This window comes from Pipistrellus kuhlii, unplaced genomic scaffold (genome assembly GCF_014108245.1).
Source record: "Pipistrellus kuhlii isolate mPipKuh1 unplaced genomic scaffold, mPipKuh1.p scaffold_m20_p_13, whole genome shotgun sequence".
NCBI lineage: Eukaryota > Metazoa > Chordata > Mammalia > Chiroptera > Vespertilionidae > Pipistrellus > Pipistrellus kuhlii.
In genome coordinates this window covers 30,284,938-30,394,926 of record NW_023425438.1, presented here as the reverse complement: position 1 = coordinate 30,394,926, position 109,989 = coordinate 30,284,938, and the positions used below count along the sequence as shown (strand labels likewise).

The 109,989-nt window shown below is 48.9% G+C and overlaps 1 protein-coding gene and 1 long non-coding RNA gene across 2 annotated transcripts; one reads left to right on the top strand and one right to left on the bottom strand.

The window, feature by feature from the left end:
• Window positions 1-41,618: 41,618 nt before the first annotated feature.
• Window positions 41,619-58,376, top strand: LOC123652223. Its single transcript, XR_006741429.1, has 4 exons — window positions 41,619-43,731; window positions 44,217-44,220; window positions 56,464-56,468; window positions 58,364-58,376. It is a non-coding gene; the product is annotated as an uncharacterized LOC123652223 (long non-coding RNA).
• Window positions 58,377-69,445: 11,069 nt separating this feature from the next.
• On the bottom strand, window positions 69,446-88,073 carry LOC123652246. The gene is made up of 7 exons (XM_045581010.1): window positions 88,022-88,073; window positions 82,850-83,053; window positions 74,161-74,248; window positions 72,953-73,069; window positions 72,066-72,190; window positions 70,289-70,891; window positions 69,446-70,083 (listed from the first exon to the last, which is right to left on the bottom strand). Exons 1-6 carry the CDS (start codon window positions 88,071-88,073, stop codon window positions 70,716-70,718), a joined length of 762 nt encoding a protein of 253 aa, XP_045436966.1. The 3' UTR covers window positions 69,446-70,083; window positions 70,289-70,715.
• Window positions 88,074-109,989: the final 21,916 nt, after the last annotated feature.

Genomic DNA, 109,989 nt, shown 5'->3' with positions numbered 1-109,989 from the left:
TTTCCAGCAAGGCATGGGAGGTTTAATGGCACCTGGCTTTTTTTTTTTTTTGAGGTGGAGGGGTGGTCGTCTAGGGAGATACTAGTATGAGACTCAGGCAGTAGGACAGGGAAGCCCTTAACACGTTAAGCGCCTAGCCAGTCACTGGTGACTGACACTACACTTTTCGTCCAGAAGACCCAACAGGCTGGGCGCGTACCATGTTAAGGAAGCGTCGATGCAGTGTGAGTGCAGGGAGCTGCCATAGCGAGAGTGCCTGGGTTGCCCTGGCAGAGTGTAGGGCTGTAGGTCAGAGGGCCCTGCAGGTCAGAGATGACACATAAAGGAATGTAGAAAGGCCCTGAGCTTCCCTCTGCCTCCGTTTAAGGACAAATGCCTTCCTCCACAGGTTCTTTCCACCTTTGTGGCTTCGTGGTTTCCTGGATCAAGTCAGGGGCCTGGCCCACATTCTCTAGATTAGGGGTGTCGAACTCAATCAGAGAAGGGGCCAAAATCTAAAATCCAGCCTAAATCGCGGGCCGAATGGTTTACTGAACAGTCATAAACTGTCATTGTGATGGAAACGCAGCGGAGTGCAGTGATGACAGCACGGTGCGGGCCACATTGCAAGGCCTGGCGGGACGGATTTGGCCCGCGGGCCTTGTGTTTGACACATGTGCTCTAGATGATAAATCAGACGCCTCTGGCTTCCTGCCTCTCTTCCACGATCTCCTCTGTGGTTCTCACTGCAGCGGGCGCCGGCCTCACCCTGAGGGCCTCTTACCTCCAGAGCAGGCTCGCATCTTTCGCTTCCCCTCTCGGTGGTGCTGTGGACACTAGTGGGAGCCCATGGAGCATCCACACAGGCACAGCCCTCACCGGCGGGAGGGACTCCCCCAGGGGAGGCCTCACACAGAGGGCTGTCAGGCGAATGCCTCTGCTGGCTCATCACCAGGTGATGACTCTGAGACGTTTTTTCCACATTCCTTCGAAGGTCCTGGGCGGGATTAAGCTCCTCTACAGAGCGCTGGCCTTGATAGAATACCTCTGTGGGCTTCTGTCCTTCTTTCCCTTTCCTCCCTTTTGCTCCATCAGATCACCTCCCGGTTAACTACCTGCGCACAATCCCTTATTTCAGGCTCAGCTTTCCAGAGGGAACCTGGGGTAGGAAAAAATAACATTTTGGGATAATTTAAATAAATACCAGGGCCTCCTGAGACTTAGCCTTAGCAGGAAAATTCAATGCATAGTCCAGCAAACAATATGGCATCATGAAAAAGAATACCCCTCTTCAGTATTTATAAAGATACATCACAGAGGATCCAACGCTTTCTAAATTCTCCTTGCCGGGCCCCAGGTCATCTCACAGATACCCCAGGCCTCCTTGAATGCCAGTCTTGCTTGTTTTCATCTCTTTTTCTGTATGAATGAATGTATTTGGCTTCTCTGGCTTCACACAAACTCACTCACACACACACACACACCTCTGTGCAGAAGCTGTTCTCCCGATCCAGCATCCCTGAAGAGCCAGCAACAATCTGTTTGCTGGTGGGGATGGAATGGGGACTCCTATTCCTTCCTGATGCCCTTCCCCTTTGGTTCTTGGATAAAATTAGACTGCAAGCTTCCAGGGCATAAGCACAGAGCCTGGCTTGCTTGGTGCCTAGATGGGAGCCTCAGACACGGGCGTTTTTGTATCCCATTCAAGTAAATGGATGCAACTGCCGTCCCCAAGACCAAGGGGCTCCCTGACTTGCTTGGTACAACAACCTCCATTTGCAACACAACCATGCGTCAGAGCCCCCAGCTGGGAAGGCTGAGGGATGTGCAGGGCATGACCAGGACCCTCCACACTGTGGTGGGTCCTGAGAACACGTGCAGAGTGCACTCGCGCGCTCTCTCTCTCTCTCTCTCTCTCTCTCTCTCTCTCTCTCTCTTCGTTCTCGCTCTCGGCTTCTAATGAACACAAGCATTTGCTTGACATTTTCCTGCACATTCTTGCGTTTTCCAACCGCCTCCCTGCCCCTATCCACACATTCCACAGCACGGCCATTAATTGTCCTCTGCTGCTCAGCGGCATTGGTGTGCACAGCCACGGCTGCAGTCCTGCTTTGTTCCCAGTCTAATCGGCGGCTGTCCCTGGCTGTCCCTCCACAAACAGACAAAACCAGCCAGCTGTAGACCCAGCTGTCAGCGAGCCCCAACCCTGGCGTTCAAGTGGCCGCCGGAGAACCCACCCGGTGCCCGGAGCGAGCACATTCTTCTCCTTTCTCCTCCTAACAATCGCCAGGCTCTGAGCAAGGAAGCCGGGAGCTCTGGGCTTGGCAGCGGGCAGGAGGCTCTTGTTAACAGCTTGCCTTCCTGTTTATATAGGGTCTGGCAAAACTGTTAATTTCTCTCACGGAGGTGGCAAATGGGAAAACCAGAAACGCCAAGGAGCAGCAGCCTGGGAAACAGCCTCGAAGGGAAGGCTGGAAGAGGGGGACGGACCATCTTGGGTTCCCGGGCCCAATGAAGAGGATATTCTCACGTCGCTGTCTCTCCAGAAAGACACTGAGCCCCATGCTGTGGGCATGCCTCTCCCAGTGTCCTATCTGCTCCCCTTCCTCAGTGAGCATCTGTGATAGGACCTGCGGTGTTTCCCCATTGTCGATGGCAACCCTCAGCTAGCCCTGAGCTGCAGTCACTCCAGGAAATACTTCAGGATGCTGTGACCCTTTTCCTGCTGCTTCCCCAGGAATCCTGAGCCCTAGGCAGAGATCATCCACCCTGGCTGCACACTGACAGCACCTGGGGGAGGGTCTGATGTCGTTCATTGTTCTGGGGAGGGACCTGGGTGCTGACGTGATTCTAATGAGCTGGCCAAGGCTGGGAATGTCCGGGAGGAAAACCTTCCCCTCCACCCTCTCAGGTTCCGTGACGGAAGGATGGCAGATGTAGCTGTCAGAAGACGAACAGGAAAAAAGGAATAAAACCCATCAATGTTTTATGTACACAGGAGCACACATAAAAGAAGAAAAATGCAAGGAAGCACTTAGACTCAGGAACTTAGATGCTCTTCTTAACAAAAGGAAGAAGGTCTGGGCTTCAGGGGACAATAAATTATGGGGAAGTGACGAGGAAGCACAGGAGGAAGACTGATGGGGGATGAGGGTTATTTTAGTAAGCTTTGCTCATGCAGACTCTTCTGGGCGCCCACCCTGACGAGGAGTTGCTCTCCGCTTCCTGGCATGGAAGAGCAGTGCCTCTTCCAATGGAAATTGTAAGCCACTTCACAAAGAGACATTGGGCCCTGCTTTTTTTCTTTAATTCTCACCCCAGGATATTTTTCCATTGGTTTTTAGGGAGAGTGGAAGGGGGAGAGACAGATAGAGAGAGACACCTTGACTTGAGAGAGACACATCGATTCGTTGCCTCCCAAACAAGCCTGGACTGGAGCTGGGGATCAAGCCTTCCAAGTAGGTATGCGTCCTTGTGTGGGAATTGAACTCTTGACCCTTTGTTGTTGTTTTTTGTTTTGTTTTTGTTTGTTTTTAATATATTTTATTGATTTTTTTACAGAGAGGAAGGGAGAGAGATAGAAAGCCAGAAACGTTGATGAGAGAGAAACATCAACCAGCTGCCTCCTGCACACCCCTCACTGGGGATGTGCCCGCAGCCAATGTACATGCCCCTGACCGGAATCGAACCTGGGACCTTTCAGTCCGCAGACCGACGCTCTACCACTGAGCCAGACCGGTTTCGGCGAACTCTTGACCCTTTGATCCTCAGGCCAACTCTAACCACCGAGAAAAACTGACCAGAGCTAGGCCCTGCTTTTAGGTGGGTAAGGAAAGGACAGAGAACTCTTCCTGCATCGAATGCTTCTCAAATGCCTTCAGCTCAAAATTATCCTTTTTCTTTCCAAAATGGCATATTTTTGGGTGGCATATCCTGTTCTCCTTCAAGAACTACTGTAAAGGATGGATTATTGTTATTGTTTTCACTATCAAATATTATTCATTTATCCTTACCCAGTTGGTTGCCTTCTGTATTTTTCCCAACTGGGGATCAAACCCACAACCCAAATATACACTCTGACTGGGAATCCAACTGGCAACGTTTTAGCACACAGGACAATGCTCAACCAACTGAGTCACTTGGCCTCAATTATTATTTTAAGTTAAATGCTAGCTTGTTTGCAAAGGTGGGGATGGAGGCAAGGAAGGAGACGAGGAGGTAGTGGATTCCAACAGTCACAGCCCTCAGAGACAAATAAATAGTCCTGATTTGACTGAGACTTAGAGCGTGGGTTTGGGGAAGCCTGTCTACCATGTTTCTCCGAAAATAAGACCTAGCGCATGGAAAGATAAGACATCCCCCGAAAATAAGACCTAGCGCAACTTTGGGAGAAAAAATTAATATAAGACACTGTCTTATTTTCGGGGAAACAAGGTAGGTTGTGAGGCGGGTGCTACACCTGGGAAAGTCGCTGGCCCACTAGACTCCAGGACACCTGAGGCGGCCTTTTCTCATGGCTTCCCTGGGCTCCTAAACCTCTTGAAGAAAGGGGAGGGGTTATTCCCCAGTATCTGCCATACAGAGGTGCTCATTATCCGGTTCCTGGATTTGCTGCCTCCTATTTAATTCAACAAAGGCCCCTCGCTGCTAATATTTTATGTGGGAATGGCACCGTGCTTTCAGGGCCTGGAGAAAGACAGCGCTGTTTGTTCCAGAGAGAGAAGCAGCTTCCGAGTGGGCGGCAGAGCAGGCTGTAGGCTGAGCTTTGGGGGAGCATTTGCAAACCTGCGGACACAGAACGCTGTGGCTGCCAACCCTGCCGAGAAATGGAGCTATTCTCCCCGCAGGCACGGAGCTCATTCAAATACCCCTGGGAACGCAATTCCTGTCACAGGGGCTGGATGGCAAAAATTAGCTATTTTGGAAATTTTGTCTCTTATAGAAGAAAAAAATCAAGATTCCCTCCTACGCCGTCTTTGCTTCAGTTTTACACGGTGGGAGTGAAATGAGGATTTGAGGATTAGTGGAGAGCCCTGCCGCTGAGGATTCGCAAAGCCTGACAGGCAGGCCCTCCCTATCCCACCACACTGGTCCCCTCCCATCTTCAGCGTAGCCGCCCAGAGGGCCTGCACAGCCTGGAGGACCTGCCGGGGTCCTGCCCAATTCCTGTCTGGGAGGCTCCTACCGAGCCCTTTTACTTCTACTCCTTCCTCCTGCAATGGTCAGCTCAAGCCTAAGGGTCCTCCCTGTCTCTTTTCTGGGACTTCTCGGAGCAAGCCGAGGTCTACATCACACGGCCAGCAACCCTCTGTGATCCATTCTGGAAGCAACCAGGTCATTAGTTCTGCCAAAATCTCCTCTGTCCACCCCCCTCAGTCCTGGTGTCCCTGAGACTACGTGGGAACCTGGGTGGCTGTGGTCTGCCCACCTCCTCAGTATGATGTATAACCAGTAAGAAATAGCATTGGTCAGACACTAAGTCAGCAAAAAGCCCACGATGCTGTGATCCTCCGCTGTTTCCCTTACTCCCAGCCGCCGGAGTTGGGAGGGTGGGGGTGGGAGGAACATTGTGTCAGCTCTGGTGCCGTGGGTTCTCTGACGTGCCGCCTACCCTGGTTCTGTGTTGTGGGCATCCCTCCAAAACTCCCAGGGCCACAGACTGTCTACCATCTCTGCCGCAGTCCCACTAGGTTCTTGGCTCCCAAATCCTAGCCAGATCCTCAGCTCAGCCCCGGGGGGAGCAGCTGAGCACATGCTACCTGGCTTCTAGCTATGCAGCTAGATCCTCCTGGCACCTTATTTTTCTCATCCAGTAAAATGGTACCTACTTCACTGGGTTACTGGGAGGACTGAGGGACCTACTCTTACCAAAGCAATTCGAATATATAATAGATGCTGGCTATTATGTAACATTTTTTTTAAAAAAATATGTGTTTATTAATTTTTAGAGAGAGAGAAGAAGGGATGGGGATAGAGAGATAGAAACATTGATGAGAGAGAAACATTATCAATTGGCTGCCCCTGCATGCATCCTACTGGGGATCAAGCTACACCTTGGGTGTATGCCTTGACTAGGAATCAAATCATGGCCTCTTGATTCCTGGGTCAAGGCTCAACCACTGAGCAACACCTGCCAGGCTATTTAATTTTTTTTTATTTTTTTTTAATGAAAGAGAGAGAGGCCACCTGATATTTGTGTGAGTTCTCAGAAGTTTTCCCATCTCTTATTTTTAGAAGAAGTTGCAGCCTCCCTAGAAGCTTCTAACCCCAGCCAATCCTGGGTTTCCTTCTGTGCTGTCCTGTGCTTCCCACAGAGGCCAGCCAGGGCCACATTCTAAAAAGGTTGTCCTTAGTTGCCACCCCAATATAGTCTATTTCTAATTGTTTTGAATGGTTTCGTCTTGATCCTTCAAACCTCTGTGTGCTTCCAGAGGAAAGAAATTCTGTCTTGTGTGATTTCTTTATCTCCCATCTATGCCCGACATAATTCTAGGCATGGCTGAGTGACACATGAGGACCTGGGAGAACCCCAAAGTGATTGTCCGTCCCCATTGCCCAACATCCTTGAGATGAAAAGTAGCACCAAAAGAATGTCCTTGAATGTGGACATCGGGTCTAGAACAGGCAGACTGGCAAATACACCTGCCCTGGATTTTTGCTAAGTTGACATTGTGGAGTGACAAACCAGCAGAACTTCCAGCCCTCGCCTCTGTCCATTCCTTGAGGTCTGGAAAAAGCCCAATAGCTTGATTTGGGAGGCAGACAGGGGAGACACCAGCCAGAGCCAATAAACAGACATCCTTCTCTCCCATGGTTCAATTCCTCAGTGGAGTACCAAAACGAGGCTGAGCCTAGAGTCGTAGTAATAAAACAGGCATAGGCCAGGAGGGGCTATAATTCCAGGCCGCAGGGAAAGCCCCAAAGCTCTGCTGTGATTCTCCATGACCACCCTCCTTTTACTGGCAGGGAGCTGTTTATAGCATCTCTGAGGTCCCTCTGACATTTTAAGAGCTTTTGCTGGAAAATGCTCTTCGATTAGCGTTACGTCTGAGTTACCAGTATCCTAGAAAAGTCTGGGTGAGTCATAAGGAAGTTAACCTCCTCTGTTTTCCACAGAGAACTCTAAATTCCCTCCACTCCTCTGAGCAACCTGTCTGTTTCCCCACCCACCCTCTCGGCTACCTGCTGCAGAGGCTGGAACCCTGCTGCTCCTGGAGCTGCGGGCTGGCCCCCTCTTCGAGGCAGGGCCCTGCACTCTGTGTCTGGGCTCTCGCTCTGCTCTGACATGGACAAAGGCACATTAATGGGGCCAAGAGGGCTGAAACACTGAAGATTCACTGCGGTTAGCAACCTTCGGAGAAAAGTCCAGGTATTAAATTCTTTAATGTGCAGAAATTGTCAACAAATAGCAAGACGGACCAGCCCCCACCCACCATGCATGCGATATTCCTGCTTGGGTACCCAGGCTCAGCTGGTCCCTTGACTGAAAGGCCCTCCCTTCTCCTAGGCTCCTGACAGTCCTACTACCTTTCAACGTTGGCCCTAGCTCCTCCTTCCCTCCTGTCCGTTCATTCAGAATGCATTAACTGATGCCCTGGCTGAGTAGTTTAGTTGATTAGAGAGCTGTCTCATTATGCCAAAATTGCCGCTTCGATCTCTGGTTACAACACATACAAAAAGTAACAATGAATGCATCAGTAAGTAGAACAAAACAAAAAAATTGCACGCGTTCTCTCTCTCTCTCTCTCTCTCTCTCTCTCTCTCTCTCTCTCTCTCTCTCTCTCTCTCTCTCTCTGTGTGTGTGTGTGTGTCTATCCCCCCACCCCCCAAATCAATAGATGAGTGGATAAAAAAACTGTGGTACATTTACACCATGAAATACCATGCAGCAGTAAAAAAAAAGAAGTATCTCTTACCCTTCAAGACAACATGGAGGGACCTAGCGCATATTACGCTAAGTGAAATAGGTCAGTCAGAGAAAGACAATGATGTCACTCACATGTGGAATCTAACGAACAAAATAAACTGATGAAAAAAAAGAGAGACATAGAAGCATAGAACAGACTGCAGAATCGCAGAGGGAAGGCAGGGGAGGGTGGGTGGGTGGGAGGAGATCAATCAAAGAACATATGCATAACTCATGGACCCAAACAATAGGGTGGTGAAGGCCTAGCGTGGGTTAGGGACAGGCTAGAAGGAGTCAAGGGGGGAAGAAGGAGGATATATGTAACACTTTCAACAATAAAGATTAATTAAAAATAAGCAAATAATGCCGAGACCGGTTTGGCTCAATGGATAGAGCGTCGGCTTGAGGACTGAAGGGTCCCGGGTTCGATTCTGGTCAAGGGCATGTACCTTGGTTGTGGGCATATCCCCAGTAGGGGGTGTGCAGGAGGCAGCTGATCGATGACTCTCTCTCATCGATGTTTCTAACTCTCTCTCTCCCTTCCTCTCTGTACAAAATATAAAATATATATTTAAAAAAAAAAAAACAAGAAAAGTGGTCAAGTGCTTTTCGTTTAAAATAAAATAAAATAAAAATAAACAAATAAGGGCTGAGGTGGGCTAGAAGGGGTCAGTGGGTAAAAGGGGACATAGGTAATACTTTTAACAATAAATAAGTATATAAGTAAATAAAATGTTAAAGACTATCAATGTGCATTAATTGAGCACCTGCTGAATTTCAGGGAGTGGGCTAGAAAAGAGATACAAAGATGAAGCTCACAGGCCCTCGCTACAAGGAACTCCCCACCACTCCAGCCCACCAGCACTGGCCATATTCTGAACTCTCTTTGAGTTGGCCCAGCCTTGACTTCCATAAATATTATCCCCAACATACAGATGAAGGAACAGTCCCTGGGAAGTTAAGAGCATTGTCCAAGGTCCCTGTGCCTTACATGCTCCAGCTACTCTCTCTGTCAGTCTTATTTCTCCAACTGGCCTCTAAGTTTCCCAGGAGGTTGATAGACAGATTTTCGCTTGTCTACCATAGCCTTCCGGTCAACCACGTGGCACACCTTAAGCACCCAAAAAAGGCTGACAGCTTGCTGATTGCTCTTGAACTGGCCCAAGGTGAGAACCTGCTCTGTTTGGGACCCCATGGTGCAGACCATGCATCTTGAGAGGCTGAGTTTCTTCATTGCGCCATCCTCTCACTCATGTCAGTCTCCGGAGGGAAACATGCATCTTGCTGTTCGCAAACAGCCTTCACTTGCATCAGGACAGGCCCCGGTGAGAAGCCAATAGGATGGGCAAGGTTTGCTCAGATAGAGGTCTTGGCTGCAGCTTTCTCCCTTAGAGAAAATCAAAGAACCCTGATCTGTTTTCTTTGAGACATTTGTGGGGAACAGGAGGCAATAAAGAAAGCTTGGTTTTCCTCCTGAGGAAACTTGTCAGGCTTCTCCTTGTGAGGGGCTGTGGTCTTGCCCGGAGAAAGCAGTGTGAGGGAAGGGTCAGTGGGACTGTGCAGGGAGCTCAAGATGGGCCCCGCCCGCCCAAAAGCGGGCTGGCCACGGTGATGTCACCGGGGACCCTGTGTACCTGGGCTTCTGGCCAAGGAGTTAGGCCTGGCTGTCATCCAGCCAAAGGCTGCTGTGCCCATGAGCACGCGCTTCTGTGGACACAGCCTCCGGTGAAACGCCACAGGCCACGGGCCAAAGTCTGCCTGTGGGTGCTTGTTTTCCTCCCACAGCCGGCCCATGGGCGGCTCTACTAGGCAGGCGAGTTTCGGAAGCCGGAGTGAGAAGTCTGTATGAGGAACATTTAGGTTTCAATATTCCGGTGAGAATCTTATAGAAAGATGTGTTGTCTTCGTGGCAATTTTAGTGTCCGTTTAACTCTCTGTCCAGAGCTGGCCCCAGAATCTGGCCAATTGGAAGAGTGGCCTTAAGGTCTTGGAATTAAATCCTGGGGGTGGAGGCTCGGAGAGGGAAGTGCTCAGGATAGGGAGAAAAGGTACCCCACCTCACCCCGCTTCACACACACAGAAGTGGTTGGTGTGGGGAGGAAAGCTGACTAATTGAGACTTATTTCTGCCAAAGGGAATCAAACCACCTGGTAGGGTGTCTTCTAGAGCGAGGAGACCTGGAGGAAGAACCAGCTGGCTGGCCTCAGAGGCGGCCTAGCTCCAGAGGCCAGGGAAATGAGCGGACACACTCCGGAAGAGCATTTTCAAGGCCAGAAGAACATGAGGATACGAAGGTGAAGGTCATAGAGAAGGGCTGGGGACGGTTCCTCACGGGCGGGGGAAGGGAAAGAGCCTTACCAACTGGAGACAAACTCACAGCCAATCAGCAGGGCCCAGGCTGGCCAGGCAGCTGACAGACAGGACACGGCCTGCTTCTAGGGCACCAGACACTGCCTCTTCCCAAAAACCACAAAGCTCCGGCCAACAGGAACGCCGCCTGGGGCTCCTGGGGCCCGGCCCTCGTCTTAGGAGCCAGGAATGTGCCACCGTCTTCTGTCTCCCTGGCCTCACCAACTGCACTCAGCAGAACCACTGGATTTTCTCCAAATGATATTTGCCTCCCAGCACCTGGCAGCGGGCAGCAGGCGGCTGAGTAACCATCACCTTTACTTTTTGTTTTTCTTGAAATAAAATTCCTTAGAAAGAGCTCTGAAAGTGGGGAAAACAAATCCTAACTTGGCAACACTGCCTAATGATTCAATTTTTCAGGGCAATTCAATCTCTGGATTTTTAATTTAAAATTGAAGAAAGAAAGAAAGAAAGAAAGAAAGAAAGAAAGAAAGAAAGAAAGAATGAAAGAAAGAAAGAAAAGAATTAGCCAGCTGAAACCAGTTTGGCTCAGTGGATAGAGCGTCGGCCTACAGACTGAAGGGTCCCACGTTTGATTTCAGTCGGGGGCACGTACCTTGGTTGCAGGCACATCCCCAATGTGGGGTGTGCAGGAGGCAGCTGATCAATGTTTCTAACTCTCTATCCCTCTCCCTTCCTCTCTGTAAAAAAATCAATAAAAATATATTAGATTTTAAAAAAGAATTAACTGAAAATGACCTTAACAAGAAGCTAAATGAGCCCAGGCAGTTTGAAAACAAAGATAAAAGTCTTAGAAAAGTTCAGTCTTCCCTATTTCACATGTGTGACTGGCCAGGGGACCTTCCAGACTTGCTCAGCACATGCCCTTGCCCTGGACCCATTTTGAGGGGAGACCTTAGCAATCTCTACAAGCCCAACCACTTCTACTGAACCTAACCTGAGGCTGAAATACGCCACTCGCCAACTTAGGGACATGCTTTCTTGTATACTGAGTTGTCTGTGCAGCACATAGTAAATTTATGCAAGATAAAAATTGAGTGTCTGAAATACCATAAAATGCATTTATTTGCACATTTTGTGGAAAAATGAAGATGTTGTTTGGCGTGGCTCTCAGAGGATGCTCCCAGAGGGTAAACGAGGCGGCTGCCTGCCATGGCTGGACCTTCCATAACACAGAGCTGAGCCAACCCCATATCCCCATTCAGAGATGGGGTGTGGGGTGCCAGGGTTACCTTCCCCTCCTGTTCCAAGGCCAGCACTCAGCTCTGTCAGACTCTCCTCACTGTCTCTCGCGGCCCCTCCCACCTCTGCTGGCTCATTTACTCAGTTTTCCACCCGACACAGTCGGTGAACAGCAGTCCTTTAGGTCAGACTTGCTGACACACGAAGGATAAGCATCTTTGGGTATCTCCCATGTGTACGCGCCTGTTCTGCCTTGTCAGCTGCACCCTGAGGTCCTTGCAGAGAGGAATCTTACTCTCCACTTCTCCCATGTTTAGAGGTGTGTCTGTGGTGAATGCTCAGCCTCCACTCTGACCTCCCTCTTCCCCAGCACTCACAGGCACCCATGTACCCACTGGTCTATCCAACAGCCTACAGGTTAAACATGGAGGGATAAACACAGGCACAACCTAAGCCAGGGCCCTAGTTGTGGTTGTACTGGAAGCAACTGATTTATCAAATATATTTTATTGATTTTTTTACAGAGAGAAAGGGAGAGAGAGAGTTAGAAACATCGATGAGAAACATCAATCAACTGCCTCCTGCACACCCCCTATTGGGGATGTGCCCACAACCAATGTATATGCCCTTGACAGGAATCAAACCTGGGACCTTTCAGTCTGCAGGCCGAAGCTCTATCCACTAAGCCAAACCGGTTTTGGGGCAACTGATTTTTTTAAGGTGACAAATATGACTGCCCCTTGGACTTCAGGTCAAATGTCAAATGAAGATGTGGAGTCCCTGATCCTGCCCTCAGGGGATCTTTTTTCCCCTCCTTGAAAGCCTGACAGGGTATGGATCAGGGATAGCTGGCATACCCCTCCCCTCCCTACCCCATGCATGGCCCTGGCTCTGAGGACAGCCTCTTTAAGAGCAGGGAGGGGGGTGCTGGCTGTCTCCACAGCACCCTGTGGGAGCGCCCAGGGCTAGGCTCACGGGGCAGAGATGAAATGGAAGGGAACTTTCAAAAAGGCAGGAAAGGGAACCACACCGGACCCTGCACAGTGACCTAAGCCAACCCAGCCCTGGTCTCCCAGGTCTGGGGCTGCTGTTACCACCAGCGACCCTCAGCCTTCTGAGCGAGACCCAGTGGGCCACCAGGTCCTGGGGATTCACTTTGAAAGAGGTCCTGAGTCAACAAACAAGCAGGTTTCACCATGAGCATCTGCTCTCGGATTAGAAAAGACTTTAGACCGAGGTGGCAGACACACCTGCCATTGTGTGCAGGCAGGCGCCTGTGAGGAAGCTTCCCCCCTCCCACCAGGTCCTGCCACCTGGTCCTCTGTGAACACGCGGCCTCCTGTGCCTCTGGAGCGTGCAGGAGCCCCGGGCCAGCAACTCCAGGCCCTGCCAGCTCTGAGTCACCCCAGCCCCACCCAGTCCTTCAGGCGGAAAACAGAACCACCGAGTGTCAACCCAAGGGCCAGAGAGCTTGAGAGGATTCAAACAGGCCTCAGTGAGCTGAAGAAAGCAGGACGGAGGTCTGCCAGGAGCCAGAAGAAACAAAACCTTCGGCTGGCATCTGGGGAGGAGGCCCATCCACTCCACCTCTGGAAGGTGTTGGCTTCTCACCAGGGTGAGGCTTCCCAGAAGGGATACTACAAAAGTCTCTACGGTGCTGGAACTGGTTTGGCTCAGTGGATAGAGCGTCGGCCTGTGGACTGAAAGGTCCCAGGTTCGATTCCGGTCAAGGGCATGTGCCTTGGTTGCAGGCACATCCCCAATAGGGGGTGTGCAGGAGGCAGCTAATCGATGTTTCTAACTCTCTATTCTTCTCTCTTCCTGTGAGAAATCAATAAAAGATTGTGTGTGTTTTTAAACATTTTTTTAAAAAAAGTCTCTATGGTGCTTCCACATTCACATGTTTACGGAATGTTGAAGAGGAAGAGGCCGTGTGAGGAGCTTTTACAACCCCTTTCTCCTCCCTGGGCCACAGCCTGCGTATCTGCGCGAGGAAGGGCTTGCTCTGGATTCGCAGGTCTCAGCCTGTTCCGCACGTGGGAGCCACCTGGGGGTGTCGTAATCGTGGGCTCTGACGTCTGAGGTTGCTTCAAAGTAACCCAGGGGCCAGGGCCAGGGGTGGGCAGGGGAGGCAGTGCTGTCACAAGACTGACAGAATTGAAAATTGCTTGAGTGAGCCCTCGCAGGTTTGGCTCAGTGGATAAAGCATCAGCCTGCAGACTGGAGAGTCCCAGGTTCAATTCTGGCCAAGGGCACATGCCCAGGTTGCAGGCTCGATCCCCAGTAGGGGGCATGCAGTAGGCAGCCAATCAATGATTCGTTTCTGTCTCTCTAACCCTCTCCTTTCCTCTCTGAAATAAATATATATATATATATATATATATATATATATATATATATATATATATATATATTTTTTTTTTTTTTTTTTTTTTTTTTTAATTGAGCGAGATAATGGACAAATGGAGGGGGACATTATTACGTCCATTCAGCTGTGTGTGTGTGTGTTAGTGTGTTTGTGTTCAGAATAAAGAGTTAACAAAAGGATTGATGCCCTAAAACTACCTATTTCTGGTTTTTACCTGGACCCATTAAATCAGATTATAAGGGCTGGGGCCCTGGCATTGGGTTTTTTTTTTTAATGAGTCCCAGGTGGTCCTGATGCACAGCCAGGACGGAGAACGCTGGACTAGACCCTCTCCCCGGCTCCCACGTGCAGCTGAGCCCGCGCACAGCAAGTCACATGCAGCCCTACCTTTGCTTTAAGGTCCCTCTGCTGCAGCCCCTCCTCTCAGAGGGGGTGATGGGAGGTGCCGGGAGGGGCTGAGGCCACGCCCACAGTCTCACTTAGCACTTAGCGCTGGGAGCCCTTGCTGGGCCTCAAAACCCAAGGTCTCCCGTTAGCACTCTGCCCTGAAAGGTAAACCCTCAAATCTGCTGCTTCTGAGACCTCCAGGGCCCGCTGTGCCAGCTCAGGAAGGGTCCGGACGGGACCAACCTCTCTCACCCATACAGCGAGCTTGAATCTGAGCCTCCTTTCTAGTTTCCTCATGTGACCAAGCGGCCGGGCCTCCCACCTCTCCGAACACAGCGAGTCACATTGCTGTTGCATTTGGTTTGACTTCCTAGCAGATGCTCAATGTTCCTGGACCGCTTCCCGGCATCCTTTCTATCCCTGTTTGCATTTAGGCATCTGGGGCAGGAAGCAGCAAACGGGCTCGGTTTGGATTTCCACTCAGGATGCTAGGCCTCCTGAGGCCCCCATGTTCCACCTGCTCTTACTGAGCCCCACCCTCCTCCAAGATTGTAAGCTGCCGCCGGCTGGTGCAGACCCTCACATTCCAGACCCCTAGCAAACGTCTTAGAGGTTCTCCCGCTCCCTCCTTCCCTTGGCCTTTCTGAAATGTGGGAACGTGTAGGTTTTGTTGCCAGTTTTTCATGCAGGTGCTTCCCACTGCCTTTCTCTATCTGAAATTGGCTTCCTATTTGAGGCCTTTCCTATTACATCCCTATGTTTGAAATCTTTTTTTAGTCTTCTGTCTTGGTCTCCTGGTCTGCTTTTGTTTAACCTGCTTGGAAGAACGGATTGAACTCCCCTCCACCTGCCATCCTTTGAATGTATCAAACCAAATAGAAGTTAACATTTCCTGAACGCTTACCGTGCAGCAGTGCTAAGCACCTTACAAACCCCGTCTCATTTATTCCTTACAAATTCCGAGTCACTTTTAAAATTAATAACTTTAGTCGTGGAGAAAAATAGTAGAGAGCTCCATACACCCCTCACTCAGCTTCCCCTGTTAACCTCTTACACAACCCATAGCGCATTGTGGGTGTGTTTTTTCTCCCCAATGTTCTTGTTTCCATCAAGGATCCCACATTTCATTTGGTTGTAAAGTCTCCTTATGCTGCTCCAACCTGTGAGTCACTCCTTAAGTCTCTCAGTGTCTTTAAAACTTTGACTCACTTCATCGGGCTGATTAGTTATGTGTGGAAAGCCTCTCATTCCGGGCTTGGCTGATGTTTTTCTCGTGACTAGATGAAGTTATGCATTTTGGCAGGAGCCATAGAAGTGACGTGTGCCCTTCTCAGTGCAGCCACCAGGGGATGTAACATCAGTTTGTCTTATTAAAGCCTGTCATGTTAACCTTGATCACTTGGTTAACGGGGTGTCTGCCAGGTTTCTCCAGAATTTCTCTCTTCATAATTGCTACGTCGTCCCTTGCGGGAGATACTCTGAGATGACGCAAGCATCCTGTTTCTCCCCAGCTTCTGCCCACTGCGTTTATGTCCATCTGTGGATCTTGCCTGCAGCAGGAACTCCCGTGAGGTGGGCCTAAAAAGGATTTTGTATTTCACAAGGGCCCCTATTTCCACCACTTTATAGGTGAGGACACTGTGCTCGGGTCTGTAATGGAACTTGCCCAAGGTCCTACTGTTACTAAGTGCAGAGTCAGAACGCAGGGACCGAAGTGCTGTTTCCGACACTGTGCTCTTTATTCTCTTCGCGGGGGAGTGAACCGCAGGCTGACCCGTGGGCACCTCGTGTCCCTCACTGCTCTTGCGTGTGCAGTCTCCTCCCCAGACACAGGTCAGGAACTGTGTCTCCAATCTCATTCCCCAAACTGCTCAGGGCAGGGCATTGTGCTCAGTAAGTGCTTGTGGGCTGACTAGTCCTGGTGAACCCAAGGGTCCTTATTACTTTTATTAAAACTTAGCATTAAACCCTAGTTCTAGAAATCATCTCTATCCTGTCTAATAAAAGAGTAATATGCAAATTAACCATCACTCCGCTACACCTACAAGCCATGCCCACCAGCCAATCAAGAGCAAGTATGCAAATTAACCCCAACAAAGATGGTTGTGGCCACTGAGCGAGCTTTCCTGGTAGGATCGGGCCTAAATGGGCAGTTGGACATCCCTCAAGGGGTCCCAGATTGGAAAGTTTGCAGTCTGGGCTAAGGGACACCCCTTGCCACCCCCCCCCCCCCCGCCCCATGAATGAATTTTATGCACTGGGCCTCTAGTGTGTGTGTGTTTGTGTGTGTGTATATATATATATATATATTCTTCAGAGACCTAGCCTTTCCCTTATTAACCAATAACACCTGAGGCAGCAGAAGACCAGTAGCTTGGACCTGGACCTTTAGCTAAAGATAACATCTTGGCCCAAGTTATATTTCAGCTCCTGAGCCTTAAAGTAGAACCATTCCCAGGCTATTTTCGCATGAAACCAGACAGCAGGACAGTGGGACAGACCTGAGAGCTGTCCTCAAGACCTAAAGAAATAATTTGTTACCCTCACATCACCTCTGACCGATCAGCTCCCAGCAGGATGCCCAACGCTAACCCACAGTGTCTAGTGATTTGGTCCCATATACGCTGAAAGCTACATGCCATCGGGAGTTCGGGCTCTTGAGCATTAGCTTCCTGTTCTCAGGTGGCGCCATTCATCAGAAAAAGCCAACATTTCTCCACTGCAGTTGTTGGTGTCTGGAGTTCGGCTCTGCTAGCACCGGGTGGATGGCCTCTCTCTGTTCGATCACTCTGGGAGAACTGAAGAGGTCCTGCATGTCCAGAGGAGGAGGTGGAACCAAGAGACCATGCAGCCTACTTCCTTCTTCCAGTCCAAACAGTATTATGGCCACAGACACCTGTCAAGAAGGGGACTACTGTGGGCAGGGCTTCCCCAGATGAGTGGGAGTTCAGGAGAGCAGATACCACCGGGGGAGTGTAAGCCAGAAGATAACTGGTGGGAGAAAGTTAGAGAGAAAAAGCAGGAGGAAGAAGGAACAATCTTGTCAGGACCATGATTGTACAAATTAAATGGCCAAGGCCAGTGCTAGGGCTTTAAAGATTATAGTCAGACCCTGGAGTGCCAAGTGAAGCATGCTGGAAGGATGGGGGATGGGGGGGGGAGTGTGCTGGTTTACCAGTTCATTAGCAGAAAGTGCAGCCTGAAGAGGCCTTTTCAGCTCCAGCGTTTCCCCCAATTACTAGCGTCTCTGTGGCTCTCGATTCACATTTATCTATAAGGCAACAGATATGAGCACCTTCCTTGTGGCCCCACTGCGCTAGCTACCGGGAATAAACTGTGAGTGAAGCCCGGGTCCCTTGGCTCACGGGGGAGGGCGTGGCACCGTCTGATTTGTCTTCTCCAGACCATGGAGGGTTAGCCTACGCTGAAGGAGGAGCCGAAGGAACTAGCACACTGCGTCCTGCAGAGGCCAGAGTCACACAAAGTAGCACTTCGGGGCTTGTAATGCTGATTTCAGGGTTCCTCCTGCTAACACTTCTCAATCATATTAGCTCACCTTTAAATGTATACCGTGTTTCCCCGAAAATAAGACATCCTCCGAAAATAAGACCTAGCGTAACTTTGGGAGAAAAAATTAATATAAGACACTGTCTTATTTTGGGGGAAACAGGGTATATATATTAGAGAGTATTTGGTATTTTGTTGTTGTTTTTTTTTGTTTTTTTGGGTTTTTTTTTTTTATCAGCATCGCTCTGCTTACTTAAGAAAAACCATTTCGCTAGGACCTGAGGAAAATCCAGTACTCACAAATGTTAATAGCAAGATGATGTTTTGCCGAAGCCGGTTTGGCTCAGTGGTAGAGCGTCGGTCTGCGGACTGAAAGGTCCCAGATTCGATTCCAGTCAAGGGCATGTACCTTGGCTGCGGGCACGTCCCCAGTAGGGGGTGTACAGGAGGCAGCTGGTCGATGTTTCTCTCCCATTGACGTTTCTGGCTCTCTATCTCTCTCCCTTCCTCTCTGTAAAAAAATCAATAAAATATATATATATTTTTAAAAGATGATGTTTTTATAATGTTCTAACGACATTAGGGCTGACTATGAACGTCCTCTTTTCCCCTCTAGGTAGGAGCTTATGAAACCACATGAAAATTCAATGGAGCAGCACAGTGTGTTCTGGGGGGGGAAGTCAGTGCGTAAGGCAGTGTTGGCGTTCTCTGTGGAAAAGCGTTAGCAGAGCCCTCACAGAGGAAGGCTCTTGTCGGGGCGGGCTGGACAATGAACCGAGGATGGCGGATGCTCCAGGCAGTGACTCGGCCAAGAAAACTAGTCCGGAAGCAGAAATACGGGTGCTGTCTGACCCAGGACCAGCCAGTGGTGGGTGCTCTTTCATTCTGAGTGAGTTTGCCTTGAACCATTGTAGATAATAAAGAATTCCAGTGGAACTGCCCCTGAAGCCCACACTGACGCAGATTTCAGAGACAAGCAATGAGGGGTCGGTGAGGGGTCGTGCCAAGGCACTGCAGCAAACGCCCTGGAGGGCCGGTGGTGCGCGCCCCCACGCGTGGATGGGGAAGGCAAACACTTCACACCGAGACGTGCTGCCTGTTATTCACAAAGACAGCCCACTGGTTCTCAGGAATACCTGCGGGACTCCCCTCCCGCCACATCTGATTGAACGCTCTCCCAGGAGGGAAGCAATTCTCCAACCATCTCACAGTTTTCCATCAGAAAAGCCGCACGCAGGGAAACCACACGCCCCCAAAATTACCCTTGTAGATATTCATCCGAGAGAAGGGAAGTGGCACAAGTTGTATACGAAAGCTCCCGCCGGCTTCATTCAGAATAGATTGTGCATCTTCTTTACAGGCTGCGGCTAAGTTTCGCTTCAAAACTGGGATTTAGTTGCTGCTCGATGTGTCGGCAGGATTTCATATGGGCGGTGTCTGAAGACGCCTCTTGAGAGGGACTCTGAGCCGGCTGTCATGTTCAAACATATCCAAGGACCCGAAAGCCCTGTGCGGGCCCAGGATGTGCTGCAGACACAGATGTATCATCCAGTAGTTGCAGGATCCTCTCTACAAGGCCCAACTTGCCTTGGGTTTTCTAGTCTAAGCCTCTTCTGTCCTTCGTAGCAAAACCCAAGTGTCCATCATCTGGATCACCAGGGCCGGTTGCCAAGGGCCATGTGCCTGGCTCAGCAGCATCCCACACATTACGTCTTTTTAAAATGTATATATATATAATATTTATATTAATTTTCCACAGAGAGGAAAGGAGAGGGATAGAGAGCTAGAAACGTCGATGAGAGAGAAACATCGACCATCTGCCTCCTGCACACCCCCTACTGGGGATGTGCCCGCAACCAAGGTGCATGCCCTTGACCGCAATCGAACCTGGGACTTTCAGTCCCCAGACTGACACTCTATCCACTGAGCCAAACCGGTTTCGGCCACACATTACATCTTGATCCTCAGCATGTATGGAAGCAGTAGGTGGTGCTATACTAAGGTGACCAGATTTTAACACTGGTAAAGTGGGACACCATTGATGAGGGGGGTGGGGGAGGTTCTTGATTAAAAATTTGGTCTATATGGAGCAACAAATATTTTCATAGAACGCAAAAATAGTATTGTACTATATTTTTTAAATTTTAACATAAGTACAATTTACAAATATAATAAATAAATAAAAATTATGTATAGTAGTGTCACTTTCAAGGCCAGCGCTAGACTTTTGCCACCCCTATAAATATAAATAATACGAGTACTGTCTGCTAAATTCAAGAAAATTTATGTATTTATGAAATAGATAAATTACTTACCTAAATTATCTGAATAGCTGATTTGTAATGACATCACTTGTTTAACTAGCTTACTAGCACGCAGTATGATGTGTACTGTCTGCGAGACAGTTACCAAATGTTTTCGTCGTTGCCAATCCCCAAAAATGCCATTGTTCATTAAGTCCAAACCATGGTGGTCAAATTCTAACAACTGATCAACAATGCCAACTTTGATAAGCAGTTCTCGATAATCAGTTCTCAACAATTATTTGTTATTGTTAAAGTTTAACATTATAAAATTAACAAAAATAATATAAAACTCATATCCTGGCTAAATAGCCACATGGCCGCCGAAAACCGTCTATTCCCTTCCCGTTCTCCTGTTCCCTAGCTTGTCGTGCATTTTTTTCCAAAAATCGGGACTTTTTTAAAACGCCAAGGGACACAGGACAAATTGTTAAAAATCGGGACTGTCCCGCCCAAAGCGGGACGTCTGGTCACCTTATGCTATACCCATTTCACAGCTGAGGAAACCAGTCCCCGCAGAGGTGAAGTAACTTGCCCTCGGCCACACAGAACCCACAGGAGCTGGCTCCTGTGGTGACTGAGGTTGTCACGTCACAGGTGGAATGATCTCGGAGCAGCACCAAAGAGGAGCGGGAGGGTCTCCTCCCAGGAGGGCATACGCTGCTGCTTGCTGCTCTGTCAGTCTGACCCGGCTGCATTTCCTGTCCTGCAAGTGTGCTCCCCCAGACCTCCACACACAGGAGCGGCCTCACCCATCAGCGGGCCTTGCTGCCCTCCTGAGATGCCCAGACCAGGACGTAGGGCTGAAGGCCTTGAGTTCTAACCTTAGCATTCTACAGGTACCAACTGAGTGATTCCTCCCAACACATCAGTGGTGTTCGCATTCCTTTCACAAGTAGTAAGTACGCGGCAAAGTCAGACCCCACAGCCAGGTCTTTTTCTGACACCAGATCTGTTCTCTGATCTCTGGCTTCTCTGAGGTTACAGAAAAAAGCCATTGGGGAAATGCGAGTGCAAGAAATGAAGGTCTTGAATGGCCAGCATCCAGGACACTCACATCCGACATGGGTGAGGACATAGGGGCTGGTGGGAATGCAAAATGGTGCAGCCATGTTGGAAGTAAAAAAGAAAGAAAGAAATGAAGGTCTTAGCTCCTTTGCAGTAGAATAGCCATTTCTGGGTTCGGGGGCAAAGCAGTGGTCAGGCCAGAAGCTGCTGGGGGAGCAACCTCTCAGGTCAGGCCACAAACAAGTGGAGAGCAGCTAACTTCGATTAAGACCTTAATCACAGGCGTGGCTCAGCGCCTGGGAGCAAAAGCTTTCTGCAGCTCCCTGCGGTGCCCTTGGCTAAGAATTCCCCACCCGCCTAGCTTGGCCTCTGCATCCAGGCAGCCAGTCCGGACCCCCACCCTCTGGACTTGGAAACAGGGGGGCTTGTGAACCAAAATTTGGCCATGTTTGGTGCATTGGGTGAGAAACTCATTCCAAACCTAATAGTTCCCTGCTACTCAGAAATCCTTTTCTGAGCCACCAGGACACAAACGGGTTCCCCCAGCCTTTCTGCTCTTTATTTCTCGCCTGGCACCCCCACGCCCAGACACACACACTCCTTCCTCTTGCCTTGTCTGAGGAGGCCGCTTTTCCTCCGGGCCCAGGTGAGGGAGAGGCCCTTCCCGCCCAGGCCTCCTTCAGTCCGCTGGCTGGCTCTCTGCCTTCTCCTGGGCCAGCAGCGCAGCGGGCCAGGCAGAGGCATGCTAAGCGTAAACAAGATGCAAATGGCTTTAAAGCCATTTGGGACAAAGAATGTGGCTAAGCTGGTGACCCAGCAACACAAATGAAGCTAAAGGCTGGAAGAAGCGCGGGGAGCCACGGAGTCCTGCTTTTCGGGGACCCTTTATGGGAGGAAATGCTAACCCCTGCTGGCCACGCGCGAGGACACAGCTGCCCGCTGGACCAGGACAGTAACCTGGGACCAGAGGAGGCAGTGGGGCTGCTGGGGAGGCGGGAAAGGCAGGGAGCGGGCATCAAGCCCGCCCCCCCCCCACCACCACCACCACCATCCTGCAACATGGCTGGTTTCCTTAGCCCCTCCCATCTCTCCAATGCTGTCAGCTTCTCACACGTTCCAGAGTAAGAAGAAAAGGTGTAAAGAAGAACAGCTATGGTGCACATGGCTCTGGCATCCTTCATTTCCTACCTGTGCTTCCTCCAGGATCCCCGTCAGGATCAGCCAACTCTGAGCCAGGAGCCAGAGAGCCAGAGTGACGCAGGGTTCATCTCACGGATGGTTCCTAGGACGGGTCCTAATTCCGGAAACCTGTGAGCGATGCCTTATATGGCAAAAGGGCCTTCACAGGTGCCGCTAGTTAAGGCTGTTGCAATGGGGCAAGTATCCTGCCTGATGCAATCACCGGCTCCTTTTATTGCGCTTCGCTTTAGCGTACTTCGCAGGCGTTGTGTGTTTTTTTATAAATCGAAGTCAAGAACCTCCACCAGCAAAAAGATTTTGTCTCACTTTATTGCCATACTCACTTTAATGCGGGAGTCTGGAACCAAAGCCACAGTATCCCCGAGGTCTGCTTAAGGCCTAAGGCCAAGGCGGAGGGAGACCCTATTCTACACAAGAGAAAGAAAGCCATATCCCAAAGAAAGCAGAGAGAGAGATGATGGCGGCTCTGCTGCTCACGTGGAGATGGGTCAGGGGCCATGGGACAAAGAATGCAAACATAATGCAGCTCTGAAAACTGGAAAAGATAAGGAAATGGATTCTTCCCTGGAGGCTCTGCTGATCCCTTGAGTTTGTTTAGCCCATGGAAACGGAAGAGACAATAACAAGTGTTGGCAAGGATGTGGAAAAGGGCATCCTCGTACAGTGCCGGTAGGATTGTAAAATGGCACAGCCACTTTGGAAAACAGTTTGTCAGTTTCTTAAAGAGTTAAACAAAAAGTACCATATGACCCGAAGTACCATGGATTTATTCAGGAACCCATCCAAGATAAATGAACATTAATATCCAAAGACATGTATATGAAAGTTCATAGCTGCATTACTCGTTGTCACCAGAACCTCGAAATAACTCAAATGGTCAAGAGTAAATGAAAATGTGGGGTATATACAATGAAATATTATTCAGCAATAAAAGGCACAGGTTACTGACGTGCTGCAGCATGGATGAGCCTCAAAAACGTTACACTAAGTGAAAAAAGCCAGACACAAAAGGCCACATATTGTGTGATTCCATTTATAGGAAATGTCAAGAAGCAAACCCATAAATACCGAAAGTGGTTACCTGGGCCTGGGGATGAGAGTGGGGAATGGCTACACCTACACAGAAGAGGTGTCTTTTGGGGTGCTGACAGTGTCCTAAAGTTGGATAAGGTGATGGTTGCACAACTCAGTTCAAACAGGCACATTTTAGGATATATAAATTATACCTCAATAAGACTGTTATTGAGCCGAAACCGGTTTGGCTCAGTGGTAGAGCGTCGGTCTGCGGACTGAAAGGTCACAGGTTCGATTCCGGTCAAGGGCATGTACCTTGGTTGCGGGCACATCCCCGGTGGGGGTTGTGCAAGAGGCGGCTGGTCAATGTTTCTCTCTCATCGATGTTTCTAGCTCTCTATCTCTCTCCCTTCCTCTCTGTAAAAAATCAATAAAATATATTTTTTTTAAAAAGAGACTGTTACTGAAAAATAAGATACAGCCCAAGTATAGGTTGATGAGGCCCCGACCCTTCTAGGAGTATTTGCATTCTAAGAGGGTCTCTTTAAAAAGATTTCAAAAAATTAGAGTATTATGGAAGGCCAGGTGACAGACCGGGCTTGGGGACCACAGCTCGACACTTCTTCGGGCCATCGTGGCAGGCAGTGTCTGCGCTACCACGAGGTACCCCGGCCATGCCATTGCCTTTCTTTAGACTCTGGGGAGCAATGGGCACAGAGCTGCCCCTTGGCCAGGCCCCACAGAGAAGCCAGCACTTGCCTCGTGCAGCCACATTCACGCAACAGCACCCTGGTCTGATGCGCCAACTTTCCATCAGGCAGGCAAGGGATCACTCCGCTCCAACCCCACAGATGGCTCAGTCCCGCTGGAGCTGTTGACACCCCCTTGCGACCCCCTCCCTTCTCTCAGAAGGGCCCTGCACCCCATCCTCCCACCGCAATGAATAGTGCAGCTATGAACATTCAGCTTCTCCAGCTCCATTCGGCCTGCAAGGCTGCTCTTAGGAGAAGTTAGGATGTGGGAGCTGGGGCGGGAAGCTGCTGATCTTGGTCAGGGCTTCTATTAGCCCTGGATCCCCCAAGAGCCCGAGGCCAGCTTGGATATATCCCTTATCAGGCAGCTTTTCTTCGTGCAGAGGCTTTCCTTCTGCAGACCAGGCCCAGACCTGGCACTGTGTGGATGGAGTGCTCCTGCTTCTAGAAACTCAGGGCCCAGCCTGCCTGCCTCCAAGTTTTTCTTCATCCCACATACAAATTTCTCCCACTATTGTCTTCATAGGACACAAGCACCTGTCCCCTAATTGAGTCTTCATTCCCCCATCCACTTAGCTCAATGTAATTAAAGCAAGCACTGCAGGATCACCTGCCTGCCCTTAGAGTCCAATGGAAAATGATTGAGGTAAATGGCATCTTTACTGGAATTTCAAAAGAGCTGGACAAGACCTTAGACATCTAGTTAAACCCTTCGTTTCATGGGGATATTGAGACCCAAAGACCAAGCTCACACAGCAAGTTAGCAAGATGGAAATAGAAACAGAGTCTACTAACCTGCCTGTGGCAGCACCAGGCACTTTACATGATTTCCTGGATAACCCTACAGAATGAATCACGTCGCCAGCAGTAATTCCTCAGAAAGGTAAAGGCCAGGAGAAGGCCATTGGTCTCCCTGGACCTGTTCAGAAGGAACTCACTCACAAGTCCCTGCCCAATGCTGTCTTTGGTTAAAAATAATAATAATAATAATAATAATAATAATAATAATAATAAATTAAATTTTAAATTAAAAAAAAAAACCTTCTAAAAGCAAGGACACAGAGGATGGAGCCTTGGGGAAACAACCGTATGTTCAAGTTCATTGTTATGCACATCTGCTTTGATCAGAATCTGGAATAGCATCCTTACGGAAGTTCTCCAAAGCTACAGTTTGCAAAAGAAAAATCAGTCAAGATCCTCACTATTTTACATGTGTTCCAAGTCAGAGAACAGTTCCTGAACTCTGTATCCTTCAGAGGTGTTTTCTTTGTGTGTGGCCAGAGGCATCAGAAGGAGAGCTCAGCCCTGACTGAGGGCATGCAGGTCCCCCCGGAGATCCCAGCAGCTCATTAGCCTACCACGCAGGAGGGCATTCAGCCACGTGGGCAGCCATCACCTGTGAGAGAAGCACTCACACACTGTAAGCCAGCTACATAGGGATGACTCGGTCTTCATAGTCCTTTTGGCAGCGACGTGACTAAGAGCCATGTCTGCTGACACATTCCGCTATGTCACTAAAGAGCTCCAGGCCACGGCACGTTTGTGCACATCTAGAAACAGAAGAAACAGACTCTTCCGGTTAGTTTCACTACCTGGTCCCTTCTGCCAGACTATCTTTCAGGTTCTTCCAAAGGCTGCCTTCAGTCCCAGAACACAAGGGAGCATTGCCAAAAAAAAGGGCCCAATGCATACGGCAGTAGGTAGATAGCTCTGGGTGTCTCTTACAGGAGTATCTTTTTCTTTCTTTCTTTGTAATATATATATATATATATATATATATATATATATATTATATATATATATATTTTTTTTTTTTTTTTTTTATTTTTACAGAGAGGAAGGGAGAGGGATAGAGAGCTAGAAACATCGATGAGAGAGAAACATTGACCAGCTGCCTCCTTCACACCCCCCCACCAGGGATGTGCCCGCAACCAATGTGCATGCCCTTGACTGGAATTGTACCTGGGACCCCCCTCAGTCTGCAGACCGACGTTCTATCCACTGAGCCAAACCAGTTTCTGCAGGAGTACCTTTTTCTGAATAAACTTTCTTCAAGGACAGAAGTTAAAGGCAACCCATTCCAACACAGAACTGCTAAGAGGCGCTGGTCAATCATTAAAGTCAAGTCTTCCTGGAAAAAAAGTAAAGGAAGTTATTGTCTTCTGTTCCCACTTCTGCTTCTATTTGACTCTCTTAAGCATCTGCTGATCTCCTCCTTCTTGTTATGAAAAAGAAAAAAAGGAAAACCCACGATGCCACAGCCCACACACTCCATCACTGTGGTTATGACTATTCTATGCACACAGGTTTGTAGATGTTTAAAGGTTTGCATTGCTATTGTCTTTTAGTGGCTGTGAAGGAGTCAGTCAAGCAGAGGGTGCCATAATTTATTTTCGTTCAGCACTCATATTTCTAACTTATTATAATCATCTTAGGGTAAATTGGTATTGAGTTTTCCAAGTTATATATCTCTGGGATTTCTAGAAGTGGGTCTAAAAGGCATTTGTTTGGGGCTTTTGATATGTCTGTCACCCTGTTTTCCAGAAGGGGCCTGACAACGTATAGCCCTTTAAACAATGTCATAACCAAACACTATATTGCTTGTATTACATGCCATGCACTCTTCTAAGCTCTTCATATTTACTCAATCTTTACAACAATCCTATGAGGTAATTACTGTTATTGTTTTTATTTTATAGAAGAGAAAACGGAGGCACAGGACTTTGTATATGAGGAATACAAAGGAAGAATCGTTTGAGGAAGAATCGTTTTGTCAACTGAAGGTGAATGTTGAGTGGAACCAGAGTTGCCACAATTACTGACGTCTGTTAGAGCAGAAAACTGTCTGTACCTCGATTCTGAGGAGATAGGAGTGTGGGGTGGATGGTCTGCTCCCAAACAGCTCAGCCACCAGGCCAGAGATCTGGCAACAATGCAGCTGGTGTAGTGTCCCAGTCAACTCACATATGGACATTATAGAGCTGAGGAAACCGATTGGAATGGGGGACTCTGCCCAAAACCTTATTAGGAACTAGAACCTCACCTGGGACTAGCACCTAATCACCTACACACACCCCTGTCTGACGGCAACCCCTTGCCCCTCTACTGTGTTCCCTGATTCCAGCCAGCGGTGGACCAGCAAGTCTGGGTGTAGATGAAAGTTTCCCAGCTGGGTAAGAGTCAAGAGCCAGGCAGGAGAGGGTGGGCGGCAGAGAGAGAAAACAAGAGAAGGGGTGAGGGAGAGAAAAAATGAGAATGTAGTAGTGTCCATGGGTACACAGCCTCGTAGTCCTGTCCTCCACTTGCCTCCTGCGTAAGGTCTCTCAGGGCAGATCTTAATACTTTGGAAGAGTATCCACTCGAAGACTCTTTGAAGTGCTCTGACTTAACCATCATTTAAAGATAACTTCAGAGAGAGGGGAGAGGAGAAAAAATCTTATCAATAAAGCATCGCAATATTGTTTCAGTGTCACAAGCCTCTGGGACTTTTATTCCCCAGTTGACTTAAAGTGTGCTCTCATTGTTTGCCTTTCTGTTTGAGTTTACATTAGACTTGGGAATGGATTCTGAAACAATAGCCCGTGGGTGAAGTTAAGCCAAAGGTTAAACCTCAGACATAATACACTAAAGATGTAGTCTGTGTATCTATGAAGTTGGGAAGGCACATAGGTGAAAATCTGGATCAGAACGTTGGTTTCTGATCAATTCCCTGATATAATTCATGAAGACAATACTTTGTGTTCTGAGTACAGTGCCTCTCTTCTGCTATCAGCTTACAAGATGGCTATAGAGGATTCAGTTCTCTCAACATGATTAATGGGTTTGGAATATATCTAATACTCTCCCGTTATGAAATCTTACCTCCTAGATTATACTGAAATGCTAGAACAGAGCCATTTCCAGGGAAGTGAGGAAAATATTGTTACATCTCCACGGGTCACAGGAGAAAGCAAAAGAGAAATAAGTTTTGCTTTCCTACTTAGAGGAATCAAATCCCTCTAGTATTTCAAACTTAGTTCATACATTGACAATGGTTTTAATAATAGATGAAGCATATTTAGCTCACATTCTGTGCCAAGGTCCTGATGTTCAATATGCGCTCTATAATTAAGTTGGTTAGAACCCTATGAGATATTTTCATCTCTATTTTACAGAGTATAAAACAGAGAGGTTAAATGACTTAACCCAGGCCACACAGTTAGAAAGCTGCAGATCCAGGATTCAAACCCAAGCTGTCGGGTTAAAGTTGCTACACTTAAGCCAAAACACCTTGTAAGACTGCATTGTGCTTGAGTTCCTTCATCCTCAGCCTCCGGGACCTCACCTATAAAATGGACATCCTACACCAATTTCAGGGTTAATGAGGGATTAGCAGATTGTGAACATATAGTGGAGTCTCCCTCTGACATTTACTCCCTCTCCATGAAGAAAGAGTTATTTTTATTTCTGAGAAAAAAAAGAGTCAGAGAACCCATCTCTTGCTTAGCTGCACCCATGAACAAAAGATCTTCTTTCCCTTTAGGTAGAAAGGAGACAGGAAGAGAGGGCCTGGAGATCTGAGAAAGCTGAGTGATGTTGGGGTTAGGATATAGCCTGCCCTCCAGGGAGAGTTGGGCCTCAGTGGCTGACTTGTCCCATAAAAAGCATGGTGTTTCAACAGGCAAGACTCTTGTTCGCACAGGTAGTTGCTTGCTCCCTCAAGGAATGCCCTCCACCACCTGAGAAGGGCTGAGAGAAAGTGGCTCCCACTCCCAGGGTGTAGTCCTTTCCCATCATCCCAAATTTGAGTGGTTAACTAATCTCAGTGAGTCAACAGGGCTTGGGTGGCATAAGTGTGAACCCTCTTCTTCCAACAGGCATAGACCATGCTGCTTCTACCACAGAGGGCACCCCCTGAAACACGATCTTGTCAGAGTCTGCCCCTTAGTCATCATTTCCCGGGACCCTAAGCCTGTGGACATAGACAACAACGTGGCCTTGGGGACCAGGCCAAATGGTTCAATTGCACCTGATGCTCTGAGGAAGCTGACTTGGCATCTCTGGGAGGGAGAATTTGTCCACCTTGCCTTTCAGGATGACATGTGGTGTTTCGTGGGAACATGGGTCTCTGTCCAAGAGGGTCAGATTCCTCCAGGAGAAAAAGAACGGGATTAGAGGCATTGGGAAGAAAACCTTTTCACGTGAGAGCTCTGAATAGCAAAGCTCACATTTTTTGCCTTTTGCACACTTTCCCTATACTTGGCCCAGGAAACAAGCAGGTTCAGGTTGCTGAGGAGGTGTGAAGAGAACTGTTTAAAAACATAAGATGGCCGAAGCCGGTTTGGCTCAGTGGATAGAGCATCAGCCTGTGGACTAAAAGGTCCCAGGTTCGATTCCAGTCAAGGGCATGTACCTTGGTTGTGGGTACATCCCTAGTAGGGGGTGTGCAGGAGGCAGCTGATCGATGTTTCTCTCTTGTTGATGTTTCTAACTCTCTATCCCTCTCCCTTCTTCTCTGTAAAAAATCAAATCAATAAAACATTTTTTTTAAAAAGAACATTAGAGGGGGGAAATATCACATCTAACTCACAGGAGATAGTATTCCCTTCAGCTGGCATTTAGGAATGAGTCCATCAAAGGAGAGGAGAGCACGGTGTGGGCAGGGCCTGAGTCACTCGGAGAGAAGTCATCTTCACCGAAGACACGGAAAAGGCAGCCCTGGCGCCTGCTGAGAGGAGCTGCAGGGGGACAGCGGTGCGCAGCAGGAAGGATTGGGAAGCTGTGGATGCTGCACCACGTTCAGCCATCTGTCACCTGTGAGAGCTAATCCGTTTGTAGGCGGCACATTGTTCATGTTATGTGGTGCTGAGTACCTTCATAATGGTGTACAATGATCACCACCATCCATCCACAGAACTCTGTACCCATGAGACAGTAATTCCCATTCCCCCTCTCCCTCACTGCCGGGCAACAGCCCTCCCACCACGTTCTGTCTCTATGAGTTTGGCTACTCCGGGCACCTCACATACTTGGAATCACATACTATTTGTCCTTTTGTGACGGGCTCATTTCACGTAGCATAATGTCCTCTCCAAAGGGCCTGCTCAGGGCCACACTCTGAGCCAAGCACCTTCCCTGCACTGTCGCTCAGAGGCAAAGCAGCATCGAAGCCACCAAACCCATTTCAGGCCTTTGCTCTTGACAATTTCCTTTGCCTGCAGCGCCCTCTCCTGACTTTGAAACTCGGTGTCTCCCCTCCTGTGTAAAGGATTCCTGGACTAAAGTCAAACCCATCTCCCCGCCCCCTCCTTGCCCCACTGTAGCCCACCGATCCAGCAAATACTTCCGTTAGCACACACCTACCATTGTTTCTCACATGGAGCTCCGTGAGAACCCCTGTCTGTGCCTTTGGTTCACCACGAGGCCCAGGACCATGCAGAGCCAGGCTCACTCACCGAACAATGCCCCCCTCTCTACCCCAATTTCATAAAAAACAAGCCTGTCCTGGGCTCTCCCTGTACCACCCATGACCTCTTTTACTGCCCTGGGCTCAGAGACTGTGTGTGTGTGTGTGTGTGTGTGTGTGTGCTGTTTGTTTTTTTAATTTCATTAGGTTGGAAAAGAACAGTTTAGCTGCTTCCCTGAGGATCCCTGACACATGCCCAGGGGCCTAGACAGCTTCTTCCCCCAAGTGTGACTGGTACGTGTGGCTACTGGCCAAGAACTTGTCCCACAGGGAAGCGCAAACAGGTGCCCATGTTCAACAGATTTTGCCAAAGATGCCCAGTTCTCATGGCCTGTCTCCCACCCCCTCCCTCACCCCCGCCCCTACCCCATAAGTTGGAAAGTGTGTAAAAAGCCTGAGTGAGGCCTACAGTGGCACTGTCTGCCACACTGCTGGCTCCAGGGGGACCTGTGGACTAGACTCTGGCCCCTGCAGTCATTGCTACTGCCATCCCGGTCATGACCCAGCCCCTAGGACTGCTGGTGTCAGGCTGGTGGCTGAGCCATCTCCTGCATTGGCAGCAAATACCAGCGTTTCCTTCCCACCTTCTGTGCGAAAATGCAGCCATCTCCACGGAACTCAACACTGGACAGAGAGGGCCAGCTTCAGATCTAGAGCCTGCTGGGCCTTTCTTTCTGAGGGGAGGGCACATCCTTGCCAGGATTTTGAGCCTCAGTGACGATGTATTTCTCCTCAGGCCCAGTGTTGAACACTCCGGGGACAGGCTTTCATGAATGTCTCGCTAAGAGCAATGCTGGAAGGTTGATAGCATTTCTGGTCACGTGTCCAATGTTTGCCAAAAGAGGAGCCAAAAAAAACGTCTGCATCGAAAATGCTGGGAGGAGGGGCACGTTTCTAACATGCAGATTCCTGGGCCGCAGCTGGACCTTCCAGCTTCGAACCCCCGGAGAATGGGCTCCAGAAACCTGCCCAAAAAACCAGCCCCCACGCTCAACCCCAGGCAATCCTCGTGTTCACGAAAGTTTGCAAAGCATCGCCTGCCTCGTCCAGTAGCAATAAAACCACCACGCTTCACTTTCCTCAAGCAGGAAGAGAAAACATTTCCATCCCACGGCCCAGGGTTCAGCAAAGTAAAAATCTCAGTCGTTAGGCCACGTCCATGAGAGGGCCATGGTTTCTCCTTTGTTTCCATAAGCCCTGGGCAGTGGGGGTGCACACGTGTGGGTGTGTGGGGGTGGATGTGGTTTGGAGCATCTTTGACTTCAAGCAGTTACCGTGGAAAATGCAAAGGAGGAGACGAGAGGAGGACAATGAGAAAGAAAGGGGGCGTCCGTGAGACTCCTGCACAGACAACCCCTAAGCCCCGAACCCTTCAGCCTGTAGCATCTCGGGAAAGATGAAGACTGAGGAGGGGCCTGGGTATACCATCCCACAGCACAGCGGGAGTGGGTCTCAAAAACATAATATTGGGTGAAAAGAAAGCGTCACAGAAGAATAACACAGTAGATTTCCATGTATGTGATTTTTTTTTTCTTTTGTTAATCCTCACCCGAGGATGTTTTTCTATTGACTCTCAGAGAGAGTCGGGGAGGGGAAAAATAGAGAGAAACATTGATGTGAGAGAAACACATCAATTGGCTGCCTCCTGCACAAGCCCTGACCAGAGCCTGGGCCAGAGAGCAGCCTGCAACCAAGGTACGTGTCCTTGACCGGAATGAAACCCAGAACCCTTTGGTCCACAGGCCGACGCCAAACCGGGTAGGGCCCATGTACATGCATTTTTAAAACTAGCAAAAGCAAAAAGCATATTGTATAGGATGCATCCTCAAGTAAGACTGCAAAGGAAAGCAAAGGAATGATGCCCTGAGATTCAGGACGGGCCCCTGAGCCGCCTCTGGGAGAGAGGGCAGGAGATGTTTTGGAGAAGACGGACCACAGGGCACCTCAAAGGTACCAAGACGTTTCTATTTCTTACCCAGATGGCGGGTACTCAGGTGTGGTCATGTGTATATAACACACAGCATGTTGCAAGTATAATATGAAATCATGAGCAGCAAGCACAAAATAAACATTGACTTGTTCATCAAATTCTGAAATACTAGGAAAAGGTGGCACCTTCTGGAATTTGTGGCAGGTACGGGTTGAGCAAACAGAAGGAAGTCCCATTTATCAAGGGGATTATGAATGTTCAGTACTTGTTACTGACCGAGTTTATCTGCAGGCCAGGGATGGGCCGTGAGGCTGTGAGGCCTCAGGAACTGACTGGGGAGAAGGGGGGAGTGGCTGGTGCCCAGGCTGCAGGGTATAGGCCGAGAGCCGTGTAAAGTGGCACTGTCCCATGACAGGGCCAGCAAACCCAAAAGGCACAAAATGGGAAGGGGAAACTGAGGCTGGGAGCCCCCAGGCTGGGCGAGCAGAGGCAAGTGGTGTCTGAAGGGGCCAGCCTGCAGGAACTGGAGTTGGGCCCTGTGTGGGACTAAGCAGGGCCTGGTCCGTGACAGTGACCAACAGACGGGCATGAAGTCGATGTCCCCTCCAGGGGTAGCACCAGCAGGCAGAGCCCGAAATGGCCAAGAGCAGCCCCCCACCTCCCCAGCAGGGGGTAGAACCGGAGATGTCCCCATTAGTCACACCCCCTCAGACACAAGGAGCCTGGGAAGGGCCTGACCAGCCTCTGGTTCAGGGTAGAAATCCCTTCTCCACCCCCTCACACAGGTCCCCCCACCCCCACCCCTTTGCGTGAGCGATCCAGTGGCTCGGGACCTTGGGAGGATTAGAAAGACACGGAGACTTGCAGTGTTTGGCTCTGAGCCGTGGCACAGCTCCCTGGCGGCACCACCTCTTGTTCTCAGGAGCTCTGCAAGGCGAGCCAAGTCCCTCCTGGACCCACCAGGTCAGCAGGACTGTGGGTCCAAGCTAGTAACCCGGACAAGGTCCACTCAGGGGACAGTGGGTGGACACAGAGGTTTGCCAACCCCACTGCCCCTGAGGGAAGGATTTACCATCAGCAAACAGACTTTTGCTTCTTGGCAGGGGGAAGGGGAGGGAGGGGCCAGACTGCCTCACCAAGACCATGACACATCCAAACACTGATCACAGGAAGGGGTCAAACCCTGCCCACGGCACCCACCCACCCAGAACCCTGCCTGTGCGGTTGGCTCTGCCGTGCTGCCTTCACCAGGTGGCCACTCCCTCTGTCCAGTCCCGCTTCCCTCCCTGCCCTTCACAGGTGTCCCTCCCTGTCCTGCTCCCCAAACTCCAGCTCAGCCCGCTTCCAGAGGGCCCCGTTGGCCACAGAAGGGGAGTCTTTGCAACAGATTTAACCAAGGAGGAGGTGGTTTCAGACCCACGAGCACAGGGAACGAAAATGCTGGTGGAAACGTTACTCACTGCAGCCTCTGCCAGGGGCCTGGCGTTTCCCTAGAGTTCCTTCCAAACAAACAGGAAGGTTTGAAGAGATTCCTCTGCAAGGCTCCCGCCTGAGCACGTTGGGTCCCTGTGAGCAGCTCAGAGTGGGCGACCCTGCAAACACGCTCAGCTCCCCGCCGTGGGGGCGGCTGGCAGGCTCCCCACGGCCGGGCCCAGCGCCCCTCTTCTCCCTGTGGGAGCTGGAGCGGGACTTGCCGGCACACGCCAGCAGCGGGACCTGGCAGCTTCCGCTCCCCAGGAAAGGCCTTCCTCGCCAGTTTGGTCTCTTTCTTACTCCCAGCGTCCCCAGAAGTAGCAACTCCCTGGGTCTCCGAATTCGGGACCCGCCGTGCTAACTGCCCGGGACCCGTTTTGCACAGCGAAGCGTGCACAGTGTGCACTGGCTGTGGACAATTCTCGGGTTGCAGGCCGGTCGGGTCATTTACTCATCCCTTGCATTATTATTCTCTGTTCATAACGAAACAGCAGCCAGCATTCCTATGAGCTTTTCACGCAGGCTTTTTGTAGGAAGAAGACAGTGCCAGGCCTGCTCCTAGCACCTCCTTGGGTTGCTGCTGGGTTACATTACAAGGAGTGATGTATCCTCTTTTATTATCATTCTTTCTCTCTCTCTCTCTCTCTCTCTCTCTCTCTCTCTCTCTCTCTCTCTCTCAAAAACAAATCCATTGTATTAGCTACCTATTGCTGCTGTAACAAAATACCACAGACTTAGTGGCTTAAAAGGACACACAGTTCTGGAGGTCAGACATCCTACATGGGACTCTTTGGGTTAAAATCAAGGTGTCTGTCGGCATGGCTTCCTTCCTTCTGCGGGGGTTCCAGGGGAGAAGCCACTCCCCCCCTTTTCCAGCTCCTAGGGGTTGCTGGCATTTCTGCATTCGTGGCCCCTCTTCCATCTTCAAAGCCAGCGATGGCCGAGTCTCCCACAGACCCTCCCGCTGCTGCCTCCCTCCTCCACGGGCTGCATTCGCCCACCTGGACTATCAGGATAATCTCCCTCCTGCAGGCCAGCTGATTGGTAACATCAGCTCCATCTGCAAACTTAATTCCCTTTGCCAGGTAACCTACATGGTCATAAACGCTGAGGATTAGGACTTGGAGAAGTCAGTGCTCTGCCTACATTTGTTTACTGTAGAGAATTTAAAAACAGAGAAAAAGCATGAAGGGGAATGTGGACGCCACTTCCAATCCCACTTCCCAGCGAGGACCACCAGCAGTTTCGTGTGTATTCATTCATCCAGTCCTTCGTTCATGGTTTTCTTCTTTGTAAGCTAAGTTTGAATGATAATACTATATACACTGTTTAGTGTTTTTCCTTAACATGTATATATTTCCTACTATTAAATATTTTACTACATTTCCATTTTCATGGCTATCTAGCATTCTACTACGTGAATGCATCATAATCCATTTAACCGATTTTAGTTAATCCTCTATTGCAGGGGTCGGCAAACTCATTAGTCAACAGAGCCAAATATCAACAGTACATCGACTGAAATTTCTTTTGAGAGCCAAATTTTTTAAACTTAAACTTCTTCTAACGCCAGTTCTTCAAAACAGACTCGCCCAGGCCGGGGTATTTTGTGGAAGAGCCACACGCAAGGGGCCAAATAGCCGCATGTGGCTCCTGAGCCTTGGTTTGCCGACCACAGCTCTATTGTGTGACACATAATGACCTCTAACTTTTCTTTATGCCGAGTAGCCCTGAGGTAAACACTCCTAGAGCTACACCTTCGTACACATTTCCTAAAGGTACACCAAAGATTGGATGCCCACATCCGTTATCCTCCAAAGCAGCACATTTTTAAGGATGAAAAAAAAGGGGATAACCTTAAACATTAACGGCAACTAATAACAACCGGTAAGCCAGGGCAGCTCTGGGCGTGACTCATGCTGCCAACTGGCCTTCTGAAATGCTGCCCAATTCACACTCCCCCTACTTCTCCCACCCCCGCAACTCCCAAGTTTCCTTGCCCGGAGCCCTTGCCAACACTGCCAGCCCTCCCCTCCACCCCCCCCCGCCCCGCCCCAGTCCCCGCCCCCCCAAACTGGAGACCACACGAGGCAGATGCCCCTCTCCCTCTCCCTGGAGGGGTGGCACTGTTAGGCCTGTTGCTGGCAGTGGGGAGGGAACAGCTAAGTCATTCTTCGCCCCGGGTGCCAGTGTTGCCCTAGTGAGTCTCCGGGGTTCCGGATGCAGGTTCAGACAGGCTGGAGTGCTGTGAGGCCGCCGTGACTGGCTGCCCTCCCTGTGTACAGGCCCCGGTGCAGGCTCAGCCAGAGGCAGGCCTTTCCCAGAGCCAGGCAGGCGTCCGGGAGCTCTGCAACAACAGCGCTATTACCTGCACACACTTACCCGAGCGAGCGACAGACCCTGACACTGAGAGAGCCAAGGGCAAGAGCGCAGGGCTGCCTCCGCCCTCGCCTACTGGGAATATTACAAGCAGCCGGCTGCACTTCCTCTCGAAGAGAACCCTCTGCAGTCATCCGATGTCAAATGCAGCCGCTGTGGAGATCACAAAAGCTGAAAGACTGCACTCATTGGGGGAGATGCTAACATTCAGATGGAGACTTTGTTCCTTTTGGGTTTGTATGTTGGTGGCGGTCATTTGGCTCTGGCCACCAAGGTGAGGCAATGTCCTCTGGGACCTCCCGCCCCCGTCCCGGCCGCTGCCTCCGGCACGGTGAGTGCAATCCTGGAAAACACGCAGCTCGTCCTCCGACTCCTGGCTGCAGGCCTTGCTGACCTGTTGAGTCAACTGGTCCACCCGGGAAAGAACTGGCTCATGCTTGTTGACTCCGGCTGGAAAAGCAGACCCACCCAGGCCCCCTAGAGCGATCTCGTTTGGAGCAGTCTTACTGACAAACAAGCGGTCCCCTGCCTATAGAGAATAGAAGCTTCCACAAGTGAAGAAAGAGGCTTAGCACCCGTCCCCTGCGCCCAAATAATGTTCCAGGTGACTTTTTTTATAGCCTGGAAAACGGGCAGAAACACCTGGAACTTCCCTGTGTGCGTTAGGTGATCAAAGGAAAGAGCAGGCCAGCCTGGCCCAGAGCGGGCTCGTACCCGGCTCTCCGGCGTGGGCTCGCTCTCCAAAAGTACGGCTCCTTTTCATTTCAGCGGAGATGGCAGGGCACACCTTCAGCTGGAGATCCGGCTGCTGGCTACAAGCACAGGCTCATGGGATCAGCATGGGTCACAGGAGGGAACTGGCAATTTGGGTTAAGAAAACACCGGCCCCTGCCAGGGAAGCACTTTGGATTTCTCACATCCAACGTCTGCTTTTGGCCCAGGCCGGTCTGGCTCAGTGGGCAGAGCGGCGGCCCTGTGCCTGAAGGGTCCCGGGTTTGATTCTGGTCAAAGGTACGTACCTCAGTTACCTCAGTGGTAAGCTCCATCCCCCGCCCCGGTCAGGGTGCTTGCAGGAGGCAACCATTTGGTGTGTCTCTCTCACAGGGACTTTTCTCTCTGCCTCTCCCCCTCCTTTCCACTCTCTCAAGTAAATAAATAATAAGTAAAAGAACTTCAGTCAGCTTTTGCATTCAGAAAGATGGGAGCCAAAAGGTCCTGAGTCTGAACCCAGAGCATGGCCTCCCCCCCATGCTTCGGGGCCCTTGGCAGGAGGGCTCCATAAGGGTATCTTTGGATGTTGAAGACGGAGGGCGCTAGAGAAGAGATAAAGGTCAGACCTATTCATAGACCCGAGACCCCCCGACCCCCAGGCCACCTCCTGTGTCATCTCCTACAGCAGCTTAGCTCAGAGCCACAGCCCCCAGGGACACCCACAGGCAGGGACAGGGACATGTACAATTCCTTCTCCGCTCAGGTCTCCGCTTGGCCTTCTCCCTCGCTGCAGTTAGGTCTCAGCACAAATGTCATCCGCTTATAAAAGTGTGCCTGAGCCCAGCTGGTGTGGCTCAGGGGTTGAGCATCAGCCCATGAACCAGAAGATCATGGTTCGATTCTCAGTCAAGGTACATGCCTGTGTTGAGAGTTCCATCCCCAGTAGGAGGTGTGCAGGAGGCAGCCAATCAAAGACTCTCCCTCCCCTCCTCCCTCTCTCTCTCTCTCTCTCTCTCTCTCTCTCTCTCTCTCTCTCTCTCTCTCTCTCTGTGTGTGTGTGTGTGTGTGTCATTGATTTTCTCTCTATTCCTCTCCCTTCCTCTCTCTAAAATCAATAAGAAAAACTTTTTTTTAAGTGTGCCTGATCAATTACCCTATCTAAAATAGCCTTACAAATCCTCTGCTTGACTTCCCTTCATTGCACGTTACCACTTCCCATTGTATTAGACCAGAGGCCCGATGCACGAAATTCGTGCAAAATTTAGGCCTTCCTTCCTGGCTGCGGGTACCGACTTCCCTCTGGAACCTGGGACCCCGGCTGACTTCCCTCCAGCTGCCACCGGGCACCCAGAACTGGCTTCGGTTCAGAAAGACGTCCAGTCTAATTAGCACATTACCCTTGTATTATTATAGATACGCATGGGCCTAATAACTGTCTCTACAGTTAAAATGTAAGATGCTTTGGAGCTGAGTGCAGATGTTTTTATTTTCAGCCAGCTCCCCAGGTCTTAGGACAGTGCCTGACTCATAAAAAACGGTGCAGTAAATATTTGTTGAAGAGGGAATACATCTTAAGGTTAGGGTTGAGTCAAACACCAAATAGCAGGTATTTCACTGGGCAAATATGGCCTCACCTAGGAGACATGTGAAAGAGGGGCAGCGTTTGTAGTCATTTTGAGGACAGGCTGATGTGGGGTGAAGATGCCAAGATTCAGGGCTTGTGCCCCAGCAGCATCTGACACCGTGGGTGGGCACAGCTCAGAGGGGGCATTCAGGAAGCAGCCAATCAAAGATTCTCTATCATCATCATCATTCTCTCTCTCTCTCTCTCTCTCTCTCTCTCTCTCTCTCTCTCTCTCTCTCTCTCCTTCCTCTCTGAAATCAATACAAACATTAAAATATATATGTATTTAACCAGGGGTCATTCTGAAGGTACAATTTGGTACTAAACGATATTTCTTCTGAATTGTAATACTGCTCCATCAAATGACAACTCTGAACTTCCTGCAACAGCATTGCTCAGGGGAACGTTCTGGGGTGATGGCAGTGCCCTGTTCCTGTGCTGTCCCATGCACCGGTCACTGGTCACACCAGGCTTGAAATGCATCACGTGGCTGAGGAAGTGAATTTCAAATTTAACTGATTTACATTTAAGTATAAATGCTCACATGTGGTTAGCGGGTATTGTTTTAGGCTAGTGCTATTCTAGAACCTTGTATATAGAAATCCGTAGTACTCTGGAATATAGGTGAAAAGTGGAAGAGAAGGCAGGAGGGAGGGGAGACACACACACACACACACACACACACACATATATGGATGCTGGCTGTAATTCCTCTTCACAGCCACAAGATGACACCATTGCTCAAAGTCTTTACTTGGCAAAGTAACAAGCTAGTTTAGGATTTCTGCTCCCCTTCTTTCCTTCCTTCCTTCCTTCCTCCCTCCCTCCCTCCCTCCCTCCCTCCCTTCCTCCCTTTTTCCTTCCTTATCTCTCTTCCTATCATTATTTCTATTCCTCCCCCCTCCTCATCCTCTCCTCCTTCAATACAGACGTTTTGGTGGACTTGAGCAGTGCGGTAGCAGAGCCTGTTTTGTGAAGCTCAGAGTGATAAAGATCCTGAGACTGATCTCTGGCTACACAAGCCGCAGTGGTTGACTCACTGGACACGACTGGAAAGGCTGGATGCCCCTGTTTTGTTTTTTTCCTTCTTCTCTCTGGGCCCTGCTGTTCCTGGCCTAGGCCTGGCCCTCCGCTTGGGGGGGCGGCCGGCAGGGATGATCTTGTTCCCTCCCCATTGTCCTTCTCAAGTCCTTTCTTCAACAACCCCCCCCCCCCCACACACACACACACACACACACCCAGCACACTCCTTGGAAGCTTCAGCCCTCACATCCGGTTCTAGGAGTCATCAGAAAACCTCTAGAGAAACCGGAAACAGGTAGAGAATGCCTCCAGGTTGGGGCTCTGAGGCCTCCTTCATAGTTTAGCCTGAGAAAGCGGAGTCGGTGCGGGGGGTGGGGGGTGGGGGGGTGATGATGGTGGGTGGGACCAACAGCGTTTTCCTGAGGTGTGGGGAGTTTGGGAGTAAATCTCCAGAGATGGGGCGGGGCCGCAGGCTCATTCCAGCACTGCAGGATCCGGGCCACGGAAAACAAGCACACAAAGGGAACTTCAAAGCCCTTCCGCCCGAAGGAGTGGGCCAGGTCCTATTCGGACGCTTTTTAACTTTGCACCAGAAGCCTCTTAAGAGCTTTCCAATGGCCCTGCAGCTCTGAAAACACCGAGGGCCTGTCCGCTCTCCGCGGAGTCAGGGTTCACAGGGCCCTGATGGCAGAGTGGAGCGGGGCAGAGCCCAGAAGCTGGGGCCTAGCTCTGTCCTCCGGCCTAAGAAGGAGGCTGACTTCATCTCTGCAAACCGGAATCTGATCCGTGCAGGAGCTCACCCCACTTCAGCCCCGTCTCCTCCCCACGCCGGTCAAACCCTGACCCAGCGACTGACTCCGGCGCAGGGCGTGGTGAGAATCGCTAATCACTCGCTTAGGAGGCCCTGCGACTCCTTTATCTCCGATAAGCACCGGGATCAAAGGAGGGCATTTACGGCTCAGAAACAAACCTGCCATTCTCTCCCCCGGCATAACAAAGAGTAAGAAGCGCCTAAGCCTCCCTTCCTCACCCATCTCTCCCTGCCCAGTCCTCTGTCTGAGCTGTCCCTTGACGAAAACAAACCCTTCTCCCTACTCCTCCTCTCCCTTGTTGTGAGAACTAGGTCAGGTCAAACCGCTGTCTGCCCGCCCCAGGGAGCCCGGCTGCAGCTGAGCTGCGGTGAGTGGTGTGGGAGTGAGTGGTGCGGATCCCTCTGTGGGGGGAGGACAATAGGTTCCTGACCTCCCGAAGTTAGCATCTTTGCTTTTGCCTAGGTCCATGGTGGGCAAACTGCGGCTCGAGAGCCACTTGCAGCTCTTTGGCCCCTTGAGGGTGGCAAGTCTATTTTGAAGAAGTGGTGTTAGAAGAAGTTTAAGTTAAAAAAAAAATGGCTCTCAAAAGAAATTCCAATCGTTGTACTGTTGATAGTTGGCTCTGTTGACTCATGAGTTTGCCGACCACTGGCCTAGGTGTTCATATCAGCAGCCGCATCCTACAGCCTGGGGAGGCCGGATACCCGGCCCTGGCACTTACTCGCTGTGGGACCGTTAGTGTGTTACTTAACATTTATAATCCTTGTTGTGGGGTCGAACTCTGGGTTCAAAATAAGACCACCGGAGGCTGGTTAATTAATTAAAACAAAAGCAAGCAAGGATTTATTGAACTGGCCAGGACAGCCACAAGAGCACCACACGCAGGTGGACTCCAAATGACTGCCCCGTTTCAGGGGTAGGGAGTCCCTTTTAAAGGTTCAAACCACAAGAATTTTCCTTTGTTTTAAATCCTAAATCCTAAAGACTAAATTCTAAAGACTGGGGACAGCCCACAGGGTTGGTTCCCAGTCACATCCTGCTGGACATTGAAATGTGGCCCTATCTTGCAATAGCGATAACACAGAAGCAGAGCTCAGCGGTTAGACTCTAAAGGTTATCTACAGTTTCTATCCCTGAAGCTACTGAGTCAATGGGAATCATTCTCTTGTGGTCCTGGTCCCAGGCAAGGGAAAATTGCCTTAGCCTCCAGGTCTTCACCTGGAAGCTGAGGTAAGTACCCTGTGTTTTCATCAGATGCAGGGGCCAAACTAGAAGGGTTAAAATTTAAATAGCAGTTTTTACCAAAGTATGGTTGCCACTATATTTCAATCCTGCTTCCCAATCATTAAATGGGGATCATAACAGCATCTAAATTGTGAAAGATAATAAGATGAAGTATGTAAAATGCTTAGTACAGAGCCTGACACAAAATAATGTCAACTACATGTGTCAATACCTCAACATCCTTATTTTATTTCCAAGAACCTAGAGCTGGAGTGCAAATGGAATCATCCATGTTCTGTGGTGGCTCTCAGAGGTGCAGACGTGACAGGAACCATCCTGTGGGGGAGGGGGTCCTGGGCCTTGAGGAGGCTGTGGGAGGGGCCCAGGTCTGTTTCTCCACCGAGGCACTATTGGCATTTTGGACAAGGTAATCTTTTGTTGGGAGGGGCCATCCTGTGAATTTTAGAATGTTTAGCAGCATCTCGGACCTCTTCTTACTATGGGCAATTATTAGCAACCTTCTAGTTGTGACAATAAAAATAAAATTAAAAAAACAACATGCCTCTAGACTTTGCCACATGATGGGGGGGGGGGGGCAAAATTACCCTTGGTTGAAAAATAATGGTCTGTGCAGGTAGGGAAGTTTGGGGGCATCCCCAAAGATACCTGGCTGAGCCAAGCTGGGGAGGCGGGAAGGAGTGTGATCGGGATGGAGGCTCCCCTTCCCTAGGCAGGACTCAGGTTGGCCCTCAGGGTTGAGTCCAGGGGTTGGTCTTGGGACATCCCCCACCCCCACCCCGCCACACCCCCTGATTTCCCCTAGTAAACATGTGGCCTAGGATGTGAACTTCCAGCATTCCTATATAGTAACCAGTAACCAGCCTAAGGGAATAGTGACCAATCAGAGGGCTATAGGGGAATTGGATTGGCAGCCTTTATAGGGAAAAAGAACTCAGTGGGACCCTCTCCCCCTCCTCACGTGGGAGACCATTCTATGGGACTCTTTCCCTCTCCCCACGCGGAGTCTGTACTTGTTCTTCAATAAATCTCCACCTTTGCTGTACCACCTTCTGTCCGTGGATTCATTCTTCGGATCCGGCGGACAAAGAATCCAGGTTCCAGTCCAAAAATTCCATTTCCGTAGGAAGGTGTGGGCCCTGTGGGTTTTTGTCTGTTTCCTAAAGGCAGGGAGGAATTTTAAGGGAGGTCTCAGGGGAGGATCTCAATAGAATATTCACATCAGCTTTGCAGGTGTGTCCTTTAATACGATGATTCATCGAAATGAGCGAGTGTAGAGAGTCAGTGTCACGGTCTCTGGCGATCAGTCGGTGCTAGGGTAGGGGTCCTGATTACAAGTTGGTTTTACCTGTTCACTTTGGTTTTGCTGCTTTTCTGGGCCAAAGCTAAAACACAATTGACGCCTAGATGTTCTAGTTTGACCAAAACTCTTGTCTCTGTGGTCAACAGACCGGAAGCTTTGTTCCAGAAGCTTTATTATAATAGATGCTGGTCAGACCCTCCTTGTTCTCAGGGCCAAAGGTTAAGGAAGTGGTCTTGCTGGGAGCAGGAGGCAGGTGAGTCTGGATGGGGCCCATGTGAACCCATTATCTTCTCAGTTCCCCATTCCACCCGCTAATGAATTTTTATAGCTTCTCACTGTCCTGCCTCCCCGTGGCCGAGGTCCAGCGGTAGTATTTCTGTGGATCCCTGGGGTGAGGGGGCCGTGGAAGGAAAAACTTTCCCTCTACCAGCTTAGGTTTGAGGGGTGAGGGTAGGGGCAGGGGCATGTGAGTTAACTAACAATAGACAGATTCACAAAAGAAAAGGTGAGGTTTGCACGCATACTAAAAGTGGGCACAAGGACTAATGAGTAACTCACGGAATAACCAGACGTAAAGGTTTAGGTTCCAGTTTAACCAGAGCAGGGATTAGGGCTTTTGTAGGGTTAGGATGAAGGCTCTGATGAGGCTTGGCTTGTTGACACAATTTCTTTGGGCACCTCCCCGGAGCAATGGGGATGGGGTCCGGGCAGCTGATTTCCCTGAAGCTCCAGGCAGTCAGGTGAGATTTCTAAGGGAAGTGCAGGTGAGATTTCTTTCTGGTCTGTCCTTGGATTATTGGTTCATCCAGGGAAGTATCTGGGGAGGGAGAAGGAGTGAGAAAAAGAAATGGGGGTGAGTGACTGTGACCTTTGGGAGCCCCAATATTTTTGCCTGTCAAAGGAGGCCAAACCCCAGCCAGGAAGCCTTTCCAAACATGAGCAGGAAAAGCCGCTCCTTGTTGCTAAATGCTTCGTGTAGGTTATTTATTGCTATGTAATAAATTACCCTAAAATGCCAGGGCTTTAAAAACAAACGTTTAACATTCCTAAGAGTATCTGAGAGCCAGGAATTTGGAAGCCGCTAAGCTGGCGACTCCGGGTTTCTCAGGAAGCCACCGTCCTCTGAGCACTTCATCGGAGCTGGAGAGGTGCGTCCAGGATGGCTCCTCACAGGCCGTGGACCTCCCACAGGGCTGCCTGGGTGTCCTCACAACACAGCAGGGGCTCCTTCCAGAGGGAGCAGTCCAAGATGGAAGCTGAGGCGGAAGTCTGATGGCTCTGGTCAGCTGACCTCTAAGGCACGTGCCATCTCTTCTGCTGCATTCTGCTGGTCACGCAGACCCATCAAGCTCCAAGGAAGGAGACCACACAACATGACAGCCTGGCGGTGGGGATCGCCGGGCACCAGCTGAGAGGCGGGCTACCCGATTTTCAGTTCTCTCTCCCAGAAGAAGGTCCACCTGGGCACCGGCCCAGCTGTCAGCCTGGTTCAGGCCCAACCTGGCAGAAGCCTCTGAGACCGAATGCCCAAAGCACTGGGGGGATCTGGTGCTGCTCCCCATGGCCTCCGTCTCCCTCCTCGCTGAGCAGCACAGCCGCTCAGAGTTGGGTGAATCAGGCCATCCGTGGGGGAGTGAAGGCTAAATGCCAGGCACTGGGAGGGAGAAGCCCTGGGCTAGCGAGCCCTTCTCCGAGCCAGGACTGGGATAGGAAACCCTCTGGCTGGGTGTGAGTACACACACACACACACACACACACACACACACAGTAGGGAAACGTGATTGTAAAAGTTGGCCCAAGATGCAGCGGAGGGGAGCAGGATGGGGCTGGGGCAATTCCGCAGGCCTCATCAAGGAGGTAGGACACTGGTTAAGTCCTAACACGATCTGCCTGAGCCCAGAGATGACGAACTATAGACATCTTCCCACTGCTTCCCGTTGTTTCTTGCCTCCCAGTCATCGCCTGTGCTCGTCCCTCCAGCAAGACCACCTCTCCCCTTCTTGTTAACTCCTCTTATCCCTCCAGATTCAGCGAGGAGCACCGCCTCCAAGAAGCCATCCCCGATGCCCTCCCATCTGAGGTAGGCGCCCACCTCCGTGGTCTCCGAGCACCTCACACTCACAATCCCCCCGCGTGGCCACACGCACTGCTCGCTCCCCACGACCCTGAACCTCCCTGAGGGCAGGCGACCGCGTCCGGTTCAAACCACATGGTGCCCAGCACAGTTCCTGGTGCAGACGCTGCGCTGAATGTGTTTGTAAAAGGATGGGCTCGGGAGACAACAGAGAACTCATGGTCCTTCTCCCTCTCATTGTCTTCGAGCAAACTCAGAGCCGTCGCTAGAACCGCTCTCCTCTGCCCCTTCCCATCCCGAGAAAAGGTAACCTGGGCCTTTCTAGTTAGGAGCGTAGAGCATGTGTGCGAAGCAGCTTTGGGTACAGAAGGCGCCGAAGGAAAGGTGGGCAGGAGCAGCATCTGTTCCCGGGACATCCTGGCTTTGCAGGAGGAGCTGGCGGCTAACACCGGGCGGAGCCTCCCCGAGCTGACAACCTGTGGGAAAATCTCCTGGCCCCGCAGGCCCCCTGATAGCCGTCGGAGGGGCTGGAAGGAGGCTGTGTTTATAGAGACTCAAGGCCGCCACATGGAGTGACCCCAGCAGGAGCTCAGCCATTGGAGAGTCACAGGGGTGGAAGGCCCCGGACACTCCACGTCCCCTTGCGCTGCCCGGAGGCCCCCTGGCTGCCACCGCGGGGCACGTGTCAGGCCTGTCATTATTCACAGCCACTCGCTCGGTTCTTTTTCCACCTGCGTCAGGTTAATATTTTACATATTAACTGGTGTTTTGTTTTGGTTCTGTTTGCTGAAACCTCATGTACGCAGAAGGAATGAGCTGTCTCCTTGGTCCAAGGCACACCATCTCTATCAGCCCTGGCATGGCTCACTTCTACGTACGTTTGTTTTTTTTAACCTCTTCACCCCATCCCCAATCTCACTTTTCTCCTCTTACCATGCCTGCGATTCTGTATGTCCCACTCCTCTGTATTTCCATTTGTATCAGGCCCCGTATTGGTATTATTGTGTGCCTATTTAAAATAATAATAATAATAATAATAATAATAACCTTCAGTGTTCCTTTGTGCACATATCACTCTCTCCTCACTTTTTTCCAGGCAGGGTTCTGAGGTCTTGAGATGGCTCTATGTTGACCAAGAAGAATATGGACCTGAGCACTCCCTTTTGCCTGCTGAATAGCACTCGTCTGCAGAGCACACGTTTTATTGTATCTGCTTTACTATTCGTAAACTTCTGGGTGTTTCCAAAGCTTCACTCTTACAAACGATTCTGCGAGAACATACTCACTCCTTGGGGAGCTGGGCAGGAGTCTCTTTGGGCTCGGCACCCAGGAGGGCTGGGCGTGGGGTGGGTCCATATTCTATTTCACTGAACACTTCCAAGCTGCTGCCGGGAAAGCTTACACCCGTCCACAGGCCTGTGAGCATTTCTGTTTTCCTCCACCTTTGGCAGAACTTGATACCATCCAACTTCTTCATATCAGCCATTCCGATAGGTATATGATCCATAGCTACACCGGAAGTCTGGTAGCAACCATACTTGGGTAAAAAATACCATGTAATATCTTAACCTTGCTGTTTTGGGTTCTGTACTCATGTAAACGTTTCTTTGATTTTTTTTCTGAATGTATGGATGCTATCCCAATACTCCACTGAGGATGGTTCAAATATCCCATTGATTGTGATTTCACTGGTCATCGAAGCACGTTCCTGGGACCCAAGATCGTTCCATGATCCTAGATGGCCTCAGTAGCTACTGATAGTGCATTCCTGTTGACTCAGTGGTCTCAGAATCTGGATAGCACGATTATTCTAGATTGTCCAGGTGGTCCCAGATAAGGATAATGTGTTTCTGTCGAGTCAGTGATTCGTAGATACTTTATAGATAACTAACTTGCTCAGTGTCACTTCTGTAAAATGCTTTTCTCGAAACCCTCAGAGGTCCCTACCGCCTCTAGAAACCTTCCTCTCCCTTCTTTCTGTTTGACTATAAAAGAAGTATTGTCTTCCTTCCTGGGTTTTGCCTTTAAAAAAAAAAAAAAACATTTGCTTGTCCTCATAAATTAATTTTCTAATGGATTTTTCGTCTCATGCTTTTGAGTCTCGAAATCCTGGATTCTCAGGGGATCAAAAAGGATTCATGGCCCAGAAAGATTTGCGAGAAAAACATAGTGGAAAAGAGCTGAAGAGCATACAGCTCCTTTGGGCCAGCCCCACTGGGTCCAACCATGGTGGCCGGGCGGGGAAGGAGAGTGCTGGAAGGAAGGAGAGGAAAGTTCCCATGGGCTACAAACCCAAACGCTGGCAGCTGAGGCAGGCCGTGGGGAAGGAGGGTGCAGGGTTAAGGTTAGGGTAAGGGTAAGGGTTAGGGTTAGGGTTAGGGCCAGGCTGCGAGCAGCAGGGAGCATGGAGACGTGGTTCCGAGGTTGGCAGATGCCGCCCTATAGCACTTCCCACAACTCCCGCTGGTTGCTGCCGGGTGGAGGTCCGGCCTCTTACCAGATCCTTCCATTTTCTTCCAGAGAACCCAAAACTCAGAATGTTTATGTGGAAATTCTCCTCTAAAAATTTTTTTTAAAAATAAAATAAGGTAACTATGGAAAACTTCAAACATAGTGAAAAGCGGCAAATCAATATAATGAACCTGCTTGCCCTTATCACCAAGTGTCAACAAGCACCAACTCATGGTCAGTTCTGTTCCATCTGTAATCCCACCCACATCCCCCTCCCCTGAATATTGGGAAGTAAATCCTAGACTCACCCATTTTCTTTGTAAAAATAAGGACTCGTGTTTCTAACCATACACAATGTCATAGCTAAATAAACCCCGGTAACTCCACATTAAATAGCCTGTCAGTGTTAACATTTACAATTTTTTCCATGAAGGTCACCAATGTTTATAGTATTTTATATTTTTACAGTTTGTTTGAAATGGGATCCAAACAAAGTCTGCACATGGCACGCGATTGATGTTTTTACGTTTCCTTTGACCTATAGGCTCGCTCCCCTTCTTTTTTGTCCCTTGCAATGTATTTGTTAAAGAAGCCAAGCCCTGGGCCCTGACTGGGTAGCTCAGCTGGTTAGAGCATCAATCCCGATACCCCAAGATGGTGGGTTCAATCCCGGTCAAGGCACATACAAGAAGCAACCAATGAATGCATAAATGAGTGGAACAACAAATCTGCCTCTCTCTAAAACCAATTAAAAATTGTTTTTCTAAAAACAACAACAAAAAACAACAACAAAGAAGAAGCCATGCCTGTGGTCATATAGAGTTTCCCACAGTCTGGGTTTTGCTGGTGTCATTTACATGCTCCTCTGTCTCCTGCATTTCCTGCAAATTGGTAGATGGATTTAAAAGCGAAAGCTCTCATAACAAAATGTTCCTAACCTTTTGAAAGGAATCTTTAAATACTGTCTGAGCCAGACAAAATATCTCCTGGAACTGGACACGACCCGCATGCTACTAATTATGCCGCCTTTAACTTAGCCGTTAGCAGAAGGGTCACGGGCAGAAGGATGCAGGGTCCTCTGTCCTGAGCCGAGCCCCAGAGACTGCAAGATCAGAATGAAGATGAAGGATCTGTAGGCCTCACTTTCCAGGCAGAATCCGTCTCCAAGAGGTGGCAAGCCCCAGGGATGGGAAAGGGGTGAGCACCGTGTGGAGGCAGACAGAGCCGGTCCGAGCCAGCACAGAAGAGGAGAGATGCCTGGGCCCAGGCCCCAGGGAGCCTCTGCCCCGCCCCACCCCGGGGCCTTGGGAGTCCTCCAGAAGTAGGCAATCCGAGGAAAAGGGGGCTGGCCCCACCGGCTGGGATGAGGAGCAGGACAGCTTGATGGAGTGGAGACTGTACTAGAAGACCAGTTGCATTCAGGAAAACAGAAATGTATGTTTCTTCCTCACTAGAGTTTGGAGTCTGCAGTTTCTACCCACTCCAATGGGGGCCGCCAGGGCCCCCCAGAACGCCTTTGCAGCACATCTTGGAGAGGAGTGGCCCCTTCCGGTGGGAGACCTGGACTGAGGAGATGAGAGGGGCCCTCAGAGGGCTATGACAACGCGAGAAACCCTCCCCTTCCTCCTCTCTGCTTGACTTGGATAGAAGTATTGTCTTATTTCCTGGGTTTTGCCTTTTTTTAAAAAACACAAACAAACAAAAAAAAAACACACACATCTGTGTGGCCTCAGAATTAATTTACTAATGGATTTTGTTTTCCGATCTGCACTGAGGCTCTAAGATTTTGGTAGAAGAATTTTGGCGGTGTCCATTTACTATGATGTTTAGTCATTTTCTGGGCTCATATTTTATATTTCCTGTTTCTTTTCCATTATGTCTCTTGCTTATTTGTATCTCATAAGTAAGTACTTGTGGTAAGTCACATTTTCCTTTCCAGCAGTAACAGGCAATTAACTTAAAACAATGAACGTTTTCTTGTCTATATTTGGTTCTATCAACAATCAGAACTTTCAGCTCTCATCTATGAGAAACAAAATAATTTTGCTTTTCACTGCCTACCAGATAAAGGCAAAAAGTATTCAAAAGAATGAAAAAGTTATCATATGATGGAAAAGACATGTTTAATAACAAAATACTAAGAACACTGAATACCAATGATGCATTCCCCGCCTCCCCAATCTAATTACAAAATACATAAAACAAAAATGGTTATAAGTACAAGGAAAGTTCTTCTAGAAAAACAATGACAGTAAGGTATTTTACTGGCCTATCGTCAATTATGCTTGAATTCTGCTACATAAAAATAGAGGTGCAAATATGGCAGCTTAACCAAATAGGATATTTTCCTCAAATAGCAAGAACACGGCAGGTCTGATAGGCCTCCGGGACCAGTACAGAGGTTTGGGAAATTATCAAAATTCAGGCTCTTTCTAACTTCATGCTCTGCTATAGTGTGTTGTTTTTTACCTTGAAAGGTAGCAGAATATGCCACCCCAAAATGTGCCACTCTGGCATAAATATTATTTTGAGCTGCTAAAGGCAGTTGAGAAGTAAATACAGGCCCTAGCCTGTTTGGTTCGGTGGATTAGGTGTCAGCCTGCAGACTGAAGGGTCCTGGGTTTGATTCCAGTCAAGGGCACATACCCGGGTTTCGGGCTTAATCCCCAGTAGGGAGCGGGCAATGAATCTCTCTTATCACTGATGTTTCTTTCCTTTTAATATAGTTTATTGATTTTTTTACAGAGAGGAAGAGAGAGGGATAGAGAGTTAGAAACATCGATGAGAGAGAATTATCAATCAGCTGCCTCCTGCACAAACCCCACTGGGGATGTGCCCGCAACCAATGTACATGCCCTTGACCGGAATTGAACCTGAGATCCTTCAATCTGCAGGCCGACACTCTATCCACTGAGCCAAACTGGTTTCGGCTCATCATTGATGTTTCTCTCTCTCTCCCTCTTTCTTCTTCTCAGAAATCAACAAAAATATTTTTTTTAAAAAAGGGGGGGGGGGGTGTGAGGAATAAATACAAGAAAAGCTCTCTTGCCCTCCCCCTATTTTCCTAAAAGCATGACATAAATTTATAAAGGTGTCCCCTCCCCCGTCTCTACCAGAAAGAACAGAAGTTAGTCATTAGAGATAATTCTAAACACTTACTAGTCTGGATACAGCACAGAGGAATCTACCACATGCAGCCAACTGAAGTACTAGGTAACATAGGGATTTTCAGCAAGATCCATACCTCCCTCTCTAACTCACTGACTTCTCTGCCTCCTTTGACAGCGACACACTGTGTCCCCATCTCTCTGGCCTGTCACACCAGCTGTTTTCTTAACTACTCTCTCTCTATTTCAACAACACTCCCACTGGTTGGTTGAGTGGTGCCCTTCTCAGCTCTGCCAGAAACCATCCATACTCATGGATGCTGCTCAGCTCTTACGTTAGCTTCTGAGACGGTCCCAGCCCCTGAGAAAAAGTATCTTAGAGACAGAATTAATAGATCTCTTGTGCTGTGTATAATTTCCAACTGTCCATGGCAACTTCCCATATGGTCTCATACATCACATGCTAGGCCACAAACACAATCTCAAGTAGTTCAAAAAGAACAGAAATTATATCTGCTATGTTCTCTGGCCAAAATAGAATGAAATATAAAGTAACAACCAAAACAAATAAAAATAAACCAACTACTTGGACATTTTAAATGTTTTACTGAATCAGCAATTGGATTGGAAAGAAAATCAAGAACAAAAAAGGAGTTTATTCAGAAAACAATGATGGTTAAAACATGTCACAATAATCTCTGGAATGTATTCATAGCAGTACTTTTAGAAATTTTTATAATTTGAAATGTTCTCTGTTTTAGAGGTTGATAAAAAGAGAACATTTTAGAAAGAATTCCTCTGAAGATATTAGAAAAGGAATGAGAAGATAAGTCAGGCTAAAGAGGAAGAAGAAGCCGAGACCGGTTTGGCTCAGTGGATAGAGCGTAGGCCTGCAGACTAAAGGTCCCAGGTTCGATTCCGGTCAAGGGCATGTACCTTGGTTGCGGGCACATCCCCAGTAGGGGGTGTACAAGCGACAACTGATCAATGATTCTCTCTCATTGATGTTTCCAACTCTCTATCCCTCTCTCCTCCTCTCTGTAAAAAATCAATAAAATGTATTAAAAAAATAAATAAAAATAAAGAGGAAGAAGAAAATCTATACTAATAAAAGGGTACTATGCTAATTAGACCGGACGTCTTCTAGATGTCCTTCCTGACAAAGCCAGAGGCGTGGCCGGCCTGCAAACCACCTGCGGCCCCTCACCCAGACCAGCACTGCCCCCAGCAGGGACCCCCACCCCGACCCAGGCCCCATGCAGGGCAGGCTGCCAGCCCCCTCCGCCCATGCACCAGGCGTCTATCCTATATATTAAAAGGGTAAAATGCAAATTGACCCTAACAGCAGAACGACCACTGGGCCATTCACTATGAGGTGCACTGACCACCTCTTGGTCCCTTTCCCTGCCAGCAGGCTCCAATCGCCTGCTGGCCACCTGCTGTGGGGGCAGGGCCGGCAAGTGGGCGGGAATGGCCGACCTTTCAGTCCCTTCCCCTGGCCATGTGGCACCGATCACCTGATGGTGAATGGCGGGAGCCAGGGGTGGATGGCATGGGGGGGAGGGGAAGGTGGCTGCAGGCAGCTGGAGAAGATGGCCCTGATTGCAGGCCAGGCTTAGGGACTGTACCTGAGCACGGATTTTGCGCACCAGGCCTCTAGTGTGACAATAAAAGTAGAAGGAAATACTTTTGAAAATGAAAAATAATTTTACTGGTTCAATAAGTAAAATCAAAAGCTAAGTATTTGAAAAGTAAAGCCATAATTTAATAAATTTTGAATTGAGGAAGGAGATACCAATGAATATATAATATAAAAATTTAAAAATAAGAAAATAGAACACAAAAGTATATGCTCATAAGGTTTGAACATATGAAAAGAACAATTTTTTTTTAACAATCTGTAAGTCCAAACTTCACCTAATAAATATTAAGCTAATAACTTGAGAAGAAGGGAGAAATGTAGAAGATAATTCAACTAGAAGTGCCTGTGTGTGTGTGTGTGTGTTAGTTTTCTGTTGCTGCATAACAAATTACCACAGATTCTGTGGCTTCCATGAATACATATTTATTCTTCTACTTTCCTTGGTTCAGGAGTTCAGGTATCACTTAGCTGGGTCCTGGGCTCAGTGTTCCACAGGTAGAAATCAAGATGTTGGCTGCACTGTGTTCTCATCTGGTAGTTTGACTGGGGGGGACCTGCTTCCAAGGTCATTGGTTGTTAGCAGAATTCGTTTGCTTGTGTCTGCAGGGCTGAGGGCCCAGCTCCTTCCTGACCGCTGGCTATCCTCAAGCCCTAAGGCCGCCCGCAGTCTCTTCCCAGGTGGCCCTCTCGAAAGGCAGTTAGTTCACAACATGGCACTTTGCTTCTTCACGGCCAAGAGGGCGATCCCTCTCTCCTCTCTACCGAACAGTCTTATATAACAAACATAATCAAGCAGTGACATTCTATCACCTTAGCCACCGGACACACCTAATCAAGGCACTGACATCTCCTCACCTTTGCCATGGCATATTGGCTAGAAGCAAGTCATGGGTTCCACTTGCATTTGATGGGAGGGGATTGACTATACAGGAGTAAGTATCACTCACTGGAGTCACCTCAGCTGGCCACTACATGTTACTACCTACGACAATACAGGTGTACGCTAAATCCCACCCAACTTTCCAAGGCTAATGACTTTACGTTAAAAATGGCAGTCAAGCCGAAACCGGTTTGGCTCAATGGATAGAGCGTCGGCTTGGGGACTGAAGGGTTCCAGGTTCGATTCCGGTTAAGGGCATGTACCTTGGTTGCGGGCATATTCCCAGTAAAGGGTGTGCAAGAGGCAGCTGATTAATGACTCTCTCTCATCCATGTTTCTAACTCTGAATCTCTCTCCCTTCCTCTCTGTACAAAATCAATAAAATATATATATATTTTTTAAAATGGCAGTCAAGGAATTCTGTCCCTTGAAGGTAAGACTGAAGCTCCAAAGGAAGCATGTGCAACAGACAAAACAAGTCTTTGAGACCAGTCTTGGGCCCTGCACCATATGCACTTCAATACCATTGCTACATCCCAATCTACAGCTCAGCTTGTGAGTCTAACCTCTGTCCCCCACTTCTTCCTGACTTCAAACCAGCTACATACTGTCCATCCTTGGCTTCACTTTTTGGTTTGACAAGCAGCTTCCCCAGTGGAGTCTTGCTCTCCATGGCATCATTTTCTCTTGCTAAGGCCATAGGTGCAATGCATACAACTTTAGGGATCTAGAGACATTCTGGGCCTCCCTCCTCGGTCTTCTCTCTTGTCCTATACCTGCTTACCCACCAGGTGTTGCAAATATTCTGATCCGTATGCTGATGGTCCTATCTGTGATTGGTGCCTTAAAGAAAGGGGCAATAACCCTGGCCCGGTGGCTCCGTTGACTGGAGCATTGCCCTGTACACCAAAAGGTTTGGGTTTAATCCCTGGTAGGTGCATGTATGGAAGGCAACCAGTCAATGTGTCTCTCTTACATCAATGTCTCTCTCACTCTCTCTCCCTCTCTCTCTCTCTCTCTCTCTCTCTCAAAAAAAAAAAAAATCAATAAAAACATATCCTTGGGTGAGGATTTAAAAATGTGGCCCATTCCAAGATATAAAACTACATATGCAGCCAATCCTCTCCCATCCATATTTCTTCCTCTCTCTCTCTCTCTCTCTCTCTCTCGCTCTCGCTCTCGCTCTCGCTCTCTCTTGCTCTCGCTCTCTCTTTCTTCTCCCCCCTGCCGGTGTCTGTCTCTCTGTCTCTCCCTCCTCTCTCTGTAAAAATCAATTAAAAAAATCTTTTTTAAAAAAAGAAGGGATTGACAATGAACCATCTTCCCAGGAACTCCCAACTATTTCAGGACATGCATCCACTGAAGAGTATTTTATTTTCAAGGTGGAGGTAGAAATGGTCTTATGATTCCTGAATCCTTTGCAGGATCTGACAGTCTGCGCCTTTGTCCGTGGCTAATGTAGAACTGGCACTGGGACTGTCTGCCAGAGTGGCTGGCCAGTGTTGGGCAGGGGTACCTGTGTGCACAGCCTAAGATGGGGAGGGATTATTTGGGCGGCGCAGATCTGAGGCCTGTGGAGAAAGGGAGAGCTTGTGCTTTCTGAAGTGGGAAACCCTGGAGAGTTTGTCCGAACATCCTCCCAGAGAAGGCGGGCTCTCTGGAGTTCATCGTAAAGTGCCTGCTGCATCAGTAAAGCTCTTGGCTTGTTAGCACAGACATAAAGAAAAAATGTCTCAAAGTCTCCACAGGGAGGGCAATAATGAGAAAGGATAAGAAGCACTGCTCTAGAAAACCTTCATCTGCAGCTATAAACCACACACACATCTCACATTAACATATGCATAAAACAGATTTAATTAATATATTATGGGAAACATTGCCCCATGGCCAAAGAGGCTTTATCCCAAGAATGATTAAAGGAATTGCTACAAAGGCAACTATTATTAATACTAAAAATAAAGTACCACCCATATCACTGGGTTAAATAGTGAAAAATAACAGACACTGAAACAGAACTTGATAAAATTCAGTACCCACTTCTCATTTTAAGAGAGAGAGGGAGAAAATACAAAAAATCACCATAACAAAATACAGAGCTATTTAAAACAGAGCTGATATTATTTTGAGTGCAAAACAAAAGAATTGTTATTAAAAACAGCAACAACCAGCCCTAGCCAGTTTGGCTCAGTGGATAGAGCATCTGCCTGCTGGTTAAAGGGTCCCAGGTTCGATTCTGGACAAGGGCACATGGCTTGGTTGTGGGCTCTATTCCCCCACCACAGTAGGGGGCTTGCAGGAGGCAGCCAATCAATGATTCTCTTTCATCATTGAAGCTCTTATCTCTTTTCCTCTCTGAAATCAAGAAAAACATATTTTAAGCAGAGTATGGTCATATTCTTATAGAATTCTATCAGTTATTCTATCCACATACCTATAGCATCTCCCAATTATTTATATATATATATATTCCTACCTAATAAAAAAGAAGCATGCAAATTGACCACACCTTTGCTATGCCCACAAGCCATGCCCACCAGCCAATCAGGGAGAGTATGCAAATTAACCCAACCAAGATGACAGTTAATTTGCATATCCAGGCCAGAGCAAAGACTGAAGACAGCATAGAAAGAAACCAAGGGCTGCAGAAGGAAGCAAAGCTGCAGAGAAGCAAGCAAGCAGGGCGGGGGAGAAGGGAGGGAATCAGGCAGGGTGGGGAGAAGGGAGGAAAACAGGCGGGCTCAGGGAGAAGGGAGAGAAGCAGGCAGGGCAGCAACTGACGGCAGCAGGAAACGCTATTGCAGGAATCTTCCTGCAATGGGCCTCTAGTATATATATATGGAATGTTTGTCTTTGGGCAATAGGATTTACACTGAGGTGTGTGTGTGTGTGTGTGTGTGTTAACTTTGTTGTACTTTTTTATATTACTTAAATTTTTATAATAAAATTTGTTATTTTTAAACAAAAACAATAAAGTTGTTCCACATTTTCCAAAATCTTTCTTTGTAGGCATTGGAGGTGGATTCGATTTCAGGAGGAGGTGGGTCCTTGTGGCACAAGGTGGGTCTGAGGGTGTCGACAAATGGCACAAGGCCTCTGGGATGTTAGGAGGCCCTCTAGGGTTCATTGTAAAGTGCCTGCTGCATCACTGTGGCAAAGACTCCTCAGCTTCAAATGCCACCATAGTCAGCCGCAGCCACCAAAGAAGTCACGTGGCCTCTAAGGTCAGCAAAGTAAGTCTCATCTGCTTCTAACTTTGGAGACTACCCAACATTGGCTTCATGGTGACATTGAGGCTGGCTCTGTCCTTCTCAGCCCACAAGCCAGAGAGCTGCCTGTGTGACTGTCCTGAACTCGCAGCCACGTGACCAAGTTCCCCACTCCATCGTCCAAGCTGGAGTTTTTTAACAGGAAAGGCATCTGGGCATAGAACGGTCATCCTCACATTCCTGTTTTATTGTTCCTCTTCTTGTATCTGGTTGTCCTCAGATGTTTGGCAGGAAATTTATCATTTTATGTCTTTGCTTCCTGTATTTTAATAGACACGGTGGCAGTATCTGTGGCTACAGCACGTAGGCGGCCGGGGTTTTGTGAGACCGAGCGCATGGTGGAAGAGTTGTGGGCTTCCAGCCCTGCTTCCTGAGAGTTGGCGCTGGCCCTCCCATTCAATCTTTCTAGCCTACACAATGTTAACAGGCGTCCCAGCGGGACACACCAGCTCAGCAGCAGTGGGTGCAGGGGCCAGCAGCGGGGCAGTGGCAGGGACGTCTACAGTGGGAACAGGCTCCCGGCCAGGGAAAGTGCTTCTTCCAGGCTGGAGATGCTATCAGACCCTGAATGCAGGCCTCAGGGAGCTCTGCCCAAGGGCTGGGCACCACAGTAGCCACTGTCTCCAAGGGACAGAATCACTAGACTGGTTGTCATAGTAACATGGCCTTAGAAGTTGGTGACAGGCCTTCAGTGGATGTTGAGCACAGAGGACCACAGCAGGAATCACGAGGGCAGCACCTGCCAGCAGCCAAGGGAAGCTTCTCGTTGTCTATACTTACTTTTTTCTTTTTCTTTTTTTAACTAGGAAGATTATTATTTTTGTTAAAATGTAAAGGAAATAAATTTATTGAAAATGAAATCATACTACAACTCTCATGTTCTCCATGTCCTGAGTCGAAGTCTTAGAATTATTTGCTGCAATTTGTCCATCTCCTCTTCGCTCTCTAGATACATCTCATTCGGGTGCTAATTGTTCAGAGAGGCTGAGTCTCTCAGGCTGTATCCGCTTAGACAAGGCAGCAGAGACCATTTTATCGCCTCACCCCCCACCTCTGAATGACCTGTTTCTCCCCTCCGAACCCTTCATCCTTCCGTTCTTTGATTCATGATCAACTTATGTCACTGTGCCTGGCCAGGCTGTTTCCTCTCTGACCATTCTAGTTTGGGCAGATGGCTTTTGATCTACTTCTTTATGTTCATTTAGTTGCATCTTGTCCACACCGAAAGTTTACACCTCAAGAGAGCTACCTCTGTTTATTAAAAATATAATTTCACTCATTCAGTGAAAGTGGATTATGAACAAACATCAAAATGAAAACAATCCTTTCAGAAGAACCTTCTAGCTTCCTCTTAGCCTGCAGTCCACAATCGGGGCTGACGTTAAGTCTCTGCCTTATCCAGTTGCAAACCTTGGGTGACTACTATGTTTAGCCATTTTTACGGAGCCACGTCAGTTCATTCACTCAGTCTGCTCCGACAGGTTTTCGCCTCCTCTACTCTAACAAGCTCTTGCCAAGACCATGCATGAGCCCCTCCTCATGCTAACTACAATGGACATGTTTCAGCTTTCATTTCCCTGAGCCCTCTGTTCATAGGGGAAACTACTTCACATTCCCTCCATTCTTCAACTCCCTCGTCCACTGATTTCTCTCACATCTTGTCCTCCCAGTTCTTCTCCCAATCTCTCCAATCAATCCCCTCACTCTTTAGTGGGCTTCTCTTTCTTCCTTACCAGTCAGTTTTTAGGGTTTTGGTTTTTGGTGGGTTTTTTTTTTTTTGGTTTTTGGGTTTTTTTTAAAATATGTTTTTATTGATTTTATTTGAGAGAGAGAAGGCAGAGGGAGAGAGAGATAGAAACATCAGTGATGAGAGGGAATCATGGATTGGCTGCCTCCTGCACGTGCCCCACTGGGGATCAAGCCACAACCTGGGCATATGCCCCTTGACCTGAATCAGACCCAGGACCCTTCAAGCTGCAGGCTGATGCTCTATCCACTGAGCAAAACAGCTAGGGCTCAAACAAGTTCTTTTATCCTCATGTTTTAACTAACAAATATTTCTGAGCCCAGACCTCTCCACAGTTCCAGTTTCACATGCCCAACCCCTGTTAAGATGTCCTAATTTGCCCCAAATATCACACCATCATGCCACCAAGCACTGTCTCTCTTCCTGGTCTGCACTGCCTGCCTTACACCACATTCTACAGGCCAGAAAAATGTGCTTGCTCGTGGATGGAAATGAGAACCATGCTGGAGTCCCCAAAGCAGAAGTGACTCAGAGAGCTGCTATTACTATCTTTGGTTTGATCAGAAATCATGGCCTCACCCAGCCAGCATGACTCAATGGTTAAGTGTTGACCTATGAACCAAGAGGTCATGGTTCAATTCCCAGTCAGAGCACATGCCTGGATTTTGGGCTCAATTCCCAGTGTGAGGTGTGCAGGAGGCAGCCAATCAATGATTCTCCCTCATCGTTGATATATCTATCTTTCCCCTCCCTTCCTCTCTGAAATGAATTAAATATATATATATATTTTAAGGAATATGACCTCAAGAGACTTAGCAGATACTGACCTCAGAGAGGAAGTTCAGTTGTTTTCTCCTGTGTCTATGTCCCCTTAGAGGCCTTTCTCTCCCCAGGGGAGATGGGGAGAAATACGGTAACCAGTCTCCTCTGCACCAGTGATGTCAGCCAGAAATAAGTGAGTGTGAAAACAAGGAGGGGGGGCTCCAGTGGCCAGAGAACGAGCTCAGTGGGGTTCTCTGAAATGCTCTAACGTGTCCTGAGAATATGAACCAAGCTCTAAACCCTGGAGCTTTAATCTTTCAAGAACACACTTCCTTCCTGTATTTCTAATAATTACTGATTCTGGAAGTCCACCCTCTCTCTTCCAAAAGAATTGAGTCACAGAAATAGAACCATGAGAAAAGTTAGTCTGACCCGTTTGCTCTCAGAAATACATGGTGGGAAGAGCCTCGGGAAATGTGGTGGGGCTCAGGGGGGTCCTTCTCTAGCTGGTTCGTCTATCTCATGGAAAAATAAACTGAAAGAAAGGATATAAAATGTTTCAAATTAGTCATCCACAGGAAAATGATTTTGTGGGAAAGATTTCATACTTGCACTACTGTAATAGTAAAAGGAGTTTTTAACTTGATACCTATTGATGGACTTTATCAGAATACTAGAGGCCCGGTGCACGAAATTTGTGCATGGAGGGGGAGTCTGCACCCTCTCCAATCTGGGACCCCTCCAGGGATGTCCGACTGCCCATTTAGGCCCTATCCTGGGCAGTCGGACCCCTCTAACAATCCAGGACTGCTGGCTCCCAACTGCTCACCTGCCTGCTTTCCTGATTGCCCCTAACCACTTCTGCCTGCCAGCCTGATCACCCCATAACCATTCTGCTGCCAGCCTGATTGATGCCTAACTGCTCCCCTGCCAGCCTGTTTGCCCCTAACTGCCCTCCCCTTCAGGCCTAGTCACCCCTAATTGCCCTCCCTTGCAGGCCTGGTCACCCATAACTGCCCTCCCCTACAGGTCTGATTCCCTCACAACTGCTCTCCCCTTCAGGCCTGGGTCCCACCCAACTGCCCTTCCCTGCAGGCCCGGTCTCCCCCAACTTCCCTCCTCTGCCAGCCTGGTCATCCCTAACTGCCCTCTCCTGTAGGCTTGATTGCCCCCAACTGCCCTCCCTTGCAGGCCTGGTCCCTCCCAACTGCCTCCTCTGCTTGCCTGATCACCCACAACTGCCCTCCCTTGCAGGTCTGACCCCTCTCAACTTCCCTCCCCTGCTGGCCATCTTGTGGTGGCCATCTTGTGTCCACATGGGGCAGGATCTTTTACCACATGGGGGCAGCCATCTTGTGTGTTGGAGTGATGGTCAATCTCCATATTACTCTTTTATTAGATAGGATAGAGGCCTGGTGCATGGGTAGTGCCTGGCTGGTTTGCCCTGAAGGGTGCCCCAGATCAGGGTGGGGGTTCCCTTAGGGTGTGGGGTGGCCTGGGTGAGGAACCTGTGGTGGATTGCAAGCCTGCCACGCCCCCCGTGACCCAAGCAGAGGCACTGGTATCTGGAATTTATGTATCTTCTACAATTGAAACTTTGTAGCCTGGAGCGGAGCCAAGCTTACTGCTCACTCGTGGCTGCAGCCATTTCTGTCAGAATTTGTTTACCTTCTATAATTGAAATTTTGTAGCATTGAATGGAGGCCTAGGCCTGCAAGGGCTGGTTGAAAGCTTGGCTTCCTCCGTTGCTGGGGAAACCCAAGCCTCCCTTCTGCTCTCTGTGGCTGTAGCCATCTTGCTTGGGTTTATTTGCATACTCACTCTGATGGGCTTGTGTGTGTGGCTTGTGGGCATGACTGGTGGGTGTGGCAGAGGTATGATCAATTTGCATATTACTCGTTTATTAGATAGGATACAATCCTCCAGAAACTGAGCTATTTGTTTTTGTGACTGTGCATTTTTCTGAGGAGAGCGTCCATAGCTTTTATTGGATTCTCAAAGGGATCTCTGATACCCCAAAGGGTAATATTCACCTAAAGGTTAACTTACTTGTACTGGTTATCCTTGCTATATATAACAAATTACCCCAAAACTTAGCAGTGTAATAATACAACTAACATTCCTTATCTCACAGATTTGTGGGTCAGGAATTGAGGAGTGGTGTAGCTGGGTGACTTGGCTTGGGGTCTCCTGTGATGTTGTATCATGAAGTCAGCTGGGGTAGCTTTGCTATCTGAAGGCTAAACTGGGGCTGGAGAATCTTGATCTGCTCAGGTGGCTGCTGGCAGAAGGCCTCAGTTCCTTGCTGGCTAATGGCAGGGGGCCTCCATTCCCTGCCACAAGCACCTCTCCACTGGGCTGTCCAGTGTCCTCTGAGTGTCCACTGCTGAGTGAGTGACTGAGAGCAAGAGCAAAGAGGAAGCCACAGTGCTTTTTATGACTTAGTCCCAGGAGCCATTCCTTGTCACTGCTGCTGCATGCTATTCCATCTGCAAGACAGCTCATACTCAAGGGGAAGTAGTTAAGCTCCACTTTTTGGAGGGAGGTGTATCAAAGAATTTGTGGACATATGTTTAAACCACCAAACTGGTAAAGAGGCCTCACTTTCCAGTCTTACTGGCTGTGTCTACAGGCTTCTATTCTAATCTAGCACAGTGAGCTGTGGAGGATATTGTTTTTAAAAATGCAAACTGGAAACCCACTTCTCTAACTCAGACTTTAAAATGTTTACTGGCAAGCATTGTACAGAGTTGGTTCCCGAAGCCCAGCTTGTCTGTCCGTTTCCTGTTGTGGGAGGGGACAGGCTTCCAGGATCTGCTTGGTTCTACAGCTCACAGGGACTGATTCCCAACAGTCCTTGCAGGCAACCACCTGAGGCTGAGGAAGCAAGTGTCCAGAGCCGGCTCCGGTCTGGTCTCCAAGGCCCATCTGCAGCATGCGGGGCCTGGGAAGGAGGTATGACCTGCTACTCCTGGGGCCTCCCGTGGCCACCTCTCACCTCTGAGGTCTGACTCTCTACTATCTTGTTCTGGGGAACTAGCCTGAGTTAATTTTAGTCTATAAGTAGCTTGAGACGTTCTGAAGTGGGTGAGAGTCACCTGCTTACTCATTACCTTGCTATTACATTATGACAAAAGCAAATCTCATTTTACCCCTTTATATAGACACATCTATTAAATAAAGATTCGTGAGCAATGACGCACAGAACATTTCACGCAACCTGCTCAGTAGGTTCCACAAAGTCCCAGCTCCTGTCGCTTTAAGTGACCCAAGCACCACCTGGCATAAATGCTTCACTGAGGGAGGAACCAAGTTCTCAGAGGCATTTCATTATCCTTGTGATCAGTGTAAGGCAACAAGAATAAGGCAACAGCCGAAACCGGTTTGGCTCAGTGGATAGAGCGTCAGCCTGCGGACTGAAAGGTCCCAGGTTCGATTCTGGTCAAGGGCATGTACCTTGGTTGTGGGCACATCCCCAATAGGGGGTGTGCTAGAGGGAGCTGATCGATGATTCTCTCTCATCAATGTTTCTAACTCTCTATCCCTCTCTCTTCCTCTCTGTAAAAAAAAATCAATAAAATATATATATATTTTTTAAAAAGAAGAAGGCAACAAGAACACACACACACACACCCCACCCCACCAAATAAAAACTATGTTGGAAAACAGGAGTGGCTCAGGATCAAGTGTTTGCACCATTCTTACAGGTTCATGCTAATGACCTTACTAGACTCTTAAACCCAGTTTGGGGAATTGTGAGGAATGCCTCTAAAATATTCTAACCTATTCACATACCTTGCCTATCTTAGTAAGAGCTGTTATCTATCATTCCCCATGCTAATTACCAAGCCACTAAATTCATCAGATAAAATCCATTTTTTGATATCACTGTGCTGATAAGCGGTGTCTGCTGTGGAGCAAAATGCAGCACTTGTCAGGGCCAGCTTGGCAGCCGACCTTTGTGATAGAACACTGGCTGACACCTCTGGGACATGGATTGCCCCTGGAATGGAAGCTTAATCTAACTAACTAAACAGCATTACCCGGCAATGCTGCAGTATTTTCAAGTAAGTGACTGATCTCAAGACACTTGCTTTGGCCTGGGAGGGGAAAAACAATCATTTTTCACAAGGTTCAGCGAAAAGCCAGAGGACACCAGGAACATCAGTCCCAGGTCCCGTGACTGTTTGATGGATGGCCACTTCCGTCTGGAAAGACACTGCGAGATATGATTGAAGTCTGTGAGGTTGTACTGAGGACTCCACATTCCTAAGCATCGTGTTACAGGGAGATACTTGTGACCTGAAAGAGGTTCCTGTAGTCCACATGGCTCTTAGAACCTGGTTACCCCAGGGTAATTCAGGTTGTAAACAGACGATTCATTCTGGGCCTCGTCAAAGGTCATAATGAGGCAGCCCACAAAAATCTTTTATTTGGCCAGAGCTGCATTATAAAATTACTGAACTTGATTATTAGTACTTTAAAAAAAAATTTAACCACCATTCCCATAAATATCTGGATTTCCAGCTTCTCTTGAAAAACAATTAGATCTGGCAACTCTAGGTCTGCATTCCCTGCTGACATCGGGCGGGAATCGGGGACCGTGTAACCGGCATTTCCTCCCCAGCTTGCACAGTCCTCACAGTGCCCCAGGGATCCCCAACACTGAGGCCACTGCCCGGTGCCATTCACAGTCTTACCAGCACTGCCATAGTCCTTGTGGTAGAGTTAAGAGAAATGTGAACTATTTCTTGTACCTGGAGCAGCACGTTAGCATCACAGGCAGGGTTATGGGCCCTAAAGACACACAACCTAGTTTTGAATCCTGGTGGTGGTTGTTTTTTTTATTCTCTGGTGATGTGACTTGGGGCAAGTTGCTTAACCTCTCCAAGCCTAGGTTTCCTTATTTGTGAAAAGAGAATAATACTGGCAGCTACTTCACAGGGCTGTTGTGAGGATTACACACTTACGGCACAAGTAAGTGCCTCTAAGAAGGCAGTATGTCCCACACAGCCCATTTCAATCTTTCATGATATCCACCGGGCCCTTGTAGACACTGAGTTTGTGATATTGGATTTAAATAAATATTTGGGTATCATTTCATGAGGACTTGTTGACAAAACCGAACGTGTCCAGAAGATACTCCTCACTTTGAAAATCATTTTATGGAACACCTTTAACTATCTGCACCAGCCCAGCCTTGAAACTAAACTAACAAACTAGATAACTTATTTTCAAGTCTCGGGTGGTTCATGAAACTGAATTTCTGCCCAAATGTTGCCTTGGGATAAGATCATCTCCCTGCCTTCATAGACACCCTGTCTTTGTGAAAAGACAAGCCACAAAAAGGGGGGGAAAGATTTACAACACACATAGGATTAGCATAAAAAATAATATAAACAATTTCTGCAAACTAATGAGAGAGAGAGAAAACTAGCTCTATTTTTTAAAAACGGGCAAAGAAATGAGCAGGCACCTTATAGAGGAAGACACAGAGATGATCTACTAAACATAGGAAAAGGTGCTCAGTTTTATAGCAATCCAGAAAAATAAAAGTCACAACAAAGATCAGCAAACATTTTATAGTCTAACAACATCACCACAGGTCTATGCATTGCTGGTTGAATGAAGATTGGCCTGACCTCCGTGAGGAGCACTTTGGAACTCTCTGGAAAACTTGTTCATCCAAGGTCGCCGCAGTTTTACTCCTAGGAGTCAACCCTGGGGAAACCCTTGTAGAAATGCACCAAGAGACAAGCGCAAAAATGTTTATGGCTCCCTTGTTTGTAAAAGCCAAACGGACAACTTAAACGATGATGAGGAGGACCGATAAATTAAGTATGACTCCTTCATGCAATTGGGTAACATGTAGTCACTAGAATAATTCAACAATAATAGTTCTCTGTTAACATAAAAACATTCAAACCTGTAAATAATTTTTTGTGAATTTATTTGAGCCAAACTGTCAACAATTGCCGGGAAGCAGAATCTCAACGGATTTGGGATAATGCTCCGGAGAATGGTGGTTTTTCACTTTGTTTTATACACTACAATCAAAGGAGGAGATGTAAGTGGGTTACATGAAAACCATTGGTGATAGATTAGGGAAGCAGGAGAAAGCAAAGCGAGGAGACCTCTCGATTGGATGAAAAGTAAAGTGATAGACACATGCTTCTTTTACTTAGATGGATGGGTACAGTAGCATTTAACATGCTAACAATAACAAGGAAGGAATTTATGGTCTCTGTCCTGGCGCCGAGACACATTTGGTTGTGCCCTGAAGGGTCCAGAAAAAGGGAAGTTACAAGTTACTCTGACATTTCATAAGTATGTTATCTTAAATGCAAAACAATAAGATAAAGATTGACCTCATCAGGGAAAATACTGGCCTTGGACATGACTACCCACCATAACTGCTTTTAGTTAGAAGTTCAATTTCAGACCATCCTTTATGGTTACTTTAGGTCTTGAGTTTGCAAGACTGTCATGCAGGTCTTCCCTGAGCTTGTCAGGTTAGCATGTGGCTTTTTTTGTCCACATCTCAAAGCACATCCTATCTAATAAAAGAGGAATATGCAAATTGACTGACACTCCAACACACAAGATGACTACTGCCATGTAGACACAAAATGGCCACCATTAGATGGCCTGCAGGGAAGAGCAGTTGTAGGTGACCAGAATGGCAGAGGAGGGCAGTTGGGGGCGACCAGATCTATAGGGGAAAGCAATTAGGGGCGACCGGGCCATCAGGAGAGGGCAGTTAGGGGTGATTGGGCCAGCAGGGGAGGACAGTTGGGGAAAAACAGGCCAGCAGGGCAGGGTAGTTAGGGGTGATGAGGTCTGCATGGGAGGACAGTTGTGGGCGACCAGGCTGGCAGGGGAGGGCAGTTAGGGGTGACCAAGTTGGCCAGGAAGGGCAGTTAGGGGTTACTGGGCCAGCAGGGGAGAGCATTTGGGGGTGACCAGACCCATAGGGGAGGGCAGTTAGGAGCATTGGGGCTGGCATGGGAGCAGTTAGGCGTCAATCAGGCTGGCAGGAGAGTGGTTAGGGGGTGATCAGGCTGGCAGGCAGAAGCAGTTAGGGGCAATCAGGCAAGCAGGAAGATGAGCGGTTTGGAGACAGCAGACCTGGATTGTGAGGGGGATGTCTGACTGCCCAAGGGATCAGGCCTAAACAGGCAGTCAGACATTCCTCGAGGGGTCCCAGATTGGAGAAGGTGCAGGCTGGGCTGAGGGACACACCACCCCCATGCATGAATTTCATCCACCGAGCCTCTAGTTAAATATAAAAGAAAAGTTCCATAAGAAAACACACACTATGATGTCATTTATATAAAATAACATGCAAAGCAGTATTACATATTGATTGGAGGTATAAAAATGTATGGGAATAATAAATGTCAAATTTAGGACACTGATTATCTCCCAAAGATAGGAAAATTACATCAGATGGGTTAATTTTTTACTTGAGTGGATAATACTTCATTGTGTATTATATTAGCCTTTACACATTTTTGCATCTATTAAATATTATAAAACAAGTTTTGAAAAATATCATTATTCATTTCAAATTTTCAGGGTGTGTTTTTTTTTTTTTTATACCAGAGTCGATTAATACTTCTCCCAGCCTGTATTACTTTCCTATTGCTATGTTAGCAAATTGCCAGAAATTTAGTGGCACACAAATTTATTATTTTATTGTACTAGCCACATCTCCCATCTTCAAAGCCAGCAGCATAGCATCTTCAAATCTCTTTTCCCCCAACTCCCACGTGCGTGCACACACACACACACACACACACACACACACACCCTGCCATTTCTGTCACCATGAATCGGACCTTCCTGTCTCCCTCTTACAATGACCCTTCTCATTACATTGGCCCACCCAGATAATCCAGGATAATCTTCCCATTTCAAGTTCCTTATGTTAATCACATCTGCAAAATCCCTTTGCCATTGGATAGTGACATATTCACAGGTTTGGGGGATTGGGACATCTTTGGGGGGCCTGACACATGGGCCTTAGACATTTTACAGGCCCTCTTGCTGTGCGTATTGTGCTCACAGGAAACCCCCTGGCCTGCTCAGTTCTTACTAAGTGTCTGACTTGGTTTCTCCGACCTGGTGGGTTTTCCTAGAGACCCAGATGTCCACAAAGCAGTGCAGGGTAAGTCCCGGGGGGGAAGAAAACCACAGAGGCTGGAAATTCCCACGCTGGAGGACTCCGAAGAGTGGCCCTGAACTAGAACAACATTTCCTCAGAACAGCTGGACTGATCACTCTAAAACATAAATCTGATCATGTCCCTCTCCTGTAAAACTCAGGCAAGCTTCCTCTTGGCTTTAGAAGGAGGAACCAAGTCTTTAGACCCAGTTTCTCAACACCGGCGCTATTGACCTGTTTTGGCTGGATCATTCTTTGTTGCCGGGGGCTATCCTGTGCCTGGTAGGATGTTTAGCAGCATCCAGGGCCTCTACCTACTCCATGCCAGGAGCTACACCCCCCCAACCCCCCCCCACACACACACACACACACAAACACATTTGTGACAATCTTGCCAAAGGTCCCTGGGGGTCAAAACTACCCTCAGTTGAGAACTCCTGTCCTAGGAGGTTCAACAGGATGTGGGCCCTGCCCATCTCCCCAGCTTATTCTCTCTCCATTAGCCACCTAAAGGAGATCTCCCCGCTGAACACAGCAGGGTCCCTCTGGCATCTGGATTTCTGCATAGTCTGTTCCCTCTTCCTGGATCTCTCCTCCCCACAGCTCCTCATCTGCTGAATTCTTTCTTTGAGTAGAAGGGCAGGAGGAGAGGGTTCCCATCTCAAAGATGCCCACCCCCCATTTTTAAAATATTGTTTATTTTCAGATGGTTTATTTTTTTAAAAACAAGCCTCAGGAAGAAACTTTGACCTCCCCCAAATGGCCTAAATGGATTCAGACAGAGAACCTGCTCCAGGGAGAGAGGTATAATCACAGACAACTATGTTTTAACATGAACTAAGGGTGGCAGACAGGGAGGAACCTAGGAAGTCTGTTGGCTAGACTCCCCTCTGTGTCCCATTGTTTCTGGGTAGACCTGCAGGAATTTGTTTACCAAATATCTAGATCCTTCCCATCTCTCTGCAAATTGCCTACCTTCCCTTTGAAATGTAAACCATCACTCCCTTTCTCCAGCTCAAAATGGCATAGAAACCTCAACTGTCAGCTCTGTCCTTGGGTCCCCTTTTCTTACCTGAACGCTTGCATGCACATACTTAATTACATTTGGTTATCTTCTCCTGTTGATCTGTCTCATGTCAATTTGATTATTAGGCCAGCCAGAATAACTAAAAGGGGAAATTTTCCCCTCCCCACAGTGTCTCATTCTTGTTTTTTTTTTTCTTTTCTTTTCTTTTTTTAAAATGTATTTTATTAGTTTTTCACAGAGAGGGAGTGGGATAGAGAGCTAGAAACATCGATGAGAGAGACACATCAACCAGCTGCCTCCTACACACCCCCCATCAGGGATGTGCCCGCATCAATGTACATGCCCTTGACCGGAATCGAACCTGGGATCTTTCAGTCCGCAGACCACCGCTCTATCCACTGAGCCAAACCAGTTTCGGCGAAGTGTCTCAATCTAAGTCTTCTGCTCAGACACCCCTCTCAGCTCTCCTTGCAGTGACCACGGCTATGGGCTGCAGCAAACCCTCGTCACCCCTGCCCTTACCGCTCGGCCTTCTTCATAGACGGCCACCCCCACGGGCAGGGCCTGGGACTGCCCTGTGCCTGTGGATGAGTGACAACGTGGTCTGAGTTATCTCATGATGGAAGACACTGTGGGCTCAATCCCCATCCACCCCATAATCAAGACACACACACACAGCATTCAGGCCGTGCAGCCAGGTAAATCCCCAAGGAAGAGCTGGGAGTCTCTGTCTGCTCCTTGTTCTGTTGGGACATGTTGGCCCCATTAAAGACTAAATAGTCATTCAGGGTGTGATCTGAAAAAGGCTTTTCCCCGAGGGCGGTGAACGGAGGATTCCGATGGCTACACAGGAGGAATCCTTCGCCCCAGGGGCTCCTGTGAAATGACGCCTACGCTGCAGAGGCGCGAGCACCACGAACTGGCACCAGCTGCCAGGACTCTCTGGGACGAGAGCCAAACTGTGGTCACTCTGCAGACGGGGGAACAGCCTACAGGGAGAAGGCTGTCTCCTATCGGCTCTGGAACAACAGACCGTAAGGCAGCACCAGGAAGAGAAAGCAAGACCCTGGCCAATTCCCTTTGTCCACCCCAACCTGAGGCATCTAAATGCAGGCAACACGCCGAAACCGGTTTGGCTCAGCGGTAGAGCATCAGTCTGTGGACTGAAAGGTCCCAGGTTCGATTCCGGTCAAGGGCATGTACATTGATTGCGGGCACATCCCTGGTAGGGGATGTGCAGGAGGCGGCTGGTCAATGTTTCTCTCTCATCGATGTTTCTAGCTCTCAATCTCTCTTCCTTCCTTTCTGTAAAAAATCAATGAAATATATTTTAAAAAAAAAAGACACTACATGAGTATATGAATGTAGTTCACACAAAACTTATTAAAAAAAAAAAAATGCAGGCAACGCCAAGGTCTAACACACACACCACAGCAATGCAAGCCCACCTCTCCAGCCGATCAGGGCTTTCACCTGGTTCAAAGGTTGTAGGGGAGACTCTGAAATGAAATCCTCTGGACAGGGCTGGAAAGAAAAGGCCCTTCCCCCAGCAGTAGGTGCCCCAATTTCCTGTGACAGGTAGGCTGTCCTTGCTCTGCCTGGGCCAGTCCTCATAGTCTCCCAACACACAGTCACCCAGGCCAAGTCAACCATGTTGCTGAAGCCATATATTCCTGGCATTATTATGTCGTTAGTAGGTTCCTTCCTTTAAACGTATATACCTTTCTCCATAACAAAAGTAGTTATTTTCTGATATTTTAAATCATGTATGCTCATTGTGAAAAATGCAAACAATACAAAAAAAAAAAAAAAAGGATAAGGAAGACAAAATTCACCGGGAGCTGACCGCCATCAACATCCTGCTGACCCTCCTTTTCTATCTCTCTTTATCCAGATGTATGACCTAACGCTCCTACAGTGGCTTTCTGTGCTCAAATACAAGTATTAAAAGGAAACTTTCTATTAGCGTCACTAATAGCAAACTGCCTTCACTCCTCAGAATAGAAGGCAGCCCCCAAGAAGTAAATACAACACAAACAAAGCCTCTAGTGACCCACATGTGTCAAACACAAGGCCCGCGGGCCAAATCCGTCCCGCCAGGCCTTGCAATGTGGCCCGCACCGCGCTGTCATCACTGCACTCCGCTGTGTTTCCATCACAATGACAGTTTATGACTGTTCAGTAAACCATTCGGGCCGCGATTTAGGCTGGATTTTAGATTTTGGCCCCTTCTCTGATTGAGTTCGACACCCCTACGAGTAGTCAGATGCCCTAGCTCCCAGGTCTCCAGCGCCTCGGGCCCAGTCTCTCCAAGTTAAAAGGGGGGATTGGCAAGCATTCCACGGGGTTAGACCAAAGGGAGACTTTTCCCCAGATGCAATTAGAAGTATTGAAAAAGAATGAGAAGACAATCTCTCTCTACTTCCACTGTTATCTGTTCCATATCTATGCAGTAGCCTCACCTTTTTGGGGTACCCTCAAGGACCTCCCACGTTCTAGAAAGAAGGCAGGGGGCAGAGCCTGTAGGCTCCTCTCAGGTCAGTGCAGAGGGGAGAGGCCCTCTTTCTGCTCTCTCCCCCCTTCGAAGGGGCCCAGCCCCCTCGCCCCAGAAGCCTCAGAAATCTAGAAAGCCTCTCACCGCGCCTTGGAGGCTCCAGTCCAGGCCCCGCCTCCCCTCAGTGCCAGGCATCCTCCTTCCTCAGCCTGGAGCCCACAGGAGACATCAGGGTTCTTCTTCTTCCTTTTCCACAAAGATTCTCTGTCTCAGGAACCAACATTCCTGGGCAGGAGACCCAAAGACTGTGTGTGTGTGTCCGGGCTGGCACAAGCCTTTCTGCCATGGGCTGGCCCTCTGGGAGGGGAGAGAGGGCAGGAAGAGTGTGGGCAAGCTGGGCCCCCAGGGGCCGGCGCATGCTGCAGACCTTTCAATCCCAAGAGTTATCTCCCTCTCTTCCTGGCCTGGGAGGCAGGGCAGGGCCATGAGGCATTCAGTAGAGGTCCTGGAACAATCTGGTATCCATATGGAAAGTGAGAGCATTGGATTTTTACCTTACCATACCCTACGCCATATACAAAATAATAAAAGCCTAATATGCTAAGTGTCCAACCGTTTGTTTTAGCCAGTTGACCAGTTGCTATGACGTGCACTGACCACTATGGAGTAGACGCTCTGACCAGTAGGTTAGCTTGCTGCTGGGGTCTGGCTGATAGGGAATGGGCAAGACCGGCCGTACGCGCCCTGGAGCCCTCCCATCGGGACTGTGAGAGACAGGCCAGACACACCGTGGATGAATTCGTGCACCAGGCCACTTTCGGCCCGATCCCTGCAGGCCAGGCCAAGAGATGCCATTGGTACATGAATCCATGCACCAGGCCTCTAGTATCGATACACAAAATAAATTTGGTGTATGAAGACCTCAAGATGAAAGGAAACCTTAAAACTCTTTTAAAATACAGGAGAAATTTAAAAATTGCTTTGTGATTTGAGGGTAAAGGGTTCAAAAAGACACCAAAGAACAAACCATAAATTAAAATGCTGACAAATTCAACTGTTACAGTCATCTGACTGCTTTTCTAAAGTCGCCATAAACTAAGTTAAAAGACAAATACAAACTGGGAAAACACATCTGCACTGCAGATAATTGGGAAGATTAGTAGCCAGATTTATGGGGGTAGACATTTTAAAAGAACATTAAAAAATATATAGAAAGCCGAAACCGGTTTGGCTCAGTGGATAGAGCGTCAGCCTGCGGACTAAAAGGTCCCAGGTTCGATTCCGGACAAGGGCATGTACCTTGGTTGTGGGCACATCCCCAGTAGGAGGCGTGCAAGAGGCAGCTGATCGATGACTCTCTCTCATCGATGTTTCTAACTCTCTGTCCCTCTCTCTTCCAGTCTGTAAAAAAATCAATTAAAAAAATATATTAAAAATATATATATAGACAAAAGACTGAACAGGAAATTCACGGAAGAGGAAACATTATTACCCAACAAACACACAAAAGGCATTCAAATGCCCTACTCACCAGGGAAATGCAAGTTAATATTACAATGAAATGTTGGTTCACACCCATGTGTTGGCAAAAATGTAGAGGCCTGAGAATGCCAAGTTATGGTGGGAGTTTGCCAAAACGAGAACGCTCTCAGCCTGCTGGAGGGAGGGAGGATTAGGACAGCCTTAGGCAGGCAGATTGGTGCTCCCTGGTAAAGGTGAAGACATGTATGTGTGCATGGCCTCTTGCCTGGATTCTTTTATGTTTTTTAACTAAAAGAATTGACAAATTTATTTTCATATTTCACGATACAAATGAAACTAGCCTTTTTTTTTCTTTCTTTTTTTGTCCCCCTACTCCCCTCCAAAACTATTCTCTCTGATAAGAAGGGGGAGCAAGTCCTCCTAGTCATGCCATTAGAGGAAAAAAAACAAAACAAAAACCAAGTCACAGCACCCTGGTCGCCTGGTGAAGTAGAGAAGTAATCTCAAACGGACAGCAAGAGGCTCCCTCTCTCATCTGTCCGGTGGTGTCATTCCCGGCCAAGGAGACATCATCATGGGACCGTTGGGGGCCCAGCTGACATCATCCCAGGAGGGGGAGGGCCCATCACTGGCATCATGGGAGGACCAGGGAGATTTGAGGGGCTGGGGGGGTGTCTTTTCCTCCACAGGGGGAAGAGCAGAGAATGGAGGAGAGCTATCTTTTGGTAGCTTTGCCAATCGGGCTCTGAGCCTGTGCTTCCATTCCTGATCGTTATCGTCCACATTCCCTTTGTTTCCTCCCACTGCGACGACGTGTCTCTCTCCCAGCAGGTGAGTCATGAGGGAGGTATGTGTCGCAAAGGTCACCATACAACTGGGGCGTGTTGCTCTGCAGGCTGTTGGCCGCTCCATGGAGGGCTGCTGGAAATGACTTACCTGGATTCTTTTATCCTCGATTCTTCTGAAACTGGGCCGCCCAATCCATCTTCCTCAGGTGCTGCTCTGACCGCAGCCCTCTCTTTCCTCCTCAGACGCCCAGCGGCTCGCCACTGCCTATGAAGAGACGTCACCCTCTAAGGACGGCCAGGCTTTCGTGGTGCCGTGCCTTTTGGCTTCTCTCCCGCTCTGCCCCGTGTTCTGTGACTCGCTCTCCTCCCGTAAAATGAATTCCCAAGCTGAAACGCCTCTTTTGAGTCCTTTAATCATATTAAATGTTAAATTAAATAAGGGAGAGGTGGAGCTGGGGATAATCTCATTTTATACCTTCATGTTACAGATGAGGATCCTGGGGCCCAGGGAGGAGGCTGCGTGTCCACTCCAGGAGGAGACCGCGGCTTTTCTGAGTTCCCGGTCAGGGCTCCTACCTCTGTCGCCTCTCCCGGGCGGACCTGGTGCAGGCCTGGCCAGGGGAGAACGTGGAGGCCACGCCACTCTGGCTCTGTTCGCATCACCCTACTTTCCACAGCCCAGGAGGCACAGCCACCGTGTGTCTCAAAGCACAGCTATGCAGGGGAGCTGGGCAGGAGAGCACGTTCTCTGAACTGGGATGCCCTTGTGTTCACCTTGTCAGCAGAGAACAGCCAGATCTCTCCGTGACTGTAATTGGGTTAGTCTTTTGGGCTTGCCCTCCTCCCAGCTGTCAGAAGAAATTATACAGAAACGTACCTCGGCCTCGGCCACAGTTCAGGTGCGGGCGGAGGCCGGAGCAGAGGAAATTTCCAGTCCGTTCATTAATCACCCTAAATACCAGGTTGCTGCCGGCTGCACTTTCTCCCAGCTGCAATCACTTCTGCTCCAGCCGGAGCTCAGAGGTCACCCGGGGAGCTGCAGTGCCCTCCGCGGAGGCCTGAGCGCAAACACACGGAGGGTGGGGGCTGGGGCAGGAGGCCCTGAGGGGTGTACTCACCCAGCAAGTCTCCCCATGCCCAGAGGGCACGACATTAAATAGCAAGTTTTAATTTAAACGCGTGATGAGCCAAGGCAGAGCCCACAGGAGGAAAAAGTTTTCCTCCTGCTTTTGAACAAGGGGCCCTGAATGTCCCTGCACTAGGCCCCCAGCCCAGCTGAAACTTATCCGCTCAGGCTGCTATAACAAAAATAGCATTCAGTGGGTGGCTTAAGAGCCACAAAAAATTATATCTCACAGGTCTGGAGGCTGGACATCCAAGGTCAGGGTGCCAGCATGGTCCGGGGAGCACCCTCTTCCAGGAAGCAGACTTCTCACTGGATCCTCTGGAAGAGAGGGGGGTAGGAAGCTCTGTGGGGCTTCACCCTCAGCATGAAGCACCTCCCCAAACCCCCCTTCTCAGACCATCACCTTTGGGGGTCAGGGTTTCACCAGATGCATTTGGGAAGACACAAGCATTCACACCATCGCCGTTTCCAAACGCTAATGGGTAGGAGGGAACATCTGTTTCCCCAGGGCCCCGTGGGTGCCTCTAAAAGTGAAGTCCGCCGAAACCGGTTTGGCTCAGCAGTAGAGCGTCGGTCTGCGGACTGAAAGGTCCCAGGTTCGATTCCGGTCAAGGACATGTGCATTGGCTGCGGGCGCATCCCTGGTAGGGGGTGTGCAAGAGGCGGCTGGTCGATGTTTCTCTCTCATCGACGTTTCTGGCTCTCTATCTCTCTCTCCCTTCCTCTCTGAGAAAAATCAATAAAATATATTTTTTAAAATAAAATAAAATAATAAAAATAAAAGTGAAGCCCGCCGCAACTGGTTTGGCTCAGTGGATAGAGCGTCAGCCTGCGGGACTGAAGGGTCCCAGGTTCGATTCCAGTCAAAGGCATGTACCTTGGTTGCGGGCACATCCCCAGTGGGGGGAGGTATGTTTGTGTGTGTGTATGTGTGTGCAAGAGGCAGCTGATTGATGTTTCTCTCTCATCGATGTTTCTAACTCTCTATCCCTCTCTCTTCCTCTCTGTAAAAAAATCAATTAAAATGTATTTAAAAAAATAAAATAAAAATGAAGTCCAGCCCATTGGCAGCCCAAGAGGAGCTGTGGAGCCGGATCTGTGAAGATTTCTGACAGCCCACCCCAGGGGCCCTCAGGCTTCAGTGAGCTGGGGGATTTCAGGGGCCACCCCAGAGGCTCTGACTCTGAGGAGGGGCCTGAGCTTCTGCATTCTAACACGGCCCTGGAAGCCGAGACTACAGGTCTGCGGTCCATCCTTGGAGGGAGTTACACTGGTGACGCCTTTAACAGAGGAGGCAGCAGAGGCCAGTGCCTTGCCCAATGGCACACATTCACTGGGAACAGGCACCACAGAACCCATACCTCCACACCGCAGCAGCACCTGCCCAGGGGCCCATCACGGTTCTCGTGGAGTGTGAAGAGGGAGGGTGTAAGTTAGCACCGTGCTCTGTGAGTTTCCATAAAAGCTTGTTGAGCAAATGAGTACCCAAGCAACTGGATAAGCCCTCCTCATTCTCCCCCTGAGGCAAGCAAGGCAAGTAGCACCAGGGAGCAGAAAAATAGCCCTTGGAGCCTCCGATTCCCTAATGGTAGCCAATGTTCATGAAGTACTTTCCAGGCATTTATCTTCTCCACGAACCTATGGGATAGATACTGTTCTTGCCCCCATTTTATAGATGAGGAAACTGATACTCAGAGGGTTTGGGTAATTTCCCTAAAATCATACAACCAGAGTGCAGAGGCAGGCAGGATTTAAACAGACGCACTCGGACTTCATAGCCCAAACTCTTCACCACTCGACTCTAAGGAGACTGTACCTTTGGGACACGGACTCAGTCTGTTCCGGCTCCTTTCCTGGGAGCCCGCCCACCCCCTTGCTAAGTCCTCCCATTTTACCATCCAGTCAGCCTCGCTCCCTTTGCGGATTCCCCTCAGGTGTACAGCAGCTCCCAGGGGTCCTCAAACTTTTTAAAGTGGGGGCCAGATCACGGTCCCTCAGAGAGCTGGAGGGCCGGACTATATGAACTACTAATTCCTACTGTAACACCTCGGCTGCGCTCACTGCCCAAAAAACCTGGCGGCCGGATCAGACTCCTCTGCGGGCTGCATGTGGCCCGCGGGCCGTAGTTTGAAGACGCCTGGAACTTTAAACTCTGCAGGCAGCTCTCTGGGTCCGATCCAGTCCACCTGACCCCAGCCAGTGCTCCTCATGAGTACAGTGCTGGCCATAGAGTGGGTGAGAGGGGCCCCTGGCCATGGCCATGTGCTTTAGGTAAGGTGACCAGACGTCCCGCTTTTGGCGGGACAGTCCCGATTTTTAGCAATTTGTTTCACGTCCAGCGGCGTTTTAAAACCTTTCCAAAAATTGGGACTTTTTTAAAAGGCCGCTGGACATGCGACAAAGTGTTAAAGATCGGGACTGTCCTGCCAAAAGCGGGACGTCTGGTCACCTTACTTTAGAGGGACTTGCTCTGCTCCTTCTTTAGCCAGACCCTTTCCATTGAGGTGGAGTCTTGGGGCAGGGGGCAGGGGTGGGAGGAGTCAAAGACCGGTTGCCCCTTCGTTAGAATGTTCCGAGTGCCAAATGCCCTGGAATTCCCCGCATAAATGGCCCTAGCCTTTCCCGGGGCTTGCAGGAGATTGTCCCTGGGCCCATCCTCCCAAGGGCAGTGCCGCTCTTCACCAGCGGAATATATACACCCCTCGAGGCCTAAAGGATGTCTAGGAGTAGGGAGTGGAGCGTCTGTAGAGATGAGCATTCGGCCCATCAAGATTCCAAATAAAGAAGGGGTTGGAAAGAGATGAGTAGACCACCAACACTTCCTAGAGTGCCATTGTGTTCATTTTCTACTGTTACATAGCAAATCACTGCAAATGTAGTGACTTACGTGAGCATATATTTACTATCTCACAGCTTCTGTGGGTTAGGAGACTGGGTAGGCTTCTGTTTCAGAGGCAGGTGAAAGGTGTTGTCAGGGTTGGAGTCTTACTTGGAGGCTTGAATGAGGAAGAATCTGCTCCTCAAAGGTTGTTGGACTGAAGGGTTCTGTTCTTTGCTTGCTTTGGCCAGAGTCCACCCTCACTCGCTTATCATGCAGGCCCCCCCACCATGGCAACGTGCTTCATCAAAGCACGGAGGGAGCACCTGCTGGGAAAGGGGAAGTTACTGTCTATCTTATGTAACCTAACCATGGAAGTGACATCCCACCCTACGTAACACACTCCACTGGTTAATGCAAGTCGTGGGTCTCACCCCATTCAAAGGGAGAGAGTTATACGGTGGTATAAATATCAAGAGTTGGAGATCACTAGGGGCCATCTTAGAAGCTGCCTGTTACAGCCATGTCCAACCACAGAACTCGAAGGAATCAGAGGAAGGTCTTCAGGCAAACCTTGCCTTCTCAGGCCATTTGAAATTATCTATACTAATAAAAGGGTAATATGCTAATTAGACCGGATGTCTTCCAGACAAAGCGGCAGCGACTGCGAGGCCAAGGAGGGCCAGCAGCCAGCAGTGGCAGCAACAGTAGGGTGATGGGGCAGCACCTTCCCCTGATAGGCCCGGTCACCTCCCTAAGCTGTCAGTAGGACATCCCCTAAGAGCTCCCAGACTGTGAGAGGGGGCAGGCTGGGCTGAGGGACCCCGCCCCCCAGTGCACAAATTTCCGTGCACCGGGCCTCCGGTATTTAATAATAGAGGAGAATGGATGATATGTTACTCACAGTGGGTTAGCTTGAACTGCAGCTTTTACATATTTATGTATTTAAATATGTTTTTTTATTGATGAGAGAGAGAGAGAGAGAGAGAGAGAGAGAGAGAGAGAGAGAGAGAGAGAGAGGAAGAGAAACATTTGGGCAGCTTGATCAGGAAGCTGCAACTTTGCATTCCCCAGGGAACCACTGGCCCACTCCCCACAGATCACTGGAGGAAGGAGTCCAACAAAGGGGAGATGCATGTGCAGTGAAGTTGGGGTGAAAGGAAGATGCCTGTCAGTCAAACCTTGGAACACAGATCATTGGCCAGAATGGGCAGGCCCACTGCGAGCCCACAAAAATATGGGACACATAATCCCCTAAACAAAGGAGCTTGCTCTCCTGGCTCTTGGCTCTTGGCTCCCTTGTATTCGCCCATGTGTCCCACAGCTATGCCACGGACTGATGGACTCCAATGGGGAACACAAGCTAAGTGAGCCTGATGCTGAACTGGACATGCTCCAACATGGAACGAAATCTCTGGACATGGGCTCTGATTCTAGCTCTTCTGAAGCCACAGCTACACTTCCTCCTTGGGGGAGGGGGGGAGGGGGTGGGGGAGATAGGAAATAGGACCATGGAAACTCAGGGTTCGAGTCCACAGAAATAAAGCTTCCTACAATAAACACCTCATTCTCCTATGCAGGCTCTTGACATTCTTATTCCAGTGGTATCCCAAGAACTCCTCTTCCACAGATAACAGTAGTTTCCTTTGACTTCCTTCCCCCTTTCCAAAAATAGTTTTTCCTTCATTTGTAATTGAAACCCTTTATTACATTTAAATTTGAGTTTCTATGACTCTTCCTCTGAACCTGTTATAACACTGGTCTGGTTCCCTCTCGCTAATTAAGGAGTAAGCTCTTAAACACACGTTCATTCTTGTATCTGTTCAAACAAGAGTCATGCTTTTGCTTTTTTCTGAATGTTATTTTTTTTAAGGAGGCTGTTATTAAAAACAAAAAACAAAATGGAGTTCAGCATCAAATCAAAACTTAATAACTAACCTAATTGCAGCTTCAGCCTCTCCCAGGGGTGAAATTTTAAGTCAATTAGTCTGGAATTTCCTGGTCAACACTAGTGAGGTGATCTGCCTGATAGAAAGTCCTACTTTCCCCTAAGGCCGTGGTTGGCAAACTGGGTCTCGAGAGCCACATGCGGCTCTTTGGCCCCTTGAGTGTGGCTCTTCCACAAAATACCACAGCGTGGGCGAGTCTATTTTGAAGAAGTGGCATTAGAAGAAGTTTAAGTTTAAAAAATTTGGCTCTCAAAAGAAATTTCAATTGTTGTACTGTTGATTTTTGGCTCTGTTGACTAATGAGTTTGCCAACCACTGCCCAAAGGAAAATTATCCTTGCCAGAAATAATCCATTCCGTTAACTTCTTAGTCCCACCCTCTTTTTTAGTATAAAAACCTTCCATGTTGCTGAAACCAGTTTGGCTCAGTGGATAGAGCATCAGCCTGCGGACTGAAGGGTCCTGAGTTCAATTCTGGTCAAGGGCATGTACCCTGGTTGCGGGCACATCCCCAGTGGGGGGTGCAAGAGGCAGCTGGTTGATGTTTCTCTCTCATCAATGTTTCTAACTCTCTATCTCTCTCTCTTCCTCTCTGTAAAAAATCAATAAAATATATATATATATATTTTTTTTTTAAACCTTCCATGTAGTACAACACCTACGAGGGTCCTTCTATTGCTCAATGGAATGATTCGTGAATCACTTAATAAAGCTAAACAGATTTTCAAATATACTAAGTTGAATTTTATTCTCAACACTGCAAAGGTAACTATTAGAACCAAAATTACAGAAGTCTCTTAAATCCCCACCAATTGAGACTGCTTAAACTATGATCTTACAGAGAACTGGAATAAATCAAGCAATGCTTATAGAATTTGGAGTCACACTTTACTCACCTCAGTGGGTTCAGAGAAAATGAATTCAAATTCTAAGCAGAGCTACAAGCAGAACTTCCCTTTTTATTAAAGAGCCAGCCCCATGTGTGCTTAGTGGTTATCTCACTGCTGGCCTTGAAAACAACACAGTTCTATCCAATTAAAAAATGCACCTGGCATGGCATTGAGAGTATGGGCATATCAAGTCTCGGGCCTACAAGGTCAGTCAGCTAAGTTTATCTTCCTTATTATTCAAGCAGGCTGGAAAGCAGTTATTATTATTATTTTTTTTAAATAAGAGGTCGTCTAAAAAATAGCAGAGAATTCCAAACAGTAGTTTTGCAAAATAGGGGTTAGCCTTCTCAATGGCACATGCACACAATAGAACAGGATGCAGGTGTAAAAAAGAATAAGAAAGTTCTCATGACACAGAATCTCTGAGATACACCTACTCAGTCCAGCTATGTGATTGCCTTGTTTGTTGTTCCTTATATGGAGTACACTCCTCCCTTGGGGGAGGTTCCCTCAGCTTTAAAAGTGCAACTCTGAGATATATGCATGGCTCACCCTCTCACTTTCAAGCCTGGGCTCAAATATCATTTCACGGGCAAGGCTTTTGCTAACCACCCTATGTAAAATAGCAATATATATATATATATTTGAGGCCCGGTGCATTCAGAGATCATAATAATCTGGCCACTCAGTGTGTGTGTGTGTGTGTGTGTGTGTGTGTGTGTGTGTATCTATCTATCGATATATATCTATATCTATATCTATATCTATATATATATATATATATATATATATATATATATGAATGATTTTTTAAATTGATTTCAGAGGGGAAGAGATAGGGAGAGAGAGATAGAAACATTAATGATGAGAGAGAATCATTGATCGGCTGCCTTCTGCACACCCCCCACTGGGGATCAAGCCTGCAACCGGGCATGTGCCCTTGACTGAAATGGAACCTGGGATCCTTCAGTCCACAGGCTGATGCTCTATCCACACAGCCAAACCTGCTAGGGCTGTGTGTGTGTGTGTTTTGGGGGGGGGGGGGGTTTGTTTGTTTTTTTAATTAGTCAGGTAACTGCTACTGTATGCATGAAATATCTTTAAAAGGTTATGGAAGAAATAGCTCATGCTCGTTGTCTGCAGGGAGACAGAGTGGGATCTAAGACCAAGGAAACCAGAGTGGCATGGGAACAGGGTGAGAGGAGAAGTCAGAGAGAAGAGCCATAGAGCTGGTGTGTGTGTGTGTGTGTGTGTGTGTGTGTGTGTGTGAGGACTTTGGTTTTTGCTTTGCATGGGATGGGAATCCATTGGAAGGTTTTGAGCTAAGAAGCAGCATGAGCTGACTTAGGTTTTCAAATGATCCTTCTGGCTGCTATGAGGAGAGCAGACTGGGGGCCGGGTCAGAAGCAGAGAAGAGTGAAGAGGCTGCTGCAGTGAGTAAGAGAGAGAATGGAGCCAACACCAGGTGGGGAAAGTGGTCAGAGTCCAGACAGGTTCTGATGGGAGGGCCTGCAGGATGTCCTAGCAGAGTTGAGTGTGGGTGTGAGCAAGGAGCCAAGTGGCCATTATGTAACGTTAATGAGAACAGCTAATCTGGGAGTAATGTGCGCTTAGCATGATCCCATTTTTGTTCCAATAAACAAATACAACACCCTCTCCTCCTTGTGCGCGGATCTCTGTGTAGGCGTTACCTAGCATGCTTCACAAAATACCACAGACTGGGTGGCTTCAACGTCAGGAATGTATTTTCTCACAGTTCTGGAGGCCAAAGGTCTAACATGAAGATACCGTCAGGGCGTGTCTGGAGAGACTGCTCTGACTGTGACCACGGCCTCCTCACTGTGGCACACCTCACATGGCCTCTTTCCTATAAGGCTCCGTGCTTCCGACCTCAGTTAACCTTCATTATCTCCAAACACAGTCACACTGGGGGGTTAGGATTTCAACATTTGAGTTTGGGGAGGACACAATTCAGTCCCCAATAATGAGTGTAGACAAAGTTGTGAAAGGTGACCCACACACAGCTCACACCCACTGCCTGTGGGCCTGCGGGCCAGGTGGCAGGGTTCATTGAACGGTTCCATCGGTGGCAGTGAATACGTGTCAGTTTACAAAGTTGTTGACGAGGCATTTAATAAAGAGATTATAAGAGAGAGAACAAAACAGCCTTGCTCAGAATTCATCCCTGCACATATTGTTCATGCTCCCGCTAGCCTCTGGACCTGAGCTCCTGCCCCCTGGCCCCTGGTCCACTCCCGGCCTTGGTGGGGAAGCAGGGATGCTCAGGCAGGCTCGGCAATGGTGATGGTGGTTAAGAAGCCTAGGAAAAGGTAAGTGGATATCATCCCCCTCCCTGAATCCAGTGTGGGGCATCTGTGACAGAACCTTCTCTCCCAGCCGGCAGGCACCGTGGGTCAGAGTGTCTGAGATGGAAGTGGCTGGAAGGAAGCCTGTGTTACTGCCAGCCAGCGAAGTCAGCAGAAGCCTGGGGTAACCCTGCCATAGGTAACCCTCCCACTAAGGAGATACAGGGCGGGGCTCTAGCTAGGACTCCAGCTGGCACCTTCTGCACTCCCCACCCAACCCTCCTTACTCCTCTCAAAGCTCCAGGGAGCCTCCTAGTTGCTTTCCTTGTCAGCCCATGTAGAAAGGAGAGCGCACAGATTGTTCCCTTCTCTAGATAGACCCCTCCCAGCACCAGGGAGTTTGCTTCCACTCAGCAGCCTCAGACCAGCACAGCTGGGGTTCTGAACTGAAGCTCTGCACGCAGGCACTCAGTGACTGCCCATCCCCAGCCGACTTTTCGTGGAGATAGAAATCGCCACCTCATAAAGGGATGGTGGGCATTGGGGGAAAGAAGGTGGACAGTTTGCCAATTTCTTCCTCTGTCCAATGAGACCTGCTGCGCCGACAGAGTCCGTCAGCAGGAAAAACATTGTCCCCTTCTATCAGGCCCTGCCATGTGCCAGATGGAACTCTACACACACACGCAGGCTGAGTCCAGGACTCATCTTACAGCTGGGAAAAACAAAGGGTCAGAGGAGAGAGGTGATACGTCACAGATCACACTGCTCAGTAGAGTAGGGCTGGGACTCAGGCCCCAGCTCTCCTTGCGCTCCTTCACCCCACAACCCACACGATTAGTTTGCATGATCACCTCAGAAGCACAGACTCCTGGGTAAACATGAGGTGTTGGTTTTTCTTTCTAACAGACCATCCCTGAGCCCAGAGTACCCGGGACCGTTCATGAATTCGCCAGATACCTGCGTTTATGCCCATCCCTGAGTCTGACAGTCCAGCTGCTTGGCTCGGTGGGTGAAGGCCGGTGTGGGCCTTGGCTTCTGTGTCCCAGGTATGCACTGAGGATGCTCCATCGTGAGGCGAGCTGGAGGGCCCCACAGGCAAAGGCTGAGTCCTGGCCACACTGGGTGATCTTAGCCGGTCATCCCCGGGCTTTGGCAGCACAGCTGTGAATTAAAGACAGAACCTGTCATGGCTTGGAGTCCTTTCACCTCCCACAGAAAAGCTGCCTCAGGCTTCCGTGCCTAGGAGTAGAGGCCTCGTAGAGAAGCCTCGAGCCTCACGGTTTCTAGAAAGTTCTCCACAAATTCCAGAGATCACATATTCCTGCCAGGAACGTAGAGAACATCCAAAATTTTTGTAAGAGCTTAATTTGAGCCAACTGGTGACATATAATAGGAGTTTATTAAGTGCCAGTTGAATAGATGGAGAACTCCATCCACAGCTCAGGCATTTGTTGTTGAGTCTACACTCATCTCAGTTGAACACTCGCTGGTTAAGAATGTCTTGGGTGCCATGATCGTGCTCAGTGGGATCCACACACAGAGACCTGTTCCCCGTCTCTTGCAGGAGCTTGCAGGAGAATGGGCTCCTATGTGAGGGGCAAACATGAGAAAGAAGATGTAATTCCTCCCTTAAGAAGTTGACCGATGTGGGGGGAGAGGAGGAAAAAAAGAAAACGGTGAAAAGGAGGTTGGAAAGAAACACAACTCCAAGGACATGTGTTGACACAAATAAAACTGAGAGAGTTTAATGATTTTCTACGACTTCATGTAGGGAATTGTTTATGTCATCCTGCTAATTACATGTTATTTGTGCATCATGGATGGGCAGAGCCTGGGAGCTCTTGCTCCTGGACACACTGACCAGGCGACAGGCCTTACGGAGCCCCTCTCGGCAGCACCTAGGATGGGCTTGTACCTCTATAATACATCGAAGGACAGTCTCCCGGCCTCAGCCAGGGGTTTTAGCCAGAAGGGCCCAACAAGTACTGAGGTGAACTTCTCCACCTCCCCAAAATGTAAATAAATAAAAGGGACTGTTTATTTAAATTCTTTCAATGCACATGAACCCAAGAGAACCTGAAAAGCCAGGCCAGGCCTAGTGTTCTTAGAGCATGTCCTCTGTTCTTCAGATTCCCAAGTCCAAATTTCCAAATTCTCTTATTTTCCCAAGTGAGGCCTTCAGTCCTAGATGCTGGCTGGCCTATGGGCAGAAAGCCCCTGGGATAGGTGTCCACAGCCTGGTGCAATCATCCTATCCTGAGGCAGAAATATCCTACATAATATAGAGAGAATATGCAAATTGACCATCACTCTGCCACTAAGATGCCAGTGCCCACAGTGGAGGCAGGGGAGGGGATGGGGCGGGGGGGTCCATAACACAACCTGGCTGCACCCACAATGGAGGCCGAGTTCCAGTTATGAGCCTTAACAAACAATCAGCAAGGATTTGAGGTTGCATCCCCCTCCCAATCCCCCCACCCATGGGGCTTGACAGGGGACCTTAGGCCGTGCCCCGGCCCCAGCACCAGGCTGGGGGACCTCAGGCTGCTTCCCGCACCCAGCAGGGCTTGATGGGGGACCTCAGGATGTGCTCCCCGCCCCAGTACCAGGCCAGGGAACCTGAGGCTGAGACCCTGCCCAGTATGGCTTGACAAGGGTGGACCAGGCCGGGTTTGGATCTAGCCCAATGGGGGTGGAGCTGGCTGGGTCTGGGTCTCACGTGATTTTGAGGTGCATGTGGGTGGCCGAGGACTTGACTCTAGGTCCCATGGTGAACCCCAGGCTCTGACAGATGGAAGATTTTCATATACATTTAACTAATTTTCTTTCATCTCTGATACTTCTATTATAAAGGGCAAATAGCAATATTAAAATATTTCCTCGCTGAAACCAGTTTGGCTCAGTCAGTGGAAAAAGCATCTGCCTGCGGACTGAAAGGTCCCGGGTTCAATTCTGGTCAAGAGCATGTACCTTGGTTGCAGGCACATCCTCAGTAGGGGGTGTGCAAGAGGCAGTTGATCAATGATTCTCTCTCATCGATGTTTCTAACTCTCTATTCCTCTCTCTTCCTCTCTGTAAAAAAACAATAAAATATATTTTTAAAAAAATAAAATATTTCCTCTAATTAATCCCCTTTTAATGTGCATGAATTTCATGCAATGGGCCACTAGTATAGTATAAGACAAGGCCCCCTCAGGCCAGATATAAGGACCCCAGAAGAAGACCAGGCTAGGTAGGGTGATCGCGTTTGTCCCGGACTGAGATTTCATTAGAAGTGTGCCTCTTAGGGCTAACCCCAGGGACGTCCCAGGCAAACCCAGGTGAGTTGACCACCAGTACAGCCAACAGCATATCTATTTCATGCCCATACCTCACTCATTCTGAGGGACACACTTCCTCCCACTTAACATCACTGAAATCGGACTGTTTTAAACTGGTGGTATCCTCCAAAGGCCATCAGCCGGGGTTGACGCCGAGTTCTCCGGAGCGGATGCACACTTGCTGGTCACTTCTGGGGCACTAGCAACCAGACCACTTTAAGTTAATTTTCGGTTTGACTTCTCTGGACCACAGGGACTGTGTGAATTCTGATCTCAGACTGGCATGAGGACAGGTGTGTGGTCCAGATTCCCAGGGGAGAACTGCTTTTCCTCCCTCCACACAGCGCCAAGGTTGGGACACGCACATTTCCGGCCAGTCTCTCCTTTGGGAAGATTTCTCTCCGGTGCCCCAGCATCTGTGTGCAGCCTCCTTCTTTGGGCCTTGTTTCCTTGCTTACATGAAATAAAGGTGCAGCGTACAGTGGATGGTGCCTCAGGCTGGAGAAAGTACCGATAATCAACCCCCAACTGCCAGCATGGGGGCAGAAGCCATCGTTGGTGTTGGAAGAAGGCACGGTGCTGGATCTCTGGGCTGGAGCCGGAAAACACAGAGGCCATTCTCCCCATCCAGGCCTCTGCCCTCAGGAGCCTCGCTCTGAGCTGAAGGTTCCCTTTAGAGACCTAGGAAGCCCTGCAACCCACTTAACATGCTCTTCTTCACCAGATTCTCCAGAGTGGTCAGTGGTTACAAACACCAATAGCTCTCCCTACAGACACAGAGCCATATGTGTAAAAATGGTAAAAGCCTCCAAAATGCTGCCCTATGTAGAAATCCCAAGGAAGCAGAATTGTCATAGAGAAAAAGAGGAAGAGGCCGTCTTTAAGCCTGGAAACCGGTATCCACGTTTTCCACCCCCAGGTTTTCCATCATTTCCTGGATAGGTGACGCCTGGTCCCTTTCATCCGTCCATTTTATCAGACATTCCCTGAGGGATCCTCCATCCAAAGCACCGTGTCCTCAGCTCCACTCACCCCTCCTCTCTCTCCAGGCCCCCATGGCCTGTCTCTCTGGTATCCTGTCCCAGCTTCCTGGGCTAAGCTCCTTCCCCCGAGCCCAGGCAGGAACAGCACCTCCTGCCGCACTGCGGCCAGTCCCTGGAAGGCAGAGGCAGGTGCTGGGATCTCTTGCCCCGGGAGCCGGTGCACCTGCACCCTGAAAAGGCCTTCCCAGCTCTGCCCAGCCTGGTCGGACTGGGAGTGGGAGTAGGGAGGACAGATGCCAATTCCAGGCTGACAAAGGGAAGGAGTATGAGATTTTGAGGAGCACTGAAAACCTAGTTTGAAAATTAATTAACGGAGACCTCATTTAAAATGGAGTCAGGAGGCTAGAGGAGAGAACTCTGGTACTGCTCAACGCAGACTACTGACCCCACAGGAAGAGACGGGCCTTGCACTGGCAAGGAGCGATTCTATTTCACTACCTCAGCAGGAGGAAGAAAAATTTCTCCTTGCCCAGTCCAGCTCAGCCAATGGGAGACTTCCACAGCTCAGCATTTCCACATTCCAAGAGTGGGAGAAGAATTCATTGTGGGAAAGAATCTACCTTTTGTTTCGGAAAACATTTTAGTTAAGCAAAGGTAGGGGGCCCTGAAGCCAGGTTGAAGTGAACAGTTGCTACGCTGCTCTGCATTATAAAGTCAATATTCAAGGATCCTTTTTCCTTTGTTGGTCCGAGATGTATAGATCAATAAAATAGAATAGAGCTTAGAAATAAATCCTTACTTATAGGTCAATTAATCTACAACAAAGGAGGCAGGAATATGCAATGCGGTAAAAACAGCCTCTTCAATAAGTGGTGTTGGCACCCTAGTCAGTTTGGCTTAGCGGATAGACCTGCGGACTGAAGGGTCCCATGTTTGATACCAATCCCTGGTTTGATTCTGGTCAGGGGCACATGACCAAATTGCAGGCTTGATCCCCAGCGGGAGGTATGCAGGAGGCAGCTGATTGATCATTTTTCTCTCATCATTGATGTTTCTGTCTCTCTCTCTCCCTTTTGCTTCCTCTCTGAAATCAATACAAATATATATATTTTTTAAATAATAGGTGGTGTTGGCTTAATAACTTCTTTCTAGTGCTGAATACACGGACTAAATGTGCCACAGTTTACTTATCCATTCACCCACTGAAGGACTTCTTGGTTGTTTCCAAGTTTAGGCAATTATGAATACACACGTGTGGGCAGGTTTTTGTGTGGGCATACGTTTCCAGCTCCTTTGGATAAACACCAAGGAGCGCCACGGCCAGACGGAATGCTCAGAGTACATCGGGTTTAGTAAGAAACTGCCGAGCTGCTTTCCCAAGCGGCTGTTCCATGCTGCATTCCTACCAGCAGTGAGTGAAAGTTCCTATGGCCCCACATCCTCACCAACATTTGTTGTTATCAGCGGTGTCTCATTGCTTATCTTGTTTTCATTCATCTGTGTTGTTCTAAGTCTCTAAATGTGTGGTGATTGGTTATAGCAGAACAGAAAGCCAGCATCATGCAGAGAGGTGACAAGGGAACAGGAGACTCAGTACAGCCATCTCCTTGCTGTGTTTCTTTGTAGGTTACCTGCTCTTCAGGGCTTCGGACAGCGGGAGGCTAACCTGGAAGCAGCCATTCTTGCCCTAGCCTTCGCAGGAAGCAGCAAGTGAGTCCATTTGGGTTAAGATGGCTATCCCCTTAACAACGGTTGCTATGTGGTAACAACAGCACAGTGAAGAAAAGGGGGAAGGCGGAGGGGTGGTTTTGTGGCTCTCCCAGTACCACTGCTGCTGGCGAGGTCAACCTCTTCCTCTTGAGGAAGCTCTCCGCCCATCCTGGCTCAGCAAGCCCTCCGGCCTCCTAGAGGAGCAAGCAGGGGCAGGCGCTGGCCCTGCAGGGGCACCAGGCAGGGCGTGAGTCAGGCCTGGTGTGTACCTGCATGAGATATGGCAAGCTTTTCGCCTAGACTTCCTTTCTAGAGTAGGAACCGCTCGAAGGCAAGGCCTTGGCTGACATCTGAATTGCACATCTACACTGGAGTTCCCAGCAGACCCTGCCCATTCACTGAAATATCTAAGGCTCAGCAGAACTTAAGCCAGGCATAGACACATAGGAAGCATCATTTAATAATCATGCCCTCCAGGTGTTCACCACTCGTGGTTACTAATCCTCTCAAGAACACTGCATGGCCAAAACCGGTTTGGCTTAGTGGATAGAGCGTCGGCCTGCGGACTGAAAGGTCCCATGTTCGATTCCAGTCAAGGGCATGTACCTTAGTTGCGGACACATCCCCAGTAGGGGGTGTGCAAAAGGTAGCTGATCGATGATTCTCTCTCATCAATGTTTCTAACTCTCTATCCCTCTCTCTTCCTCTCTGTAAAAAATCAATAAAATATATTTAAAAACAAAACAAAACACTGCATGGATCGTCAGCGTGCACAGAGGTATGCACAGGTTTTAGAACTTGCACAAGGGCATGCAATTAGGAAGAAGTAGAGCCCAGATATAAACTCAGGTCTGCCTGGCCACAGAGTATCCTGTATCTTGTATACGTCGCTGGAAGGGATCGTAGACACCAGTGAGTCCTGTCTGGCACTTTGTAAATGAAGAAGAGAGGTGAGTTGTCCAAGTTTTCTCAGTTACTTAGAGCCAGTGTGGGAGCTCAGTTTCTTGACTTCTGGTCCGTTATTCTTTCCATTCACCTTTGAGGGCGGCTTCCAAGTTTAGGCAATGTGAACAGAGACAGTATTTAACTCTTCCCAGATTTCCTTGGGAAGCTGATACCAACTGTGGATCCTTTCTCTCCTAAAATGAACACTGACACACACTTGCTTTGCTTTCAATGTTGGGGTGAGTTTGTGAACCATCTCCCTCTATCTGTGGACCCCACACTGAGAGCCCTTGCATTATACCTCTGCCTCTCCCGAGTGCTGGGTTAAGAGCAGGGTGGGAACTTAAAGGTGCTGTACGTTAATGAGTTTTGTAAAACAGAGGGGTGTTTTGCCTATCATCATATATTCTGCTCCTCTGTCTTTAAACTATCATTATTTTTTATAACATCTTCATTGAGACATAATTCACATACTATATAACAAGCTCTTGCTGAAACCGGTTTGGCTCAGTGGATAGAGTGTCGGCCTGCGGACTGAAAGGTCCCGGGTTCGATTCCGGTCAAGGGCATGTACCTTGGTTGTGGGCACATCCCTAGGAGGGGGTGTGCAAGAGGCAGCTGATTGGTGTTTCTCTCTCATCGATGTTTCTAACTCTTTATTCCTCTCTGTAAAAAAACAATAAAATATATTTAAAACAAAACAAAAAACATCTCCTCTACACTTCTGGAAAATGAGAATAATTTCCCAGCTCCTTGCACCTCGGAACTGCTAAGAAACCCTAAAAGGTCATTTATATGTGGCAATCTGTAGTGGTTTTGTCATATCGTCATTTCAGGCTTATCCCCTTCTGGGCACATGTTAGGATTATACGTGGTGTCCTTGTGGTTGGGTAGAGTCATGTGATCAGTTCCAGGCAATGGTTTTCTTGTATACAGCACATGTCTAATGTACTGCTTACGGTATAAACAAACACTGATGTCCTTAAACAGACAGAGCCACCGCGACAAGCCTTACACACATCACTGTCTGCACTTGTTCCGGGGGGTCTTTCAGGAGGCCAGCACGTACCCTCTTCCCCTTTTCACATTTCGTTGCCTCTGAAATGCTGTCATTGACGAGCTGCTTTGTTTCTGTCACAACCTTAGCAACATTAGCTCTCTTGATGGCCTCTTTATGTCTTAAAATTGTGCTAATCATCCATTTCACCAGCAACAAAAGCGTGCATACGCGCGCGAGCGCACACACACACACACACACACACACACACACACAATATCCACAGCACAATTTCCTGAGATGTCAACAGCTAAGGCAAGGCTTTAGCTGTAAACTGACTCATACTGGCGATGGGCAAGTCGAGAACTGAAGTTAACCAAGACATTTTTTCCCATGAATAACTTGGTCAAGAACTAAATTGTTTGAAATGGGAGATGTTAGAGAACTGGGGTTCGACTGTACTGAGATTTATTTCTTTTCTTTTCTTTTTCCTTTTTTTGCATCATAACCCAGCCTATCCTGGCTGATAAAATACATGGATGTGCTTTAAAAACTACAGGACAGCCCTAGCCGGTTTGGCTCAGTGGATAGAGCGTTGGCCTGTGAAGTGAAAGGTCCTGGGTTCAATTCCAGCCAAGGGCACATGCCTGGGTTATGAGCTCGATCTCCAGTAGGGGCTGTGCAGGAGGAACCAATCAATGATTCTCTCTTCATTGATGTTTGTATCTCTCCCTCTCCTTTCCTCTCTTAAATCAATAAAGAAAGAAATATACACACACACATATTATATATATTTATATAAAGAAATATATATACATATTATTTATATTTAATAATTATAAAACTATTTATAATTTAAAATTATAAAATTTTATATTTATTTAATATATATAAAACATATCACTTTTAAATATATATATATACATATATATGTATATATATATTTAAAAGTGATATGTTCATACCCAACAAAATAAGATTAAAAAAAACCACTACAGGACAGTTACAAATATAAGAAATTGTTATTACACTTGATTGTACTCCCACTGCAGCTTTTCCTGACATTGCCAAAGCCTTCACATTGAGATAATGTATATTCTGTCTAAGTTGCTCAGCAATGTCCTGGTGGTCTGCTGTCAGAATGGTAAGGGGCTGTCTGTCACAACCCCAGAGTGCAACTTGGGCATTTTATGTTCTAGCTGGTTTGGTTCAGTGGATAGAGGGTCAGCCTGCAAACTGAAAAGTCCCAGGTTCTATTCTGATCAAGACACATGCCTGGGTTGTGGGCTTGATCCTCAGAGGGGGACTTGCAGGAGGCAGCTGATCCATGATTCTCTTTCATCATGGATATTTCTGTATCTCTCTCCCTCTTCCTTCTCCTCTGAAATCAATATGATCAAGCCAGTAGAGGAGCAGTTAGGGGTGATCAGGCAAGCAGGTGAGTGGTTAGGAGCCAGCAGTCCCAGATTGCGAGAAGCAGTCGGACATCCCCCAAGGGATTCCAGATTAGAGAGAGTGCAGGTCAGGTTGAGGGACACCCTCCCCACCTCCCCGATGCATGAATTTTGTGCACTGGGCCTCTAGTATATATAGAAAACCCAAAATGGAGTTTGGGGTAGTTGCACTACTCATTTTCCCTGATTTCTTCCCTGTAAACAGTTAAGCCAGGTTATCTGGTTATCTATAGAAATCACCTCCCAAACTTTGGTGGATTAAAATATAATAACTACCTATAATTACATGCTTAGAAGTCTCACATGTAGTTGCAGTCAGGTGGCAGCTGGCTGATGCAGTCAGCAGCCTGGCAAAGGTTAAAAGAGGCCATCTAGAGACAGTATTTAAGATGCTATAGTAGATAACCAAAATAAGCAATCATAAGAAAGAGAATGATACAGAAGGAAGGTTCTGGGGTCAGACAGACCTATTAAGGTTCAAGTCTCAATTTAGCCACTTACTGGCCGTTCATTACATAACCTTTCAGAGCCTCCATCTCTTCACCTACGGTAGCTAGTCTGCAAAGATGCCCTTCCCCCACAAGGAGCTTTGTCTCTCACAGCATTTCCATGCTTCCGAAGTTCCCTCCCACATTGAACTGGGCTGCAAATAATAACCAATGAGATGTATCAGAAGCTGTAAGAAGCTAGGTCATAAGAAGCCTCAGCCTCTCGGCGCTCTACTTTGGGGAAGCAGGTAGTCATGTAAGAAGTCCATCTATGCTGAGGCTATGATGCTGGGAGGAAGCCCAACAAGAAGGGGCTATGAGGAGATACAGATGGTCCGCCCGCTTCCAGCTGTCCTCATCACCTTAACTGAGGCATCAGATACAGGGACGAAGAAGCCACCTAAGATGTTCAGGCTGGATAACTCCAGCTCCAGCCTTAGCTGCCACCTGACTGCAACTACACGTGAGACTTCTAAGCATGTAATTATAAGTAGTTATTTTAATCCACCAAAGTTTGGGAGGTGATTTCTATAGATAACCAGAATGTCATCTGAGAAAGGGGAATGATAATACCAAGAGTATATGTGAGGACAGAGTGAAGATCGGGAAAACATATAATGGAGACACTTTAACCAAGCTGTCAAAATTATTAATATTGCCAAGGTTGAGACATGAAGAAGCAATTCTATTCTTGTTCTAATTAGTCTGGGACTTAAATTTTTAAACTTTCTAATCCTGTGTCAATGCCTGGTTCTACTAGTACACCAGATCTCCAGAAAACCCTCCGATTGCCCCCTGAAGGACTCACATAGTAAGACTACCTGAAATCCACCTGGCAGCCATTTTCCACCCACCTGACATCTGACTAATAACCATCCTAGACCAATCCGAGGGCTAAGAACATCGAACTGATTCTTCTCAATGATGTACGTTTCCTGTAAGAACTCTTAGCTTTTCCTTCTTCTTTGGAACACTCTGGGTATCACCTCGTTGTGTTTATGCTCTGCAAACCCTAAGATCCTTGAAAAATATTTATCATTTATGTCTAGCCAAAGCCCCCAAATTTTATTTTATTTTTTTAGTTCATTTGATACATGGTTGTGTGACAATTTTCAAAATGCCTAACATAATGATTTTGTACCTTAGAGTAGCTATTTGTAATAGAAAAAAAAGAGGGGGAAAAAGGTATAGTTGGCCCAGCCGGTGTGGCTCAGTGATCTAGTGTTGACCTATGAATCAGGAGGTCACAGGTTGATTCCCAGTCAGGTTGTGGGCTTGATCCCCAGTAGAGGGCATGCAGGAGGTAGGCTATCAATGATTCTCTCTCATCATTGGTATTTCTATCTCTCTCTCCCTCTCCCTTTCTTTCTGATATCAATAAAAAAAAATTTTTTTCTTTAAAGGTATGTCTATTGTAGACATACCCAAATTGAGAAACTTTGATAACTGAAAAATAGTGACCCCCACAGTGAGGTCATTCTTGTACTACATACAAACGGGACAAAGGAAGAAGCTAGAAATAGGTACCGCTGAGCAAACGGAAGTTATTGAGTGTCATAGAAGAGCAGAGGAGCCACGGGAAAAGATAAATTTGGAGCCGGAGGTTTGAGACACCTGAGAGAACACTGAAGTCTCAGGCTTATGTTCCTTGCATATCAATAACAACAAGAGGGAACTGGTGTGAGAAAACTAGTGCCATATTCATTTTACTATTCTCTCTGTTAAACATGGCCATTTAGTCTTAAAGTCAGTTTTTTTAGTAGATTCCTGGAGAAAGCCCTGATAGCCTAAATTAAGGTTCTGCTGCTGTGTAATTGAAAAACAAATGAGAAATAACCCTACAGTGGATTCTCAAATGACTCAAGTTCAACAAGGAGCCTCCAAGGAGCTGCTCCAGATAAGGTTTACGCTTTCAAATGTCAAGGAGACTTGTTCGCCCAGCAGCTTTCCAATTAAAATTCAGATTTTTTTTTTCAGGGCTAAAAGTCACTCTTCATTATGCTTGGAGCTTGAGAAATTCCATGAGTAGCAGCTGCTTGTCTCGGGAGCTAGGCTGAGAGGAAATGGAACGCTTTGTCCCATCCCCCGCGATGCTACAATGTAAATGTCAGTGCGATGAATTGATGGGAAAGGACCCGAAGAGAGGTCTGGGAGTTGGAGCCCCCAACTACGAGGCAGAACAGATGGTCGGCCTTGAGGTGAAGCAGGAACAGCCCCTTGAATATGTTCTGGGTTCCTCTCTCACATCCCTTACCCTCCTGCACCATGTCTTTGAATTCATGCTCTGCCCCATTATATTCTTTATCAAAGCTCTTCTCGGGGTAGAATTTAACAAGCAACCTTCTGCTGAAGAGATGTGATCGCCATCGTTTAAAATAAAGACGCTTTCGAGATCTAGGAGATGTCTGAGCTGAGAGCAAAGCCTCAAAGCAAACGGTTCATTTCTCATCTGGACTTAAAGGTCAGTGGCAGATAGAAGAAGAATGTTTTCAGAGGAGCATCTGGTGTCCCTGAGATGATGGGGTCCAATTCTACCCACAAAGAACCTGTCCTGTTCTCACTCTCTCTGTTCATAGGGTGCCCAGTTACATTACAATAATTAATTTGTTAATAAAATAGTCCATTCCTCTGGGATTTTATTGTTTCCCCCGCCCCCTTGCCTGGTGGATCTTTCTGATGATAAGGATTGTTTTAAATCGCCCACCATAATTGTACATCCAAAGTTAGAGGATAAATTCCTGGTTGCTCTATCATTATTCAGTTAGACTTAGGTACATCCTATATAATAAAAGTGTAATATGCAAATCAACTGGACAGTGCAATGACCTGTCACTATGATGCACACCGACCACCAGGGGCAGACGCTCAATGCAGGGGCTGTTCAGCGTGTTCCCACAAAGGGAGCGCCACTCAGCCATAAGCAGGGCTCAGGCTGGCGAACACAGAGGCAGTGGCAGGAGCCTCTCCCGCCTCCACGGGTACGGAGCGAGGGGATCCAGGACTGAGAGAGCCCCGGACTGCAAGAGGGATGTCAGACTGGTGTTGTTTTGTGACTCAGTGTTAGGTTCATGGTTGGATCTGAGAGCATTCTTGGTTCTCCTGATCCAGTCTGTCTTAGGCAGACCTTGTGAGCCTAAGCCTTGGGGATGGGGCCTTCTCAGAGTTTCTGCCCTTTCCCTATCACCATGGAAACTAAACTCTACCTTGTATCTGTGGCAGGTGAAGGGGTTCAGAACAGACCTCCCCAAGATGTACCACTTTGGTATGTGGATTATTTTTAGCTGAAGTCAACTGAGACTCTGCAAGTTCACAGAGAAACTTTTACCTCTCCCTAAAGCAGTGGTCGGCAAACGCTTTAGTCAACGGAGTCAAATATCAACAGTACAACGATTGACATTTTTACATTTCTTTGGAGAGCCAAATTTTAAACTTAAACTTCTTCTAACGCCACTTCTTCAAAATAGACTCACTCAGGCCGTGGTATTTTGTGGAAGAGCCACACTCAAAGGAGCCAAAGAGCTGCATGTGGCTTGTGAGCCGCAGTTTGCCAACTACGGCCCTAAAGCATTTACATGCAATAACTCTTTAGGACCCAGGGCTGGGCAAATGTCCAATTACTGGACATCTGTTCTTGTCATGCAAGTGACCTTTCTCCCCTCTGAAGCCCCAGGGTGCTTTGTCTTAGAATGCCATGTGTACATCATTTTAACTTTCTGTCTCTAAACCTGTCATGTGTGTGAGGTCTCTGACTCATGTCTGTGGGCCTCCCATACATGCACATGTAATTAAATTTGGTTATTTTCTTAGTAGTCTGTCTCAGGTAGGTTGGGTTTTTTGTTTGTTTGTTTGTTTGTATTTGTGTGTGGAAGGGAGAGGGAGAGAGAGAGAGAAACTTCAATGAGAGAGAAATGTCAATCAATTGCCTCCTGCAAGCCCCCTACTGGGGATCAAGCCCACAACCAACCGGGACATGTGCCCTGACCAGGAATTGAACTGTAAATGTTCAACCACTGAGCCACACAGGCCAGGCCTGATTGCACGTCGCAGACATAGCTTTTACACACTGAAGGCAAGATCTCCATCGGCAAAAGATTACAACTCCCTTTATTGCTATACTTGCCTTATTGCGCTGGCCTGGACCGGAACCGGAAATATCCCCAAGGTCTGCCTGTATCTGTCCGTTTCCCACTGTTCAGATGGGAGCTTACTGTGTGCTCTTGCAGCCTTCTCCATCCTGAGTAGAAACAGAACTCTTTTTAAAAATATATATATTTTATTGATTTTTTTTACAGAGAAGAAGAGAGAGGGATAGACAGTTAGAAACATTGATGAGAGAGAATCATCAATCAGCTGCCTCTTGCACACACCCTACTGGGAATGTGCCCGCAACCAAGGTACATGCCCTTGACTGGAATCGAACCTGGGACCTTTCAATCCGCAGGCTGACGCTCTATCCACTGAGCCAAACCTGTTTTGGTGAGAACTCTTTCTGTCGGAATCTATTGGGGGCCTCACAGGGAGATAAGAATGATGTGTTTGGCTATAAATCTGTAGGGGATAACTGCCAAGAGATAAGTCGATGACGGACAAGTAATTATCTCTGGATGGAGGGACTCTTTTTTCCTACTTTCAATTTCACTGTATTTTTCCAAGGTTTTTTTTTTTGTTTGTTTTTTGGTTTTTTTACAATGAGCAATCATCACTTGATAAAAACAAGCAGAACACCAAACTTTGAAGCATCTCTTTCACACGACTGTTCTCAATGACCGTGCAACCATTCCTGAGAGGCCCTCTTCTAGACTCACCAGAAAAAACAGCATCCTCAGGGGCCCCCGGGGATACTGTGCAGGAAGTACACACACACACACACACACACACACACACACACACACAAAGACCCCTGCTGTTCTAGGACACAGCTCCTCGGCCCCAGCTCGGTGGCAGGAAGGCCGCTCTCTGGGTGTTTCCTTTCAGAGCCACCATGTCCCCCAGCTGGAGAGGGTCAGGACGTGGCCCTGTTCCTCTGTTCCCATGCAGCCTCTGCGGGCTGGAGCCAGTGCCAGCCCGGGGGCGGGGGACTGGCCCCTGCTGAGAGGACATGCTTTCCCAGCACTCGGAGCTGCCAAGATCTCCGTGAAAATCCACAGCACGGGGTACGAACGCTGGACAGGGAGGCGGAAGTCCTACCTCTACAAAGCCGGCCACTGCGTCTGTCACCTCAGACGCGTCACCACACCCCTGGGAGCCTCAGTTAAAAGAAAAATAAAATAAAAATACCAACGATGGCCCTCTCACGGGGTTTCTTCAGGAGGACCGAATGGGATGATGTGATGCAGAGCATTCTGCAGACGGTGAAGAACCATCCTCATTCACGGTGGTAAGCTAATTAGGAGTGAGGGGGATGAGGTGGGGGAAATAGACCCCCATCGTGATTTGCAAAGCTAATATGATGGCGGCAAGTTTGGAGATAACAACAGTATTTCCCCGTCCTCTTGTCTCCTAACCGCCCTGCCTGCTCCCCCACCCATGGGGGAATCTGTGGTTGCAGGTGCAGGCTGCCCTGCGCTCACAGTACTCAAGGGGGCCTCCTTCCTGCCTCCTCCTCGCACGGCTCAGTGGGCACGCGTGTGGCAGGAAAGCCTGGCTTATGAGAGATCAAGTGGAAGGGAGTAGGTGCCTGGCAAGTGTTTCTCTGCTGGCCCATCACTAACCCTCTCATTGAGGAGAGGCTCCTCTCGGACCCCGGCTGGGACATCTTCCCAGTCCCTGCCACTGTGCTCCATACAGATGCCTCCCAGTCGATCTCTCCAGACAGGGGAGCTCCTCCCTCACACAACGTGCTCCACTCCTGGGGCCACAGACACACACCGTCCCTTCGCAGCTCCTCAGCCGACAGGGGCTCCCAGATGGCAGGGAGCCGGGTCTCCCCCCCCCCCCCCCGGGGAGCTGTGCAGGGGAGGGCTGGACCAGGGATGGAGTTGGCAGGACTGGCTATTGGGCGAGGGAGAACAAAACGGTGCTACTCTTTATTTAACTGTTCTTTGTGTCACAGAGCCTGATCGCTTGACCATTGGTATTTTCTTTCTTTCTTTCTTCTTTTTTAGCATGGCTTTCTTTGGTCGTAATTTATCCATTCATTTTGAAATGACATGTGCATGAGCTTCTGTGAAAATAGCTCTTAATGTGAGATCTAAAATATGATTAGCTTACACTTACCTATGTTTTCCCCACCTCTTCCATTTTGTATTCTGTATTTATAATTTCCTTCCTTTTGATGCCAAACTTAATTACTGTTTAATTAATGTTAAATTATATTTAATTGATGCAATGTTTAATTAATGTTAGGTTTAGCTGTTTTTAAACTTTATAGAAAGGGTACCTCTTATAGACCGTCTATATTACTCAGCACATATAATAGAATTATATCATAGGAACTATGCTGCATGCAGTTATAGTTCAGTTTTCACTGTTGTCTAATATCCCACTGTGTGAATATACCAGATTGTTCATCCATTTACCTGTCAGTGAGTATCTGGCACATTTCTGAGTTTGGTTTCTGTTTGTTTATTTTTGTTATTATGTATGGAGCTGCTAAGAATATTCTTATATGTGTAACCTGATATACATGCCTGACCATGGAGAATGTGAATATTCAACTTTATAATACACTCAATACGGTCTAATTTATCAAACCTTTCTCTTTTTGGTTGGTGTTTTATGGAACTTTAATAAAGAAAAATTTATGAAAGGAAAATCGTTCTCTAGTACGAGATAGTCATCTATCTTTTCTAATATGATAAACATTCAGAGCTTATTTCATGTGTGTTAATGGGGTCCAGTTTCTTTCGGGCTAGATCCACACTGGAGATCTAGCCCACAACCTGGGCATGTGCCCTGGCTGAGAATCCAACCGTGGCCTCCTGGTTCATAGGTCAATGCTCAACCACTGAGCCATGCTGGCCGGGCTCCAGTTTCAATGTTATCCCTATAAATGTTTTTCTAGCTCCAATTATTGCACTGTTCCTCTTTCCCCATCTCCCTCCCACTGATATGACATAGTTTATTAACATCATATTTCACACTGATTCTCCATAGGAGAAATAATAGTTTTCACTTACAGACTTCATACAACATTATGCTAACATATTACTGTTAAAGCATTACTTCAACATATTTTTTAAAAACTGTTGAAAAGTTATCACTTCTCAACATTTGTGTGAGTGTAAGCATTTGTGTGAGTGTAAGCACACAATGCAGGGTTCGCAGCAAGTGATGAATACGTTTACCTCCTTGGTTTGAAAAGGCCAAGCTCACACACTCTCAAAACAGGTGCAGGGCTGAGGAGGAGACATGTTAGGTCCAGGGGGGTGTGTGTCCCACATTAACAAGCAATTCTCAGACACCAGCTGCTGTCCTACAGATCCACTCAATTCTGACACTACCCACTGGAGCCAGCATCAGACCCCACAGGCCCCGGCCCCCAGGGCTGCGCTTCCTCACTCCGGATGCCGGCGGCAATCAGCGAGAGATCAGACGTTCCGCCGCGTTAGGTTTGATTCGCTTGCTAGAATGTCTCCAAAACTCGGAAACATTTCACTTACTAGACCACAGGTTTCTCATAAAAGGGTATAACTCAGCAAGCGCCAGATGGAAGAGACATGCAGGGCAAGCAGGGGGAAGGAGCACAGGGCACCCTCTCCAAACACATCACTCCCTGCATGTCCATATGTTCACCACCCCGACGCTCTACCAACCCCGCCCTCTGGTTTGTATGGAGGCTTCATTGCATAGGCAGGATTGACTGACTAAAGCATTGGCTATTTGGCCATTGATTCAACCTCCAGCCCCTCTCCCCTTCCCAGAGGCGGGGTGGGAGAGAGTGGGGTGGGACTGAAAGTTCCAACACCCTAATCGTCTGGTTGACCCTCCTGGCAACCAGCCCCCAATCTCAGGGGCAATCTAAACAGACACCTTCCTGGGTCTTTCCTCACAGGAAGTTCAAAGGGTTTTAGGAGCTGTGTGCCACAAACGAGGAGGAAGATCACATACAGATGGCTTTTTCTAAATCACACTATCGCAGGACGTCACGGGCCTCACCTGTACAGTGGAGACGCCAAAGCCTGCCCCAAGGAGGGAGCTCTGGTGAGGACTAGGGAGACAGCCCCGGGGAAAGCACCTGGCAGGGCGCCTGCGTGCAGCTCACTTAACAAGCGCCACGTCAACGACAGCCAGCCACATGTTACCTCTGGATGGTGACAGAGGGTGACTGCACGTGTGGCAATCATGATGCAGGGCATACCAATGTTTCCTTAGGAAGCTGTCCATCAGAAATCAACACCGTATTGTGTGTCAATTATACTTCGATGTTTTTAAAAAGCCACTTGTTGCCCCTTGGTTTCCCGGCCTGTAAAAGGGGGTGATAGGACAGCACCCCCTCCCAAACTTAATGTGAGGAGTGCTGATCGCTCTCTGATCACTGGTCTCTCAAACTGATCACAGGGGCCATCCCTACAAGAACTACATAAGCATGGCAATTGCTCTCTGACTTTCATAAGTCCCTGGCTGGCAGAGATCCCTACTGGTCAGTCTCACACACACACACACACACACACACACACACTGTCCACTATCAGAGCTCCAGGCCTTCTTGCATCCTTGCAGCCCAAGGACTGGACTTGTCTCCTTTCCTTCAGGCAGCTGTCCCACCCGCCCTTCTAGGAAACCTGCTTGTACGGAAGGGACGGGGGTTCGAGATCATCTCTTTTTCAGTTGCCTCACAGATAAGCACACAGGCCATTTTTGGTTTATGAGTTTCACCACTAACGATCATAGAAACTGCGGACGGTAAAAATAGCAATTCTTGGGGAAGTTACAACGTCCTCCCAGACTGGTTCCTGAATTTGCTCCAGGAAACGGTGGCCACCACCAAGACGTTCGCATTACACGTGAGGCCCAGACACAGAGGGGTGGGTCGCCCAGGGAGAATTTTAACCTGTGACAGCTGCCTGTGAATGCATCCCACTGTCAGAGGGACACCCAGGCCGCCTCGGGCCCTGCCTGCAGACAGCTCAGGCAACAGAAATACTCTCAAAAAATGAGTCATGAAAAGAAAGCAGGAAAATGAGTGAAACCAGGCTCTCTTCTCCATTTCACAAAGCAGGGAGAGGTGTGGCAAACCATGCCAGGGGGCCCTGCTTTTGAAATCCAGGCACCACCCCCCCCCCCATACTTCCGCCCTTGGGGCTGAGGTCGAGAGGAAACTGAAACTTAGAGCCGGCAGGAAAGCCCCGGCAGGAAGCTGGCAGCCTCTCGGTCCAGGTTGCCAGGGCAACCAGAGAGGGTGGGCTTGGGGAGGCCAAGAGGTGTCCTGATCCATTCATCCACATGAGAGGCTCTTCCCTTGGGGCAGTATCCGATAACAGCACTTCTCGCATATTCCATTTCATGTCAGCCACCCCTGGAAGGAGTCAGGTGCAGGGTGGTTGTACCCATTTTCACAGGTGAGGAAACTGAGGCCTGGAGACATGAAGTCACCTGCCTGAATTGACGTGACTCAGAAGCAGCTCAGATCCGACCTGAGTTCTCACACACCACGTCCGTCCGGCGTACATTCTCCGCCCGGCCTGCCTGTCGAACCAATGGCACGTGGCTCCCCCCCCCCCCCCCTAAGCGCTCCCACCTCCGTGAGGGCCTGCGTGCTGGGTGCGAAGCCCCAGGCGCGGACCGCTGCCCTTCCGCCCCCCACACCGCCAGGGAGTGTGCGGGGTGGGGCTGCCCACAGCAGCGTCTGTGCGGCTGGCCAGCCTCTGACGGAGAATGACATCCAGGGCTTTTTCCATGACGTGAGCTGGCGGCCTTCCCATCACCACACCTGGGAAAAATGACTCAGGTGGCCGTGGGCTGCGCCTGTCATCCTCGGGCACAGAGGATGCCACGTCGTGTATGAAGCACCTCGGAGAGGGAGCACCTGCCCCCGCTTTCCCCGGCCTCTATTCAGTAAAGGCCATGCTGTCTGTCGACCTTCCGAGTGTATCTGGTGCCAGGCTGACGGGAAAGGGCTTCAGAGGCCGTGCCCCCGATAAGCTCACTTCCCCTCCGGAGGCCTCTCTGCAGACGATCCCTGTCCCACCCCCACCATGCCTCTGGGGAACATCAGGCCTACGCGCTCCAGCTCTCCCCTTCCCGTCCATCCGGCTGCTTCAAGCTCCATCTGACTGTGCGGCCACTTTTCTCAGTACCCGAGGCCTGTGCTGCAGACCATTCTGACCGCTCACAGAAGGCGGGAACAGAGAGAGGCTCAGGCCCAACGGTGGCTTCCCGGCTCCCTCCCTCCGGAGTGGCCGTTTTTTCCGGCGTTCCCAAGCCTGACGTCACAGGTCCCCGCTCCTGGTTCCAGATTCAGAGCCCCAAGGTGGTCATCGCACGAAGGCTGGGCTCGCCTATTTGGCTTCCTTCTCCGCCCCAAACAAAATGGCCAGCAACGTCTGTAGCAGCCTGTCTGGGGCAGGAACAGAAAAGACTCCTCCTAGCCAAGCCCCCAGCCCACCTCTGTCCCAGCAGGGGATGATTGCAGAGAGGATGGCTGGTGAGGCGGTGGCAAGCTGGATTGAGACTATAACTGGCCTCGAGTCACCCATTGCTCTGCCTTTCTCGGGTGGTTAAAACGAGCTTGAGTCTGATTATCCAAGGGGCCGTGGGTCTGGCTAGCCCACCTGCAGAGAGGCCTTCAGAACTCAGCCTTCCATCGGTTATCAGCTCTGAAACCCTTTCCTGTCAAGACTGGTATCAAGGCACTCAAAAAATATATATTTTTAATTAAGACCATTTTTTAGAGCTTTTTTAAAAAAATGTGTTTTATTGTTAGGATTACCAACATCTGCTGCCATACTGGTATATTTGCTACAACCGATGAACGTACGTCGGTAAATCATAATTACCAAAAAAAGCCCATAGTTTACTTTCGGGTTCACTCTTGGGGTTGCCAAGTGTACCCACGTCGAACAGAACTGCAATCAACTGGATGCGAGGCAAGCGGCCAGCATTTCTCTTGGAGATGCCCAAATAGGATGCTTCTGACTCTGTTTGGGAACACTAATTGGGTGTATGGGCAGAGCTGCCCACAAACAAGTTAGACGCGTGGCTTAGGTATTTTCTTTTCTTAAATCTGGTTTGAGGCTGCTCTGAGGCTGAAAATAATCGTTGGCTCCTGGGAGATGTGGCTATTGGGTTGCCCAACATTTGTTCATGGGCGATGCGGAGACTCGGCGATGACAGACCTGACCTTCTCCCTCCCCCAGGCTGGAAGGAAGGCTGCGACAAGGCCCTGGGCAGAGAAAGGTGCTGTTCGGACTGGACTGTGGCTCTGAGCCTGAAATAATCCAGACCGGAGGCTTTCGTGGTGATCTTGTCTGAGTCAAGGGGATCAGGCCACACATTTGGGGTAGGTACGTGGCGACAGGTGACTGTCCCTACCAGAAAGCGGTGTTCTCACTGTCAGTCATCCTGTGGGAGGCAAGGAAGAGTGCCTTAGGCTGGGGGGGCAGAGGGGGGGTCCCTCCTCTCTCCGTGGGGTAAATGGGCCTGGAGATGGCTGTTGGCGGGGCTGGCGGGGCCCCTGCCAGCTGGAGGCCTGCAGGTTCAGACAGTTCTCTCCTGAGGCAGATGGGAATTCCTTTCTACTACAGTCTCTTTTCTGTATCCCTGGCTGGGTCAAAAGTCATCCACCATCAACTACCGTCAACCACTCAGGGGAGCATTCAAGAGACTCCTCCCTATCCATTTCAAACCGCAGCCTTCTCTATTGGAGCGAGCATTTTGCCCACCCAGCTGCATGCTCTTTAGGGGTCACGGTCATCTTTGTCTCTCCCCTCCCACACCCCTAGAGCTGTAAACCCGCTCTCCCAAAGTCCAGCAGTTAATCCTCAAAGTTCTTTTCATTTCTTCCAGTGCGCCCAGCGGGTTCTCACGCAAAGCAGATACCTGAAATTCCATTCGCACATACCAACACGCACCCCTTCCCCTGCATACAACCGTGGTCCCAGGAGCCTCTGCCACATGCCTGTGACGTGTCATGCGCACCCTGCCCTCGGCAGCCCAATGCTAGCCTGCTCTGAAAGGATCCCCCTCCCAACACGAGGTGCCTGCTCTATCATGGTGATCACTGACAACGTGTGCTATTTAGCAACCAGAGCCAACCAGCGTGCAAGAAAGTGTTTGAGGGAAACCGAGAAGCCTCCCCCCTACATCTGCCCTGGGTTAGATTCTTGGGGAAAGAGCATCTTAAAGAGGCAGACTCCAGTCAGGGTGCCCTGAGCCTCTCCATGCCCGAGGCTGTAGGATAGACATGCAGAGACTCTGTCTCGCTGGAAGAAACTTTGGGTTTAGTCTGGAAGATAAGCGTGACCATATTTGCTGCTTGCTTGCACAGCCCCAGTTTACACTGTAATCAGTACTGGTGCCCCTTTCACTCTTAAAAATGCCATGATTATACAGTTGCCACAGAGATAAAATGTGTGAAAAGAGAACTTAGGCATCCAGGTGGGACACACAGCTGGGTAAAGGACGTTGGGTAGAGGAGAAACCGAGTGTCCAGGTGTTTCCGTGGCTTCTCAGAACCACGAAGGCTCCAGGGGGCCGTGGGACCCTGTATCTTGCTGGAAACAGAAACCAAACATTATCACTGGTAATAATATGTAAAGGGAGCTGGCCAAACTTGATGGCTCTAAATGGTCTGAGCTATTAGCTCATGGACTCTCGGTTGAGTCACTAGTGGTAAAATGTAAAAAGAGCTGGCTAACCCGAAACCAAACACTGTTCCCTGGTCATAAAATGTAAAAAAGAGCTGGCCAAGCTGGATGGCACTGAATGGTTGAGATAGTGGTAGTTGAGGCAACTTAAATTTGTTGATCATATGTAAATTCTTGTTGATGTTCTGTTGTTGGAATTTCCCGCCTAAGAGATGTCTTTGTCTCAGAATCTCAATAAGAGGAATGGTAAAAGGCCAGAGCATGGAGTAGTCCTCCCCGAGAGGTGGACTCCCGCATGGCCCCATTTTCCCAAATTATTAATAACTCTTTTCCAGTCCCAGTCTCTCTCTTCATTTCAGTGTGCGGCCTTCTCCAGAAACCGGACCCTGAGAGGGCCCTGAGCCACGCGGGTCGTGTTAAGGGATCCCACATCATCTAAGGCTCCTTTCCTTAGCAGCCCCCTCACACCTCTCCTGGCAGAGACAACAGGCTTCTGAAGAGGAGGAGACACACAGGTGTAGACACAGCATAGCTATGGATTTAAAACCAATGAAGGCTACCTTGCTGATACACACACCACACCACAGGTTCTGAATGCAGAGTGAAAAATAGCTTGGGGGGGGGGGGGGGGAGAGAGAGAGAGAATATGTCTGACTGTATTTTAGAGGCCCAAGTAAATTATTAGGGGTCCCCATCCCCTGTGGCTGGCCCTGCTGTTTCTGTGCACTGGCTCACCCCACCACCACCCCGAGTTCGCAGAGCTCTTCCTATGGGCCAGGTTCCCACGCTCATTGTTGAGGAGACCCTTGGTCAAATGCCAAGGGTGACAGCTCTTTTATCCCCTGCCTTCGAAGCAAGGAGCTAACAGGACACCTGGTTTGGGTGGCCACGCTCAGCTCAGTTACTTACCCTTCTTGGAGTTAACCTCACTACCCACACCCCCGGCTGTCCTCAGAGCACCCTGCTGCTTAATTCTGAGACGCCCAGCCCTTCCCTAGGGGACCAATAGGGACTCAACCACAGGCTGGGGGACTGGGAGAGAGGGGCAGACCGACAGCGCCCTAATCACTGACATCCTTCTGCATTTTCCTGAAAGGGATAATTTTCAAAAAGTCGAAGACAGCACAAACGATGAAGCTTGAGGGCATTACGCTAAGCCAGTCACAAAACGACAACGACTGTAGGATTCCACTCAGGTGGTGTATCTAATGTGGTCACAGTCACAGACATGGGACGTTAGGATGGTGGTCGCCAGCCAGGCGCTGGAGGAGGAGGCCCAGGGCAGCTGCCGTTTGATGGGCACAGAGTTTCCGTTCTATGAGACGCAAAAAGTCCTGGAGCTCTGTTTCACAACAATGCAGATGTTTTCAACACTCCTGAGCTGCGCGTGGTAGGTTAGTGTGGTAGGTTTTACAATGTGTGTCTTTTTTAATACACACAAAGCCAAAAAAAAAAAAAAAAAAAAAAAAAAAAAAAAACTGCCTCTGCAGGTCTGGCACAAGGTAGTTTTCCAGAGTGAAAAAACTGTCCTATACCCTGGCTGAGTTAGTGGGTTGCACAAGCCTTTGTATGTGTTAAAACTCATAGAACTGCATATGAAAAGGAAGTCCACGATCCTACATGTTCATTTTTTAAATTATAATTTAAAAACATGGCTTTTGCCCTAACCGGTTCGGCTCAGTGGATAGAGCATCAGACTGCAGGACTAAAAGGTCCCAGATTTGATTCCGGTCAAGAGCATGTACCTTTGGTTGCGGGCACATCCCCAGTAGGAGATGTGCAGGAGGCAGCTGGTCAATGTTTCTCTCATCGGTGTTTCTAACTCACTATACGTCTCTCTTCCTCTCTGTAAAATATCAATAAAATATATTTTTTTAAAAAACATGGTTTTCACACAACGGTACACTGCACATGTATCAAAAATATACCTAGTTAATTCATGGGAAAACCAGCAGGATGGTAAAGCAAGTTCAAAAAGTATAGGAAGTACTTAAGAATCTAAAATAAATGGGGGAGAGGGGCGGGGAAGAATATTGAAATCATTGCTGAATTGTATCCGATAAAATAAAACCTGAGCCTTCTGACTAAAATATTTATCTTTGCACTACTGTACATCCATCCTGCATGGCTACCAGTTTTCCGCGCTTCCCATATACGTTGAACATTATCCTAATCACCCGAATCAACAGTAAACCGAGCGTTAGACCAAGGGACACACGCCTAGAAAACCAGGTACTGCCCCAGGGCAGGCGGCCGGACCATGTCCAGCCCAGCAAGACCCCAGGGCTTGCTGGGATCCCTATGTCCTGGTTCCATGTCTTGGACAACTTTTCTTTTCTTCTTCTTCTTCTTCTTCTTCTTCTTCTTCTTCTTCTTCTTTTTTTAATATACTTTATTGATGTTTTATAGGGAAGAAGGGAGAGAGATAGAGAGTTAGAAACATCGATGAGAGAAACATCAATCCGCTGCCTCCAGCACATCTCCTACTGGGGATGTGCCTGCAACCAAGGTACGTGCCCTTGACGGAGAATCAAACCTGGGACCTTTCAGTCCTCAGGCCGACGCTCTATCCATTGAGCCAAACCGGTCTCCGCTTTTTAACTGTCCCAATGCAAGCAAGCAGGGGGAGGAAACAGCGAGCGGCAGTGTCACCGAAGTGAGGGCCCCGGGGGCCTCTTGGGCAGAGGAAGCCAGCTGGTCCTCACGCTGGTAGGGCGTCGGGAGTTCTCAGGAACATGGGTGTTTAGATAAAGGACTTCAAAAAAGAAAACCAGGAAGGGGTTTCTGGCTCCACAAATCACCTGCACCACCCTGGGGCCCCCCAGGCTCTTTCCTGGCGGATGTCAGACCCCCGCAGAGAGGTGCTGGCCCGGGCTGGCATCCGTCCCTCCAGGTTTCACAGCACCGTTCCACGGCTCAGGCGGGCCCTTCGCCTTTCCTTTCCAGGCACTGCAAATGGGACCTTGTGGGACCCACTATCTGCTCAGAGGGACACCCCAGAGTAAGCTCCAACATGTTGTGTGTGGGGGGGAGAGGGGGCTGGGCTCCTCTGAACATCTCCATCAGAATGGGAGGCTGACTTCTGCCTGCGGGTGGCCCTGGGTGACACAGGCCCCGTGAAACCGGAGGCTCTGGAGAACTTGGCCCTGGGCGGCTGCAAGGTCTTCCTTCCTCTGTGGAGAGGGAGAGGCTAAGCTGCTCCGCAGGAAGAGGAATGCAGAGAATGTGTGTGACAGGGGAGCCCAGAGTCCCGGGCAGGCTGAGGGCAGGCTGAGCCGCAGCCTGTAAACAAAGGCCTGAGAAATCCAGCGGGCCTGGAGGCAGGGACAGCCTGGGGGGCGTGGGGGGGGCTCTCCCCTCTCCCCCCCAGGCCAGTCAGATGCCCTGTTTACAGTCCTGGCCACACTGGGGGCCCCTGGACTGGAAGCAGCTGAATGCTTCACCCCCTGGGTGCCTGAAGTGAGCACCTGTCGGGCATTGGTTTCCCCTTGGCGCCGGTGCCCGCCAGCCTCTCTCCCAGGGCTTAATAATTCAGGCCTCTCAGCCACGCAGCCCCGGGCCAGCCGCTGAGGCCGGTTTCTGTTTCCCTGGGTCTCTCCCGTTCGCTGAGCTTGAGGGAGGGGGGTGGGGAGGATAGGTTCTAGGCTGACACTGAAACGATCCTGCTCTGCTCACCCAGCAGCCAAGGCCGTCCTGACTACCCTTCAGCTGCATCGCAGCCAGCAGCCGGCAGGGCACCGGGTAGGGGCGGGTGCTGTCCACAGCTCTGGTTACTGTCCCCTGGCAGCCACTCAGCCCCTCCCTTGGGATGCTAGATTCACACCTCACTGGACACAGTTCAAGAAGGAGAGTTCTCATTACCCTCCCTCCTCTTTGACCTTCTCCTCAGCTCCTCCTCCCCTCCCAGCCCACCCCCACCCCAGCCTTCAGGATTACCCAGCTGCCTCCATTCCCAGACCTGCAGGACTCCAGGCACACCCCTCCCTCATGACCCCAGATTCTGTTCTGCAACTGTCAGGTGTGAATGCCGCATCCATTTGCAGCTAGGGTTCAAGGTCTGGAGAAGGGGTTGCATACAAACAGAGATACTAGACAAGAAATATAAATTTAGAAGGCATGGGGAGCCAGGCACAGACCTTACTCTCTAGTGGAGAGGCTCTCTGAAACCTCAAACCCATAAGCTTTTATCTATACTAATAAAAGGGCAATTTGCAAATTGGTCAGGACACCCTCACAGCAATGATAAAATAGTAGGCTGCTTGGGGCAACCAGGCTGGCAGGGAGCGACCATGTCAGGGGGGTGGGGAGGGCAGTTGGGGGAGACCAGGGAATAGTTTGGGGCAATCAGGACAGCAGGGGGGGGGGGGCAGTTGGGGGCAACCAAGCAGGCAGGGAATAGGGGCAGTTGGGGGAAACTAGACCAGCAGGGGAGAGGGGTGGTTGGGGGAAACTAGGCCAGCAGGGGTAGCAGGGAGGGCAGTTAGGGGCAATCAGGTCAGCAGGCAGAGGCTGTTAGGGGTGATCAGGCTGGCAGGGGAGGGGGCACAGTTAGGGGTGGTCAGGCCGGCAGGCAGGTGAGCAGTTAGGAGCCAGCAGTTCCAGATGGTGAAAGGGATGTCCGAGGGGTCCCAGACTGGAGAGAGTGCAGGCTGGTCTGAGGTGACACGACCACACCCATGCACGAATTTCATGCATCAGGCCTCTAGTTTACTGGAATACACATTTGCCCTTTTAGCAAAGGAAACAGGCATATCAATGGTAAAGTTTAGCAAACAATAAAAGGATTTTCAGGTTAGGGCAGTGGTCCCACAGTTTGCCAACCAGACCACAGGGTTAGGGGAGAGCCTTCAGCCATTCGGCCAAAAGCAGGGCCATATTATGCTGATTTTCAGCCCTTGCTGAATACCAAAGTCCATTAGCCTTCCAGCGGACTTCTTGCATAATGATGCTCACTGCTGTTGGCCTTAGCTTCTGGCAGGTGAAGAGGGTGATGGCTCTCTGGCCTGAGGGGCATTCCCTCTGGAAGGACAAAGGGAGGCCTGGTTCCTATCATTCCTGTCACTGTCCTGAGTCAGAAAACGCAGCCACTGAAAGAGCACTCCCCCCAGGCTTGGGTAGAGGTCATTGCTGACCCGTCAGGGCCTCCCAGGGTGCCCACGGGGGACACGCACGGGTCTGACGCAGCACAAGGAGAGGATTCCTGGTAGTGGTGCTTCTCATGGGGAGCTGCAATGGGGCTGTGGCTTCTGCAGCCACAAAGACACAGGTGAGAAGCCTTCTGCCTTGCCACGTGTCGTCTCCAGCGGAGGTCCCGGCAGGACCTTCAGAGGAAGCGGGGGAGAAGGAACCTGGGAGTTCAGAGGAGACAGCGGTCCCCGGAGGACCCCAGGACGTCTCCTCACGCTGGGGCGGCAGGAGCCATCTCCAAGAGGCTGGCCGTTTCTGTACCACTTT

Coding starts and splice junctions, on each gene's coding strand:
- LOC123652246 (XM_045581010.1), bottom strand. CDS start 88,073: ATGGGCGGAGAGCTTCCTCAAGAGGAAGAGGTTGACCTCGCCAGCAGC. Junction 73,070..74,160: donor GATGTCCAGCCTCCAGACCT/GTGAGATATAAT, acceptor GTCTCTTCATAG/GCAGTGGCGAGCCGCTGGGC. Junction 70,892..72,065: donor TATTAACTTGCATTTCCCTG/GTGAGTAGGGCA, acceptor CTCCCCTCCCAG/AGGGCCAGCCCATGGCAGAA.